The sequence below is a fragment of the Populus nigra genome, chromosome 4 (genome assembly GCF_951802175.1).
Source record: "Populus nigra chromosome 4, ddPopNigr1.1, whole genome shotgun sequence".
Lineage (NCBI taxonomy): Eukaryota > Viridiplantae > Streptophyta > Magnoliopsida > Malpighiales > Salicaceae > Populus > Populus nigra.
The window spans coordinates 10770194-10887131 of NC_084855.1; the positions used below are offsets into that span (position 1 = coordinate 10770194).

At 31.5% G+C, this 116938-nt stretch overlaps 10 protein-coding genes across 12 annotated transcripts; 5 read left to right on the top strand and 5 right to left on the bottom strand.

Moving 5' to 3' along the window:
• Window positions 1-9216: 9216 nt before the first annotated feature.
• Window positions 9217-11084, top strand: LOC133690531 (zinc finger protein ZAT4-like). Its single transcript, XM_062110758.1, has one exon. It carries the CDS (start codon window positions 9538-9540, stop codon window positions 10975-10977), a length of 1440 nt encoding a protein of 479 aa, XP_061966742.1. The 5' UTR covers window positions 9217-9537; the 3' UTR covers window positions 10978-11084.
• A 9846-nt stretch (window positions 11085-20930) lies between these two features.
• On the top strand, window positions 20931-22956 carry LOC133691682 (zinc finger protein ZAT9-like). Its single transcript, XM_062112287.1, has 2 exons — window positions 20931-22623; window positions 22717-22956. Exons 1-2 carry the CDS (start codon window positions 21509-21511, stop codon window positions 22721-22723), a joined length of 1122 nt encoding a protein of 373 aa, XP_061968271.1. The 5' UTR covers window positions 20931-21508; the 3' UTR covers window positions 22724-22956.
• Window positions 22957-43539: 20583 nt separating this feature from the next.
• LOC133690968 (SPX domain-containing protein 3-like) lies at window positions 43540-45884 on the top strand. Its single transcript, XM_062111250.1, has 3 exons — window positions 43540-43865; window positions 44700-44865; window positions 45330-45884. Exons 1-3 carry the CDS (start codon window positions 43620-43622, stop codon window positions 45698-45700), a joined length of 783 nt encoding a protein of 260 aa, XP_061967234.1. The 5' UTR covers window positions 43540-43619; the 3' UTR covers window positions 45701-45884.
• Window positions 45885-51842: 5958 nt separating this feature from the next.
• On the top strand, window positions 51843-55162 carry LOC133691200 (vesicle-associated protein 1-2-like). Its single transcript, XM_062111602.1, has 8 exons — window positions 51843-52095; window positions 52205-52275; window positions 52374-52455; window positions 52557-52672; window positions 52770-52934; window positions 53046-53096; window positions 54009-54086; window positions 54715-55162. Exons 1-8 carry the CDS (start codon window positions 52044-52046, stop codon window positions 54823-54825), a joined length of 726 nt encoding a protein of 241 aa, XP_061967586.1. The 5' UTR covers window positions 51843-52043; the 3' UTR covers window positions 54826-55162.
• Window positions 55163-57299: 2137 nt separating this feature from the next.
• LOC133690890 (uncharacterized) lies at window positions 57300-58625 on the bottom strand. 2 transcript variants are annotated; one of them, XR_009841522.1, is made up of 3 exons: window positions 58170-58625; window positions 57916-58025; window positions 57300-57822 (listed from the first exon to the last, which is right to left on the bottom strand). XR_009841522.1 is itself a non-coding variant. In XM_062111162.1 (3 exons), exons 1-3 carry the CDS (start codon window positions 58296-58298, stop codon window positions 57634-57636), a joined length of 414 nt encoding a protein of 137 aa, XP_061967146.1. In that variant the 5' UTR covers window positions 58299-58625; the 3' UTR covers window positions 57300-57633. The 2 variants fall into 2 exon arrangements, 1 of the variants encoding a protein (XP_061967146.1); XM_062111162.1 differs by having other exon boundaries at window positions 57930-58025.
• Window positions 58626-62730: 4105 nt separating this feature from the next.
• Window positions 62731-65913, bottom strand: LOC133692079 (scarecrow-like protein 6). Its single transcript, XM_062112761.1, has 2 exons — window positions 64751-65913; window positions 62731-64642 (listed from the first exon to the last, which is right to left on the bottom strand). Exons 1-2 carry the CDS (start codon window positions 65340-65342, stop codon window positions 63141-63143), a joined length of 2094 nt encoding a protein of 697 aa, XP_061968745.1. The 5' UTR covers window positions 65343-65913; the 3' UTR covers window positions 62731-63140.
• Window positions 65914-81178: 15265 nt separating this feature from the next.
• Window positions 81179-81708, bottom strand: LOC133690733 (root meristem growth factor 10). The gene is made up of 2 exons (XM_062110998.1): window positions 81574-81708; window positions 81179-81490 (listed from the first exon to the last, which is right to left on the bottom strand). The coding sequence occupies exons 1-2, from the start codon at window positions 81706-81708 to the stop codon at window positions 81179-81181; spliced, it is 447 nt and encodes a 148-aa protein (XP_061966982.1).
• A 4715-nt stretch (window positions 81709-86423) lies between these two features.
• LOC133690549 (autophagy-related protein 8f-like) lies at window positions 86424-89161 on the bottom strand. Its single transcript, XM_062110775.1, has 6 exons — window positions 88948-89161; window positions 88761-88817; window positions 88614-88669; window positions 87678-87730; window positions 87379-87497; window positions 86424-86744 (listed from the first exon to the last, which is right to left on the bottom strand). The coding sequence occupies exons 2-6, from the start codon at window positions 88795-88797 to the stop codon at window positions 86641-86643; spliced, it is 369 nt and encodes a 122-aa protein (XP_061966759.1). The 5' UTR covers window positions 88798-88817; window positions 88948-89161; the 3' UTR covers window positions 86424-86640.
• A 10871-nt stretch (window positions 89162-100032) lies between these two features.
• Window positions 100033-103263, top strand: LOC133692236 (scarecrow-like protein 6). 2 transcript variants are annotated; one of them, XM_062113023.1, is made up of 2 exons: window positions 100033-101343; window positions 101470-103263. In XM_062113023.1, exons 1-2 carry the CDS (start codon window positions 100740-100742, stop codon window positions 102936-102938), a joined length of 2073 nt encoding a protein of 690 aa, XP_061969007.1. In that variant the 5' UTR covers window positions 100033-100739; the 3' UTR covers window positions 102939-103263. The 2 variants fall into 2 exon arrangements, with proteins under 2 accessions (XP_061969007.1, XP_061969006.1); XM_062113022.1 differs by having other exon boundaries at window positions 100036-101343; window positions 101452-103263.
• A 2813-nt stretch (window positions 103264-106076) lies between these two features.
• On the bottom strand, window positions 106077-109274 carry LOC133690985 (vesicle-associated protein 1-3-like). The gene is made up of 8 exons (XM_062111272.1): window positions 109092-109274; window positions 108724-108794; window positions 108550-108631; window positions 108178-108293; window positions 107911-108075; window positions 107738-107779; window positions 106828-106905; window positions 106077-106488 (listed from the first exon to the last, which is right to left on the bottom strand). The coding sequence occupies exons 1-8, from the start codon at window positions 109141-109143 to the stop codon at window positions 106381-106383; spliced, it is 714 nt and encodes a 237-aa protein (XP_061967256.1). The 5' UTR covers window positions 109144-109274; the 3' UTR covers window positions 106077-106380.
• Between the last annotated feature and the right edge of the window lie 7664 nt (window positions 109275-116938).

A 116938-nucleotide genomic window follows, 5' to 3' on the forward strand; every position in this document is an offset into this window, starting at 1 on the left:
AATTAGAAAAATGGGGATAAAAATTGAAATAAAAAGTAAATTAGAGGGTAACGATAATTTTTTTTATTGAAGGGTGAAATTGAAAAGAAAAATAAATTTAACAAAAGGATCAAAAAATCAAAAGAATAAGGACCAAATTAAAAAAAATATATCATAAATTTAGATTCAATTAAAGATAAAATTGAAAACAAATAAAAATTATACCAAAGAGTTAAGAAAAAAGATTAGAAATCAAAAAAATAATGACTAAAGTAAAAAAAACAACATATGACAAATTAAATGATAAAATTAAAAGAAAAAACTATACAAAAAGGACAAGGACAAAAATTAAAAACCAATAGAACATGGACCAAATCTAATTAAAAATAAAATAAATTGAATAGCAACTTTGAAAATTTGAATTGCCGAACATTAAAATCGAGAAGGGGAGAGACAAGGAGAAAAAAATACGGTTTTTTGTATCAAATTAAAAATTTATTCACGATACGTGCTGACTAGGAACTAGGAACGGAGAGGTCATCAAGGAGATTCAAACGTCGCACCAAAAACTATTGTTTGGCCACCAAGCGACACAACATATGTCGCCTAAAGACCGCAACTACCCTTTACGTGCTAACATATGCTAAACATGCATCATTAATTATTTTTAATATTTTTATTAAATATTAAATTACAAATAGCCTAAATTTCTTGCCGCGAGGTATTTTTGATGCCATGAGAAGTAAAACCGTATCCTCACTATTACAGTTCAGAATGCACATGAATATAGAGCTAAGGTAATGTGCACGGTGGACGTCACCTATGATTTGGACGACACGATTGGTGGTGGATCCTATAATTGGAGCCATCCCAAAGATTAACGATGTTCATAGCCCCAGCTGATGATTAATAAATTAGTGAGGTGGCAATATTTCTGGGGAAAAAGAAATAGGGCAGGAGAAAGAAGGAAGAAACTTGGTTTTTGTACTATTGTGTATATTGTATGTGAATAAATTAATTGGAGGCATTAATCGTGGAGAGGGGACAATCATAGTTGTGTTTTGTTAAAGTAAAAGATTTAGATCAGTTGAATACGTGATTCCATGTAGAAAGTTGTCGTAAACAATGATAGCACATCCAAGTATAAATAACACACTTTCTTACATAATTTATACGCATACAATACACAATAATGCATAAGATTACTTTTTAATTAAATAAAAAATATATTTCTTCAGTCAAATCTCTATGCTTGGTTAAAAGAAAAATAGCATGAGATTACCTAGGCTAGGCTTGGAAAAGTAGGGTCGCACATCTAGTTTACTTCTTTTTTCAAATGGGTGGACTCCACCTTGCGCGTCAAGATTTTGTTTTTAATAAAAGAGATGACATTTATCTGCTTGGGTAAACAATATATCATGAACTTATCATTTTTCAATTGTTTTTTATTATCTAGAGATTGCAACATAAAAATATAAAGTTTAGAATTGAAAATAAAATTAAAAAATAACAAGAATTAAATGTTTGTAAATTGAAACTTCAGAAACCAAACTGAATTTTTTTTAATATGGAAAAAAATCTTTTTATTATTAATTTTGGTTCTCTTTAATTTTTTTTAACTATAACCTAAAATTCTACTTTATAATATTGATGTTTAATTAATTTATCGATATAATTTGCTCAAACACTTTGTATAAGTAAGATAATGTAAAATTAAATCAATTCTAAGATATAAAAAGATGTTAACATGATTTACAATAATAAAATAGCAATAAAATAAAGTTTAATAACTAAATACAAAAAGAAAAATAACACTATTTCTTAAACAGTACCGTAAACGGTGAAAGCAAGAGTACACGAGGAAGCCACAATATTCTTTTCTGTAATTCGGGTATATCATATTTGGTTTACCCACCTTTTCCCAGCTTTCTGTGATAATTTCTTTTCTTTTTTTTTCTCGTTCCGACTATACTCGTTCATGTAATAAGGCTAGAATCGTGCATGGTCCTTCTACTTTTTAATTTGGTAAAATCAAACTCTCTACTCCAAATTAATTCAAATCTACCCCTCCACTTCCAATTAAGGTAACTCAAGACCTATCATCCAACACTTGGGGCGTATTAAACAGTTAGATAAATACAGCGTGTTACGACAATTGGAGACATATCCTAAATATTTGTCTTTAGTTAAATGTAAAGGGATTGGTTTTATCCCATTTAAATTCAAGAGTTTTATTCAATCAAACCTGGAGGGGAGATTTGGACCGCATGCCTTTCCGCCAAACATAAGCGCATTGTATTTTTATATTTATAATTAAGGATGTGTTATTAATTGTTTTTTAAAATATTATTTTTGATATTAGAACATCAAAATAATAAAAAAAAACATTAAAAAATATGTTTTTATAGAAATTTAAATTTTTAAAAAACATGTTTCCAAACACAACCATCGCCACCATGAATGAAAATTTGCTGAATATGCAGTGTATCAGTTTGGTGTGTGTGTGTATATATTATAGAACAAAAGAAAAGCTAAACTAAGTCCTAACATCAGACAAGTCTGATTTTAAAATATGAATGAGAGGCAATCACAAGAGAAATTATTTGATTTTGCTGTCGTCTGCATATCTTCTTGATCATGCTGTCCCAAATATTGTTTTAAAACAAAAGGAATCCGCTGAAGTTTACTGTGCACATTTGTCGTTGGTCAAATGAACACGTATTTTTTTTTTTTGAAGTCCAGAAAGATGTTGCTGCCTGTCCACCACAGCTCTTGAGACTTCAACCAATATCATTTGAAAGAATAATATGTTCTTCAAGCCATAATTGTTTTTGGTTGAAACGAAAGGAAATATAAATAAATGAGAAACTATAATACTTTTGTATCATGTCCACCCCTGATTTTTCTCATGCAATTTGTTTGATCAAGTCATTAGAAAAGCAAGCTGAGGAGATTGAATGCGTCCAAAAACAAGTCCAAGGGGATAAAAAAAATAAAGAATTATAAAATTGCAGGGTCATACTAAAACTGAGGTAAACAGAAAGCCCAGTGGCAGCTGAATGGGAGCCAATAGAACAAACCAATATTAAATACCATTACGGCTTGTTCTGAAACGCAGTTGAAATTATGTTTTATTAAAATTTAATTTTTTTTATATTTTAAAATTATTTTGATGTATTGATATAAAAAATAATTTTTAAAAAATAAAATAATATTATTTTGATGAATTTTTTAAGTGAAAAATATTTTAAACCACACCATTATCAAATTTTTAAATACACTGACTGAATCAGATCTGTTAAAAAATATTATAAATTATATTTTGAGACCTCGCCTAACAACTTAAACTTTCAAACACAAAGTAATATAGATCTATACAAATTTTAAATTTAAAAAACTTTTACTTACTGTAATCCTTTAATCTACTCCATTTTTCAATACAAGTTTCTTTAAAGCTTTTCGGCAATTTGGCTCAATTGCAATTTGTCTGTGAGTTTATGTTTTCTTTAAACTTCTTATGTTTATTTATCTTTATCATCTTATTTACATGTTTGTCTTTACATGCTTTTAAATTATTCATTGTTTTTATTTTCAATGCAATGCAATGTTTTTATTTAATTTTCAACTAGATTATTATCCGCGCTACATTGCAGGTTGGATCGATTTTTTCGACATAAAAATAATTCAGATGTTATTAATGTGTTTTTTATCATAATTATTTTTTTAAAAAAACTATATAAAGATTGACCTGGTCGACTTAACAGGTTCAAAGACAACTCGTACGACCAGTAAAAATATAGTTTGACTAAAAAAAATCACAATGATATCTTTTTAAAAGTATTAAAACAATAACATATTAAACCGACTCGGATCAACTTAGATTAACCTGTCAAATCCACTACCTAAGTTATAAGACCCTGATACCTTATAGAAAGCAATTAAAAAATTTATCAAATTCAATTCTCAATCAATCCAATATTTAAGGATAAAATTGAAAATAAAACTCAATTAAAAAGATAAGTCAACTCAACCTGGATTAATCTGTCAAACTTAGGTCATGATACTGAAATAACACCATAAAAAACAAATCAAAATAAACTATGAAGCTCAATTATCAATCAACCCAATATTAAATGATGGTTTTTTTAAAAAAAATCAATTAAAAAAAGGACAAAAATCACATGGGTTATAAAACCGAGATAAATTTATAAAACGCAAACCAAATTAAATTATAAAAGCTTGATTCTCAATCTACTTAATATTAAAGAATGAAATTGAAAAGGACTTAATGACCAAACCTGTGACTTGAGTCATGAAACAATGATAACTTCATATAAAGTAAATAAAAAACCACATTTCCAATCATCGGGTTGAAGGATTAAATTAAAAAGAAATTAAATAAAAATGATTTAAATCAACTGAGGTTAATTTGTTAAACTCAAGTCAGGAAATTAGTATAACTCCATAGACATAGACATAGACATATATATATATATATATATATATATATATATATATATATATATATATATATATATATATATATATATATATATATATATATAAAAAGTACAATTCTCCATCAAGTCAATGTTGAAGTATAAAATTCAAAAAAATCAATTAAAAAAAGATAAAAAAACCCTAGTGAACCTGCTAACCCATGAAAATCATGACTCGGGTTACAATTATGAAACTCAATTCTCAATCAACTCAATGTTAAATAATGAAATTAAGAAAAAAATTAATTAAAAAGAACAAAAAAAAGAACCAAAGTCAACATAAATAACCATAAAATTTACAATCCATATCATGGGACCGTGATAACTTTATAAAAATAAAATAAAAATAAATCATGAGGTCCAATAACTAATAAATCTAATGTTAAAAAATAAAATAAAAAAAAACTAAATTTGAAGTAAAAAAAGAAGAGCCCTTGAAAAATTATTGGCTCTTCACAGGTTAAGTTCAACGTTGCCTTTTAACCTTGTCAGGAAATAAGAAATTTAATTGGCAACACATGTTAAGTGTAATAATCACTTAAATCCTTTGATTTTTTTTTTAAAACTCAATATAAAATCTTTATATTTTTATATTTGTTTGTAACTTAGTTATTTTTATTTCTTATAACTCTTAAAACACACTTCATTTTTCAATCATAAAATAATTTATCATAGATAGAGTTAATGAAGATCTGTTTGAAGAAGAAATGATAAATTGTCTAGTTAAAAAACTATTGATCTATTTGAGAGAAACACATGGATGCCTGCTGCCCGGAGTCTCATCGGGGGAGGTGGTAACTTGCTATACTTATTAAAACCATTAGAACGCTGATCCAGATCGAGAGTGCAGCAAAAGATTAATACTAGGCCTTCATTGTGGCTTATTGTTTCATGTTTAACATACAAATTGATAAGCTCAAGCCCAAAGGGTTCGACACCGGAGAGCAGAAGCCCAGCTACAAATTCACGAATTAGAACACGGAATCCCATAGCAACAAGCATGCCCAAAAATATATCCCTTTTAATTTGTTTCAGGAATCAAAAGCCCATTTATTGTTTAGTATCATTTATTTTCAAGTTTTTGAAAGAAAAAAAAATGTAAAACCCGTTTGTTTTAGATTTTTTTATTGAAAAAAGAAACCAGTAACTACTATCATAATTAATAAAAAAAAAAGTACCATGTTGTTCAAGTCACAAACCAATTCCATCATTACGAATTCAAGAATAAAATTAAAAATAAATTAAAATTTGATAAAATGATTAAAAACAAAAAATATATATAAAAAATAAAGACAAGAGTCAAAACAACAATAAATGATAGGACAACACTACAACTCTGAATAACTAACGTGAAATTCTAGAGGAGAAGAGAAAAAAGAAAAAGAAAAAAAAATGCTATTAACGACATATCATCTTACAAATAACACCACACATCACTTTACGTGAAAGGAGAGACCTTGATGCTTCCAACCCCATCACAAAAATTGTTGTTTGGATGATGAAAGATGTCACACATGCTACTAAATGACAGCATGCATCTTCCACATGCTAGCCTATGCATTGCATATGCCAGTCAACTTTATTATAATTGAAAAAGTCAAGATGAAAACACGAAAAAGCTATTAGACTCCTATTAAATAATTTTTACTTTTAAAAGTAATTAAGTTATTTTAATGTGCTTTAAAAACGTAAAAAGACCAAGTTGTCACCAATCAATCTAATAACAACTAATGAACATGTGGAAATATTATATTACCCCCAAAAACCAATTCATTTATTTTTCTGGAAGAGTATATTTGTAATTATACTGTTATAATCTATAGTGTAATGAATTTATGTGTAGAGTAAAACCATGATCTTTTTTTTTTAATCTTCAACCTCTTCATTTTTGGTCAATAGATTGATTGACTATGGAATTATAAGCAAAACATAAGGCTTGACAAAAACATGATTTAGTACAAAGAAAATGGGTTGGATGGGCGACGAAGCGCAGGCCTTGTTCTGAACGGCCTAGCCTGACGAAGAATTCTTGGTCGAGACAAGCACACACCTGGCTGGCTACACATCCTAGGGAGAGGGAAAGTGCCATTTATAAGAAATTGTAATGTTTCAATCCCGAAGGACCCTTTGCCAAATCCACACTTCTCCTTTCATACTCATGAGATAAGCTATGACTCGTTTTCACATATCGAAGCCAAACCAACTTGAGAAAATGAAACAATACACTGGATGCAGTGAATTGTTTTCCATTAGAGACTGATAAACTTTTCACATCAAGAGTGCTTAATAACATAAATTAATCGTTAAGCTTTGATTATGCTCTATTTGGATACCCTTAAAGTATTGGTTAGCAGTAAATCTGCTAGATTAACATATCCGATTTGAATAAGAGTATGCCATAAAGAACTTTGAGGGGTGTTATTTAATTGATCAGGTTTTATGTTTGCTTTTTAGAAATTATCAATTCAAGTCTCACAAATCTCAGGGTTATTAAAAACTTATATGGTCGTTAATTTTAAAACCCGTGAGATTAGTCGAAATACACATAAATTGATCCGAACACCCACATTAATCTAAGAATGTAAAGAATTTCTTCTTCTTTTTTTTCCCCCTCCCAGATAAACAAGTTCGGCTGTGGACAATCAGTCTGGAATTCGAGCATAAAGTAATTTAGAGTTGGTACTCGAAAGCAGCTGTGTCAATCATAATTACACCTAAAGCTTGCCATATACTTGCAACACTTGCAGAATGCAACACTGCACCTTATGAGCTTGCATCACATAAGCACTCTAACAGAGAAACTAAGCAATCACTAAAATAATTCATTATGGAGCCAAAAAAAAAAGTAAAAAATTGGCCAACTTTATAGGGATCAGCTAGCAAAGATGGGGCTAATAAGTTTACAAAAATTCATTAGTTTAATTCACACCGTTTGATGAAGTGGTAGGTAGTGCTATTCATCGCCCAAATTAACTTCTGCAGTGGAAGGTCTCGATCACTTAGGACTATAAAGTGGACCTATACTTCAAGGCCTATACTAACCGAGCAAGTTTCTCTACTTATCACTGTCACTACTTAAGTAAGCAGGTTACGGATGCTTTAAATGGAAGCATAATTAATTACCATAATTGATTGATTAGAGGCTAAACTCACTTCACTCATGGAAGTAATAAATAGCTTTGCTTAGCCAATAGTTTGCTGACTAATTGAAATTGGCGATGCAACTTTATTGACAGGCTCTTTTATCTTTCGTTTTAAATAGACCATTGCATTCCTATGTACATTCATAAAAAAATAAAATAAAAAAAACTATTTTATAACTGATTATAATAAAATTTTTAATATTAATATCTGCACAGATCTCTAATAAACATTTTGAATGGGAAACGATAATAGTACGAGCCAATTGACTGATAATAATTATTTTTAAAATATTTTTTATTTAAAAATATATAATTAGAACTCAAATGCCAGAGACAACCCTTCATGCAGCAGAAGCCATCAGCCCAAACATACAGCAAAGAGTTTACAGTGCGCCATTAGCAGCATAAGAAGCAGACGTTGAACCAACAGCAGAATGCATGTATAATATATCAGGGAAACAGCTTAGAGTCAAGTATAAGCATGGTTTAATCAGGGACACAAATATACGTGGGAAGAACAATGCCAGAGAGTCCAGCCTGTATACCAGAAATAATGATTCTGGATACCTAATATCAATGGATTGATGTACAGACTCAACAGAGCAGGAGTGAAGTTGGGCCAAGTGCAAATAACATCTTCCCCATTTTTTTAGAAATAATTAATTATATTTAACAATAATTGTATAAATTAAATGAACTAACCAGTTCTCTTAATCATTTTCCTCCCGAGCATTAGTAAAATATTATAATACAACATACTTTCGAAGTTTTGTTGGAAAGTCTATTGAACTTTGAGCTATATACATAATAGGAGATAGCCCCTCCATCTTTTTCATTCACGATTTTTTTTTTATTTTTTATTTCATTTTTAATAAGAGTGAAATTTGATTCAAGCACTACCTAATATCACGCGAGATCTTACAAATTTCTTTTTAATAGAAGGCTCAATAGATCTTAAACTACACAGTTGAGATAAACCCTACCTTATATATCCCTTTTCTAATTAAAACCTCTAAATAAATGGTAGAAATCTCAAATTTTAATGAGCGGGACATCCCATACACATTAGTTTTTCTTTTCATATATATATATATATATATATATGAAATTAGGAAATGTATGTTCTTATGTTAATGACAACGTCTAACACAATTAATTTTCTAGGGATAATTCACTTAATCTTATATTTAAACGAATATCACATTGAAATTAGCTTCTTACAATGTCCTTGTTTGAAATAGGATCAAGGAGACCCTAAAACTCAGCCAAACTGATCCGCATTGCACTCAAAATTTCATGAATAAAAGGTGGAAACAAACAAATAAATGTTTTTGTTAGAAAAATGACATGATATATATATATATATATATATATATATATATATAAAATAAAAATAAAAGGAGAATGGTTAATTAGTGACAATCATAGTTATGTTACATAATATTTGTGTGGAAAAGGAGCTTGAACTAACCGACAAACAAGGAGAAGCATGGATTTTTAGTTTTCTTGGCTTGGAATTGAAGGGATATGAATAGGTATGGCAGTTAGAACCACTACTCTCTTCCCCTTTCACTCCCTCACTCACCACTCTCTCTTTCTGCCATAGACGTACGGACCTCCTTTTGTTTCTTTGACCGGTGGCACCACCACCACCACAATGTTGTAGAAAAAGTCTCTAGCCCTCTTAACCAGCTCCCACCACTTGTCATCACACTCCTCAACTATTATTTACTCCTATCTGTCTCTCAACCATCACTATATCTAGAAACTAGGTCTGTCTAGCACTCCTCTTAACCATACAACCCTACAGCAAGTTTTTCTACAAGAACAAACTTCACCCCGTTTGATCTCTTCCATTGTTATTAGTTAACCCCACTTCTCTTAGTTGTCTATTTCTCTCTTTTTTTTTTCATTATATGGCTTTGCTTGTGGATCAACAATCAAACTTCAAACACTTTTGTAAGATTTGCAAGAAAGGATTTATGTGTGGAAGAGCACTAGGAGGGCATATGAGGGCACATGGTATAGGTGACGAGAATATTGGCAACGTCGATGATGAAGATCCTGCAAGTGATTGGGAAGATAAATTGGGAGCCAATGTGCCCCCAGGAACCAGGCGTATGTATGCTTTAAGAACGAATCCGAATCGATTAAAGAGTTGTCGGGTTTGTGAGAATTGTGGAAAAGAATTCTTGTCATGGAAGTCTTTTCTTGAACATGGAAAATGCACGTCCGAGGATGCTGATCAATCACTTCTTTCGTCTCCAGGATCGGAAGAGGAGGATGGCACGCCAAGAAGGAGTTCCGGTTGGTCTAAAAGAAAACGATCATTGAGAGCTAAAGTGAGCAATTTGAACTTAAGTTGCCCATCAAGTGAAGACGAAGATCTTGCCAATTGCCTCATGATGTTATCTAATGCAACTACAGTTGATCCTTTAGAAACCGAGCCTGAGGAGTCTTGTGCATCGGCTAGTAAGGAAGAAGAGCGAAGAAATCCGACGAATTTTATGGCTCCTATGGAACATAAGCCACCATTGGAGAAAGCCAAGGGGATTGCTAAAGGAATGTTTGAATGCAAAGCATGCAAGAAAGTTTTCAGTTCACATCAAGCATTAGGTGGACATAGAGCTAGTCACAAGAAGGTTAAAGGATGTTATGCATCCAGGCTCGATCAAAGCATGGATTATAGTCTAGCTGATCATGATGAAGATGTGGTCACACATGAAGAATTCTTTCCAGCTAAATTGACATCCACTTTGCAATTCGATCATGGTTCGACTCCTCCATTAATCGCTTCCACTTCAAAAAGGAAATCGAAAGTACACGAATGCTCGATATGCCATCGTGTTTTTTCATCAGGACAAGCATTAGGGGGTCATAAAAGGTGTCATTGGCTCACATCTAATACACCAGACACTTCATCTTTGCCCAAGTTCCATCAATTTCAGGACCACTTGGACCAAATTCATCAGCGACCAAAGTTCATCAACAATTCTGAGCAATTAGATCTCACACTTGATCTCAATCTTCCTGTCCATCAAACAGTTACAAATCCTTCAAACATCGAAGTTTCTACTGAGATTTATTTACAACCTTGGACAGGAGTTGATGCAAAATTAAAGGATGACAACAATCATCAGCACCAAAACGAAGATCATCATGACGACAAAGACAACAATAACAACGATAATAATTATTACAGTACTTCAGTTCAGAATGTGGATGATGAAGCAGACAGTAAGTTGAAGTTAGCTAAACTTAGTGAATTAAAAGACATGCGCACTAGTGGAAGCTCATCTCCTTGGTTGCAGGTGGGGATTGGTTCAACTACTGATTTGGGAACTGAAAAATTATAAAATTTTGTGACTCAATATGGGGCTTCAAACTTTTACTTTTTGATTCTTTAATTTGTCCAATTTTGTATTTAAAAACTGTAATTACAAACAGATTCGTAATTATAATTGTTACACCAGTCACTGTAATTTTTGGTTGGGTCCAAGAAACTTCAATCTATATATACACACCCCCACCACCCCCACACCAACTCCCCCCCCCCCCACCACACACACACACTCACACAACGTTTTTCAAAAGGAAAGTTTTTTCAGTATAATGTATAATTCAATGTGTTTAAGAGGAGTGGCTGAAGTACTCTTTGCTAATTATATCCTCAAATTATTCCAAAACGAGTTCAACAGAGTAATCCGAAAAGTTTTGTGGCTAAGCACATAGATAGGATGTGCAATATTGCTCTCCTTCTACCTCGTAGAAAAATTATAAGATGGGACCTGGTCTAGATTTAATTCATTTTAGTTTAATTAAAAACCGTTAATTAATGAATAGATACACTCACAAACACAAATCTATTAGCATAATGTAAAAATAAAAGCTTAAAGGAAAAAAAATGGAAATGGTAGATGCATGATTATGCATTAGAGATTTGTTTTTTTCCTAGAGGACAACAGAGAATTTTGCCCCCTGGAGGGCAATAGAGATTTTCCAATTAATAGGATACCTTGTTCTTTGATTTTCTTTAGGTAAGAGAACCAAAATGTTTTAACTAAATCGAAAAAATGGTTAATATAAAAATATTGTTACTAATTTTTAAGTGGAAATAAATTAGGCTAATTATATAACATAATCCTCTAACCATTACACAATTATAATTAAGATCCCGTTTCATCATATGATTCAAGATATGTCGTGATTAAGAAAATACTTAGCCTTTCATATAACCGTATTAACTCTTGTCATTGAATGTGCAATATAAAACAATGCTTTTTCACCCAAGAAAATCTAATCTATATGTAAATTTTGTTTGTTTTTAGAAAAATATTTTTTTTATTATTTTTCATTAATAAACAAATACTAGAAAATAAGTTAAAAGAAAATATGTTTCAATCAATCCTTTTATAGTGCAAATATGAAGAACAATATTTTTCCTTGCACCTTAATCTTTATCATCACCTCATGACCGCTACTTCACCGCTCACCACCATAATCATCACTTTATCATCATTTTATTATAACCCTCATTACCATAATTACCACCACCACTTACCATTATTTTATCACTAATATAACTATCATTTAATCATTATCCTACTATAACCCTCTAACACTATTATCATTGTCATTGCCTAATTTTGTCCTATTTTAATAAAAAAATAGAAAATTCTTAAGAAAATGCATTTTCAATGAAATTCGATCAATTTCTGGTCATTTCATAACTTTTTACTTTTTTTGCTTATGATTTTTGTATTTATATTTTTTAAAATAAAAAATTCAAAAAAAAAAAGGAAAAGAAAGGAGAAATGGATGGGAACCAATTTGAACATTGGAAACCCCATCCCCAGACAACCAAAAAATAAGGGAACTTTTTTTAAAACTAACATAGTTTCAAGAAAGTTAACAGGGAATGATACAGTTTTGAAAAGTTTCGAGGAAAGTGACATACTTTGTAAAGAATCACCGTTGAGAATCGTGGTTATTGAAGAACCATTATTCATAATAACGGTTTAAATAAAAACCGTGATTTAGAATCAAGGATTTAATGGAATAGAGGTTCCTTAACAATAATAATTCTGAATCGCGTTTACAATGCATTTATAAACACCCTTATATATGGGCAAGTAGTTACTACTATGGCTATCCAGGATAAGATCACATTATATGAGCGTGCATTCAGACTAGCACCCCATCCTGAAATGTTTAAGGGGAACACTTTATTCATGAGATGACTTAAGGAAGAAAATTCTGAATTGCCTGATAATTATAATGACGAGATCCTACAATGGTATATTAATGTATACTAATAGTTCAATTAACATATTTATTTGTCTATATTTCAATTTGGACTCGATGTTTTATTGTGTAGGTATGCTAGAAAGTATATACTTCACATGTTTGATAATATACTTTTCACGAATCTCAGTGGGGCGCATGTGCCCCTTGTTCTAGCTACCATTGCTGGAGGATTTCCAATCCATTCCACTATATAATTGAGATTTAGGTGTCCTTACATGTTTATATAGGCATATATGTCAAGATAGCTTGGAAAAATCGAAGCAAGTTGGAGGATGTTTATTGCTTATGCAAGTAAAATAAATGCAATAAGTTTGTTATTTTTGTAATACGTTTCATATATATATTTGAGTTGGTTATTAATTGTTGTATGTTTTTTTGTACATAAAGCTATGGTCGTTGGAGCATTTGCACTTGCATAGGTTGATGTTGAAATTTTTTGATATTTATAAATGTTAGGAAATAATTTTCCAATAAGTTGTGTGGAATCTTTATTTAAAAAATGATATGATAGATGCTCCTATTATATGTGTATTGGTCATGAATTTATAGACATCAGTTGTCCCCCATATATTTTTTAAGCTTGTTGAGATGCATTGCTCGGACCATGTAATGCAACAATTTGACTTCAAGCAACACATCCCGTCTGACATGGATACAAGCGATCAATTGCATTCTATTAGTTGTTCGGGTAGGTACACTGATTATAATTGAATGATCCACCATCCTAAGCATGTTTCGATGTGGGAAGCACAAAGAAATTTTATTTTTAGAAAGGTGCATCCTATAATTTATAAGGAGGAATACATGGGCTAGTACTTGGGTATAACACGTCGAATCATTACACCTAACCTAGCGCAAGTTCCTCCAAGCGAGGAGATAGAGTATGAGCCACATGCATGTCAGATTCAAAATGTTGTAAATATTTGTTTCTTTTTATAGGTTTTGATAGAAAACATGTATTTTATTTATGGATTAATAATTTCTATTTGCTTCACATTAGGTTGGACAATTGTTACATGATGGTCGATGTGTTGTGGCTGATCTTTGTGATCTCGACGATGATGATGGACTTGCTTGTTATTATGCATCTTCTTGGTTCGAGATATATCGTACTACACTTGACATGTTAGGAGAGATATTGAGCCTAAATGATATTGTTAGAGGATGAGACCACATAGACAGGTGGAAGTCGTGCTACTGATGAAGCTGATCTATTTACTCGTCATCCTAAAGGACATAAATAGACTCTGATGTATTATTATGTTATTTATAAATATGTTGTGTTATTTTTTTAATTAAGAGTTATTTTTATTATTACTAATTTTATAATATTATTTTTGCTACTTGGCATGTTGATTTTAAAGTTGTCTTATATATTATATATTTTCATACTTAGTTTATATAAACATGATTTAATATCGTTAATTAATAAATAAACATGTAAACAGATTGTTCAAAATTTCAAATCATCCATTAACAACTTAAGAAATGCACATAAATAAAATAATATCTAAAAAACACACATATTAATTTAGAATTATAATTAATAAATAAAAATAATGTTAAAATAGCTTCTATTTTAATAATGGATTTTATGTTTAATAATTTATAATTTTGTTTGGCTTTTAGTCATGGTGATTTAGACTTTGTTTTGTGTGAAATTTTGAGATGGGCTGCAACTACTATTGACAATAAGAGTTGGTTAGCAGTTGTAAACACCAGTTATTATTATTAGCAGCTGTGTTAATTAAACCACGTTTCCTAACAGTGGATGAGTCAAGAGTGTGTTATTTTTTAAAAAACAATTTCCATGTTATTTTTTTATTTTTTTTTTATCAAACTGTGATAGTGTGACAAAAAAAAACCTGTCAAGAAATAATGATAAAAAAATGGGGGGGGGGGTGGTTTGAAAATTTTGATTGAAAGAGAAAGAAGAAATAAAAAAATAATATAAAAAAAAATTCAAAAAGGAAAAACGTGACAGTGTCTCCCTCTCTCCCTATTCATTTTTTTCTAGGGAAAAAAACACCTTCTCCCTGCCTGATCCCGACTAGCACACCCAGCCATCCACCAAATCATCGTTAGCAGCAACCATGAGTGACATAGCAGAAATCACCATCGCCAGCAGCCCCCGTATCTCCTTCTCTTTCCTCCAATCACAAAACCCTCCTCTTCCTCCGCGCCAAACACCAGAAAACACCAAATTCGACAGCAACCGACCAACTGGCGTCGAGAACTCCCTTTCTTATCAACGAACAACAACACGAAGATGGCTTAGTAGTGGAGACAGTGAGAGAAATCGAGAGAGAAGATGAAGGAGAGAGAACAAACATTCAAGTGACCAAACTCCATCCACAAGTGGCAGTGAGACTCACCACCGGCATAGAAAGGAGTAGGAAGGAACAACGCACACGATCAGCCACCGGACATGCTTCCACCCTTCATCAGCGTATGTACCACGCACCATAGTCGAACAATGTTAACAACGCGTGATCTACACTCGTCGACGCTGTCTCCTGCTGTTCCACCCATTTTTTCCTCTCCTCGGCGATCCTGACAACTCCATAAGGTAGATTTCAAATTCCAAACATTTTTTGAATAATTATTGTGGTTTATTGTCGATTTTTATGTGATGTGATGGAATGAATTTTAATGCGTTGTTGTTGTGAATGGTTGTGATATTTAAAGCGTTGGAGTGGATATTATTGTGTGGCAATTCTAGAAGTATGATTTTGAGAATTTATTTTTAAAGTGGAATTAGGTCAAAATTAATATCCCATAATAGATTGAGAGGTCTGGGTTGTAACAAGTTTATCCTAAGTCTAGTGATTTTGTTTTGTGTGAAAACTTGATGTTGTGATATTATTTATGAATATTGTGTTTGGATTGTTATGTTGTGATTTTGTTTTTTATTTTTTAATTAATATTGTTTTTGACTTGTTGAGTTATGTGTTGATATTTTTTTAATATATAATTTTATTCATAAGTCCATCTAAGGATAAATTAGCTATCAATGCCTTACCATTCTTTTCATTTCAAAATCAAACAAAAATGAAACACGCAACAGATAAACCTCTATAAATTAATATTATAAGAATATAAAAATTAATTAATTAATCAATATATTGTTTAAATTGAGATAAAATAAAAATATTATTTAATTAAAATTATTGATTTATTGAGTATTAATTTATCAATATTATACTATATTTACATCTAAATAGTTAACATGAATTGAAAATATTTATTTATTTTCCTTAATTATATAAAACTCAAGTGATTTAGATATGAGAAAATAGAAATGAACTTATTTCTTTAAAGAAAATAGAAGAAAGAAAACGGAAATCAAGTCACAACTAATAATTTAGATACCATTTAGTATTGTAGTATACATAGAAAAATCATTTGGTTTGTTAAATAAGATGAAAAAGAGTGTGTAAAAATCTAGAAAAAAAAAACTTGTAGGAACTCTTCCTTAACCCTTATTTTATAATGAATTTTAGAAGCTAAAAAGTTAATGAATTAATTTTGATAATAATCATAACTAATTTTTATCATTATTAATATTTGATTAGCCACCCTACATCAATGATCAAATATGAATATAATGGCTATAAATTTGAATATTTTTAGCTTAAAAAACTTTTTAAATTTGTAAAAAATACTTTGGAGATATTGTTAACATTTATGGGTTGGACATGGCAAAATAATGGGATGGAAAAAAAATAATTCTTTAAGAACTATGCCCAAGTTTAAATTTTTATTGGTAAAAAATATTTTTTTTATGGATCAAAATATTATTTTACAACAAACCCGAAGCTGAGTCTAGTTCAACTTTGCTTAGAATGTCTATCTTTAAAAGTTTGGATGCTTTTTAAATCTAACTTTTAACTTCTCATTTAATAAACACCAATAAAGCTTTTTTTTCTTTTCCATGTCGAATAGAGTGTTTTTAAAGAATTTTGAGTTTGATCAAAACAAATCAATCAATAATTTGAGATTAATTTTTTATTCACTTATAATTTATTTAATTCATGTTAAAGAGTTTATATTAGAAATGAAATTCCAAAAAAATTTTAACAAAAAAAAATAAAATAGTGAATTCCACTTTTAAATTTAGCTTCGAATGTGCCCTTTAATTATATTTTAACAAATTTTCAATACCTCATAGCACCCAGAAGATTTTTGATGAAAGCTACTACTCCTGTATAAATACAAAGTGAGTTCATGTTGTGCGGAATCACCATGGTTCTCTGATCATGTGAAGCCAAATTAATAGCCATGATGAACATGTACAATGCGTATCCATTTTGCACTGCAACGCTTATTCAGTCTGCCTGCTACTAAGGTCCTTTAAGGCGAGCTTCACTTCAGGGCTTGCACAAGACAATTGGTAGTGACAAGTACGACCTCTTAACTGTATTCCCTTCAAACTCGAGTAACATACCTCCTCCTCCTCATCATCATCATCATCATCATCATCATTTTGAGTCACATATTGAATTATTCAAATTCATTTGTGAAAATCTTCGGCATTTTAGATATGTAATAAGTTTGTTTGTTTTGTTAATAACTTGGCTCCAAGTAGCATTTTAACATGCGTGGAGTTTTTCTTATTAAAATAAATATTTTTTTATTTTTTTCTTTTTAATTTAGAAATTTTTTTCAGCTATTTTATATAAAACACGTCATTTCATTTCATTTTTATTTTTGTTAAAACAACATGATTTTGACTTTAAAGAAAATTTTGGTTTTTTCAAAAAGATCCTCCAGGTTTACTATTTTTTCAGTTTGGTTATTGGCTTACTGATCTTTAATTTTTAACCAATTTCAACATTAATTTTCTTTTTATTTCTTTTAATTTTATCTCTAATTGCACTAAAAACAACTCCACATTTTTTTGACATTTTGATTTGGTTATTGGCTTTTCAATTTTCAACTATTTAGTCACTTTCAACCCATTTCTCAATATTTCTTCTTAATTTCATCTTGAATGGCCTTGAAATAGTCCCTTAATTTCCCAGTCTTTTCTAAGTTTGTCATTGACTTTTTAATTTTCAATTATTTAGCCAATTTAAACTCTTTTTCTCAATTTTTTTTTTACAATTTCATCCTTAATTGTATTTTTTAAATGTAGATATATTACTTTTTGGTTGAAATATTTTTGTTTTGGGAGATTTAAGAGGGGTAAAAATTAATCGTTATGATAATATGAAAGGATCATTGAATTTCTAATTAAGAAGGTTATGCTCCACAAACAACTTGAACTGAAGGACGAATTCATGTTAATACAAGGAGACTAATGTAGGAGTGTTTTGAAAAAATAAATATTTTTTTAATTATTATTATTTCTTCTTTTTAAGCTTAGGAATTTTTTTTTCTTATTTAGTATTATTAGTCTTTTTTAGTTTTTCTATTTGAAGAGAATTTTTATTAAGTATTAATATTCTTTTTCTATATAAAGAGTTGTATATTTTTATGGCAAATGTGACTCATATGAATAAAAATTAAATAATTTAAATATTGTTTTGTAATAGCTTTTAAAAGATCTGACGTAAAACAAACCCATTGCCATTTGCTTTGGTAACGAACAACGGGGTTACAGATTTCCACGTTCATTAATATACCCATATTAATGGATATGCTAACATATTGACTATTATATTGATATAATATTTAATAGATCGACATGCATATTAATTGATATATAATATGATACGTGAATTAAAAATCGTTGTGATGGTAGAATCACTAATATTCTCACATCTGCACCGTCGTTTTGTGAGCTCGCGACATGTTGTCATGTCCACACTAATGATATATTCAAACATGGAGTTGTTATTTTACTTCGTATCATGCTATCCTAATGAGTATATTTTGACAGTGTTAAATAAAGTAAAGAATCTTTTTTTAATTTATTTTTTTATTTTTCAATTTCATTAACGAGAAAAGTACGAGAAAGGGTTTTTATTATAACTCTTCTTAGAAACCACTATTCACTAGAATTTTTTATATATATAATATGTTTTTTTTCTTTTAATTCAATTTTATTATTCAACCTTAGGTTACTGAGGATTAAAATTCATATATATTTTTTAAATTTTTTTATGAAGATATTTTAGTTTCATAATCTAGATCTCAAGTTTAACAGGTTTACTCAATTAATTTTTGTTCTCTTTCAATCAATTTTTAAATTTTATTTTTATTTTTTAATATTAGATTATTGAGGGATTAAACTTTATAATTTATTTCAATTTACTTTTTATGAAGTTATCTTAGTCTTATTATCCGGATTGTGGATTTGACAAGTTAACTCGGTTGTTTCAAGTTTGTTTTTCCTTTTTCTAGTTGAATTTTTTTTCTCGGTTTCATTCTTTAATATTAGGTTGATTGAAAATTAGGTTTCATGATTTATTTTGATTTGTTTTCTATGAGGTTATCCTTGTCTTATGACCCGAGTCATTAATTTGGTGGATTAATCCAAGTTAATTCGAGTTGTTTTTCTATGTTTTTTTTCATTGATTTTTTTTTTAATTTTATCTTTCAACACTGAGTTGATTGAGAATTGAGATTCATAATTTATTTCAATTTATTTTCTATTGGGTTATCTTGATCTCATGACTGGGGTCACACGTTTATTATGCTAACTTGGGTTAACACATGTCATTTTCTGGTACTTTTTTAATTGTTATTTTTAATTTCATTATTTAATATTATGTTTATTGAAAGTTGTGCTTCATTATTTATTTTGATTTATTTTTTATGGGATTATCATAGTCTCATAACCTGATATGTAGATTGATTGGTTAACTCGAATTGATTCAATATATTATCGTCTTAATACATATAAAAATAAATAGCATATTGAATATTTATTTTTAATCAAACTATGTTATTACTGGTAGTCTGGATTGTCTTTAAACCAGTCAAGTTGACCAGACTACACAGGGATAATTCTCACAAGGTTTAAATATTTTTTTACTAGAAAAAACATTTTAACATGACCGTATGGCACAAGCAAATAATATAATACCTATACTATCTAGAGGAGACACCTTTTCTCTTCCAAAGAACGTATAAATGGGGAGTTACCACATGGACCGCGTTTTGTAGGAATAAACGGGTGGTACTGAGGAGTGGGAGGACCGGGTCTCCCAACCCCTAACCAAACGGCATTTACTACTTTCCCATGGAAAACTCCTCTCTCAAAGGAAGGGAAGAGGTCAGTTTCCTTTTTGCTCATTTCCCACCCTTCATTTGTTTTTCCCATCGAGACATTTCAACAATAGATCCAAATTTAAAGGAAAGTTTCCCAAAGAAAAGTTAAAACCCCACCCAATTTGAATAAGCACACATTTTACTCTTTTTTTTTTTTAAAAAAAAAAATCAATTCTCGAAAAACAGGGGCAGCTAATAAAGAAGGACACGTAATTTCAATTCAGTATTTATTGGATTTAATTACCAAACCTAGTGATCATACCACACTATCTGAATTATTAAATGTGGGATTTGGTGATGTTATGAAGAAATTTATTCGTGAAGGGTCTTAATTCGATTGGATCATGTTCGCCTGTTACATTTCAAATATCACAGCGCGAGCGTGTTAAAGATAATGGGGTCATATATTATTATGTCTCATCGTTAAAACAAAATAAGCAATTTTCTTGACCGGTACAAGTAATTTGCCGATTTATTACGGTAGCCTTCTTTTTCTAAAATCCTAAATTGCCATTAACTGCCATTAATTCATTTCCAGAGTTGAAAGTAACATAAATCTAATTTTGGACCACTTTGTTTCCCATTTCAGTTCTTAATTCTTAAATAATTTGTTAACCCAAACCCTTCTTCATAGTATTTTGGACAGAACTATGGTTTGCTTCTTGTATCTCTAGAACCTACATCGAGTCTGTATATTGCTATAGAAACTCAAAACATGGATTCTTACAACATCTTCGATGAAAATGCAAAGTTTTTCTTTTTTTTTTTAAATTTGTGTATGTAAGAAAGTGAGGATTTTAGATATAAAATTAGAGAAATTGAAGTTCACGACCAAGAAAAAATTTATGAAAATATCATTTTTGTTTCTTTTGTTCCCCATTGTAGACTGTAACAAATTATTTTTCCATTTTGAATAATATTAGGTAGAAAGGGCAAGTTAGGAAAGAGACGAGAGGTGAAGGTTCAAAGAAGAATGGTTGGGAATAAATTCAGAAACGGGCAAGCCTGGCATGTTACATGTCCCTCTTTCTATCCCTTCGTGCAAAAGCTTTAATTACGGTGTATTTAATTTTTTTTAATTTATAACGCTTTGAAGAAAATCAATTACTCCTCTCAAAAAATCAAAAACAAATTAATTGAAAAAAAAGACATTTCGATCTTTCTTTTTTTTCTTTGTATATATCTCTCTTGGTGGAGGAATGCTTGTCACCTACTCCTTTTAGTTTCCACTCTTTCTCTCAACTTCTTTGGAACTCTTTCCCCTATAGAAAAACAAAACTCCTCAAGTCACAAACTTTTTCACAAAGAAGGAAAATCTCTCTGTTTTTTTATCTCTGTTTCTTTTGCTCTGTTTTCAAGTTAATGGAGAAGCACAAGTGCAAATTGTGCTTCAAAAGTTTCTCTAATGGCAGAGCTTTAGGTGGTCATATGAGGTCTCACATGTTGAATCTTCCAATTCCTCCAAAACTAGAAGATCAATTCCCAGATATTGAAGTTAGTGAAGATACTGAATCAACTTCATCTTCAGAGGAAGAAGCGGAAGAAGGACAAGAAGAAGAAGAGAAGGCTGTTTTTTATGGGCTAAGAGATAACCCAAAAAGATGTACTCGCTTGGTAGATCCCGAGTTCTCTTTTGCAGCTGTTGATGCTGGTTCTGTTGTTCTTCAAGATAGAGAAAGTGAGACCGAGTCATCAAAGAATCCTACAAGAAGAAGATCCAAGAGGACTAAGAGCTTGTTAGAGCATCATCATCAATATCATCAACAAAGACCCAGGCAAGAGCAAGAGAACAACATCATAATAAAGAAGCTTGAATTCAAGAAAATGGGCACTATTAAGGCAGCAGCCGAGTCATCGTGGGGTCATGAACCCGAACCGGTGAGTTCAATTTCTGGCACTACAACAGAAGAAGATGTCGCTTTCTGTCTTGTGATGCTTTCAAGAGACAAATGGAAGAGAAAAGAACAGGAGAATCAAGAAGAAGAACAGGAACTTGAAGAGGAATTAGCAGAAGCTGAAACAGACGATTCTGATGAGTTCAAATCTTGCAAGACAAAAACTAGAGGAAAGTACAAATGTGAAACATGCAACAAGGTGTTTAAATCTTATCAAGCGTTAGGTGGGCATAGAGCAAGTCACAAGAAACTCAAGGTTTATACACAAAGTAACGAACCAAAATTGGAGCGAACAGAAAATGCAGGTGCTTCTACTTCTTTGCCAGAGAAGAAAACACATGAATGTCCATATTGTTTTAGAGTATTTTCATCCGGGCAAGCTCTTGGTGGCCACAAAAGATCTCATTTAATCGGTGTAGCAGCTTCTTCAAGTACTCCTGCGAGAAGTTCCACAAAGATTGGAGACAATAATTGGGGTTTCATAGATCTTAATCTTCCGGCTCCCGTTGATGATGATGATATTAGCCAACTTGATCAGCTCTCTGCTGTGTCTGATGCAGAATTTGTTAACTACGTCAAACGGTGAATATCTTGCTTAATCTTAGTATGGCTACACAAGAAACGGGTTTGATCCAAAAAAGGAAGAAGTTTTTTACTACTTTTACGTTTTTGCAGGATCTAAAACTATGCAAATTTGCTTGGGTCAATTGAGTTACATGGTTCTTGTTAATCTCAAGACTATTTCTTACAGTGATTCATTTTATTTTATTCTGTACTGTCTTCCAGTTCTGTTTCTGTAACGAACTGATGATGAGTTAAATCAGCATCCACGAATGGAGGGAACTGAATAGTTTTTACATAAACTAAGCTGTTCTTTTTCTTATAATTTAGTGTTACAAATTCTGGGTTTTGTTATTCTTAGTGTTTATTTTTGTTTTGATGAAGTGCTACGCGTCGTTGTAACTACTGATGGCTGTTTCTATTCAAAGTTCCAGCTGTTTCACAGGTCATTTTCTTAACTTGAAAATAGTCATTTTCGGAGAAAGTTTGATCATAGACCTTTATTTAACCTCTTTTTTTTTTTTTTTTTTGTAATTTATTGATAAATTCTGCCTATGGAACTGTTACATTTCATGATAATTCTTTTCTTTTCTTCTTTCCTCTCTCTCTCAGCATTTTCTTGCTGCTTCTCTGTCTCTGTCTGAAACAGTCTCAAGCTTTTTCTTAACAGATCTGCTGAACTATTACCAGAGAGGGTGGGAAGGAGGGATGGCATTTAGTTAATCACTTGAATAGCCTTGAAACTGCATCTGATTTACATTTAATAACTTTCCAAATCTAATCCGAAAGATGATTGAGAGGAAAAGTGAAAAAATCTCTTTTTCCCTTTTTTTTTACACAAGGAGTAAGCCGCTTAGCTTGGCACTAGGCAGCAGTGCCGCGTTTTGCTGCGGATCATTTTTTTTTTTTACGCGATGCATAAAAAATATGAAGGTATTGCAAGTGTTTGTTGCGAGACTCTAGAAAATAAAATAAGACCGGGTGACCCAGGAGCATGTGTGTAAAAATATGAATTTTTTTAAGCGATATTTCTATCTTTTTATGTAATATTAAGCTGACGGTATATTGGACCGGTCTTGGTTATCCAAAAATTACCATAAGTATTTTTAAGTTTGACTTCATTTTTAAATACTTATTATAATTTGAAAAATTACATTTTATATCATAAACTTAATATACACGTTAATACTTAATATAATCACTAAAAAAATTCAACAAAAATTATGTGATTATTTATATGATTTCATTGTTTTTCATTTAATAATAATAAAACCCTTAAATTAAGTATTGCAAGTTTGCCATCAATTCTGTTTTATTTAAAAAAAACAAATAGCCACGACCCACTTTAACTCGAAACCGAGATCTATAACAACATAGAAACCTAATGAAATCATAATCAATGGTTGCCTAACAATTATGCCATCCCCTCCAAACTGACTCCAGAAAGTATAAAAAAATTTATGTCAACCCCACCTCAAAATTATTTCAATTTCTCATATATTTTAATGGTAACTAGTTTTTTCTTGGGTTTTCCCTACAGATCTTCTCATTAACTGAAGAAAAATGTACGGATGTGGAAAGGGAGGCGACGGTCTAGGAAAAGGAGGAGCCAAGCATGTTCGTGATAACATTCTAGATATCACAAAGCCTGTGATATGTTGTCTTGCTCGTAGGGGTGGAGTCAAGCGTATCAGTGGTTTGATCTATGAAGAGACTCGTGGTATAATTCTCAAGCTCTTCCCTGAGAATGTTATAAGAGATGTTGTGACCTTCGATCATGCTCGCCGCAAGACTGTCATTGCCATGGATGGCGTATCTTTTGGGTTTTTATATGGGAATGAAATGGTGGTGGTTCGATTCCATTTTTTGATGTGTATAACTTGGAGTGCAGGGAATGCATTTTTCAACTTGCATAAAAAAGGTGACGTAATTAAAGTTAATGAAGCATGAAAATAGGGTGTTTAACTTAGGATTGCTAAATAACTTATTGGCTATAGAAATTGGCAGGGCATAAGAATGAGTCCATGAGACAGATGGTTAAGATAGACAACAGGTGGTTGCATGCATGCTCACAAAGAACTGCTAAACCATGGCGCCATAAACTCTGCCAAAAAGCATGCATTCATGGGGTATTTTATCATTTTAGCACAGTCGGTAAAAGCACGGGGAAAATAACATAATAGAAAAGTATTTGAAAAAGAATACGGTTTTAACTTAACCGTGATTTTGAATATTGATTCCATAAATAAGGCTATTGAAAATAATGATTGTTAACTCAAGAAATAATTAATTTACATGTATATAAATTAATATAAAATTCTATTAAGATACGACGGTCAAGTTATGATATTCAAGATTAAATAATCATGAAATAAGAGGAGATATAAGAGAAAAAATGAGGGGATATAGCATAAGATATGATCTGAGAGAGAAATAAAAGAAAAAAATAATAGAAAGAAAGAATGGATTACTATAAACATACTAAGACTCTGTTTTTTACACACTCAATATCATTAAAAAAATTTAATAAAAGAATTTTTATCGCACTATAAAATACCATCAAACGAGATCGTAGTTAGCTAATAGTTTTGTTTGGGGTTAACCAAATCCTAAAGTACTTTAACTCAAAATAAAATTACTAACTAATTATGATTTTATTTAGTAATCTTTTATGATATTGTTAGAATAGTCTAATCAAGACTTTTCGAACGGTATTGGGTATGTAAAAAACAGGGTTTTAATATATCCTCTACGACTTATTTTTTTGTCTCTACTTTTTCTTTCATTTTCTTTCTTTTATGTTACATCATCTTATTTCTGTGTTTTATTTCTTGACTATTGAGTCTTGAATATCATATTGTAGTTATTAAATCTTCATAAATTTTTATATTAATTTATGTATATATTAATTAATTTGTATAATACATGCGTATTTGATTTGTGAGTAAGCAACTGCTATTGAAAATAGCAGTCGTTACAAAACCAATATCCAAATTCGCAATTGTTTTAAAATTATGTTATTTTTTAATTTCATTTATAACCCATGTTAATTTACCAAAACAACTGTCTTATTGTTTTTTTTTTTTAAAAAAAAAACCCGCATTCGAGCCTGATTACTTGACAGATACTAAAGCGAATGACTGTACCTTCCTTGTTAAGTTACGTGATTCACCAGGCACTGTCATTTCTATAGGATGCTAAAATAAACCGTGAGATTGTTCTCAATTTGTTAGTTGATTTGAAATCCCTGTATTATTTTTGGAATTTTGTTTTAAGAAGAAAAAAATGTTTTTGAATGATCCCTATGAAAATCATGCGGGAGTGTAGTTCGAATTCCAACACATGACTTCATATCAGGAGCCCCCCTCAGCCATCGAAGTAGAACATTTCGGTAGTCTAGAATTTGTTTTTAATGAAGTATTTATGCTGGTTAAATTATTAAATGTGAATACACTAATAAAAACATATATATATATATATATATATATATATATATATAGATAGATATATATAGATAGATAGATATTATAGATTGAAATTATATTATCTAATTATACATATAATAAAAGAAAATAATAATTTCATGTAGAAATTATATAATTAAAAATTTTGCCAATTGTTTATACTTAAAAAAATATCCAAAAAAAAGTTTCACTGTAGCAATTGAAACACTGTTTTTTTTTCCTGTTATGTCAAAAATTAGATTAAGATTTTTTATATTTTTATTAATGGATATGATCTTTACTAAAATTTATTATATGTAAGCATCAATTTTTTTTATTCATGATTATATTTTTTATTTTATGTCAAAAAATATGCTAATAATACCTATACATTAATTATTTTGTATTAAAAAAAAATTAATCAACTTACAACGAGATGAGTTGAATAGATACATTAACGCGTTGTTTTTTTCTTTATATTTATTAGCATAGATAGTTCTCAATATATTTAATTAAATACATACATAAAAATTCTGATTTATTATTAAATTTTCTTTTATAAGAAAAAAACATTTGAAAAGCTTTTATATTTAATTTTTTTTTCAATAAAATTATTCTACCCCGTAGAAACGCGGGTTTGATAATTACCAGTTAATTACTATTGATAGTACTAACGTTAGCATTGCATCAAGTACCCTTGAAACCCAGCATTGGTGATACGAGCAATTTTACTTTTTAAATTCATAAAATTGATCGTAATTAATCTCTCTTTTTTTTCTTTACTTCAGTTATTAAAATTGTATTTAATCTCTGCCTTTCGGTCTCCCACTCCAACTTGCCTAGAAAAACAAAATTATTGGTTAAAAAAACGCATAGACCAGAATTAAATTGGCAACATTTTGCAATTTTTTTAAAAAAATTGTTTAATATATTTAATATCAAATCCCGGGTGAAATATGTTTAATATCACTAGGGATAAAAAAAAATTGTGTATTTGCAATGTCCTAAGTATCTTTGATCTCATACCAGTTTACAAGGGTGTTGCATATAACATTGTTGTTTACATTGGATGATATGAGGCTAAAATTATTAAAAACCAATGCCAAATATAAGAAAGCAATCAATAGACACCATCGAGCTAAAGTATTTAAAGAATGAGATATGATAATGATTTTTCTATGCAAAGAGAGACTTTTCATCCAGCTGTATGATAATTTTTAATGGAAGAAATACGCTTCTTACACTAAAAAAGATTAATTACAATGCTTATATTATAAATATGCTAGATATATGGATATTCTAGAACCTTTAATGTTTTCCAATACCATCTTTATTATGATTACGAGCCATTATATCTAGAGTCTTTTACATATGGAGGGGATTAATATAAAATGTGTTATAGATATATTTGTAGAATATATAAATAATATAAAGCTAGCAAAGAAGCCTATAAATAAGCTTAGATAAGTCAAACACACAAACTAACAAAAATAGTTATAAATTTAGATGTAACCGTTAGATTAGACTCAAATTTTATCAGATAATTCTACAAGTATAGTTTTATAGAAAAGAGAATTAAATGTAACGTTTGGAAGACCCTTAAATTAGACTTGAAATATGCTATTTTTGCTATTTTAATTATTTTTCTTGTTAATTTTAAATTTTAATTACTTTTCTTACTTAGATTTAGATTCGTTTTGGTTATGTTATTTTTAAATTTTATATAAACAATTAGTTTGATATTTTTTTTCGTTTATTGAATTTTAAACTTTTCAAAAAATATCACAGTTTTCTTTTCCAATTTCTTTACAATTTAGTGGTGTATTCTTAGGGATTGAGAATCATAGTTTTTATCCATGATATATATTGCATCATTAACTATCTACTCCAGGCCTTGATTCTATCAATACCAAGAAGATTAGGCACAGACTTCTTTAACTGAGTTAATCATCTATTTTTATTTTTTTTTGTTTTTTCATGATCACATTATGATGCAATGTTGTCATAGAGAGTTTATACCACCCAAGTTGATCGTAAGATCCTAAGAGAAGTACCTCTGATTCCTTGCTCATTTAAAAGGATTTGTCCACTTCAAGTGTAACTTTTCACCATACACATAAAAAAAATGAAATGAGTTCTTATGATATATCCTTTTTATCCATTCACTATTTTATGATGTTTCTTATCGTTAATCTCATCTAATCAGCCAAACTCGTCACAAAAACTGTAGGCTTTACAGTGACCAAGACAAATTGGGTTGGTTGGTTGGCTACCTTTGTGGTTGAGAAAATGAGAGGATAAATTAGGCAATTAGCACACAAATTTTTTTAAAAAAAATTATGAATTCATATAGGAGCAAAAAGTTTTGGTGAAATAGCATGGTTTGATTATGTCATGTTTCTGAAACGTTATATTTCCTAAATATTGTTATTTCTAAGAGCAATAAGATAATTGTCATACTTTAGAATAGCGACAGTTTGACCATGTCATACCTGTCTTGTTTTCTAAAGTATGACATGGTCAAGTTATACTATTTATAACTTAACCGATTGATCAATTCATAATGGTAAGTGAAACTAGACGATTGATTCCAAAAATAATAAGAAAAATAAAAAAACTTACAAAACTAGAGGGCTTCAGCGAGATTTTTTATATTTAAAGATTTGACGGTCTGTGTAGCGACGCAATCACAAATATAAAAAAAGTAGCCTCCAAAAACTCCTGTAAAAATAATTTTTGAGATTTTAATTGAAGTCTATTTTTTAGTTTACAAGTTAGACAAAAACAATTTTGACTCATAAAACATATTTGAAAGAAAAACTTAATAAAATTATGGTTTTATGTGAAATGGTCGACTGGTTAATATAATTGGATCCAACCAATCAACCAGTTGAGGCAAAAGATTGGAGTTTGAACATGTCGCGCTTCAGATAAATATCGTATTTTTAAAGCGTGACATTATCAAACTGTATTACTTTATCAATTTTTTTTGAAACAATGATATTCTGCCGAGTATTTACATTTATTGTGCTAATTTCTTTTAAAAAGAAATCCAAATTAAGATGGCAATATGATGAGTCGGTGGTCGGTCTTTTTGGTTCCATTTGAATTATAAAAGGAGCTAGAAAAAGCTAGTAGAAGTCAAAAAGGGTGACGATTATAAGAGTGAGTGCCACTTTATATCAACTTTCACTCTCTTTAAGCGGTGGGGTTTATAGAAGGTTGAATAGTGGGATATAAAAGAGAAACAAACAAAATTCCCCTTAATTTGCCGGCTTAAGGCCCCCAAAAAAGCGTCCAAAAGAATGAGTCGACATGTGTTCTTCTTTTTTTCTTCCAATCCTCTTTATTTCTTCAAAGTTCTAACAAACACGACACCACCACCACCATCATCAAGAGAATTGTTGAAAAAACACTCTCTCCTCCAAGTTAATTTACTTCATAGTAATTCAAGTGGGTAATTTTTTGTTGCAAGTTAATGGCAGAAAGCTAATCCATTTGACACGGTATGGGCTCGAAGACAAGCTAAGACATCCAAGCCACTTGATAAAGCATTTGTAATGGGACTTGGCATGACCTTCTCCACGTGCACATGTTGGTATTGTAGTTCTGGGTTTATATATCTATATTTGATACTTTACCACGTTGTGAAGCCTCCTTGAGCAAACCATGTTTTCTTAGGAATTTTTTAAGATATGGCAGTAACTAATGTAGTAGCTAAGGGAAATTCTTTGTATCGAACTTTTTAACAGAACGAAAATGGAACTGGAATCGAATGCATTTCCTGTTAGTGCATTATTTGGACTCAATTAATGCTAGTTAAAGTCGAGGGACGCAGAAGACCAAAATTACCAATATAAGTCAATGCCTACTTGTTAGATTTCTTGGGCTGCGGGATGAAGCTTTTTTTGTTTTCACAACGCCAAAAAACAATGTGGGCATTGTTAACGTTTTTCAATCATCAAGAAAAAAAAATTAAAATTAAAATTAAAAAGATTATATGTGCATTTAATAAAATAAATTAAAAATTATATGTGTTTATAAATGATAACAAACATGTTGATTTCAATTAAAAATTGAGTGGGGAAGGGAAAAAAATAATGAATATTTATTTCAATTTGAAATGGAATATTTGAAATTTTACAAAATTAAATTTTATTTTGTCAAATTAAGAATTAATTCAATATTAAAATCTATTTTTAACATTGTGAGAGCCTTATATAAACTCAATTCTAAATTAATTTAATATGAAATGATTAAATTGAGAATAAAAAAAATCAAGTGACAAGAAAATATCTTAAAAAAAGAATAAAGAAAAAAGAAAAAAAAACATTGTTGTTCATTATTGCAACCCATAATGAATTATGTATTTCTCTTATGTTTCATTTTCATTAATTTTTTAATATTTTTTAAATCTCACATGTTCATAAGTTCAAATAACATTTCATGGTTTGTTGAGGATTAATTTTATAAAACCGAACTACAATCGTTAAATAAAAAAAAATGATCCAATAATAAAAACACATATAAAAAAAATTAAAGGATCCAATAAAAAAAAAAGATGTGAAAGCAAAAACAAAATAAAGAAATGAGGTGGTAAAAAAAGTTTGAAGGACCCAATTAAAAAAAAGGAGAATTCTAATGAAAAAAAAAAACTTAAGGTGATTCAATGTTAATATAAACAATGTTACCACCCCAAGTTTTTTAATATATAATACAATATTACAATCACAGTTGCATGGATGAAAATTCATCTCTATTTATTTGAATGTAGTTAGGTACGAAGGAGCTTTTGCCTTTATATATAGAAGATGAGGACAAATAAAAATACATGGTTTTTTTTTTTCCATGGAGGTGAAGATGTTACCTTTTTACTTGATAATAATTATTATATAATATACTAAGGGGAAACTCACTTTCGTTGTAGCAATCAACTGTAGAAATCACAGATTTGTAATTTAATTCAATTCTTTACGGTGATTGTAGTATTGTCAAATTTGTAATTTTTTTAAAAATAATATTTCTTTATATTTCATCTATTTATCATCATTTTTTTGTTTTTATTTTCATTCATTCATTTACTATTTTATAATTTTTTAAATTTTCATTAGGACAAAATATTTTTTAAAAAATTATTTATATTTGACCTCACCATTATTTTTTTTCTTATCTTTATTCATTCATTGTTTTGTGTTTTATTTTGTTTTTTTTACAAAATCTTTTTTTATATATACTCGATCTATTTATCACTTTATACTTAATTTATTTACCATCATTCTTTTTATTCCTATCCTCCTCGTTCATCCATTTATTGTTTAAATAACATTATAAAACCTTTTTTTTAAAAAAAAAATATCTTTCTCTACCATCTTCCAAGAAAAGTCACTCAGCCTAAAATCAAATATACTATTTCTCTCTTTTATCTTATTATCATATAAGAAACTACTAAAGGAAATATTGTTTCACAGACACAATATGAGTTTCTTCATTTCTTCATTGTAAAAACAACACTCCTGAAATTTTATTAATGTTTGGGTTTTGTGCAATTTTCACCTTTATACTTTGAAAATAACATTATTATAATTTTATAGAATTTTACGGTATGTGAATCCTCTTCAAAAGCATCTTGATTTGTTGTAAAGATGCTAATATTGAGACTTTTAATACTTGTTTTTTTACATCTAATCATTTTCTAGCACCCTCATGGCAACCTCTAAAACAGATTTAAAAAAATCAAGTCTTTCTTTCTCTTTCGTAATTAATTTATTCTCTCATTTACCTAATATTTTATCTACAACTCTCTCAAACAATCTTCTTCGTCTTTTAAGGTGCCCATAAAATTCTAGATCAAACCAGTAACATTGTGGAGGGGATTGGTGAGAATTACGCTAGATCAAAAGGCCTTCCTTAGTACTTGACTAGATTAAACCAAAAAAAATCTAGAAAAAGAGAATTTTGATGATCTTTCTATCCTCTGGGTGCTGAATTGATAGTCAAGATCTGATGGATGGTTTTAGGAGAAGTGGGGCTTGGTTGATGGGAACTAAAATTTGAAAAAAATAACATGTTAATTTTCCAAGGAGAAGGTCTGGTGTGAGATCTTTATGATTTGTGACTTCAAGGTTTTTGTAATTGTCTTCTCCATGAAAGGGTAATCTTTGAGTGTTTTTGACTCATCTCAATTGCTTTGTGGTTTTGTAGGGTTTTCTTCTCTTATAATAAGTGTATGTCATGTCTTCTACATCCTTCAAGACACGCTAGCCATCTTTGAGATATGTAGATCTCGAATTGGATTTGATGGCTCTAAAGCTAAAGACTTGCATTTGGTTACGGCTTACACTTCCAGCTCTTTACGTGTTTCTTAGAATTTTAAGCTGACAATTGAATTCCTTTCGTTCGTCCTCAACGGGCAAGGTAAGTCTATTATCAATGTTTTTTTTTCTTTTTTTCCACCCAGTCAACTATTTATCATCGATGTCCTACTAAATTGAAAATTAAGCTGCCACTTTTTCAATTCCATGGCACAAAGATGCCATGCTTGATGTGAAATTACTTTGGAATTTAGTGGACTGCTTAATTATCGTTTATTTTCTTTGTATTATTACTAACAACTACTTTTATTATTGGTTAATTTGATTTGTAGGTGCTTCTCCCTTTGTTGTTGGTCACCTTTTGTGTTACTGTTTTTTAGATGCCCTTCGACTTACAGGTAAATAAGGTTCTCTTGCTTTTCGTTTGGATAATTCTTATTAAATTTGTGTAGTGTTGTAGTCCACAGACTCTTTTTTTCTAGTTTACATCTTTGACTTACATTTCAATTCTGCCTAATCTTTTCCCTTTTGCTATCTTTTTTATTATGTTTGGCTTTTTTGGTTTGTGTTTACTTTAAAAAGACACTGGATCTACATTTTTTTTAAATTAATATGAGTGTTTGGGCTAATTTATGTATATCTCAATTGAACCTGCGGGCCTTGAAATTAACGACTATGTAAGCCTCTAGTGGCTATCTTATTAGCAACCACAAGGTTCGAACCTGAAATCACAAGGAGAATAAACATCTTAGTTTCAAACTTTTACCACTTAATAAACTACTAAATAATTAATTTACGCATTTTATATCTAGTGCTAAAGGTTGTGTTTATATTCATAGATTTGTTTGTCTACTTGGTGCCGAGGATGTGGACTAGAAAGGAAAAGAAAATGTATTCTTACTGATATTTTATAACAGTATTCAACCATTCAGTCCCTTGCTCTCTCTCTCTCTCTCTCTGTGGTAGTTTCATTATTACATAATAAAATTGAAATAGGTTTTAGAAATCCACCCGCAGCAGTCAGCAATTTCTTTTATATTCATTATTTGTATCCAGTCATTTGAGCGAGCAATTTTTTTTATATAGTTAAATATATCAAAATAAAGTTTGTTAAAAAAAATATTTAGATAAACTGACCAGATAAGATATTCAATTAAAGGTAGTAATTCCTTGGTAACATGCACAAATAATTAACAATATTTGGCTGATAAACTAGTGCGAAATCTAGGAATCATCATGTCATCCTATTCTTGGCCACTACCAATGTGCACGACAAAGCAAAAAAAAAAACAGTCAAACAGGTTTCACTTACATTTATGTGGTGTACACCACCTCATATTCCTAATATGCACTTAATGTTACAAATTGTTTAGTAAAAAACTAGTTTACAGATCAGTGCTACAATTCTGCTCTAAAAAAATATAGTAAAAAAAAATTCAGACTGCAAAGAATATTTTACAAGTAGCTCGAGCCCAAGCCAAGTATGTATTTTGCACATAATGCCTTCTCATCCCTAAAAATATTTTTTTACATTTGAGAAGGCATAGAAAACTATTGAAAGGAAGGTTTATAATCTTCCAATATGGATATTTATAAATCAAGAATTTTTTTAGTTAAATTTTAATTTCATTTATACATGATTAATTATAGACATGTTAATATTTTATATTATAGAATTTATGTTGGGGAATATTTTTCAACAAGTTTGTAACCCCAAATGAATCTATTTTTAGTTTGACTTCAAACATATTCATTAACTATGTAATAACCAAATTTCTATTACTTAATTACAAGCTTTACAACCTAACTGCCATTAAGTAGAGAGAGTACCTTTCATGACTTTTATTACAAGAAGATTTCCATTACCTAACATGTGATATATCGAGCGAGTCCCCAACAGCCAAACCTTTGAAAAATGACACATCCTTGCAACCTCAGCCTTGGATAATCCAAAGTCGCACAAGACGTACGACAATGTCCCTAACTATTTGACAAGAAGAGATCCATTTTTTTCTCTCTCTAATTCTCAGCAAGCAAACAAAGGATTTGAACTTAAAGAATAGGTTTGTGTTTAATCATAAAAATGGCTCCTCGACCACCTTGTTACCATAAATTTAGGACATCTTAAGATCTTTCTTTCTGGGTTGCATTTGTTCTTCCACATATTTCTTTTGTTTCCCTTCCTTCTTCTCGGGCTCTTTATCTGTGGACTATTTTATTGCATTAATATCCTTCTTTATGCCATATGTAGACATTACCTTTGGTTCACGCCACAAACACCATGATTCCATGCCCCTCCCTGGCCATACACACTCGAATGCCTCACACACTACCAAGCTACTAGCGTTGTGTCTCACATGTGATCTCTAATCCTTTGTGACTGCAACAACCCATATGCCTTTTGTTTTGACTAAAGTGGACAAGTGGCTTTGCTTCGCTAGAGAAATCTACAATGAACACACCACTCTATGTATGAATATTTTAATTAAAATCTGATTATGAAAAAAATTCATTTTATTGTGCGAAAACAGTTGGTTCTAATATACCTTTGGATCTCCGGCCTCGTGTCGTTTTTTAAGAAGTTGCTGCATGTTTACCCTAAACTATATGACCCGTTTGATTGAGAGATGGCTCTAGATTTAATCCCCTTTACTTCAAATTTGAGCAAAAAAACAATTTATCATAAAAAAGAAAAAACAGTCGGTTCGGAAATATCCTATAGCACCATACAAGCCGCTTTAGAGATTTCCCTTTCTTCTTTTGTACTTCACTACGTTTAAACATGTGCAATATATATAGTAAAATTGTTCGATATCTGAAGTGATTAAAAATCAAACCTTGCTTAGATCACAATGACACCCCATAATATGTTTCATAATTAAAATTAAAATTTTATCATAATTAAATTAAATTAATCTATTAAAAATCTAATTAAGTTTCTGAATTTATTTTTTTATACATATTCTTTCAATAATCATTTAATTTGACATTAAATTTGGATTATCTTTCTAGTTTTAAGTACAATAGGTTATGATCAAGTTCACAATTCCATTCAAAATTTCAGTTTGTTTCTTTTAAATATTTGAAACATTTCTTAACCTCTTTTTTTTCAAGTTATCAGTCTTCTTGTTATTATTGTTTTTTTTAATTTTTTATTTTGAAAGAAAAAATATAATTTTTTTTAAAAAAACCTAAAAATAGATTATGACACCACAGATTAAAAAAGTCAATCTCAATATCAACCTTATGACTCAATCTTTACTTTTAGATTGGACCGATATTCTTTTCTTCTCTAAAATCAACCTTGGGTTATGCCATAATTAATTTTCCATTCAACTACATCTTTTTTCATCTCCCAAATTTCAATATTTAGTTTTACGCTTGAATAAAACCAAAAAACAATAGCCCAACAATTTCATAATCTTTCAGTCTATTAAAAGCTCATCAAATCTGCAGACGTAGAGATTTTGGGCATATAATAACAAGTGAACCAGGCATGGCTTGAGGAAGATTCTTGACTGAATACTCTTGTATTGAAGGTGGTGGACTGGTGGTGGGTTTTTTTTTTCTTTTACGGTGATGGTAATGTGGGCGTGATTTGGTTTTTTATTTCTTAATTTTATCTTTGAATAAGTTTCTAGGTGATGAAAGAGCAAGAAAGATGAGGAAAGTATTGAATCTTCCCAATCCATAGACGTGCTCCATGAGGCACAATTCAAGGTTATTGCCCAGGTCTAGTTCTGGCTACCAACCTTCTACATTTTTTATCCCTAACATTGAATATTGATGTGACACCTCACCACTCCTTGTTATCTGAACATAAAATTCCCATGCTCATTTTACTAAAATCGAGGCCTAAAGTGATGAGTTCGGGAAAGGGTTCACGAGTTCACCATCCCTAGAGTCCTAGACGCGCTGATCTTTTAACGGGCTGTTTAGAATAATGTGAATTGAATTAAGTTTATATAGTTAAATCATTTTATTTATTTTTTTAATTTCTTTGAAAGTATTAATTTGAATTTTTTTAAAAAATTAATTTATGAAAAATATACAAAGGCAAATCATAAAGAAGATTACCAGTAATTTCTTTTAAAATTAACATTGCAAATAACATTCCAAAAATACCAATGCCTTAGCAAAGGATAGTGTTACAGTAACGTTTAAAGAAACATCAGTTATAGTTGTAAGAGAAAATTTTAGCAGATTAGGGGGGAACAGTTGGATTTGCAGAAGAACATGTATATTTAAATGCTAGCATAGCGGGAGAAAGAGAGCCTACTGCATCTGGTTTCTTCTTTCAAGAGCTTCAGCAAACATATTCTGATTGCCTTCCTACTAGATACAATAGCTTTTCCACTATCAAGACTTCTATTTCTCATGTTAGCCTTCCTAATTTTATAAAAGAATTATTGGGCTGCTAGTTGCGGAGATTTTCCAGGGGATTTCAGATTGATTAAGAAGCTTGTTGTTATGGGCAAAAGTTTGTGTATCTGGAACAAAACAGTGTTTGGAAATCAGAATCTCAAGCTTGTTGGAGCTGAGCACGAACTTAGGTCTCTTAAAAAGTTAGGTGATAATCGGCCTCTTTCTGAGTCCGAAAAAGAAAGGATTAAGTTTCTTTCTTCAGAGCATTGGGGATATCAGTAGGAGGATGGAGGATATCTGGAGGCAGAAATCTCGTCTGAATTGGTGTAAATTGGGTGACAGAAATACCTGATTTTTCCATATATCAGCAAGTCTGCGCAAGTCTAGGAATAAGATCTCTCAGATTGAGCATGAAGGAAGGGTTTTGATTACTCCAAAAGAAATGAAAGATGCTGGCTTTTTATTCTAATCTCTTCACAAAGCTGACCATGCCTAGAATTTCTATGGGTAGCTTGGGGTTCAAAAAAATATATCTTTGGCAGTTTCGGATTGGTTGGACCGAGCTCCCGATTTAGAGGAAGTGAAGCGCGCCGTTTGGGATTGCTCTAAAGCTCCAGAGCCTGATAGATACACTTTCGCTTTCTACAAAAAGACTCGGCATTTACTCAGCAAAGAGATTTTCTTGATGGTGACAGAGATCTTCAGAAACTGTAAGTTACTTAAAGGTATTATCTCCTCTTTTGTTGCTTTAATTCCTAAGAATAAAAATCCTGCAAGTATTTCTGAGTACAGGCCTATCAGTCCCATAAATGGTCTTTACAAAATTGTGGCGAAGCTGCTTTCTTCTCGGCTGAGGATTGTTATGTCAGATATTACAAGTGTGAATCAGTCAGCGTTTATTGCGGGGCGGCAGATTCTGTGTGGTTTGATGATAGAAAACGACGTAGTTCATGGAATGAAAAAAGAGGTGGCCACGGTTTCTTGTTTAAGGTGGATTCTCACAAGGCTTTTGACTCCATCCCGTGGGAGCACCTTGATGAAACTTTGGGTTACATGGGTTTTAGTGGCCATTGAAGGGGTTTAATTTATGAGTGCCTTTCCACTTCCAAGATGGTTGTCCTGATCAATGGGTCTCCTACCAATGAATTCAGTTTACAGGGGGGGTTAAGGCAGGGTGATCCTCTTTCTCCATTCTTGTTTGACATTGCAGTAGAAGGTCTGACGGTTCTTTTTAATAGAGCCTTTTCAATCGGATACTTTAGGGGATTAGAGATTGATCGTGGTTTTATCACTCATCTGCAATATACAGATGATACTCTGATTTTCTCTCCTACTAACCATGAATCCCTTCAACATGTCAAAAGAATTCTACGCTGGTATGAAATTATTTCAGGGCTTAAAGTTAATTTTTACAAGAGCTCTCTAATTGGCATAAATCTGGATGAGGACTTCACTTCAGGGATTGCTAGGGGTATTTTCTGTCGTGATGATCATTTTCCTGTCAAGTACCTAGGCTTGTCTTTGGGTGTGAATCCGGGCAGATTATCGACTTGGAAGCCGGTACGTTAACATCTATTCGGGGCCAACTAGGATCATGGAAAGGATCTTTGCTGAGTATATATGGCGGGGAGAATCTTCTTGATCAAGTCTGTTTTGAGCTCTTTGCCACTTTATTATATGTCTGTTTTTCTAATGTCCCAAGGCATTAGAAGATTTCATTGGAGTGGAAGCTCAAACATCAGTAAAATGTTTAAAGTTGCATGGAATAAGGTTATTAAACCGAAAGATCATGGAGGGTTGGGGCTCGGTTCTTTACAAGGGAAAAACTTGGCTTTGATGTTCAAGTGGATTTGGCACCTTGATAGTGGAAATGTTGGAGGGTGGCTGGAGACTATTTAGCAACGGCCTTCCATCCTTTAATTACCATCTATCCCCTACGTGGCGTGCTATTCAGAGTTCATTTTCCTCGGCAAGATGAATTGCAGCTCTCAATTCCAGCGTTTGTTTCAAACTTGGTTGTGGGCGGACAACCAGGTTTTGGGAGGATTGTTGGTGTGGCATTGCTCCATTGAAGTCCTAATTTCCGAGACTTTACCGTCTCTCAACTCAACAGCAGGCAACAGTTTGTGCGGTATTTTGTCCAACTAATAACTTCTTTAATCTTAGCTGGAGTCGTGACCTGATGAACAGAGAATCAGACTTGCGTGAGTCTCTAATTGCTGAAGTTGAGAGGCATTTTATTTTACATGGTGGCGAGGATATAAAATTGTGGAAGCACAACACCTCGGTTGCATATTCAACAAAATCAGGCACCAATTTTTTTTATTGTAGTTTGTATCCAGGAGATCATTCTTTTCCTAATATCCTTTGGAATTGTCAAGCACCTCCAAAAATTGATGTCTTCATTTGATTACTACTTCATGGTAGTCTCAGCACTCGGGATTTCGTTGCTAGCAGAGGAGTTATTAGGTGCATGGGAAGATGCTTGGTGTCCTTCCTGTAATGTTGAGAGTGAAAGTATTAATCATTTATTTCTTCACTGCCATGTTACTTGGGAGGTTTATTAGGTGGATTGGCTTTCAAGGTTGTATTCAGTTTAATTTGGATCAGGTCTTGACAGAATGGTATAGTCTTCTCGTCAGGCAGTTTTTTTTGCTTTGTAATGGCATCTTCTGGGCTATTTGGGTGGGGCATAATAAGTTAATCTTTGAAGGTAAAGTGCTAGACGACTGGGAGTCTATTTGTGACTTAATTTTTCATTGGCTATATCAGTGGATTCGAGCTTTCAAACCCACCTTCAGCTACACAGGAAATGATCTAGCAGTTTATTATAGAACTTTTTTTATGATAAGCTTATTATGACAGCACATGGGTTGAAAATCTTCATTTAGTGAACTTCAATGTGAAGAAATAGCCTAGAATGATTTCAAAAACATTCCTTAATAAACATATCACATAACTTAGAAAAGTATTTTAGTTTTTAGTTTTTTTTTTTAATGTTATCCTTGGTATCACTCATTGAATTTATTTCTTCATTGCTTTTTAAGTGTCCTAGTTTGGATATTAATTTGCCATCAATCTTAGGACTTGCATTCCCTTTCTTCTTCGTTTTGTTTTTTTTTTGTTTTTTTTTGTCAATCTCCATATTTTCACATGAAGGGTCAAATTATATAATTTTCCTTTGGAGGGCCTATAACTTCTAAATATGTAAGTTCAAGGGTGGCTGGGGGGCAGCTAGGCCACCCCTAGAAGCATGTTTCAGAGATACATGGAGGAAGGAGGTAGAATCATCCATTTTCTTCTCTTACTCGGCCCCCTAATGGCTGGAATGCTTGGACGTATTCTTGCATGAATGGATAAAAATAAAATAGAAAGCAATGAGCCGATTGCAGAATGCCATGCGGCAAGGAGCTTCCTCTCCCTGGCTTTCATGTACTATTTTACACAATTTGTGCAAAAGAAAGAGAACATTTACGACAAGGGCTTCTTGTCAGCTCCTTATTTATTGTTCTTATTTGTTCCCACATGAATTTGTTTTTCTTGTATTCCACCCTTCTGAGGTGGTTCGTACAATTTGTAATCCACTACCAAAAAATCGATAAATACAAACGAAAATATCAAGAGAATATTTTTGTCGGTAAATTTTCGAGGAATTTTACCAATAGAAATATTATCTCGGTATATACCGAGGGAATTATCGTCGGAAAAAAAATTAAAACAAAGCAAAAAAGAAAATGATGACGTGTCATTTTTACCAACAGAATTACTGACAAAAATTCGTTGGTAAACTATAAACAATGTTTATCATGTCAATTACAAAGGGAATCACCGACGAAAAATTTCGTCGGTATTTTCCAGAGAGCTTCAGAACTGTTCACTTTCCAATTGCACGGTTAATTGTTGTTCTTTACAGACAAAATCACCGACGGATTGAAAAGTCGTCGGTGTTATTTGGCGGTTTTCTGAAAAATCTAATTAATTTAAAATTTTCATTTAAATATTATAGATGGAATCACCGATAAATTGAAAAATCATCGATAATTATTGGCGGTTTCTGAAAACTTTTTACAAAATTAAAAATCCGTTGGTAAGTCCTTCCGTAAGTCCGTTGGTAATAAAAAAATATTATTACCGACGGATGCGTCGATAATAATATTTTTTTACTACCAACGGATTTACCGACAGACAAAAAATTACCGACGAAAGATTCACCGACAGAGCATTTCCATCGGTAATTTCGTTGGTAAATTAATTACCAACAGCATATGTGTGTTACGCTGACGGAAAAATTTTGTAGGTAAAACTGTTAAATCTTGTAGTGATCCTTCACGTAATTTCCTGTGACGAAGCTTTTTTCTCTTTTAATCTCATCAAGGGGTCTGGATTTTGTCCATCAGCATGCAATTTGTATTCATGGAAGAGCAAGCTGGTATGATTTGATCAAACATTGGAATTTTTTCACGTACAGAGTTAAAATGTTGCATCGACCTCTAATTTACCTTCAGCTCTGATTAATTGCGATCAAGACCATATAAGACTATTGTTCTTCACAAGATTTCTTGTTCTTCTTCAATTATATACTCAAACTATTCTTTCCCCCCTTCAAATCTCAAATGCCACAAGCCCACAGCTTCGAACTTGAAGTAACGAAAAGAGGAAGAAGAAACACATTTTTTTCACAAATTTGTAGAACCATCCGAAAAGAGAGAACAAAAATAAGAAAGAGACTGATTTTCTTTCTTTAGGTGGCGTTTGATTTTAGATTGAAAAATATTAATAGAAATGAAGGGCAGCAGTGAGAAAGTCAAAAACCATAGGGGTGGAAATGGAACATTGAAGAAAAAATCTACTATTAATTTATTCCATCTTCTCTTACACTTCTCATCTTGGATCACAAATATAATATTATTTAGTTTTTTATAATTTTATTTAATTTAGACATTGATTTGATTTATATTAGGATCCACTTTTATCACTGATTTTTTTCAATTTTTATCAAATATCCTTAATATTTCTCATGCTTAACACTTTAACTTTACATCTTTAATTCTTTATCTTTAAATTTTAGTTTATTAGTATTTAAATTTTAAATTCTTGACCTCCTAGCAAACACAAATTAAGATGAAACTAATTTTTTTAAAAAAAAAAGGGTAAAGAAAAACATATTGAGACCATACCATTTTCCTCCAGGGCCCATAAAAAATGAAGAATCTTATTGGCAAATGCGGCAAGCGAAGAAACCACACAGGACGTGGAAAGCGGATATTGGAAGAAAAACAAAATGGTTTGCACGTGCAAGCTGAGACGTTCACCTAAGAGTTGAGACGAGTGAAGAAAAAACGCAAATAGAAATAATAATATTTGGATTGAGACGTTCTTGCTCATTACTTTTTTTTAACGAAAAGAAGCCTAAATTACAATTATATTATAAAAATATACTAAAATGTTTAAGTAACATACATCAACAATTCACAATAGTTTGAACTTTTTTTTAATTTTCATCCTCACTTTTTTCTTATTACAATCTTTTAAATCTAAATTAATGATCAATTTATTAAAATTTATTAAGAAAATAAAAAATTCATCAATAAAAAATTACAGTGTAAAACAAGAAAAAATATGATGATCAATATCAATTTTGCTAGAGCAATTAAGTTCTCTTTAGTCTATTTGCTTTTCTTTTTTTTTATTCTACAATCCCTTTAGTTTTTACAATGTTAATTTTCATCCAAAAGTATATTTTCTTAATATTTTAGTTCTCAAGTTTAAAAAAGAAGAAAAATTCATCTAAAAACAACAAAGAAAAGAAAAGTTTAATAGATAGCCTTTTTTTTAACGACAAAACTCGCATATGCTAGTGTCAATGAATTCTACTAATTTGATGAAGAAAGTTTAATGATAATGATTTTTTTCTATAAACATACATGAAAAAATAAATTGGGTTTCATTTATATTTCTTTAATTCACTTATTTTTTTACTTTTTAAGTGATTTTTAGATGTTTTTGGTTTGATAAGTGATTTATAAAAGTTTTTATGGTGTTTATTATGTATTTTGAGGTGAGAATTGGTTGAAAATAGATTTTCATGCCAAAAAAAAATCAAATCTTTTTTAGCTAACATAATAGTTGCTAAATTATAGACAGACAACTTAGTTGCCTGCTTAATAATAAAAAAAAATATAGGTGAAAAAAATAGGTGCTTGCCTTGGTCTATCAATGTCTAATTTTTTGTTTTTGTTTTTTTGTATCCCTTTCCATTAATTATTTATTGTGAGTAAGTTTTGTGTTTTTTTTAAATAATAACTATTTTTTATTTTTTTTAGTTGCATGATATTTTAAAAAGATTAATTTGATTTATAATGGGTTTTTTTCCTTTTATATTATATATAAATTAGATGTATTTGTATAAATTTTTTATAAAAATAGAAAGCATTTGTTGTTAGCAACAACAATTAGCAGATAAGATAAAATGAATGAAAATATTTAAAATAAAAATGTAAAACATTTAAAATGAATGAAAATATTTAAAATAAACTAGACAGCCTCAAGGCCATTAAGTTGTCCCATTTGCTAAAATTTAATGTAGGAACATACCATAAAGTAATTTTTCATAAATCTGGTCTTTGTTAAGACTATAGTAACCGAATATGCTTTGGGAAATCTCATACCCCAACGACTCCTCACATAGCTTTTCTGACCGTCAGTTCATCACGCCAAGCATATGCCCTCCGATATTCTACTAATCCTTTGCTAATAAATACCCCACTAGCTAATTCATCCCTTTCCCACAGTACAACACACTCTTTACAATTCCTGTTTTTTGGTCTTGCATTTTTGAAACTCTGGTAAGAAAGTAGTAGGAGTTGATTTTTCGAGACACGTAGTTTCAGACATAACAATGAAGTTCGGTAAGAGATTGAAGCAACAAGTTCAAGAAACTTTGCCAGATTGGCGTGACAAGTTTTTGTCTTACAAGGAATTGAAGAAGCTTGTTCGTTTAATTTCATCGGCACCACCTTTCTTGAATGGATCGAGTGAATATGGAAAGTCGGAGGCTGAGTTTGTGCGTTTGCTGAATTGTGAAATCGACAAGTTCAATGCTTTTTTCATGGAACAAGAAGAGGATTTCATTATCCGGCATGAGGTAAGCTCTTCTAATTTCTTTACCAGTTAATTTTCCTCTTCTTGCTTTCTTTCAAACTGAAGTACGAGAGAAGATATAAAGTTGGATATTGAAGCTAGTTTCGGTGGGTAATTAAGGGAGGCAAAGTAAGTTGAGTAAAAAACTACTAAGCTATCATGTTAGTTATACTTGTCAGGTTAGATAATGAAATTGATCATCAACTAGAGTTCTAAAATGAGGTCAAAAGGTTTTTTGAAAAATGGTGAGTCAACCGAGTTTACCAAATAAAAATGCTTTATCTTGATGAAATTCAGAAATAATAGCTTCACGAGTAATTAAAGAAGGCTATGAAATCATCTAGGTGGTGGCCCAGTGATAACAGCTTAGAATCAAGAGGTTTGTTTTCTATGTGATATCAGGTTCGAACTCTGTGGTTGCTCATATGATAATCACTGGAGGTTTACATGGTCGTTAATTTCAGGACCCGTGGGATGAGTCGAGGTACGTGTAAACTGACCTGAACACTCACATTAAATTAAAAAAAGAAAGTGTGGATCCTACATAACAAAACTCTATGTAATTTTTATGATTGGCTGTCGAACAGCATTCTTCCAAGACTAGCGTACTTTGAACAATTTTTATCACGCCGCTTGTCCTCTCGAATCTTGATAATTCTTTAACATTTTATGTCTCGAAGAAGATATTTGATATTCGAAAATAACCTTGTTCATGGGAATCCTGAATTATTTTATTATACCAAGATAAAATAACCTTGTAAGAGTAAAATCTATAGCAACTTTTGAAAACCCGCAACAGTGGGCCAGCGAAGTAATTACAGAAAATCTGGAAATGCAGGAGTTAAAGCAGCGGATTCAGAAAGTGATTGATGCTTGGGGGCCCAGTGCAAGTCAGCCTTCAGAGGCAGAGTATAAAGAGGAGATGGGTAAGATTAGAAAAGACATCGTCAATTTCCATGGTGAGATGGTGCTTTTGGAGAATTACAGCAATATCAATTACACAGGTATTTAGATTTTTGCCGAACAAGCTCAATTTTTTAAAACATCTTTTAAAGATCAATTAAATTCTAGAAAAAAGCTAACAACATTTGATTTATTAAACATTTGTGATAAATTATACCCACACAATGTGATCTGGTAATCTGATGGCAGAAAGGCCACTTAACTTCACTGTCCCCTAATCAATGAGCTTGTAGCTATGTATTAATCCTGCATAAATAAAAGGGGTGAAGTATCAGGTTGGAAGCTCAACTTTATCAGAAACCCTAGTAAAACTGGAACATATAAAAACAAAACAAAAACCCACCACCATCCCCTCCGCGTGGAAGGAGAAAGCGTCCAAGCTCCCAGACCCATTTAAGATTGGCATGAGGTGTTGTGTTAATTGTGGAAACATGACTAAAACGTAAAATAAACTTATGTTAAAATTAACTTTAGTTGACGAGTTTATATATATATATATATGCAGGATTGGCCAAGATATTGAAAAAATATGACAAGCGAACTGGTGGATTACTGCGCCTTGCGTTCATTCAAAAGGTGTTGGAGCAACCTTTTTTCATCACCGATCTTGTGTCAAAGCTTGTCAAGCAATGCGAAAACATGATAGATGCAGTCTTCCCAGTAGAGGCAGAAGAAAAGGGAAAGGAAGGAAGAGAAACAATAACAGTCGCCGGAGAAGGAATTTTTAGGAACGCAATTGCAGCTCTAATGACCATGAAAGAAATTAGAAGAGGCAGCTCTACTTACAGTCATTTCTCTCTGCCTCCTCTCAACTTGCCAGACTCTGATCTGATCCCGTCATTCCAACTGAACTCTCCCATATCCATTGTCCGATAAAATTGGATTTACGAGACATTGTTGTCACACGACAGTATAGTTAACAATTTATTTTACGCGCGCGCGCTCGCACATATATATATATATATATATATATATATATATAGTCAAAAGCACTGATTTATGTAGTTGCAACGTGCCGTTTTTTCAAAGATGCAAATGTATTTGATTATTACTGAGTAAAGTTTAGTTTATTATGATAAACTAATGAAGTAGTGAAAAAATTCACACACAAATGATGTTGGGCTTTCCATATAAAATTTGGTCATGTGAGCTAGGAGTTTCTGAAAAAACAAGTTCTCTGTAGAATGAGGAATTATCTAGTATTTAAGTAAGTACTTATGAAAAAAAAAACAAATTGATGGATATAAAAGGAAAGGTAAAGGTATGTTCTGGGCGTGCATGGGCCGGTTCATTCCTTTGTTTGGCTTTGTAAAAAAAAAAAATCAGTCATCTTAGTTACTGAGACCAAGTGTATTTATACAGTACCTACCTTGGAATTTCTTCATGGATAAAAAAATTATGTCATTGGCAAACTGCCTAATTTTTGGTTTTTTGTACCATCTCATGTAAAATATAAAAAATTATTCAATGAAAGTCCAGAGTACATATAATTTTAAATCTATAAAAATGTAAAAATAAAAATCAAGAAAAACATGTTTTCAACATAAATATAATAAAAAAATATTAACATGTATATTAAACATATATTCAAACTTACAATTGATATAAAATCAAAATCCTAGCCTGCATACTAATAATAGAAATAATTAGGCTTAAAATAAAATAAAATAAGATACTTACTTGTTAGAACATTTTAAAGTAATAGAATTTTTGCTGTTGTAAAAAATAAATCATTTATTCTTCAGGTTTTATTACTTCTCACTTGTACAATTAGAATATTTGCAATATGTCTTCCAAGATTATAACAATACCACCTTAGTTTAGATGCACTTCTAAACTAAAGTCTTTGAACCAAAGTAAAATAACTTAATTATCTCTTAACAAAATGAATGTAAACTCTAGATTTGAAAGGAAAACCAAAGCATAAAAAGAAAAGAAAAACATTAAAAATAAGGTGAGAAAAAGAGTGTAAAATTCTAAAAAAAAATATTTTGAACTCTTTCTTTTTTATAGTAGATTTTGAAAACTCACAAGTTGAATTAATTTTGATAATAATCAGAATTAGTTTCCACCGTTATCAATATTTGATTATCTACCATACACCAAGAATAAAATCTGAACATAGTAGTCATAAATTTAAATTTTTTGAGCTGAAAAAAACTATCTAGAATTTCAGATTTGTAACAAAAGCTTTTAGAAGAGACTGCTAATATTCATGAGCTGAATTTGACAAACAATGCATTGAAAGAAAAAATTATTTATATGGACTAAGCCCAAGTTCAAATCTCAGTTGGTAAAAATTAATTTTTTATAGTTCAAAATATTATTTTAAAATCACAGTCTACTTTACTTAGGACCTCTCATTTCTAAAAGCTTTGATGATTTATAGACTTAATTTTAACTACTCACTTTATAAATAACAAGAAAATCATATTTCTTTCCTATGCAGAATATAATTTTTTTAAAGGGTTTTGAGTTTGATCAAAATATATCAACCAAATATTATTTGATATCAATTTATTATTTATCTATAATTTATTTAAAACATGATAATGATTCATGTTAAAGGATTTACATTGAAATTAAACTCCAATAAAATTTTAACTTTTGAACTATTAATTATTACATATCAATGCTCATAATTCCAGATATTTGTGTTTGACATGCAGCCCATTCATTCACTTATAGGCAAAAATGTAATAACAAGTGGTAGCATTTGATGAAAACATTAATTGTATAAAGACATCAAATGTTACTATAAATCGAAGTTACGAGGCTTATCATGCATATATGGTACAGGATTAAAATGACGGGGAGAAAGTTTAATAGTCAAACCCAAACATTCAAGTCCAAAAGCAGCCGTGAAAAGCCGAAGATATAAATTAGAAGAATATTGGTCTTCTAATATAAATTTATAATATAAATTAGAAGACCATGCGACCATGTGATGATTGAGTTAGTATAACGAAGAGGAGAAAAATAAAGGGGATTAGATAAATAATGGGGAGAAAGTTTAATATAATGGTTGAGAGGTGTTGTTTTAATTCGTCCGTGTGTGGGTGTGGGTAGCTGGACAAACAAAGTTTGTTTGTTTTTATTTTTTAAAAAATATTTTTGAATTTTTGAATTTTTTTAAATTTTTTTTTATGATTTTGGATTATTTTAATACGTTGATATTAAAAATAAATTTTAAAATAAAATATATTATTTTAATATATTTCTAAATAAAAATTATTTTAAAAAATAATTACTACTATAACTTATATAAAAGTTACATGGCTTATAAATTCATGAAATGAAATAGAGAGTGGTGAGGAGTATTGTTCCCTACTTAATCAAGAGTTAAGAATGATATTAATAATGAAAAATATAGTTTAATTAGTCAGATTCTAAATTTATTTTTAAAAAATTATTAATTTAAATGTTATAAATTTCAAAGTTATTAGAGATTTTCTAATTATTAACTTTAGGGTTTCAGGAAATTAGTTAAGGTACATGTAAGTTGATCCGAAAATTCACAGTTAAAAAAAAAAAAAAAAGGGGTTAAGAAAGATGTCACGACATCGTTTGATTTCCTGAGCAATAAAAATAGCCAAGACTGCGCGCTTGACTAATAATTAAGAGAAAATTCTTTTCACACACGTGGATTAATTAGAAGACTTGTACAGTGAAAATCTTACACGGTGCAATTACTTATAAAATCGACAATTAGATGGCGTCACACTGGCTTCTTAGAAGTCGTCACACAATATTGTTTGGTGTCCTCACATCCACTCATCGACGAGGACCGAGGCTTAGGACTCTGTTTGGGGTAGGCCCAAACAGACAGTGGTGGACAACCACTGTGTTCGTTTGGGCTGCCTAAACGAACAGGGCTGCTTTTTCTTTTTTTTTAAAAAAAAAAAAAAAACTGAGATCATCGATGATCAAATAATTCCTCATTTCTTTTCTGCTCACTGTAAATTTGTGTTTTTATCTGTAGCGAGTGATGTACATTTACATTAAACACGTTATGTACCATATTAAAAGAGTGATGGAGAATGTAGTTATAATTATTATTTAAAATATTTTTTATTTAAAAATATATTAAATATTATTATTTTTATTTTTTAAAAATTATTTTTAATATTAAAGTATCAAAATAATCTAAAAACACCAAAAAATATTAATTTAAAATAAAAAATAAAAAATTTTAATTTTTTTTAAAAATATTTTTAAAATACAAAAACAAACTTGTCTAACTCATATAAACAATATACTATTGGCAACAATTGAGCTCCTAGCTTTCGCAGCATAATATTGTTGTTAACTTGTTATTATAGAAAAACTAGAAGAGATGGTAGCTTTACTGCAGAGAAAACATGGTTCACCTGCTAACAAATCATTCTGGATTTCAAAAATGATTTTTTTTTTATTTTAGTTATTAAACTTCTTTTTTTCATTGATTGAGTTTTTCTATTACAAAATTGATGGCCAATTGTTCCTGATTTGTTAATTACATAGTTAGAGGTAAAATTGTATTTTTATATATTTATTGCACAGTAAAATTACTCTCATGTCCTTAAAAAACAGCAAAACTAATGTTCGAGGAGTGTTTTTGAATTTTCATATTTTTTATATAGTATAATTACTGGATAGACTCTGGGATCAACTTTTTTTCTATGATCACTCAACATCTTAGAGATGTGCTATTAACTAGATGTTTGGAATGAAAAGTAGTTATAAATATTGACATAGACGGGGAGTTTTGGATCTTTTGAGCAACGGACTCGATCGGGACAGTCTAGTTCAGCAGTATATTGACAAAGGAATTCTAGATGTTGACATGAAGAGGAAGATATGTTTAATCGGAGCAGTGAAGATGGGATTGGACGAGCGAAGTTCAGAGGGGCACTGTTTCCACTCTCCACTCCTACCCGAGATACACTCAGCAGTCACTGCTATTCATTCCATGTTCATCTCTGCACTGTGCTACAAAAGCTCCCATGTTGTTTCCCTTTGAGCCCAAGTTTCTTGGATTCTTAAGCTTGGTGTCCTCACCCCATTAACCAGATGGCTCCATTCTTCATCACTAAGCAAGCAAGCATCATAGAGGGAAGGTTCATGAAGAATGAACTGCTTCATCTTGATTTCCTACTTCCCAGAATTAAACTCAAATCTGTGGAACTGCTGTACAAGGCTGGCTAACCATGTCAAAACATATCAATGCTCATCCCACCTGTTTGCAGGATCATCGTGAGTCAAATTTGACTATTATCCCAGTGCAATGATTCTCAACCTTCTTTTTGTTTTTCCCCTGTAGCCGTTCTTTTTTATTTTTTACTCGGTTGATGGAGTGCTTTTCAACTTTATATTATTGTGTTCATTGTTCCAGGTTGACCATGGTCAGAAATTAAAAAAATAAAACTAAATGGAAAGGCATCGAGGACCGGATTATCAATAGCATACCATTCTCTTTTGACCATGGAGTGCTGCGTCGTCTTTCTCGTTTCTTTAACCATTTTTTTTAGTTTACTATATTCTTTTTTGTTTGAGTTCATCCATTTATTGTAGTCATCCCTTTTTATTATCTAATTAATTATACCAACATTTGTTTTTTATGCCCGAGTTGTTGGTTTTTCTTACTTTTTTTTAAACACACTTGTGTCACTTTAGCACCTTTATTTTACAGACAAAAAAAATATTTCAGCCCTTGATGTAGCGTTGAGCCGTTGACCCATAAATCCAGTAAATAACTAAAAGTAGAGGTGAATCTACTGTTCATAGAAGAATTCTTTTGTTTTTTCTTTCCTTATTTATTTATTTATATTTTATTTTTTAATATTGATTTTTTTAGGGATTGAACTTCATAATTTATTTTAATTTATTTTTTATAGAATTATCTTCATCTTATAATTCAAGTTACGGGTTTATCTACTTAATCTGAATTGACTCAGGTTATTTATTTTAATTCATTTTTTTTCAATTTAATTCCTTCAACGTTGAGTTAATTGAAAATTAGATTTCATAATTTATTTTGATTTGTTTTTTATGGGGCTATTCTGATTTTATGATCCGATTCATGAATTTTGCTAGTTAACTCGGGTCAATTTTTTATCCTTTTTTAATTAATATTTTTTTTAATTTTATTTTTCAACGTTGAATTAACTGGAATCATGCTTCATAATTTATTTTGATTTATTTTCTATAAGATTAACACGATCGCATAACCCGGGTTATGGATTTGATAGATTAATTTAGGACAATTCAATATTTTATCATTTCAGTATTTAGAAAGAAAAAAAATATATCTTAAAATCATTGAATCAAATTATGTTTCTACAAATCATTAGAGATGTTCTTAGATCCTTAAAATTATTCAAGTTCCATTGAGTTAATTTTTATAGTTTAATTTTTTTATTTATTAAAAAAATGCTAACAATGTAAAAAAAAAAAACATTAATTGAAACAAAATTCAATTCGATTTGCCACTTAGCTTGAATCAATGATCAGCAACATCCAAAGGGTTGCTCAGATATGGGTGTCCTCCCATCACGACGAAAAATAATTTCCACCATCAATGAGCTTCACAAGCAATCAAGATTATGAACGCTTTCGACAATGATGGCTGGACCCCTCAATGACAGTAACCTTACAAATTTGTTTTTTTTTTTGTTCGGCCATAAGTATATTAATCGATATCACCATCAATTTTTTATATATATAACATTAGATATACTTTTACAGTTCAAAATCAAACCAAAATATTTCTTAATGGATGTGTTTGGGATTTTTTTTTAAAATGTTTTTAACTTGAAAAATATTAAATTAATATTTTTTAAAATTTTCTTAATTTTAATATGTTAATATTAAAAATAAAAAAATTTAAAATTTGTTTTAATATATTTTAAATAAAAAAATTATTTTAAAAAACAACTTTTATCTCAAAAATTCTAATGGTTAATAACATGAGATAAGTAAACAAAAGTTAGAAGGGAACTCCAACATGACATGGCATCACTGTCCCAGGTAAGTAACGTCGTTACTTTACAAATTCTACTTCTCTTCTAGAATTCCACTTACTTCTCCCCCTCACTCTCATTCCTTTCTTCTCACTCCCTCGTCTCTCTCTCACCGTAAGACCAGACTCTCCTCTCTCCTTCACGGCAAACCACTTTTCTCTCAAGGGAGACCATCTCCAGCTTCTATCTCCGGTGACTCTCTCGCCGATCCCATCAAAATGAGTACCGATGAGCTTCTCAGCATCGAGCCTCAAGAGCTCCAGTTCCCTTGTACGTACCATTTTGTGAAGAAATTATTGTTGTTGTTTCCTTTCCTTCGAAGATTTAAAACTTTTCTTTGCTATGAATGCGCTTTTATTTTTTTACATGATTTTTGTAGTTGAATTAAGGAAGCAGATCTCGTGTCCTCTCCGGTTGTTAAATAAGAGTGACTATTATGTTGCTTTCAAGGTAATAATTAATTAATCCAAAATTTAGTTAATATTTTGCCTTTCTTTTTTCAAATGGGTTTGTTTCATAATCTTGATTTGCATGTTTTATTATTATAGATTAAGACAACAAATCCAAAGAAGTATTGTGTTAGGCCTAACACAGGAGTCGTGTTGCCAAGGTCCACTTGTGATGTTATAGGTTTGTCTCTTCAATCTTTGTGCTTTAACTATTAACATTTTTACTAATTATATCTTACTTAATTTGTGTTTATTTATTGATGGGCTGTTTGTTTATGTCAGTTACAATGCAAGCACAAAAGGAGATGCCACCTGATATGCAATGCAAGGACAAGTTCTTACTTCAGAGTGTAATTACAAGTCCTGGAGCTACACCTAAGGATATCACTCCAGAGATGGTAACGATACAATTGCGAGTATTTTATGCTCTTGAGTTTTGATTAGCTTGATTTTATGGGTTATGCAAATTGTTTTTTAATGTTCTGTGTTTTGCAGTTTAATAAGGAGGCAGGACATGAAGTTGAAGAGTGCAAATTGAGGGTTGCTTATGTTGCTCCACCTAGACCACCGTCGCCGGTGCATGAAGGATCAGAGGAAGGTTCTTCACCTAGAGTTTCTGTGTCAGATAATGGGAATCTTAGTTCTTCTGAACAGACTGTTGTGAGTGTCTGATGCCCTGGTCTTTGAGTTGAATTATGGTTGGCTTTAGTTTTTAGATTTGCCTTTTCATTTTGATTGATTGTTTCTCTGTAACGTGGATCATTTCTGTAGGTTTCACGGTCTTATGTCCAGGGACCAGAACCTGAAGAAAACTCGTCCGAGGTATGTCATTTTTTCCTATGTTGATAAATGTTGGAGCTCAAATGTTGGAAAAACTAAGAATGATGCATGATTGGACATGCTAAATGAGTGGTTCATGTTTTCATTTGTTTATCTTGTATAATATGGTCAATTTCGTGTTTGATGAGTGTCGTTACATTTAACAAAAAAGATTCTTTTGCTTGTGAAGCAGCTATCTTGGCAGCATTGCTGCCCCTAAGTGACAATCTTCTTTTTTCCTATTTAATCCCAGTTCTTGGGATTGTCATTGTTTTATTTTTAAATTGTACCAATTATCTCTTGAGTGGGAGGGGATATGTGTTAGGATGAAACATGCTGTTGGTTCTAGTAGGGGTCTTTTGATAAGAGGAAGAAAATCCTCCTGTTTTGGTTGATTGGTGCATCACTATGATTGATGGAGCTACTCAGATTCCACATATATCCTCTAGTTTTAACCAGTTTTGATAATGAGGTAGTCCTGCCTCTCATTAGATCTCAAAATACCTCATTAGCTGTTCAGCCAAGCCAGTTTGAACAAGCTTTGATAATTAGGTAGTCCTGCCTTGCATTAGATTCTATAACATCTCAGCCAAGCCATTTATCAATTCCAACTTCTGGGCTTTATTTGTCTCCCATTCATTGACAATTGAATGACTAGGCTTTGGCCACCACTCGTGTATTTTATGCAACCTCTGGATAATTTTGTTGAGACTGCACCTTTAATTTTCTCCACATTATGGGATATATCACAGAGATACCATTCTCCCTCCTGCTTATTTCAGCGTCACATGCATAGAAAACAAAAAAAATTATGAACTCGTGGTGTATGAATGCTGTCTTTGACACTGAATAGACTTGTTAGGATGTAGATGGGGAGACCTTGTCATGTGCTTGAACAGATACTTGTGATTTCAGGAAAGGGCTCTTATTTCCAAGCTGACAGAGGAAAGAAATTCTGCTATTCAGGAAAAAAAGCAACTTCAGCAAGAACTGGTAAGGCACCTAGTATGTGAATATATCATGTAAGCTTAATTGATGAAATTCTTTTAGGACAACCTTTTGCCTTTAGATCAGTTGTGACTCCAAGAAATATTAGGTACCAAGAAAAGAAAAATACTAAGAGAAATCCTTATTCTTCGATGAATTCAGTAAGGGAGGATAAGAGGAAGCTTATCTAGCAAATGCTACAAATTATACAACAATTTTGAGTCAAAATTTCTGGTTAAACTTTTTTAGAGATGGCAAATAAATGTGTTTTTATGCACTTGATCCTGTTGCTTTTTATGCATTTTTCTCTGTATGAAAGCAATTTTATACTTAAGTGTGATACCTCTTTTCATTTCTTGTACGAGGAAATATATGCATAATCCAACATGTTTTCTTGTATTTCACCTTTTAACTGTGAAATGTTATGAAAAACGACAGCCATGATTTTCAGTTCGTATTTTCCTGATTATGATCATTATACTTGCACTCCCTCTCCCAATCCAAAAAATGAAAAAAACTAAACAAAACAGAATTACGATCTAGTTTCTGTGATAGAAAATTAATAGCAGTTAACATTAATGGCAGTATCAGCGGAGCCCATTTTAAAAATGAATTCGTGTGCAATTGTATGCAGGAGCTGTTGAGGCATCATTCTAGCAAAAGTCGAGGAGGTATCTCCTTCATGTACATAATTCTTGTTGGCTTGGTAGGCATCATTTTGGGGTACCTCATGAAAAGGACATGACCAATGTCTGTCAGTCATGACTCACATCTGTAGCGAAATAGTCGAAATGTGGAATACTTAGTCATCAGATGTGTGGATGATCGGATGTAACTCTTTATTGTACTGGTCTGTATCTATCCTAGGGGAACATGCCAAAAGTGACTGGTAAGAGGGAACTGCTGTTCCTTTTAGTACTTTTTACCAGAAATTGACATCAAGGAACTGAGTGTTTTGTAATTGCCGACGCCCCAGGTTTGATAAATTGTGACCGATTTCGGAAAAAATTATATGACTCCACCAGTTACTTTATGATACCCACAGATTCAATGCTAAAAGAAAAAAATTACATGTTCTATCACTACTTGGGTTCATAAATGATTCCCTTTGTTCTCCAATCTTTTTGTGTCTTTCTCTATGAAGTAACTATGGAGTAACAAAGTTTCTCGAGTTTCGAGGAACCTCTCTTGGAAACTCTTTCTCGTACCCAACATCACCAGTGCTTGAACAAAACAAAGAAGTAGAGGCTAAATGCTTAAGGTTTTCCTAAAGTAGAAACAAGATAATATTGATCACAGACCTTTCAGACTGCTCCGAGGAGTGATCTCAGATTCTCAGACAGAGGGCGGAACTATTGCGACCAGTGCCATCAGGTGATGGCTCTGGTACTGGTAATGACGGGTCGCCCGCAATCACCTCTATGGACTCCCCACATCGTGGTCTCAGTGATCACTATCCTCTGTGGCTGCAGCGGCCTAGGAGCTCAGAGAGAATTAAAGCCGAATAAGTTCAACCCTTCGAACTGTTCTTTTCATAATGTCCTTAACAAGTTGAAATTCTCTAGGAGAAATAAAGTTGGGTATGGAGTTCTGAACATCTCGAATATCAAATTGGTTCCCACCAATTTAATATGAAAAATCGGGGGTTTATTTATTTATTTACCGTTATGTATTCTGCACAAACTCACGCACAAGAACATGCGATAAAGATTGTAAAACAATCATCTACGTTCTATATGACAATTTGGAAGCATAAATTATGGTTGAAGGAGAAGAATGTACTGATAGGGTAGCAATGGCTTCATACAGTTCGGTAAAAAGTGATCCAGTAAGCAATATAAGCAATCCTGCACAATTTTGGCAAAGGTGAAAGGAGAAGAAATCCAGAGAATTTTTCCAGTCACTCGGTACTCCAACGCAACTTCATTACTTTGGCATCAAGGACCGGATGTCACAATCTTTCACCGAACCATTTCTGCAATTGTGCTGCCATTACAATTCCATCTTTTGCTGTCATCTTAGCTTTGGGGTCAGTTTATGGTTACTTATCTCTGACAGAGAAATTGGGGTTCAGAGACATTTCAATCTCCTGCAGAGATCGCCCTTCAGTTTCCACTAAGGAATACTAGCAAATATTGCTGCTAACAAGGACACGCTACGCCAGTATAAACTCCAAAAATCTCCAAGTCAAGAAATAATAAACCCACCAAGAAATTGCAAACCTGAAAGAAGATACATCAAATGTCCAAGGAGAATTCACAAGGAGCATCATGAAGCAGAAGTCAAAGGATATGAAAGCACTTACAATCAAAATACACAAGAAAGGAAACAGCAACGGTGCTGCTTCTTTTCTGTTTTCCATTACAATTCCAATTAGAAACATGGAAAAAAGGCCGCTGCTTTAAATGCTAGATATTTTGACATGGACTTTCAACAAGATTTGGCAAAACTTTTCTTTTCCTTTCTCCAGAGAATAAATTATGAAAAATGACCTAGTACCTACCCAATGAACAGAAAAACTGAAGCCCATAATCTTCCCACGCATCTTGGCACTGCTAAGTTCTGGTATGATAAGACCAGTTACTGGGCCAGCTCCAATGGCAAACGTGAAAATGTACCTAGATGCGAGAACCAAAAGTGATATCAACAAAGATCCAATCAATGCATAATACTCCTACACTCCAGTTAGGTAGGAAAGGATTTTGGACACCAAAACACCCTTGTGTCTAGCAATACCAGGAAGGAGCTATATCTCATACTTTGAAATAGTGGAAGTACAAATTCACTCCTAACTTCCTCATAGAAAAGGGCGGAACATGTTCATAAGCAATCAATGCAAGATTCAAATCAAGTTTTCGCTCACTATTTCAAAAATCCGACTTGAATGAATGTAGCAAACTCTGAAGGAAGTTATATTCTGTAGGTTGGATCATAATATCAAGGAAAGTTATATTCTGTACGTCGATAGAGATGCAAAGGCAATATGGGCCTGTTCAGTTCAGCTCTAGAGGTCTCAAAGCATTAGCTTAACCGTAGCTCAGCTACCTTGCTCAGGTTTCATTTGGATCCTAATATCATATTGAACAGGAAAGCGAAGAAAATTCCAGGTTTCAATTTTCAATGCATTGCGTTTTTCATAGCTTATGAAGGGTAGAATAACAAGCTTTTGAAATAAGAAACCGCTAAATAAAAAGTCACACTGAATAACCATCAATCAAGTACTGAAATCTCTTTTTCTCTCCTCTTGTCATATATGTAATCAGCAAAAGTGCTGTTCTTTAATCCATGCCAATCAAGCATTGCTGATCATTGGTGGCCCAAGTTTACAATGATGATTGCTCTTTCATCAGCATGGACTTCGCATGCCAAACTTACTAATTTCTAAAGTGCTACATAAACCAAGCAAAGGCTAGTTGCAGACATCTTTATTCATCTATATTCAAGAAAAAGGAAAAGAAAAAAACGGGGAATCTCCATTTATTTGGGCACTACTAACTGCGTTGGCTTTTTAAAACACACAGTATTCTCAATTCTGACCAACAAGGTGAGACTGCTAAACATGCATGGAGGAGAAGAAAAGGTGAACAAAAAGGCAGCTTTCTGTGTTGTTCCCTCCAAAGAACCTTTTATTTTCTCCTCTTTTCTTCCTCCTCCTTCCTGCGTCTCCTTGAACATGAGCATCTCCCTTTATTTCTTTAGAAGTCACATCATTTGCAGAATCTTGCAGTGACAGGGCAATTGCCTGTGCAAGAATACTCAACAATTAAATTTACCAACATCTCCAAAATAATGTGGAATACAAATAGTATAACCTGGCAAAAAAACTACACCATACTCTTCAAAATATACCAGCATTAATTCATCATCATCTTCATCAATGTAATCTGCACTACTAAAATGCTTGTGGACAGCAATTTTCTTAGGTTTTGAGCCTTTCCTCTTACCCTGGAATAAAAAAGATAAGCAAATAGACTCCCCGTTATAACAATCAAAGTACTTCAAGGCAAAGCTCAAAGGTCATAGCCTTGCAAATCTAAAATCGAAAAAATACACAAGACAACACAATAAAATAGAGAGTTGTGCACTAACAATGGTCAGATAGAGAGGCAAATAGATGAGTGCGAGGCATGAGATGAGAAGTGGACAATTGCAATTCTTAACGTGATAGGATTTACGTGGCAGGGGAAGAACAGCATGCATGGAAGGGTGTGTATACATTTTGAAATGCTAAATCTTGTGAGTGAGAAGACAAAATAATAAATAAATAAATATAGGATTTTTTCCATCACACCATTTTGATTTGAAGAGAGAGTCCAATGCAAGAGGCCATTTCATTTTAACTTATTATCATTCTAAAGGGAAAGGGGGGCAATATAAATTAAACGTGGAAACAATGGCGCACACCATATCAAGTAGAGGAGGAGTTCATGCCATCACACCATCAGTGTCCGTTTGTGAAAACTGTGGCTTTTAGCTATGATTGTAGCTTTTGAATAGCTACAAATTGTAGCTTCTGAGAACAACACATGGAAAAGACTGTGATATTAGCTTTTAAGATATTAACAAACACTTAAAAGGCACAGCAACAACTAAAATGGTGATTCACAAACGAACACTAATTAAGAAAAGTCTCCACATTGCGTGACCATGAGTTCCAGCTTGAGCCTCGAGGGCACGCCTCCTTCGATTTGGACCTGGGGTGCCTTGATAGCCCAACACGCCACAAGATGCGAACACCCTCGGGCAAGATGAGATAGATCCCTATGGACCATTCAAATTCCAGATGAGGCATCTACACCCAAGTCTAAATACCTCTTTGATTAAACCTGGACCATTATCATCAACCAATGTGCATGGAGCACCCCTCTAGGACACGTCATCAATGGTATACAACCTATAAAGCCCATAACAAAAGTAGTGTTTGTAATGACTTCGTTGTCATTTTAGACACTTGTCCTCAATTAACCTAAAATTACGGGTGGCAAATGTATAGACCATTTAGCCCCTACATAGACATGCCCCACTTGGATTCAAAGTTATATAAATAGTCTTAAACTCTATGGTAAAAAACAATTCATTTCATTTTCATTTTCATCTTCATCTTCATCTATATTTCATATATCACATAGTACAGGGTTTTGTAAACTGTTTTTTTATTTTTAAAAAATTTATTTTTAACTTTAACATATTAATACGATTTAAAAATACAAAAAAAAATAAATTAAAAAAAACAGCATTCAAAACACAAAAACAAACATTTTATTTTATTTTTAGCATCAACATATCAAAGCAATTTAAAAAGATAAAAAAATTTAATTAAAAAAAACAGCATCACAAAAACAAACATTTTATAATTGAGATTTTCAACAACTTCTTCCATGTCCAATTGAAAACCGACTATTCTTTCATTACATAAAACAAATCATATTTATATATGACTAGAATCGGGAGAAATTATACTTATTTAATAGTTAATGATTGCTCTTGGAATGAGTTCTTCACTTTGAAATTATTTATATATAGAGAGAAAATATAAATAATTCTCAAATTATTGTGTCACAAAACTATACTCTTTGACTTGACCAAGCCTGTAGTCAAGTACTAAGCTCTTGTGATTTCTTCCCAGTACAATTTATTTGAGTTGTTTTAGTGTATGTATGCTAATGAGGTGTATAATGATTATGTAAAAATATTTTTTAATTAAAAATAATATTTTTGTGTTTTTTTTTAATGTTAACATATTAACATTATTAAAAAAACATTAAAATATTTATATATATATATATAATTAAAATTATTTTACAAAACAAATTGAATCAAAAAACACAGCTAATCTAGAGTTGAGAGGTTGTAACCGAAGAAATTCATGCAGAGTTTAATCGTATAGCCCACTTTTTTGAAAAATATCATAAAACTATCCCAAGAGCAGCACAGATCGTGTGGTCAGGATCACTTGATCATGACGTTTCGCCATGGAGGGGGTGAAGAATCAATAAAATGAGCATGTATCCATGTCCGATTTACCACGGTGGAGAGGCAGATGTGGGAGCCACAATCTGCTCCTTTTTTATCCATCGATCATGGATTTTAATGATCAAGAACAGGTACTCTCACCGTACACGTGGCAGGACATCGGATTATGACCCTTCATTCTTCTTTTCTGGGTCCCCATGAAGGAGGGAAGGATATGTATCAATCCCACTTGTCATTTTGCAATGTCATTGTCTCCTTGCAATTGCAATGAATGAGATGAGACAACAGGTCACCATCGATGGATCCATGTTCGGTCCACTCAAAACGACTGAGGTGATTTTCTTTTATATTTAATTTAACTGATAACTAGTTTGGATTGTGGATCCGGGAGATTATTATTTTTAAAAACAATCAAGATAATGTTAATTTACAAACACTAAAACTATAGCATTTTTATTGTTTATCATTTTATAAATTACCATGTATTGGAATAGTTAAATTTTCTAAAATAATTAATTCAGTCCTTGGATTGTGTTTTTCACAATTAATTTTTTTAGTTCAAATTAACATCTAATTGTATATTTTTTTTAATACAAAGTTAAATTAAAAAATAAAAAGCTAAAATGTAAAAAACTGGTAAAATAGATGGGGTTACCTTTTGATATCACCCAATTCATTAAAATAGATGGGTTTTTTTAAAAATTTACCATCATAAATTTTACAAGTCAACCCAAGCTATTTCAGCTAGATCAAATATTTTTTCATTTTAATATTAGATCTTAGTATCATTCGATCCATGATTAAAATCTATTTTATTAATATATTATCTACGTTGATAATATATTAATTTCTCATAGGATCCTTAATATATTATCTACGTTGGTATGTTTATTTATAAAATTGAAACAAAACGAAAGATTCTTCTCGCAATTGGGTTTTGAACAAAGCTTGCATTTGAAAGAGTCTGTAAAATAATCTTAGTCACCTTTGTTTTTTATTTCAAAATTCTATTAATTTGATGGTGAATATTTTCTGGATTTCATCTCATTAATAATTGACTTTATTCATAAGATGAGGGGACATTATATATATCTTTGTTACAAGTTTTCCATGTGAAAATCATGGATGGTTGTTAGGACAAACTGTTGTGCTGTTTGCGTATCACATGTTAGCAGAACTTGTTGGAGACACCCCTCGACAATTCCAACCATTTCAAGTACGTTTTCTTGAAGTTCTTTGAAATGGAAGATTTGTTGGCAACAATCACATGTTGGAGAATGGAGACAACCAACTTGTAATCTTTAAAATTGTTTGCCATTAGCTCGTTCCATGACTCTATTTGATCAACTGGAGACTGGAGACAGCCAGTGATCTGCATGGATGGAAGGCAAGACATCCATTCCCACGCAAGGAATAAGCTTACTTAAAGCCATTCATTTGGCTCTGTTTACCATTGAAGGCAAGTATACTATTATTTTTGGGATTTAATTATTCATTTGACTTCTCTATTCACTTATTATAACTCATAAAATAACAAAAATTATGATTTTCCTTAAATGAAACGAAAGACTTCTGCTTTATAGCATTTGATATACAAAAAAGAAATGGAAAAGGAATTGCTTTTTGGCCACAGCAATGTGCTGGTTATCATGCTACACATAACACAGCTAACAGCATGGATGAAAAACAGACTCAATCCGTAACCAAGAAAAAGGACTCGATTTTCATGGCTACCCTCAAACCTTTTAAGAAATTGGGTGCCGTCTTGCTCCGCTCTAGGTGAAAGGGTAGTCGTGCTTTCCCGATTGGACCACCTCTTTTCTCCCACCATAGGACCACAAAGTCGCACAAGTAACAGTGCTACTCAATTATCGGAGGTTGACACAATAACATCATCATTAACGACCGTGTTTAGGTTGTCAATTTGCTGGACCATTCGAGCATTCATACAGGGTTCATCGAGCCGACGGTTTTGGCTTTCTATTATTAATTTATTTTGGGGTATAATATTAAATAAGGGGTCCTCGCTCTTTCAACATGGCTTTTATCGTATAATAATGCGATTGGTGTTCAACTAAAGTGTATTTATTGATTAGGATGATGGGAAAGCAGAAGGACTTCAATAATCATGCAATGGTCCAATCACACGACGCCCCATGTGACTGACTCCATGGGAGGGAGGGATAAAGAAACCAAGGAAAAATAAAAGCAAATTCAGTGTATAAATAATACCAGGGAGGGTTATACTGAAAACATAAATATCACCATACGATCCTTGAGACCTTCAAGGACACAAATCTATAAAGCCTGGAAGACTGTAATCGAATTAACTAAATTTACTTTGGTAAAACTATAAAACTACATTCGCAAACTCATTTACAGATGCATCTGCTTTGCCCTAAAGCTAAGGCCACCGTCAACCGAGACAAAAAAGAGAACGAAACAATCCAATCCTGTAAAACTTTTAACACTAAATGGGGATTTGACGCATCCCATATGAAAAGAACATTCAGATTCTGATGACACTACCCAAATATCATGAAAGATTTTGATCGCCTTAGCCAAAGATTCTAGCGATAGTTTTTGAGCGCAGAGCTGATTATATCATGTGGCATACTACTACAACATCAATGAAGCAGGTCAGTTATTGAGATTATAAGAACCATTGTCTCGATGCTTTCTTAAACTAAATCATGTAAGAATATAATCACTTTGAACATCACAAACAAGAGTATCTGCGAAGAGAACTAGCAAACTCTGGACAAGTCGTTAAAACTAAACAGAAGATGAGTCATGAATCAAATCGAGGAAAAAACCTACTTCAGCAAAACTGCCAAAGATGCACAACAAACAATTACCACCTTAAAACCAGCTATGAGCAGATAACTGAAGTGACAGCAACTGAGAACTGTACACCCATCCAGTTACTAAAATCTTCAGTTTCTTGATGGGAAATAGTAGGCCTATAGCACATAGACAATTGGCGAAAGCGAACCGGAGAACAAAATTCAAAAAGATAAGAAATTAAACGGGGGGTTATGAGCTGTGCACCTTTGAACCAATATCCAAAATGCTAATTCTCGTTTCTTAACAGCTCCAAGCAGAAACTGATACGAGGTCCCTCTGTTGCCAGCAAAGAACAAGTGAAGACTGCTTCTTTTCAACATGGAAACCCTTAACAGGAGTACGTTGCACCAAACACTCAGCTTGTGACTCAGTAAAGTTACTGAAAGTCAATGGAGTGAAACCAGACTGCAAAAACAGACTCCTCCAAGGGGTCGTCCTATCAGAGCAACCATGTCGACCCAGTACCATTCTTTCAATGCCTGGTTGGACCAAGAACCTCTCAATCTTTTGCAGTATATCTAAGTTCACATTCACAGCATCAAGTGATTCAAGCAGGCTTGTATAAGATTGAATGGCATGATTTATATGATGAGCAAATGGGAGATCACTTCGGTCACAACCACTGTCCAAAGAGACCACAACTTTGGGCGAGAGCTGCTTTACAAAGCGAAGCACAACAGGAAGAGTTGATGGGTAATTAGAAAAGACGCCAAGTGGAAGATTCACAGCAATTACTTCCTTGCCCAATGTGCAAAGAGTCATTGGCCAAGAACCAGAGCCCAAGGATTCAAGGCTTAAAATTTCAAGCTCGAATGGCATGTTGATTTCACTAGCAAAGATTCTTAAATTTTCTTGAGTAAAACCAAGCTCAAGCTCAAGCTCATCATGTGAGGAAGGAGAAACAAAAGCAGTGATTTTAAGAGAAGGGGCGCCTCCATTCCTCAAAGCCAGTTCTTGCATAAGAGAAGCCCACTGCCCACCATACCCAATATCAAAATCAACAACGTGAATTCTCTCAAACCCCTCAAAAGCTTCAAGAAGGGCTTGGTTACAAGTAAAATTTGCAAACTGAAGGATCGGTGAGATCTCAGAGAAGGATTTATAAGCACCAATCTTGAAAATCGGGTTACAAACAGTACCAATAGAGTTGTTATTGTTCATATTGAGAAGTAATTGCAAGGCCTCCTTGAAGTAAAAAGCAGTCCTTTGATAAGGCTTACCGATTGGAACAGAGAGCTGGTGATTGAGCCGCGCCAATATCCCTTGCGCAAGTACCGGATTCCCAGTTTCGATCAGCTCTGCTGCTTGACATATCGGGTTTATTATTGCGTGTTGAAGCTGCTGCTGGCTTGCCAATTCATCAATTGCAATTTTCTGCTTCGTAATCATTCCCTGCCTTTGCTGCTGCATCATTTGAAACTGATGATTCTGCTGCTGCTGCTGCTGTTGTAGCGGAAGAAACAACTCTGGAGGCCTCAAATCAAAGACTTTGGGCATATAATTGGCTCCAACATGCCCAGAATTCAGCCTTTTCAATGGCGGTGGTGATAAGAAATGCAGGTTATTATGATGCTCTTCTAATTGTGCATATGACAATGGCAAAAGCATAGCTGGGTTTTGCACAAACTGATGTTGATTTTGGTTGGTTATCGCCCCAGGATTCAAAATCTGAGGCTTCACGTCTTGATCAAATGCTGCCTGCTGGTGGTGTTGCTGAAACAAACCTGGCAAAAGACTGATCCCTGAAGTAAACAAAACAGGATTTGGTGTTGGATTTTGGTGAAGTACACAACCAATATTAAAAATTCTAGTAACTTTGTGGTTAACCAGAGGGGAATCAAGAAAAGTACCATGGATTGAAGGGTCAATATTGTTGTTGTTGACAACCAAGTTGGCACTTGCAGTACACATATTGGGTACTTCAAAGCCAAAAACTTGATCTACCACGCCGAAACCTGATGCATTAAGCTCCGTATCTTGAGACCTACTTCCACTTTGTAACAGCTTGTTAAGTCCTAAAGCTGGGTCCTCGATATCACCCATAATTAGCCTTATTATGGACTGTTCTTGACTAGGAGACCCTGACAACACACTCTCCCAGTCCTCCATTCCAAGTTGCGGCCCGCATTTTTCATCTACACTAGGGCTGCTTCCACCAGCAGCTGCCACGCCGTTGGTGGTTTCGGTGGAGGCTCCTCCGCCGCCACCTCCGCCTTGAGAAGAAGACACTGTTGAGGAGGATGTTGGCGGGCTTTGTCTACTTATTGTGTCAAGCACAGATGTGGGCTCAGTACTGCCCACAAGAAAACCACAACTTTCTTTGTTTTGCCACTTGTGGTGGTGTTGATGGAATGGATCTGGAGAGGAAGTAGTAGAAGAAGAAGAGAAATCTGGCAGCCCCTTCCCTTGAAAGTTCTCAAAGGGTAGGGGCATGGCCTTCATTTAACAAAATCAACAATAAGAAAAAAGAACTGAATAAACCAAGATATCTCCTATTTATTTTCAAGAAAATCAAGAAACTACCCCACCCCACCACTACCAGCTACGACTAACTCTTTCAGAGTTTAATACTTTGCCGAGGAAAGGGGGTTAGTTGCAACAGGAGACAAAAAAAAAAAAACTTCAAAAATCAAAGTCTGATTTTTTTAGAGGAGACAAGTTGTTAGTAATAAAGCTTGGAGAACACACATAGAGAGCTTAAAATAAAGCTTCTCTTCTTCTTCTTCTTCTTGGACACTCATCTAGCTCATTTTTTGATACCATCTTTTATCTCCATGGTTATTCCAAGTGAGTTATCTTTGCTGGGTTTTTTGTGTTTTTTTGCTTTCTCTCTCAGCTTCTTCTTGTCTTGCCTTTCTGTTGTGGCTTTGCCGTACTCCGTCCTGCTCCTATTTTCTGCCGTCGATGCGTGCGAAACGTAAAAGTGGTAAAGTTCTGTTCAATGCCCTCTCTCCCTCGTCTTGTTGTATCTCTCTCTCTCTCTCTCGTTTCTTTTTTGTTTCAATTTTATTTTTTAATTTGTGCAATATATAATTTTTTATGTGGCTTTTGTCTGTAGATTGTAGACGTGGTGATCTCTCTTTTGGGTTTTCTTGTTGATCGTTATCCCACTCTCACTTCCATCGCGAGTGTAAAAGAAGAAGATTAGCTTGAAAAAAATAAATGAATGAATTCAAGAAAAAAAAAATGGTAATGATTTCGTCAGCATGTGATTATGATTATTATAAAAACGTCAAACAGGATATTTAAAATCAATTCTCTCGTCATGTTTAATTTAAAATTAAATGATAGATAAATTAAATTTATATATTTTAAAAAAATAAAATTTAATTCATTTTATTTTATATATTATTTTTATTACTTTCATTCATGTATTATCTTTATTATTTTCATTTTATTTCTTAAAGGGTCTTTAAAAGTAATTGGAAGATGAGTATTTTAGAAAAACTAGTTTTAATATTAAATTTCATTTTATTTTAATTGTAAATAAGAGGGGTTGGTATATAATTTACTTTTATAATTTTTAGAGGTTGAATTATATTTTGAATTCAATTCTTGATACTAGAAATAATTCTAAACATGATATTATAGTAAAATATTTTAATTGAATTCAATTTTGAAGATTACAAACATGCTATAAACAACATATTTATTATAGCTGAAACATTATGAATGCATATTCTCCAACTTCATTATGGATTCATTGTGTCAATTTTTTTTATTTTAATCTTTAAATTTTATTTTAATTAATTGCATCTTTTTATGTCCAAATTAAAGTTCAATTACTTTAAAGGAAGTAATTTTGTTGGGCAAGGACAAGATTAAAAAAAAAGAGAGACTAAAGTAAAAAAAAAAAAAAAAGCATACGAATTGGGTGGCAATTTCAAAAATAATGCATAAAGGTTCACTTTGGCTATCATACTTTTTAAATTATAAACTTTCAGTCCTTTGATTTTTTTAAAAAATTAATTTTAGTATAAGACTTCATTTTCCCTATCTTTTTAGAGAGTATTTGGTAGTATGGTAGCGATTGCTTTTTAAATAACTTTTTATGCCGAAATGCATGTCAATGATTTTTTTTATTTTTTAAAAATTATTTTTGACATTAGCACATCAAAACGATCTAAAACATACAAACCATATTAAATTTTAGCAAAATATATATATTTTTTGAATTTTTGCACCGCGTTTCCAAACGCATTCTTAGTCTCTTGTTCGAAAAATAAATGAAAATGTGAACAAATTCTAGTGGTATAGAAATAAGTCTTGGTTGACACCGATTTCAACCATGAAAAAATTTAATTTTAGTGTTAATGAATTTCATTCGATAAGGAGAATTTATCATGTATGTTATTTGCTCTTTAATTTGCCTGAGATTGTAGATTTTAGCTTAGATTTCTTTTTATTTTAGGTTGATTTTGAGTTTTTGGATTGCTTAAGATTATATATAGATTTATCAAAATATTTAGAATATTTTATAGTTGTTTTGAGTAAAAACAAATTGCAAAATAGATTGTAGATTAAAAAGCCATCAATCTTAATTTTCAAACCACTATTAAGGTTAGAATATGGATAAAAATAGGTGGCACGTTGTGTGCCTTTATTTTAAAAAAAACAATTAGAATTTAGAGCAGATGGCACTATCAAATAAAAAAATATAAAGTATTCAGTGTGCGGGTGCACCCTTTCAAAATGAACCATGCAAGCGGGTTTGGCTTATTAGGCCCTGAATCTTTTTTAGACTGTTTATCTAGCCCATTTAAAAAATCTAAATGCACGGGCACGTGTCCCTAGACCTTTTTTATCTTTTTTTTCCTTTCAATTTAATTTTTTAGTTTTGGGTATTTATTGAAATTTTTTTTGGATTTTTTTTTAGTTTTTATAAATTTTTATAATTTATTTTTACTCGGTTAACAAATAAATTTTAAGAAAAAATCTGATCTTAAAAGCATTCTTTCCTCCATCCTTCCTTCAGTTCTTTAATAAACTTTTATTGAATTTGTTTTGCTAAATAAAACATATTGGTTTCAATATAATATTATTAAATACAACTGAGCCTATAGCACGTGTTTTAAAATAAAATATTTACATTAATATCTATTTCTTAATTTTTCAACTTATTATTTGACTAAATATTATTCGGTTTTTACTTGGATTTCACATAAAATGATAGCATTTTTTTCTAATATGTTCAACATTGTATAATATTTTTTTCAATTAATTTTACGTGTGTGTTTATTTTTATTATGATTTGATTAAATAAAAAATTGATTTTAATAAATAAAGTCATTAAACAGGATATATGACTCATATTATAAAAGTAAATATCCTAATTTATATTTATTTTTTTATTTTTCTAGTTCTATCTTTAATTTTCGTTAATGATTTTTTTTTATTGATACTCATGGTTCTTGATTTATTTAATTAAATATATGTATAAACGTTTTGATTTATATTCAGGATTTTTTTAATTAAAAAACACATTGACAAAACTTGTATGTATCTATTTTTTTATTGGAAAAAAAATTATCTGCCCGTTAGCAAGCACATATCAAATAATTATAAGAATATATTTGGCACATTTCCGGTTCATTGATATTCTTCTAAAGCAAAGGGAATTAGATTTTCATCGGCAGTTTCAATTTTGATAATTTATGGTTAGTTCATTTTTCTTCCTTTAAAAGGAACTAGATATTAACTAGTTATTGAAACTTTGATATATATATATATATATATATATATATATATATATATATAATTTCAACCATTAACTGAATTTCTTTCTCTTAATATTTAACTAATAACTGAATTCTTCTAAATATTATGATTGTTTTATGCCTTTTAATATGTAAATAGCATTATCTTTAAAGTATTATTTGTTTTATTTTTAAAATGTTATTTACTTTCATTATAAAAACAGATATTACTGGGTTGAGACAAATATATACTTCCAAAAATTACAAATATTTCAAGTCTTGCATAGAAAAACAAAGACTCTTCTAAGAATATTTCAAAAAAAACTTACTGAATCTTGTGTAAAAAGAGAAAAACAAAAACAAAAAATCCAAACAACCAAATTAAAGACTTATAATTATAATGCTGAGTGACCAATAATTAATCAATTAATAATAATTTTTACAATAATTAAAAATGAAAGAACAATGCGGATTATTATCCAACAAACTATTTACAGCAAGATTAATGGAAAAATGAATAAAGTGTACATGTAAGAATGATAAAAATCCAAATTGTTGCTTGTGACATGTATGTTCGCTATCTTTATGTATATCATCCAGTCATCACTAACACCAGAGTCTTGGCTTATCTCATCCAAATCCTTCTAGCTTGATCAATATTTAGAGTTGTAGATGTCAGGAGCAATCTTCTGACGTTTCAGTTCTTCAATAAATAGAGAGACTTTCTCTAGTTGTTCAACTGACATGTACAAAGTCATCATCTCATTGTACATGAGAGCAGCGAAGGACAAGCCCGATGCCTTTAATTATTCTCTTGTAAGATTTCCCGGCACTTTCAATCAGTTTTTCCGCAATATAAGAGTGGAGGAGAGCAATGTAGGTTTCAATAGTTTTTGCTACAAGAGGTAGACCATCAAAGTAGCGCTCAACAACATCATCACCGAGTCAATCTGTACAGCTTGCATGGTCAGAGTCTGATAACTCAGATTCTTCATGAGTAACCATCCATTCTGATACCTGCAATATCACAATGGTATGTATACATGACAGAAAAACATAACAGTTAAGAATCCTATAAAAACTCAAGGATTTCACAGTACGACCAAAACAGGACCATCGAAAGGTAACCCAACAGCATGGACACCAAGAAGTGAAGATTTGAGGAGAATCCAGATGACAAATATTAGAGGAAAGCCCCTGAAAGGGCAGCGTGCAAGTGCTTGCCAAATGGACTCAGCACGAATCGGTGGATGAAACTCACTGGAATCATCACTACAAAGCATAGAAGAAACCTTAACACTGGGACTGAGACCCTGATTGTCGCAGCCATGGATTCCATCTCCAAACCCTTTCTACAACAGTTCTCAATTTCTCAAATCTCAAACCCATTGCTAGGCTTGTTTTATTGGACTTGATTTTCACAACCAATCAAGATGAAGAAGCGAAAGTTGCTGAGAGACACAAATTCAAAATAAATTGAGACACAAATGGTGATAATACAGAGAGAGAGAGCAAGCGAACAGACCAAGCATTTTGTTTTCCTGCAATTTATTTTCCCTATGTACCTCTTCCCACAGTTTTTATACCAACATCAAATAACGAGTGCTACAGTGCTCGCTATGGTAGCAGACACTGTTCACTAAGCTAGAGTAGAGAGTCTTTTCGAGAGTGGAGGTGCGACGGGAAAAAAACCATACTTGCTAGCTATTATAGCTAAAAAGCCGTGATAAAAAAGCATGGGTGTGCATGCTCCAAGTAGCTCCAAGAACTAGCCAAATAGAGTTCGTGCAGGATTTTGTCCATTTAAAAAAGATTTCATGAATAACAACTAGTTTTCTGAAACCTCTATAAACATCTATCTTTTCCATGCATTTTAACATAAAGAGTTTGTAAGAAAGAGTGAAGAAATCTTTCTTAAGAGCTGTGCTGGTTATATTCTTGCGTATTGTTCTATAATGCTTTAAGCTTTATTTGATTTGTTCTCGGGGTGATCATAATTATCTAATTTACTGAACTAATCATTATAAAGGTATGAATGGCACCACATCAATATTAAAAAATACATGGTGTGAGTAACATCGAATAACACTCGGGCCAAGGACGAGATTTCCTTGAGAATTGGGGTAAAATATTTTTAAAAAAATATAATGTAACAAAAAATAATGATTGAAAACTTTCATGCCAATAATGATTGAAAACTTATGAAATTAAAACAAAAAACATTAACTTTACCTTGAAATCAAAGAAATTAAAACATGTGTAAGGGGTTTTTTATTCCTTTCACTATGTTTTTTTTTTGTTATTATTAATTTAATGAAGAGCTTATATAGATTAAATATTATTTAAATAGAAAAAGGTTATTGGTGCATATTAATGACTTGTGCAGCTCCTGATGGATAAAAATATTTATTTTTGTGTAGTTGGAAGTGTCATCGCGTGCTCTTTCTGTTAGTATGGCATTTGTTGGTGGCAGCAGAGCAATTTGTCAACGAAGAAACTTTCTTTTCTTTCTTTTTTTCTTTTTTTTCTTGAAAATTACAACTTGATCCCATTTGTTGTTAATATTTTAACTTTAGTTTTTTTTTAAAATTTTTGTTCTTAAACCTTTTGTAAAATTTTTATTTATTTTTAATTTTATCCTTCATCCTAATTTGTCATATTTTTTTTCAATTTGGTCCTTATTCTTTTGATTTCTATTTTTTTCATGAACCTTTTGTAAATGTTTTATTGTTTTCAATTTTATACTTCTATTCAAATTTATGGTATATTATGTTTTTCAATCTGGTCCTCATTCTTAAAATTATTTTTCTTTTCAATTTCACCCCCAATAGAAAATGTAGTTGCCCTTTAATTTATTTTTTATTTTGATCTTGATCCTCACTTTTTTAATTGCTACCTTTTATTTTGGATCCTTTTGTATATTTATTTATTTTTTTGATTTTATCATTCAATATTTAATTTGTTGGGGATTGGACTTCATATATTTCCGTGTATGGTGCTTTCGGTCAAATGATCTAGGTCACGGTTTTGAAAAATTAACGAGGGTTATCTTTTTTTGGCTTGTTTTTTTTTATTTTATCGTTTAACATTAATTTTATTTATAAAAAATTGGCTTTGTTGTTCTCTTTTTTTATTTTTTTATTGGGTTATCTCAATCTCATGACTTGAGATGTGGGTTTGACAGGTTATCCCGAGCTAACTCGACCCTTATTGCTCAAATTACATGTCTATCATGTTAATTCAAGTTGACAATTGCAGAGGATGAATTATTGTAAAAATAAAATGTTTCTCGATCCAAAGTTGTAACGATGCATCTTCTACAAAAATGATTCATAGAGCAATACCTTTATTGGTATGCATATGAAGAACCATATGTTCCTCGTGAGGTCATGATAGAAATGATGGTAAGTAACTTTTAGTGCTAGCAAAGTGCATGGAGTTATAGATGATAATATATAGAAATCTTTATAAGATTATGGTTATGGATGCGATGAGAATGAATCAAGGTCATATCGGTCAATATCTAATCGTAGATGAAGAATCTAATGTAGACGTGACCATGTTTTTGATCTTTTGAAAGATTCTGACGAACCATTATGGGATGGTTGCACAAATCACAGTAAATTATCAGTTGTTGCACAGATGTTCACCATTAGAGAACTTGTGGGCAACTTATAGTGTTTTTTTTTTATCTAATTTTTTTGTTTTATATTTTAAGTAGCTGACAATTAAACTATATCATTTTTTGCTCTTTAGAAAAGATTTATTTTCCTATTATTGTTATGTTTTTTTGAATAACCGACTAAATTTTATAGAAAGAAATTTTTAATGCTCGACACAAAAACTTTCATGAGTACCACGACCATTAAAACCACAAAAGAAAAGAAAAGAGACTTAAATAAACTGTAAAAATGAAAATGTTTTAGCAATTAAATTAAGTTTTTTTTTCCTATTTTATTTTTGTAGTAGGCAATAGAGGAGTACACTCAATGAGAGCGCGTGAGCTTCTCATTCTGTGTGCTCTCTTGTTAATAATTCCTCTTACTCTCACAGCGACCAATGAGACAGATAAAAAGCGATGTAATTCAGATTGTTTTTGTAATTTATCCTTATTTCCATAATACCCTTACCAGCCTCGGTTTGCTACTTTGCTTACGAGGAAGGATCGGTGAAGGAAGGGGTATTTAAGTAATCATGAGTAGCAGGTTCTGCTAGTCAGGATTTTGAAACTGAATCTGACTACACGAAATAACGGGGTTTTGAAAATATCGATACAAATTTAACGACTGAGATCTTTTTCTAAAGTTAAAAATGTGTGGATGTGATCTTACTTTGTTATTTATTTTTTTACATGCTTTGGCCCAAAAATAGAAAAATAATAAAAGAAAATGGAAAATCAGTTTTGGGTCCCAATTCCTCGTTAGGAGCAATGATTGAACAATGAATTAGAGGCGGATTTCGATGTATTTTTTAAAATAAAAATAATTTTTTAAAACATTTTAAAAAAGCTTAAGCATTCCGACCTTAAATTATTTCTATGATATTAATTATTTTTTAAAATATTTTAAATAAATATTTTTTTATTTTTTAAAAATAATCTTTTTAATCACTACATAAAAAAATCAAAAAATAATTATTTAAAAAAAATAAAAAAATGTGATTCGGAACGCAGGTGGCATCATGGTAACAGTGATGCAATGATTCCATGACACGTCCCAATCTGACGCAAGGTTTCCAATGAACCTTTGTATCATAACGAGGAGTTAATTTAGATGCGCAGAGGGAATTGGAATTGAGAGTTTTTTTCAACTGAATATCTTCTTGCCACGTCATTCTTCAAACCAGAAAACACAAGCCTCAACGACTAATAAAGGTGAGCGAAACGATAGTCGTCCAGTAATAAGAGCTTGGAATCAAGAAATTTGTTTTTTTTATGATCTCAGATTCGAGCCCTGTAGTTGGTTATATGATGACCACTGAAAACTTATATGGTCATTAACTTCAAAATCCGTAAAACTAATTAAGATATGTATAAATTGATCCGGACATCTACGCCAAACAAAACAAAAATAAAGGTGACCGAAGAAGAGCCTTGGAGGGTGCGACGATTGGAGATAGAGACGAGGCAAGACAATGTTTGAAATGGTTTCCAACCGGCCTTTCCAGCATTTTGTAGAATTTTTAGTTTCTTAGACAAGGGTTTAAGCATTATAAGATTATATTTTATTTAATTTATTGAGCTTATTTTTGTTAATGTTATATCACAAAAAAAATATAGATAAAAATATAAAATAAATTTTTATACTTTTAAAATAAAAAACACATGTTTTCTGTTGTGAATTCTATTAGTTTGAGATATAACTTCAAATAGTAATAAAACTAACCCCCTAACAAGAGAGTTAAAGATAAAATCACTTGTACATATGATCATTTTATGGTTCCAGTAACCTCATTTATTGGATTATAAGAAATATATTTATGTTTTAAATTTTATATCAACTCATTTTGTCATCGAGTTAAATTTTTAATATATTAATAGCGTAAAATTTATAAATAGAGGGTTTACAAAAAATATAATTGAAAAAAACAATTCAATTTAGAGAATGATATAGAATATTATAGGATACAATTAAAAAGATAATTTAATTAATAAAATATTATTTTAAAGAAATTTTCTTATTAAATAAACTCTTAAGGATGATATTAAATGGGGATTAGAGGAAATATAAATAGTGCAAGAAGCCACACTTGGCCGATACTAAGAAAATAGAAAGGGAAGGAAGGTTTCTTCATTTTTCTTCAAATTTCTTGAGTGAAACATTAAAAAAGGCATAGATTGAGGGGTTTAAAGATAGTTTTGAGAGAATTAAATGAGAAATCTTAAGATTTTGCTGAATCTTAATGCTTGAAATTGAGGGCTTCGAAGGGTTGGAAGGAGAAGTGGTAAATTGAGAGAGAAACTTGGGTTTTCTTGTAAACTTTACCTTGATTGGTTGTTATTAAGAGGTAAGAGATTCTATTTTCATGCTTCAACAAACTTATGATATTTTTTTCAACTTGAGCATGGATGTTTATATTATGGAACCTAGGGTTTTGTATGTTGGAATGTTTAAAAGGATGAATGTAATTTATAACCATGTTCTCTGTCTTGTAAAAAGGTTGGGCTAAGTGAGAATTGTGCACCATTAGAAAGAATTCATGTCATCTCTCCAATATGCAAGTTTCGGCCTAGAATAAGAAATAAGGAATAAATAAAATTGGTTTAATTGTTATGAAAATTGGGTTACAGTGTTTTAGGATAGGTATAAAATGAATACGAAAGAGGCTAATTCTTACAAAAACTTGGAGAAAAACTCATTACCCTATTTAAGGCCAAGTATTGGTTTGGTGAATAAAGAAAAATCTAAACTAGTTGACTTAATTGTTATGATAATTCTGTTAAATTGTGTCCATATGAGGTATCAGAGTGTAGAAAAAGAGAAAAGAAGAAGAAGAAAGAATGGGGCCTAAGGGTTCAATCATAATAGGAGAAATTAGGGATTTGTGGGAGCCAAAATAAAGTTTATTCATTTATGAGTGTTTAAATAAGTGTCAATATATTAAAGATGAATTGAAATGAATTTATTTAGTTTACCTAATTATGGTTGAATTCTCAATGAATTTTAAATTTTAAAGTTTGTAAGCATAGATGAGATAAATAAGTATAATTATATAATTAACTTGTGAAAACATGGAATGAATGTTGGATTGATGAAATCATAAATGTAGTATAATTTTGAAAATATAATAAATGTGAATATGGATACGGGTAAATTAATGGACGGTTGAAAGTGAGAACCTTTGATAACCTGGCTTAAATACATTAGCATTTGTTAAGAATTGAATATGTATAATATGTTAAATGAAGAAAACAAATGTACTTTGTTAAAACTTGGATTAAGTGGAGTACTGGTTTAAAAACTTGATATATATAAATGTTGATGGTTGGATGCCTATTGATATAAAGAAAGTCGTGAGGCTCATTTAGTAACAAGGGACTATTACTCGAGCGCAGATATTGGATAAGTGTCTTACACCTTTACTCATTATTAAATAGAGAATTCTTATTGATACAAGCAATTATAGCTTTTTTTAAATGTGTTATTCATAATTGTATGTATGTTTTTATATCAATAGTGATGAAAACAATGTAAATGACTTTAAGTGGTACTAATGACGTCAGTTTATCTGTCGAGTGAAAAATTTGTTTGACTAGTATCTTCAAAGATACTAGTGACATCAGTTTATCTAATGACCAGAAAATTTCTTTGACTAATACTTGAGAGGTACTAGTGGTGTCAGCTTATCTAACGTATGAGAAATTTGTTTAGCTAGTATCTGAGAGGTACTAGTGACGTCAATTTATTTGATGATCAGGAAATTTATTTGACTACCACCTTATGATGATAGTGGTGTCAATTTATCTGACGGCCGAGTTTTTTTTAATAACTAGTTATCTTGATGAGTGCTTATAGTATTAGCGAGATTGATGACAGAGATGCTGGAGTTAATTAAGTACTTTGAGAAGTTTTGTGGCATGAGTAGAATTATTAACCGAATAATAGTATATTTTTGGCTAGAACTTAATAGACAAGATTAAAGAGTAATTTTAATCATGAATTACATGAATTAATTCCTTAACTCATTTATATTGTATGCTACAATGATTTTCAAGTACATCTCACTCGCGTGGAGCATTAGCCTTAGTGCTTTTTTTTGTTAGGTTCCGGTGATGTAATTATGGATTAGTTAAATCCTCTTTTTTATTATTAAGTTGTCATTGGTGATTGTAATGTGAAGCAACCTAGATAAAGATTGCTTATAATCTTACCCCTGAATTCTATATATTAAGTTTGAAATTGATATAATATTTATTTGTATTCATTAGATTAAAAGAAAAAAAACATTTAATTAACTTGTGTTAATCCCTAGGATTTAATTATGTCATTTATTTAGGTGAAGTACTTTTAATACAGAAAATAAATGGATTGTAGAAGACAATGTAATTATATTGCTATATGGTGAAAGTTCAGGATGATTGAACTATGACTTGAGATTGATTGTGTGAAATTATTTATGATGTCAACAACTTGGTATGTTTTAAAATAGGGAAAACTCTGCTGAATTTTTAGCACGGATCTATAGAAGAAAAAAAATCATGGTTTCAATTTATCCCTAATGATGAAAATGATCTAAATGTGTTTAAAAGTTAGGAATGTTATATCCCTCAATATTTTAGATCATTTTTTTTTTCAGATTTGATCTTTATTTTATGAATTACTATTTGTTTTGTTTTTAATTATTTTTTATTGGTATTTTTTTAATTTTATCTCTCAATATTTTATTGATCGAAATTTTGTTAACCTTTTGGGTCACAAGTTTGAAAGATTTGACCGGGTTGGATTGAATTGTTTTTTCCATGTCTTTTTTTACAATTGATTTTTGCTGGTACCATCCTTTTATAGGATTATCCCGATCTAATGTGCCAGGTCACGAGTTTGCTTGTTAACCTAGTTTTACCCGAGGCAATTTATTTGTTGTTGTTGTTGTTGTTGTTGTTGCTTGATTTTTTTTATCATATTATCAAATTAATCAAAATGTAACCTAATTATCGAATTTCTCTTACTTATTTAAAAACACAACCATCTCCTAAACTTTTTTTCGGGGTTGAAAAAAGGTTTGGTCCGACCTATAGTATCGCCCAGGCCATCAATCTAATAATTAACTATAAAAAAATAAGCTATCAATATCATATCCGAGAAGAAATGAAATAATATAAAGTGCTCGTTTGAGATTGTAGTATAGATTATTTTTCGCTTACCAGTATATTGAAATAATATAATTTTTATTTTTAAAATTTATTTTTGACATCAGCATATCAAAACACTAAAAAACACATTAATTTAAAATTTATAAAATTTTAAAAAAATAATTGACTGCAATACCAAACCCTATCAAGCGACTAAGAGTGATTACCAGAGGTCGAGTTTTTTTTACTTTCTAACAAAATTGTCCTTTAAAAAAAAAAAAAACGTTCGCACCTTGCCGCGCACAAAGAACTACGGGGAAACCACAAAAAAGTCTCTCGGATACAAAAATAAATCCAATTAAGATCCTTAAAGAGTATTTAGTCTCAATTGGGTCCTAAAGGTTTCATTTCATTAATCCTTGATGGAGTGCAGTACAGTTGATGAATCCATAGTTTTTAAACTCCCTTCACTCACATGTTACGTTGGAGATGATATTTGTTTTTTTTTTTTTTTTTATCTTTTCAGGCCTTCAACTCGGAGTTAGTACTATCAAAAAAAACTTAAAATATATTTTATATTTTTTTATTTAATTTGGGTAAAGTGTCTTAAAAATCATGAAAAATGAGTAATTTTCCAAGTAATTCAGGTAATATTAAAAAAATTCAAGGTTACCTGAATTATATTATATACTATATTTTCATTTATAATTTTTTTTTTACTTAATCTGGGCAGTCAAAACTTTTGCTGGGCCTAATTTTAATTGATTATTTGTAATTTTTAGGTAAAAAATTAATGAGATGGTGATGACAAATCAGGATTCCTCCAAGTGCTCGGTTGCATAAAACAAACTCGGGTAAAAGAAAAAAATAAATTCAGACTAGAATAAATGGAAAAGAAAATTACGAATAGTTCAGATAATTTCCTAAAATAGCATTTTTTTACTTGAATTATTTGAATACTCGTCCTTAGCCTGGACTTCTGTCGTACACTTTTGAAAAGCTTCCCCTTCCATCAGCCACAATTGGCACCGAGTCCTATTTTTTATGAAAAATAATTTTTTAAAAAGAATAATTGTTTGTTAAACAAAAGTGTTCCATTACCCCCAATGAAAACACTTTGCACCGGACAAGAGTCAAACATGAGATAGTTCAGGTATTTTATTTTATCATATTATTTCAATTTTATAATTTAGAATACGGTTATTATAAATTAACATGTACTGACTCAACTTTTAGTCTTCAAATTATATGTTTATCATATTAACTTAAATTGAATTGAGTTGATTTTTTTATTTTTTTATTCAATTTCACCCTTTTATATTTAATTAATTAAAAATTAAACTATATTATTTTTTCACTCTTGAAAAAAAGATTTTTTTTTCAAGTTACTGTGATATTTTTTATATATAATTTTTACTTGTATATTATTGTTATCTATTTTTTTATCATCTGGTATTTAACTTATTTGACCTATCAGGACTATAATTCAAGTTATTAATTCTTTTTAAACCACCTTTGTGATATTTAAATATTATTTTTTATGAAAAAATAATATGGAACACAACAAAACACAAGTACATATCTAGTATTTTGTATATAATACATGAGAGATAATTAATTATACTTCGGTGCATTCCATGGTACATTGTAAATACTTTATTTTATTTTTATTTTAGGTGGCTAGTGGGAAGGTGGGACTAGTTGGAGTGCAGTTTCAACCCTTTGATTGATGAGTGGGAAAATGTTTCATTCACCGGCATATCGCTCAACGCTAAAGTTTCATTCAACAATGGATGTCTGTGTTTGTATTACAGTAAGAAAATCTGTTTTGTTCTTTCGGATCTTCTTTATTGGGATTTTGAAGTTTTGCAAGTGTAGAATTATTTCTTTTGGAAACACTCTGGGGATTGACGCATATCATGTTTCTTGTTAGGTCCCGAGCCTGCCTGAAGATCATTACTAAGAGCGAATTCAGTTTGGAACACACCCACACACACATATATAAGTACATGAAGATCGATCTCTATTGTCTTCGATTTGTCGTGTCAAAATTAAAATACTCTAGAAACGAGAAACGACTCGGTCAACCATCTTCACAGACACGACTAAAAGACCTTCGATTAGATTCTGACTCTATTTTCTTTTGCCGTCGAGAGTTTTCTGAGTATGAATCCAAGTTTTAAGGGCAAAGAACTCTGTTGCTGACGAGCTATGACCATTAATTGATTCTTCGCCATACAGAAAAAATCATTTCACAAAAAAAAAAGAAAAAATAATGTCCATTTTCATATGAATTTATATAGAAATACCCGATTCATCTTTCTATGTTGCGAGTGCTCCTTTCATCTCCAATTAAGTTTCTATTGATCACACACGTATAACCTTGTAGAGAGAAATCAAGGTAAGAAATTTGGCAAACCATAATAATTTGTCAAATTAAGTTTGGAATTAATGGAATTGCAAGTTTTAAACTCCACCGAAGCTTGCATTTGTTAGGAGGTGCACAGTAATCAAATTTAACAGTTGTTTTTATAGAACTCTCGTGTTTCATTAATAAAATAAAAATTAAATTGCTATTCATTTTTGTCTTTTGCTTCACCGCCATTTAGCAATTCTTGAAATGCTGTTTAAAATATAAAAATGTGTTTTATTAATTTAACCTCTGTGAATGGTCTAAATCAAATAGCTACGACGACTAGCTAGCCAAAGTTTCCAAAAGAGCAGCCTAGTCACTTAAAAACATTATCCCCTCCTCCATTAACTGCGAAGATAAAGAAATTCATTGCCTGGGACCAAAATACCAATTCCCCATGTGGGCAGAGAATTTCGAACGTTGATTGTAACTGTAGCAACCAATGATAAACAAGTGCAGAAATCAACTATCATACTCACAAATATGCTAACCTGCTTGGTTGCTTAATTACCCATATAATAACAATGTCATCAGCTGCCTTCTTCTTCTTCTCTTTTGCTTTTCTTTCATTTAAAAGAGAAGAAGAAGAAGGCAGATTATTCAACAATGAAAGAAAAGCAAAAGAGAAGAAAAAGAGCATATAATACCCTTCATTTAAAACCCTTGAAGTTACAAATTCATTATTTATAGAAATTCCATTTACGTGAAAGTTAACAAGAAATCATCGGTCCATATTCTTATAAGTACGTGGAATTACATCTTGCCACTATCTAAACAAACACAGTTACTGCACTTACAAGTTACAGCCACACACTCACATTTAACCAGTCCACTCAATATACGTTTAAATGGCATGCACATAATGTGATTAGATTGCATCCAATGGATAATGACACTCGCAGAAGATCTTGGCATGCAAAGAGAGATGAACCATTTTAATATTGTTGGTGCAATTATCCTGCACAGGACATGTGAGCATCAAAATGATAAAAAGGAAAACCTCGTCTAGTAATTTTAACATAAACAAGAGGAAGAATAAGATGAAGAGAGGCCTTGGCCAGCGATAATCATGAGTCATGACATTGTAATAGCTAGTGATGCAAAATTAACATTTTGATGTACATCAACTAAAAAGATAGAGGCTCTTGCCAGCACAGTAAATCTAGCAGCCTATGCCATATAATCTAAAATATGATGTTATAGCTATGCAGAAGGCAGCGATCATTCGATCAAAACTAGGGTTCTCCGGATCAGCCCCTCCAACTTCATATTCTTCATTACTGTTTAATTATATAGTACTTGGGATTGTTTTGGCTGACAGTGGGACTTAGAGAGAGACATAGGCTTACAAGATAGCCTAAAACAACGTGGATTTAAGTATTCAGTTATGGGAAGGAGGGTGAGTCTTTGGTGGAGAATAATCCAAGTTGAAACCAGGATGTCTTTCACCACGTTTCTTTTGAGGCACACGCCAAGAAACTGAAACAAGAGACTCTTTTTTAACAGCACCTGGACTTTTCTCTATCTCATCGACCGGGTCCAACTTCTGTTTGGCTTTCGAGTCCTTCAGCTTTTGAGCATTATCACCCAATTGAGTCTTTGCAATGCTATCTTTTTTTGCTGCTCCAAATTCATTTGACGAAGAGGACTCCACTGTGGGTACTGTAGTAACCGAAATCTCCTTCTGATCATTCTGTAAAAGACCCAGGTAATGTTACAGCACGTCATGCAAGCAATTGAAGCTCAAGAAAAAAAAACTAGCAACTTTGCACCAACCTGATAGGGAATTATGTGAAATTTCTTCTCAGGGTTATTGTTAATGTCAGCAAGTACTGGTCTGGCGTTACATGCATGCAAAGAAAGGCATAAAAGTGAAAGAAGAAAATAGCAAGGATATGTGATCATTGACATATTAAGACAAGCTTTAGCTGGCTAGAGAGTGTTTTAAGGTTCTAAAAATACAAGAAAAGCTTCCTGTACATATTAGTGCTGGTGAGTAGTAGTGGTAGACTGGTAGTAGTTAGGGCAGTGGCACTGGTGGTATTTGTTGGAAGAGCATTAAATGCAAGTATCTCAGGAGATTAAAGTCTTTGTTTTGCAGAACATGCAAATGTATGGGTGAGGAAAAGGAAGGAGAAAGTGTGAAGATATGGTCGGTTTCTTTGTCCCTTCTCTTTCACAATTATATCAATTGGGTCCCAAGACTCGGCCCCCACCAGAGAAACAAGAGTTTAGAGCCTCTCCAGTAGATATACTGGGGAGAGATGAAGAGAGAGAGAGTCCAAAAGAGAGATTTTCCTTACAAGAATATCACAATATATAATTAAGAAGCATATGGAAGCAGGAGTAGAATATGCAATGTTAAATTAACATTGACAAATTCAAGAAAGCTAGTGCAGCCCTCATTCGAGTCATTGTTTCTACCGAAGAACTCCATTCTCTGTCTGTTAAACCTTCGCTCCTTGCATACTTCCTGCCTCGTTTCTTGCCCTTGCCTGCCTTTCTTTTTAACCTTGAAAAACTTGTTATGAATATTTTATGAGTCATATATTGTATTATTAATGAAAAGTAGGTTGCCTTTTTAGTTTATGTTTATTATAATTGTTCCTTGTATGTCAATCTGTGTATTATGATTAATTTAAATTACCTTAATAGAAGACAAAAAAAGACAGAGGCAGCCAACATGCGTTACATTGTTTGATGCATGCATCCATTTTAAAGGTACCAAGTATCAATATATAAATTTCGAAGTGCTATATATAGTATAGGGTAAATTCTTCAATGTCTTGGTAAATGCAACGTGCCTTTGATTCATGTCTTTTCAGAAGTTTTATATGGGAAATTGGAGGGTTTTTTTCTATCACAGTTTTAAAAAAATTTGTAAACATGATGGAAAACAATTTAGGGATATAGCGCAACTTTACAAATCGTAGATAGTAACTGCGACATATGAGTATCTCCGACTTTTATTCTCGGCACCTCTATTGATAGAGTTAAGGTTAAGAAGGAAGATGGAGAAGATAGAAAAAATGAAATGCCGAGTTAGTTGAACCTATTAATCAATACATAGCTCCTTCTATTTCTAAATCTGAGGTTATGAGTGTGGATGACCAATACAGATGCAATGACTGGGTTAATAGTCACATGCATTCAAGCTTATCAATTGATGAATTGAAGGTTGGGAAAAATTCAAAGACAATTTTGAATGTATCACTGCAGTAAAGCGGTGGCATGTAAAGAATCCATTACGATATAAGGCCTATCATTCAACTAAAACTTATGTTCAGTTGCAATGTGTTCAGAAACCAGTTTATAAATGATATTTGTATAAGAGATATCACCAAAGGTCTAATTCATAGGAAATTTCAAAATTGAAAGGGTTACATACATGTCAGAACCCTCTTATATTGCAACGTCATCATCAGATTGACTCAGATCTCATTGTAGGGGTGATATTGACAATTATAAAGAGGGATTTAAGTACGAGTGTTGCAATGATTCAAGTTACCTTTATGGTAAGTACAAGGCAAAGTTGTTGGTTGCAGTTGCTTATGTTACGAACAATGAAGTTTATCTGTTGTATTTTTCTATTGTTGAAAAAGTAACATACAATAATTGGAATTGATTTTTACATTTACTTTGTTGATATGTGATTGGTGATCACATTAAGTTATGTATTATATCAGATAGAAATGCAACAATTAAAAATTTCATGGCCTGGATTTTTCCTAAACCTATTGAATATCATTGATATTGTTTACAACACTTTGTGAGTAACTTCATTATTATGTTAAAAAAATATTGCCTTGAAAAATATGTTATATAGGATGTGTATAAATCCTTTTAAATAGGATTTTGACATTTTATATAAGGATTTGTTGGAGACTAATGATGAGATCATAGCATGACTAGAAGTTGAACTTAAAGAAACTGTCATATGATTCTGGTGGTTGTTGTTATGGCAATACAACCACGAATTAGTTAGAGATTTTTAATAATGTTTTAAAAATTATATGTAGCTTACTTGTATTGACTATAGTGCAAATAATATTTTTTAGATGTAATAAATATCTTGTGGAGAATGGAGAAAAAGATGAAGATTTTTGAAACCATGTTGTATTATGGCTTCTAAAGATCCTAGCTGAATTACTTGATGCGATAATTTCTAAATCACATATGATGTCTTTATTTGATTCTAGAGGTTGAATATTTCAGTTTGAGCCATCTCTAACAGTTGGTATTACAAGAGAAGTGCGAGAAATGATTAACATCAATGAAGCAACTTGTACTTGTGGCAAATGACAACAGTATCATCGACCATATTCATACCTAATATGTATTGCACTTTACAAAACATGTACCATGTGCAATTTGTTGATGATTTCTACTCCAACTTATCATACAAAAATACATATAGTCCTCATTTTCAAACCTTGTTTAATACATCACTGTGGCCTATATATATTGGTCCAGATGTATAAGGATGTCCAACTTTATGGTGAATGAATTAGGGTCGAAGAAAATCCACTCATCTACATAATGAGATTGATGCTAGAGAGGAGTACTCACTGAATAGATGTGGTATATGCTGTCAAAAAGGTCATGACAAAAAAACTTATGAAACTAGACAATATATATTACTTTTATTTTTATTTTAAATTTTGTAAACTTTAATTATTGTTTTGAATTCAACTAAATGGACGTTCAATTGTATTACAAAGGCTAATAATTTGTTGATAGAGGATCTCAAGGGGGCGTGGTTTAGACTATAGGAGGTTCTACTACTTTTAGGAGTGTCGATAAACAGAACCACGTGATTGTTGAGGCAAGTTCTGATGATAGGTCGATTGTATATATGCAGGATTAGTATTATTCCAATGATATTTGGAGCAGAGAGGTAAGATGTTTAGATTAGTAGCATTTGTAAATAACTATTTTAATTAAGCCTTGTAAATTATTAAACTTTAATGATTTTAATTATTTAAATAACTAAGTTGCTTGATTTTCAGGGTGGTGATCCTGTAACACCTCGACAACATACATTGATGGAGTTGCATGGGCATGTCTTCTTATTTGTTATCAACCCTAATGACTTTTAGATTAATCATCTGCGTAATATATATCTTGATCACGTATTGATTGCAACTCTGGTTGATTGATGGAAGCATGAGACACATTTTATATTTAAAATATACATACAAAGTTAACTCTCCTTTTTTGTTATATATGATTTAGATTAAAAACATTTCAAAAATTAGAAAAAAAAATAGAACAACCACAGAAAATAGAACCTTAAAATCATCAAGTCTAATGTTGAGAAAGAAATCCATACTTTACTAATTTCAAAAGAAAAATAAAGTAAAGACGTATTAGTATTAGTTAACGAGTTTTATAAATATATACTTTATTAATTCTCTTTGTTTGAGATCTATGTTTATTTTTTATGAGATAAGAAATGCAATTTGTATATTAATGTGATTAAATTAATTTAGCATAAAATGAGTAATACTTTTAATAGAAACAACAATCTAGTTTTCTTTTTATGAATATTAATTTTTATTTTGAAAATATTTTATATTTTGCATCTTTTAACGAGCTATGGTTTAAGTTTTTAACTCTTTCCATTTAATTTAATTTTCACATATATTTTGTTACTTCTTTAAGAAATTTGTATTTTATATTTTTAAATATAAATGATTTAGTGGCTTCATTTGCATAGAAGATTTAATTTTATTATGATAAAGCGATCAAAATTCAAAACTTAAGGAATTGAAAATATTTTGTTCCATATTCCTAACGGAAGAAGGTACGGTACATTGATTCGCATCTGAACATTGAATATAACAAACGGTTTTTGTCTTCATATCAGTTTCAAGTGCTCAGATTCTCGGGGTACAAGTGAAGAGGAACACGCAAGTTTTGGTGCTGAAAACTAAATTAACTCATCGCCAAAACGAATTTGCAACATCAAGATGGAAGTGCAAGACATCTGAGTGTAGATATTGCAATCCAGCAACAACAATAAAAAAAAGTAACCAAAATAGTTCCAAAATAGTTGCAGAAGCCTAGGTGACTACACCTCAACCAAGAAATAATCACAACGACGACGGCCAAATCTTAATTCCAAACTGGTTAGAATAGACTATCTATGCTACACGGATCGCATACCAAATCCATCTCAATATTAAGGGATTTTAATCTCGACGTTGGCTTTTATCAAAAAACTAAAAAAAAAAACCTCAGAGTCAGAGCGAGTCCTACATTGAGAGCCAAAATATCTTCACTGTCCAGCAATGGGGGCTAAACCATCCAAACAATTATAGCAACAGCTTCCTACAGATAACTTATCGCTTCTCTAAACCGAAGTCTGCAGCGTCCGACACTGGGAGGGAGCCAAAATCACAAGAGGATTAACGGGCTGACAACCACCACCTCCACGGTGCAAGCATATCGTACACACTAAGTTTTCTCAGGAAAATCCCATCCTCGCTCTTTTCCGTTGTGTCACTCACCACGATATTCATTTTACAGCAAGTTATATCTGGGCAAGATTCAAGATTTACTCTAAAGTAAACTAAGACATTTGTTCCGCCGTTATGGAGGCGAAAACTGAAATAATTATGAGATAAAAAGAAATCATGTCAAAGATATTACTTAAGTTTAGCAGTTGATACCATTTCAGTTGCAGAAAAGCTATACACAACATACAAACTTTACAAGAAAGACAACAAGGTCATAAATCATAGGGCATAATGCCAGGACTGTTTGAAGTCCTAGGAAACATGAGAGGTGGTAGCTTCATCTTGTCAATTTGTAACAACGGAAGACACTGAAAGAACTTGGCTATGGCAACTCATGACACCCAAATGTGTTTTCCCCACTGTATGTAACATAGAGAAATCCATCTTCATCCTTGTTTTCATCATAGATTGTGGACATTATTGCTCCTGCATACGTTTGGATTAAATAATTATCACTCCAGGTTTCTGAAAATGTTTTGCCTGGATAATCTAAAAATATCCATGATTTTAATGGGAACACACCAGTTACATAAACAAACACATAGACTACCTGATATACTTGCACTGCATATGAACTAATTTGTGCTAAACAAAGTTCAAATTGCTATAAAAATTAATGTCCATGCATGATGGGAATTTTCGATGTTTGCTGAGCAGTGGAACAATTTAAATAAAAATGAATTTGATCATTAGAAGTCTAAGCGATAATTTAGTTTCAGCTGAAAATAAAAATCTGTGCAAACCATTTAATTTGTGATTAACTAGTTTATTTGGTTGATTTTGAAGGAGAAGTTACCCAAATAGAAGAGTTTCATTATCATAAACTCACTTCAGTAGTAGTGTCTTGCAATTGCTCCCAACCAGCAGCCATTGTTATATATATATATATATATATATATATATATATATATATAGAGAGAGAGAGAGAGAGAGAGATACAAAGATTGATAGATTGATACCAGCAAACCCAACCAGTTGAAACTCCAAAGTTATTTTTCAGAAGCTTACAATCGTATGCACATTGTATGAGGTGAGGGGGGAGAGAGAGAGAGATTGTTACCAGTTGGTGGGAGAACATTGTCCACAAATATAAAAATTGCCTTTTCTGCACTCAGTTTAATTCTCTTCCGGATCACATAAACAAATTGACCCACAGTCAGGTCAGCAGGAACTAGATATCTGTAAAATTTAATCCACGTCAATACTATCTTTTGCTCTTCAAAATGTATAAATAAAAAGAACAGGACAAAATAGTTGCATTACTATGACTAAAAATGCTGAAGGAAGAGCCCTGCCATATTGTGGAAACATGCAGGAAACCAAGAGAGAAAGCATTTGCAATATACAAGTGATTCTTACTTTTTCTTGTCAATATTGGGAATATCACTTCTCTCAGCCTTCTCCACAATTACCTAAAAGTTGAAAGAGTTAGTAACTAGACAGGCTAACCAGGAAGAGAAAGGTACCAAATGACACTGCATCTTGATATTAGGTTATCAATGGTAGAATTTATAGATTAAGCTCCTATTTAGCATTGCGGTGGCAATTGCCTTTCAAAGTGTTTTTCAGTTAGAAATACATCAAAATAGTATTTTTTAAAAAAAAAAAACATTTTTGACATCATTACAACGATCCAAAAACACACAAAAAATAATTTTAAGCAAAAACAAAATCAAATTTTGGGCAAACAACTTGGCTGTAATGTCAATCGCTCTCTATAGTGACATGATTTGAGCAAACAATGTCATTCGGCATGCAAATTGAGCACCATGTATCCGGTCCTGCACATCTGTAATTAACATTCAATAGATGAATAAGGTGCTGAGCTACACTCAACCACAAATTTCAGCCCAATGCAACAATCAGGCTCAAATTATCAAAGAACCCCGAAATCCCATATCAAAACATACAAGATTAAGGCAAGTCCTGCCACCTAAATTTTTCCAAGATTTAAGAAGCTTCTTTCAACAAGAGAAATAAACGCAAGACTTCGTGTTCTGCTCTCTAAATTGAACAAAGAAATATTTAGGAAGTTCTTCCTCATTATATAACCCAACAATCATTTCGTGCCAGAACTTAAAACTCCAAGCAAATCCCCCAATTTCATTGAAGGACCTTGTTTTCGAGAAGAATAAGAAAACACCCTCGCCCAAAAGTCGCAAAATGAAAGATTGAAGCTTCAATCAATTGTTAAAAGCAAAAACAGCCTCATAAACCATCATGTAAAAGGAGCAACAGCAGCTCAAGCCCAATCGACAGTAGTTGATGAGAGAAAAAGTAAAAAAAAAAACTTACCGGAATTCTGTCTGGGTATTTCTCCCTGATTCTCGCAGCTTCAGCTCTCCTCTTCTCTGTAGAAGGAAAAAAGAAGAGAATTAGGGTTTGTTTTCTCAGTAATACGAAATCAGGCAATATTATAAACCAATAAAAAAGAAATCATACCAAAATCATGCTCTTGCTTGAAGCTGCTCTTAGTCATATTATTTTTTGTTAAATATTCTGCAAAAAACACAAAATTATCCGCCGATTATTAGGAAACTAAAAGCGACCAGTTGAATCAAAACATAAAAATAAAAAACACTCAAAATCCAAGCACTGGTTAAATTTTATCGGCAAACAAAAGCCTTACACAGATGCAACTTCTTCAGGAACAATCGATAAAGAAGATGATGGCTTGTTTAAGGATTGGAGTGATGAATTTATTTATACAAAAATCCGATTCCTCTCCGGTTAGGTATAGGACAGTTGGCAATTAAAGTTCGCCAGGTCAAAAAAAGAGGAGACGTTTGGAGTACGTGGTTTTGTGTGTTTGGTTAATGGAGGAACTTGAAAGCCGATCACCGTAGATGAGGATTTAAGGATAAAAAAAATAATAATAATGGGACCCGCTGTTTCTTTTGCAGAGCTACTAAGAGCTTACGTGTCCTTATGATCCCACCCGTTAAGTGAGGCCCAAATCCAGTGACGAACTTATCTTAACACGTGACATGCCGTCCTCCTTTGCTTTTGCTCCAAAGCTGTGGCTTTAATTTTTAAAAGTAATGCATAAAAGAATTGTTGTATTGATTTTTTAAATATTATTAAATATTTAAAAACTATAATCACAGCTAAAAACTGTAATCAAAATCAAATTGGTGATTCTCAAATAGATATTTCCTTGACAGAAAGTATTTCTTCACCGTCGAATGTCAATGTTTGACTGAAGGTAAAAATCTAGATATACACCTGAATTAAAAAAAAAAAAAAAGCACTATTTGGTACCGGAGCTTGAAAATCCATTCCAAATTTGGAACGGAAATATACATATGAATAATGTTCTTGAGGCAACACACGATTTCAAGTTTGAATTGTGTGTCCTTTTGACTTCTTCCTATGTTTAGAATTGAACTAGGTTTGGACGCGCGAAGAACAGGTTATTCTTTTATTGAGTGAAAAACAATGTTTAAATGTTGCAAATGCAATATAAAAAAGCAAGAAAAATTCATGATTAGCTCAACCGAATTAAAAAAATTTGTTTTATTGAAATTAAATTGTAAAAAAAATAATGGCAATAGATGAACAATTTATTTTAAAAAAAAATGATCACCATAATATGAAGAAAAAAATATTAAAATAACTCGATAAAAAAACTAAAAAAAATTACAAGGTTTATTTTTTTTACATAAAAAAAAGCTAATGTTAACCAACGTTAACTTTTAAACTCATGATCTCAATCATTAGACTCAAAGCATATTATCTGAAAAAATAATAAAACTTAATTCTCAATCAATCAAATGTTAGAGGATAAAATTAAAAGAAGAATTTCAAGTATACAAAAGGATTCAAAAATATATAAAAAAAAAAACCAATTAAAATAATGTGGATCAAAATTGAAATACAAAATAAACATTATTTTTATTGAATGATGAAATCGAAAAGAAAAATTAATTTAATAAAAAGACCTAAAAAATCAAAAGAATTATTAAAATTAACATAAGAAATAATTTAAAAAATAATAATTGAAAAGTGAAATTGAAAAGACAAACCAATTTAACAAAAAGACCTCAAAAAACAATCGAAAAAATAATGAACAAATTTGAAACAATAACATTTCATAAATTATAATTAAAAGATGAAATTGAAAATAAATCAAAAGTTTACAAGAGAACTATTAACAAAAATTAGAAATAAAAAACAGAATAATTAAAGTGCAAATCCCCATAAATTAAAGGACAACTCTAGATTTTTGCATAATTAGGGTGAAAATTGAGGGAAAGAGTAAGAAAATATGGGGAAAAATTAAGCATTGTTAGTAATAAACCGTTCCACCACCAACCATACGTGCCCCTCCAGCATAAAAAGAACATTGTGATGCTTTTAATGACACAATAAAAGAAGGATTTTGACTACTAGGTGGTGCCAAACATGCCTTCAAAGGACGAGGATATCTCCTACATACTAACGCATGAGTTACAAGTGCCAGCCACTTTTTTATATATATTTAGTCAAATATCATATTTACCCTCAACTGATTTGATAATAAAAAAAAATCACTGTGAAAATACAAAAATACTCTTGGATGTTAGCTTTAAGATTTTTACTTTCTGAGCATTTTGGTCATTGCAGTATGTTTTTTTAATAAATATTTAGTTAAATATCAAATTCTTCATCAACTGATCTAATAATAATAAAAAAAATCATTGTAAAAATAAAAAAAACCCTTAGACATTAATTTAAAATTTTTTATTTTCTAAGGCATTTTATTCGTTGCATTATGTTTTTGAAATAAAAAAATACTTATTTATGCCTGATTAATTTGATATTGACTAATACATCTTGTTAAAAGACCTCAATACCCCTAATATCCAATTTAATATTTTTAGGTTTCAAGGGAAAGGGCATCGTTACACTATTCTATTGAACATTGCATATGAATTTATATGTCTACAATGTTTTCTCAAAACCTAATTAGCATTTGTTAATATTCTTAAAAATCTGAATTATCAAGTTACCTGTATTCCAACTTTTTTATTATAAATGTAAAAACATTAAGAATGATGCATCAAATAATTAAAGCTGCCTAAATTATTTGACCATGGTATATTCATCTCAAGAGAAAAAGGTATTTAAATTGAATAAAGTGGGGGAACGACAATTCTTTACTTGGGTTTGAGATAATGCTCCTCTTCGTCGTAGTTATTATATCCATAGCTTGAAATTAACTCAATAAATCCGTAGTTTCAGATCTAGTACAGGTCATGTTTTAATTTGAAACAATTTTGATAATTATCTGTCTAAATTTAGATAATTTAAATTAAAGAAAATTAAAGACAAAAAATGATAATATTTTAATAAAAAAACAAATACAAGTTAACTCAACAATCAAATAACAGATTAATCTGGACAAGATTCTAGAAATTATAAGTAACTATTGCAACCCACAATAAATTATGTATTTGTTGTATTTTCATTTGGTTTTTTTAAAATATTTCTTTTATCTTTCATTACCTTGTATATTCATGTTCCCGAACACAATTTCATAGTTTTGAAAGGGTCAAACTACAATTTTTAATTATATTGATAATATTGTAGTTAACAATCATAAAGCAATTGAAGTTGGAAGCTATCAAGTTGAAAGTTCTGTGCAATCATCCAATTTAGTGATTTTAATTAATTATATTGATAATGTAGAAGAAGAAGAAGGTTGTATGATTAAGATCTGTGCAATCATCCAATTTAGTGATTTTAATTAATTATATTGATAATGTAGAAGAAGAAGAAGGTTGTATGATTAAGATCTGTGCAATCATCCAATTTAGTGTATTTAATGGGTCAATGAGATAATGCCATTTTCAACGGAAGAGTTGGGAATTAGCCATGTCAATTTCACGATCGAAAAAAGAAAAATCACTCGTTGAACGTTTTCGAAATTAAAATTATTTATATATAAAAAACCTAATAAGCATTAGAGTTTCATTGTAGCACTAAATTTACTGCGTTTTGGGTTGAAACACTATAATTATCAATTTTTCCTTTCTAAACAAAATCACTTGATTGTAATATGATATTTTTCATAAGGCCTATTAATGAATATTATATTGATTTGAAATAATTAAGTCTTTTTATATTTTTAAAACATTATAAAATGATTTAACTATCCTTAAAAGCAAAAATTATTTAATTGGAGTTTAGGAGTTTTTTTGTATTTTTATTTTTAAAAAACACAATAAAATAACTAAATTACTTTTAGAAGCAAAAATTCTTGAACCGACATCTAGAGGTTTTTTCGCATTTTCATAATATTTTTTTTGTTATAATTTAGTTGACTAATGAACAATTTAGTATTTAAAAATATATAATATAATTTTAAAAAATAGTGGATGCTTGAAAAGCATGTGTTAATTGGTGGGAGATATCCATGCTCATTAAGCAGTTTAAGCAACGTCTCCTGGTAGCTAGTGGCCTCTTTTCATGATGGTGTTGTAATCATCTTGACAACTCTTTTATCTCTAGATAATGCATGTGGCTTATCGATCTCTGGTCTGGTATTAAAAAATTTTCTCTTATTATTTTTTTTATTTTTTTTTCTTCCTTGATTTTCACTCATGATCTCTAAATTTTCAAAGCATCCCTTCAATTTATTTTTTCCTTGAAATTTGGTCAATTTTTTTTATTACTATTTGTTTTATTTGAAATAATTTATAAAATTAGAATTCTTTTTCAATTTTACCCCATTTGATTTTTTCACTTATCAGATTTGATTTTTATTCTTTTAATTACTATTTCTTTTTTATTTGAGAAGATTTTTAAAAGTAAACTTCTTTTTACAATTTCATCATCTAATCATTTTCTATTAGATTTTATTTCTATTTTTTTATTATTGTTTTTTCACTTGGATAAATTTTTTAAATTGATTTTTTTTATTTCATCATTTAATATTAAATTAATTGAGAATTGAGCTTTTTCATTAAGTATGAGTCTAAGATTTTATAAGATGTGGGTTTAGGAGATTAACCCAAGTTTAAGAGATCCGTCCGAGTTTAATTGGTTCCCCCCTTTTTAAGCTCATGTTTTTTTTTTAATTTCATCATTTAATATTTATTTACTTGGAGATTGAATTTTATTTTTTGATTTGCTTTCTATAGAATTTTTCATTAATTTAAAAAATGACTCAGGTTATCATAGTTTTTTTGTTCTTTTTTAAATTTATATTTTTTAAAAGAAATTTATGTTTTAATTAAATTAAATTAATTGATTAAATATAAGTATGAGATGCTCACTTCATGATATTTTGTTTGGTTTGTTTTTTAGGTTGTTTGTCTAACAACGCATGCGACTTCTTTCAATGTTATCATGTAACCTTTCATAATAACATTAAAACCATGTCAATGAGTTCTTTATGATGGTGGGGTGATGTCCACGACAAAGCAAAAATGAGTCCTCAACAAGCTTTTTTTTTCTTTTTTCATGTATGAGATTGACAATTTATTTTTTGTAGTTAATTACTACTAAATTTTTGTTTGTTTTATTAAGTGTTAATGTATTTTTTAATTATATTATTAAATTAAATGAACTTATTAAACCTAGTCAAATCAATCAATATATCATATCCCAAATTTTTATTGCTTGTTTTAAAACAACAATATTACCTAAAAGTCTTTTTTTCATATTAAAAAAAATTAACCTAACTTACACAGAACGCAGATCACCGCCCTGTTGTCTAGCTAAAAGGACAACACTATACACGCTGGAAGGAAATTATTATTTCGAACAAGACAGCTCATGAATTGTGAATCTGTGCTCAACCTTGCAGGGTGCTCATGAATTGTGAGTTTATCCTCAACCTCGCAGGCTGCCCATGCATTAAGAGCCTAGGCCCCAAGTCATAAATAAAAGGGCTAGTTACCTTAGGCCCATTAACATGGCACGTGCCAAACCCATTTGAGCGCCAGATTGGGTTCAGAAAGACGATCAACAAGCAAGCTGCCCTCTTTTTTGTCATTGAACCTTTTTTTGCTCTCAATCCAAATATTCAAAAAATGTACACCGAGGATAGTTTTCCTCTCCCAGGAATTATGGAGACTCATGCACACATCGTTGAAGATACAAAACTATCACAACAGGTGTTGCTCCTTTATTATACAATGAAACAATAATTAAAATCACACCATTATTTAAATAAATTACCAATAATATAAGATGGAAAATAAATTGAAATATTTTTAAATTATTACTTATTTGAAGGACATTACTCATCGATATATTCTAAAGAGTTGGAAAATAATTAATGCAAATGTCACTGTTATTGTTTATCTATCGGTGGTATGATAAACAGTCTATTTGATGGTTATATGTTAAATTCACCGATGAATATACCAACAGACAAAACAAATTATCGATGGAATAACATATGATTATTTTTTTTGGTGATATGTTATATTCAGAGATGAAAGTATCAACGGATTCATCGATAGACCACAAATAACCGACAAGAGTTTTTCTTATGAATTATTTATATTCGTGAGCCTGTTAGTAAAATTCATGCTAACAAACTTGAGTATAAATACTGACAGAAAATTTCATCAGCAAATCTAAAGATTTTGATAGTATTAATATCAAAAATATATTTTAAAAAATAAAAAATATATTATTTTAATATATTTTTAAATAAAAAATATTTTAAAAAACTAACTTGAATAGACTTTTATACTTTCCTGAACTTTAATCTAGGATAACTTTTTTTCGTTACCTTTCACTCATGTCAAAGTATGACCGGAAACATGAAGTCATTGAATTTAAACTATTAAAAAGAAATATCTCAAACATCATTTCCCAGAGACAGAAGACAAACAATTGTTAATACAAGAGCTCGTTCAAACAATAGTGGTGGAGAAATAAAAGTCAAAGGACAACGCATATATAATAATATGCATTTGCAAATGCAAATGCATGCATGCATTATGTATCTCGAAACGATCTCGTGGTCTACAACCGCCGCCGGCCATCTAATTTTTTGTACTTTAACCATAGCCTGCCAACTATAAAATAAAAAAGACAAACTGGCAAGAAATATATATTGATAAACATGTCGTGAGTGTTTTGAGGATTAAAAAATATCAGACTTGCTTAGAAGGAGGATCTAGTCATCGGCTGGAATATTAATGATTTTTTCTTTCTTTCAACTTCGTAAAAAATATCATTGAGCCTCCTTTCATACCTCGGTATTTAGATTTAAACTGCGCATTCATTTGCAGTTTCTCTTGGAGTTTCAAGTCCTAAGATCTATAAGACTTTTTTAATTAAAAAAAAAAAGATGAGTTATTGGTACCATTAATTCTCTTTATTCTAAATGCGTGATCCCAATTTCATTTCTAGTTCTTCATTTATTTGATAATGCAGCGTGGTATATAAAAATCCTTTGAAAACATCACGAATTAATAGTCTTCCACTACGTGAAAAGAGCCTACAACAAGCTGGTCACCACATCTTTCGATATTGCAGGGCGCCATTGCTCTTGGTAGAGGTTCATACAAATTGATCCATGAGGAATTCCAAAATAAAAAAACTAAGTGAGTATTGAACTAGAAACCTCTCCCATCTTAAGCCGGGCGACAACTCCTCGTGTGTTGATCTAGCTAGCTAGGTTGTCAACTAACCCTGTAGAGTTAGCTTAACAACCAAGTCTGTCGCTTATGATTTTAATTAATACGAGGAGCCAATGAAACAATAGCAACAAGTTCTGGAAATCATTCAATGACAATATTGGTGCTTTAAAGTGCTCTTTTAGGTTTGTTATATGCGTGGGGGGCTAGAGCAGGCGCCGATTAAATTTTCTAGTGTATTTTCGTTTGCTTGGGGGGCGGGCTATCTCGACAAAAGAGAGAACTTGCGACCAGCCTTTTTGGCAAACAAAGGAACAAAACTTGTAGAGAAGGATAAAGAGAAGGAGACAAAAAAATTAAAAATCTTGAATAGAAAACCAAAACGAGCTAGCTAGGGAAGAGAGAGGCAAGTAAAGCGAGTTTGAGTTGGGTCACTTTACACTTCATAAGAGGAGGAAGAGAGGGTTGTTTTTGAGCCTTCACGTGGGATGTAAGGATAAACTAAGCCTTCTTCCTGACAAGTCCAAATCCTGGTTACCCTAAACAATTCCTGACAAACCTAAGTATGTCCCCCTTGTATCTTCACAATTCATCACCAGATATTGAAATCTTGTCTAGACAATCAAACCACTTGCCTCTTCAAGTTGCTTTAATGCCCTTGTTGGTTCCTATTATTGTCTCACAACGACTATACATGTCCTGCCCTCTTCATGCCCATCTGTATACGCGTGACAGTGAATCTGTGGATGAGCAAGGTGACACTGTCTTAATTGACTGTGCCCCATTATAGATTTGACCAAACCCATTCTCGATTCTATAGGAGGTAAAATGAGAGAACATGGAAAACTGAAAGCAACATTGAAACCAAACATGCTGATGAAAGGCTATAATGTGTCCAAGCCTGGTACGTACTGGAAAAAAGATACAGAAAACATTCAGAGTCTACTGTTGTTCCGCGTCATATCCCACCCTTTTAAGGAATTGTTTCTTCATCATGTATTTGACTGATATATTTACACATTGCCTATATACAAATTCACAAATTAATTTGCTTCTTGAGTACTCTCAGATGAGAACACCATTAATTACCTTTGTTGAATTAATTTCTTTTTACCTTCATTTCTGAGGATTGTAATATATATATATTCCCCAACTAAAAAACCATCTACATTGAACTTATACGATATCCAAAAGGGATAAGGATTTAATGTTTTTTCCCCCCGGCCATGGTGTATATCAAGAAATTAATAAAATGCAGTCTGTCCATATAGGCCTTGATCAGGTGTGATTCCTTGCTAAGGAGTCAAATTAAAAACTATATAACTGCAAGTCCAAAACACTAATTATCAGTCTTGGAAGATTATATATCGAGAGTACTATTCCTTTTAATCAAATCAGAATATTGATATACTTAGTTTTAATACGAAAATAAAAAAAAAAGTGTAGATCATTTGAGGAACCAGGGAATAAAAGAATTCCCCCATTGTACGCATGGCATCTATCACTTCTCATAGTAAAAGAAGCAAAAAACTCTCGAACTAAATTTCTCAAAATACAAAAAGCAACAGAATTCCATTAATTTATAACCACGGTTCTACTTTGTTGCTTGTACTCAACATTTCCGTTAATAATATCGTTTCTTCTTGCATGCCTTTAATTGAATATCTATGAACATTAATAAATAAAAAAACCTACCACCTGATCATGAAACTAAATATATAGAAAATAACCTTTTCTAGAAAAAAGAAAATAATAATATAAAAAGGTCATAATAAATGTTATATATGTTGAGGTAGAAAAATGATTCCTAATTAGACTACAATTTTAACTAATTAATATCGCAACAACCCCTCCTTAAACAGAGAGAGTCATTTGGATCTCCTTAGCAAATAAAAAACAGAAAAGCATCACAGCAAGAAAATTAATTTCAATCATATGCATGTGTTGTTGAATGATAGTACATATTGCTCAAGCAAATTTTTATCCCGGAACTAACCTTAGCAAAGAGACTTCAAAGATCTTAGATGGGGCAATATGAGAGTTTTTCGAGGGACAAATAAAGCTCGACCAACTCAGGATTGACAAGGTGAAAGAAATGCCAAAATTAGGTCATTATCTGTCTGCTGAAAAACATAGACTTAGAAGTTAGATCTACCTACACAAATGTTAGTTGAAGAAACAAAGAATGAGCAATGGAAACTACAAGTACTTTAGCCAATAAGAAGATGTATTATCAAGTAAAAAAAAATTATAATTGATAGCCTTTACTTTGCACATGAAATAATATCAAGAAAAGTATTCGGTAACGTTTTGTTTCAGAAGAAAATTTACTTTCACTAATCTGAAGATTACCGGATTAAGATTAATTTAGAAATATATTCTCAATTAAGTTATATATAGTAGCAAGATTTTGAAGATGTTTTGTTTACTTAATATTAAAAGAGTTGATGCAGTGAATCATTAGTAAAAACAAATACGTACGTATAATATTTAAACATTAATAATTCTAGGAAGATGGATACGACAATTTCAAAAATTATATAAGCAACCAATATAATACTCTTCATATAATTAAATAAATGAATTATTATTATTATAAATCATATAATGTTGATTTAGTCGTCTAGACTTTTTGTAAGATGGTTCAGTTTAGATATATAATTGCATTGTTTGTAAATTATTTTAATTTGATTATAGAAATATTTTGAATACTATGATGCACGTAACTTATTTATTGTACTAGTAAATACATTTTTTATACGATGACCCATGCTAATTTATTTAATTAACTTCACTAATTTTGTTCCTAGTGTATGCGCGCGCGCGAGTACAAGCATTTGTGAGGAAAATGGTATCATGTTCCATATCAATATAAAATTATTCACTCAAATTAATCTCAATGCAATTAACACTACTTAGCTTCCATAAAATTGTTTCATTATTATTTTAACTCAAATTTCAATACAATTAACACCCAACTATTAGAAACCTATTTATAATTTGATTAATTGTTTCATTGCTTTTACTAAATTTATTTTATATCATACTTATCCAATCCAAACATATATGTATCTATTCAATTATTTGAATAACTATTTGTATAGTTTTTTTTATCAATTAAATTTAAATAAAAAATAACATCATTATAAATAAAAAATAGTTCAAAAACACACACACACACAAGATATCTTATATCTCAATGCATATTCACTTGAAACTCTTAAAAAAATTATTTTTAAATTATATTACAAGTTATATCACATAATTTAATATTTTTATTTAGAAACTACTTAATTGAAAAATAATAAGAGTGTTCGTGAAACACAATTTAGCCTAAAGATTAAAATAAATTTCAAAACACCTTGAAATGAAATGATTTGAGACATTTTTCTTATTTTATGTTTGATGAAAAATACGTGGTATAAGTTATAATACAATCACTCATTTAATTATAAAAATAAAAATAACTATTATAAAATTTTCATTTTATTTTTTAAAATTTTATCTTTAATTTCTCTATTGTCAACTTTTTTTTTTAATTAAAACCAAGAGACCAATTTTTATTATATAAAAACCTTGCATTAATTACTATTAAAAAGCAAAACATCTAAACCACACCAGAAAAGAAGCAGGAAGTTAATTTATGGTGATGAAGAGCATGTTACCATTTTATAGTATATAGTATAAGATGGATAGAAAAATAGATAGATATAAATCAATTGATATGTTTACAATGAAAAAGGTATTGAACAATTAATTTATAGCTAACGATACATTTATATTAATTAATAATGTTTACAAGATTCGTGTATATATATATATATATATATATATATATATATATATATAGTGAATTCTCTATTATTTATATGAAATTCATGGATAAAGAAACCAGCCGATTCTTTAAAAATCAACCATGCATTTATCAAGGTTTAAATTCCATGATTTAAGATCTAAATCCTTTTCCTTCACAAAAATATGAATCAACTACGTTCTTCTTATTTAGCAAATGGGAGTATTGTGTCTAACAAATCAATAACTTTGTTTTTATCAAGGGAGAGTGGAATGACAGCCCATAAAAGAAACCCTACAAGAGAGATTACTACTTACTTCTACAGACAAAAGCCACATAAAGAATTACAATTAAAAATAATAATAATAAAAGAAACTATAGCGAGAGAAAAGAGGGGGGGGAGAGAGAGAGAGAGAGAGAGCAAGAAGAGAAAAGGGGGGGATTGAAGGGCACTTCACCACTTTACATGTTGCTCGCATCCACAGCAGAAATTATAAGGAAGACAGGGTACTACCGCAGAGCCACAGCAAGTAGGCAAGAGAAGAACCTGAGAGAGAGAGAGAGAGAGAGATCCAACAAAATTAACCCGCTTATAAGAATCAAGGAGATAAAAGATGGTACCGAGAATGAGCTAGCTAGCTAACTGGATGAGTTTCCAAGAAGAAGAAGAAAAGCTTTATTACAAGTTCTCTCTGTACTGTGTGTTTTCAAATGGGGTGTTTATGTTGTTCTTTTTTTCTCCTTTCTGGGCTCTCTCTTTGTGCATTAAACAACTTGTCTTCTCTGGAAAAAAAAAATCTGAATTTGATTTTAAAAGTGTTTTTTGTCTCTAGTTGCAAGGTACAAGCTCCTGCTTTGTTATATTCAAACTAACCCATAAATATTTTCCTTTCAGTTTTTTTTTTTTTTTTTGTCTGCAGAGTGTTAAACTTTGAGGGGCTGTGGTAACTGGTTGGGGAGGGGTGGGGTGGTTTCTTGATTTTCTTGAAATAAACTGGAGATATCTGGGTTTGTTCAATTCTTGTTTCTTGTTGCTGATTTTGTTAAATGAAGGCCATGCCCTTACCCTTCGAAGACTTTCAAGCGAAGGGGCTGTTGGGTTTCTCTTCTTATTCTTCTTCCTCTCCAGATCCATTCCATCAACACCACCACAAGTGGCAAAACAACAACAGCAAAGAAAGTTGTGGTTTTCTTGTGGGCAGTACTGAGCCCACATCTGTGCTTGACACAATAAGCAGACAAAGCCCGCCAACATCCTCCTCAACACTGTCTTCTTCTCAAGGCGGAGGAGGTGGTGGCGGAGGAGCCTCCACCGACACCACCAACGGCGCGGCAGGTGCTGGTGGAAGCAGCCCTAGTGTAGATGAAAAATGCGGACCGCAACTTGGAATGGAGGACTGGGAGAGTGTGTTGTCAGGGTCTCCTATTCAAGAACAGTCCATATTAAGGTTAATTATGGGTGATATCGAGGACCCTTCTTTAGGACTTTACAAGCTGTTACAAAGTGGAAGTAGGTCTCAAGATATGGAGCTTAATGCATCAGGTTTCGGTGTAGGAGATCAAGTTTTTGGCTTTGAAGTACCCAATATGAGTACAGCAAGTGCCAACTTGGCTGTCAACCACAACAATTTTGACCCTTCTTCAATCCATGGTACTTCTCCTGATTTCCCTGTCGTTAACCTCAAAGCTACTATAAGTTTTAATATTGGTTGTGTACTTAACCAAAATCCAACACCAAATCCTGTTTTGTTTACTTCAGGGATCAATCTTTTGCCAGGTTTGTTTCAGCAACACCACCAGCAGGCAGCATTTAATCAAGACGAGAAGCCTCAGATTTTGAATCCAGGGGCGATGATCAACCAAAATCAACATCAGTTTGTGCAAAACCCAGCTATGCTTTTGCCAGTGTCATATGCACAATTAGAAGAGCATCATAATAACCTGCATTCCTTATCACCACCGCCATTGAAAAGGCTGAATACTGGGCCTGTTGGAGTCAATCATGTGCCCAAAGTCTTTGATTTGAGGCCTCCAGAATTGTTTCTTCCCCGACAGCAGCAGCAGAATCATCAGTTTCAAATGACGCAGCAGCAAAGGCAGGGAATGATTACGAAGCAGAAAATTGCAAGTGATGAATTGGCAAACCAGCAGCAGCTTCAACAGGCAATAATAAACCCGATATGTCAAGCAGCAGAGCTGATCGAAACTGGGAATCCGGTACTTGCGCAAGGGATATTGGCGCGGCTCAATCACCAGCTCTCTGTTCCCATCGGTAAGCCTTATCAAAGGACTGCCTTTTACTTCAAGGAGGCCTTGCAGTTACTTCTCAATATGAACAATAACAACTCTATTGGTACTGCTTGTAACCTGATTTTCAAGATTGGTGCTTATAAATCCTTCTCTGAGATCTCACCGATCCTTCAGTTTGCGAGTTTTACTTGTAACCAAGCCCTTCTTGAGGCTTTTGAGGGGTTTGAGAGAATTCACGTTGTTGATTTTGATATTGGGTATGGTGGGCAATGGGCTTCCCTTATGCAAGAGCTGGCTTTGAGGAATGGAGGTGCCCCATCTCTTAAAATCACCGCTTTTACTTCTCCTTCCTCACATGATGAACTTGAGCTTGGTTTCACTCAAGAAAATTTAAAAATCTTTGCAAGTGAAATCAACATGCCATTTGAGATTGAAATTTTAAGCCTTGAATCCTTGAGCTCTGGTTCTTGGCCATTGCCTCTCCGCCTAACAGAAAAGGAAGTAATTGCTGTCAATCTTCCAGTTGGCTCCTTTTCAAATTACCCATCAACTCTTCCTTTGGTGCTTCGCTTTGTGAAACAGCTCTTGCCCAAAGTTGTGGTCTCTTTGGACAGAGGCTGTGACCGAAGCGACCTCCCATTTGCACACCATGTAAATCACGCCATTCAATCTTATACAAGCCTGCTTGAATCACTGGATGCCGTGAATGTGAATTTAGATGCATTGCAAAAGATTGAGAGGTTTTTGGTCCAACCAGGCATTGAAAAAACAGTACTGGGTCGGCATAGCTGCCCTGATAGGACTCCTCCTTGGAGAAGTCTGTTTTTGCAGTCTGGTTTTACTCCATTGACTTTCAGCAACTTTACCGAGTCACAGGCTGAGTATTTAGTGCAACGTACTCCAGTTAGGGGTTTCCATGTTGAAAAGAGGCAATCTTCGCTTGTTCTTTGCTGGCAACAGAAGGACCTCGTTTCAGCTTCTGCTTGGAGGTGTTAAAGAATGGGAATTAGCTTTTTGGATAGTGGTTCCAAGGTGCTGAGCTCGCAACCCCTGGTTTAATTTCTAATATATATATGTGTGTGATTTTCCTGTCACTGGTTCTCTTTCGCCAAGTGTCCATGTGCTGCTGGCCTATTATTTCCAATCAAGAAACTGAATGTTTTAGTAATTGGATGGGTGTACAGCTCTTATTTTCTGTCACTTAGTTATTGCTTATAGCTGGCTGTGGTGCTTTTCTTGTTTAAGCCAGTAATTCTTTGTTGTACACTTGAGAACAAGGTAAAACCAAATGGAGAAGACATAACCAACCCGTTTCAAACCAGTAGTCTCTTTGCCAGATTTGATAATCTTTTTTCCTAATTTGATTCATCAACTTTTCTTCTTGTCTGTCTTTAACTTCCTCGATTGTTACACAAACTTCACTAACACTAGCAATCCTAAAAAACGCATTCTCTGATCTGCAGCTAGTCCTGTTTCTGTTCACAGTAATTATATTCTTTCGTGACTTAGTTTAGGAAAGCATCGAAACAATGATTCTTAATCTCTGGAACTTATCTGCTTCAATTAGCTCTGCAACTGAACTAACTCGGATTTTTAATTTAAGTTCCAACAGCCCTGCTTATTATAATCTTTGGTTAATGTTTAACGGAATCTGGATGGTGTTGCTATTATGCATGCTTGAAACCCCCACTTTGGATTAAAAATGCGACTGCCCTGCCTAACATCATTTGGCTTCACGATAACATGTGTAAATTAGTTTGCAAATGTAGTGGTGCAATATGATGATCGAAACAAATTTAGTTGCTAAGATCAGTGTCTCAGGCTCATAGATTTGTGTCATTGAAGGTCTCAAGAATCGGATGTTGGCCTAAATTCTCTCTAATAGATATTTTACATGATGGTGGGTGCACTAGCTACTTGATTTAGTACAAGGGCTATGTATATTTATTTTATGAAGTCACATGGGTGTTGTATCATTGGGACCATTGCATGATGATTTCATCTGCATCTGCATTATTAATACTTTAGTTGAACATCATCAATCACATAATCTTGTGACAAAAGCCACCTTGATTTGAAAACAACATCAACAACGTCGGCTCTTTGGACTGTATGTATCGATACTCAAATAGCCCTGGGATAATCGAGCAGAGCATTGTTAATTGTGCATCCTTGTGGTCCAATGTTGGGAGAAAATAGGTGGTCCAAATCCAACTGGGAAAGCACTACTACTACTACCCTTTCACCTAGAGCCAGAGGGCGCCCCGATCCCATTATTTGAAGAGGTCTGGGGCGAGGAAGAACAGCTAACATGACGGAAAATATACAAGAGCACGCAACCCAATTATACGTTGTTGTCTTTATTAAAATGATTTGAGTCTGTTGTTTATCCAAGTTGTTAGGCAGGGTTGGTCTTAGATTTTGCAAGGAGACTTCAGAGGTGTATAGAAGAACTGCCTAAGAAGGTCTTGAACCAAATTTGATGGTTGAAGAGCTTTATGCTTGTTAAATCCTGAGAGGTAAAGGGGGTCTTTCATCCACAAGTCGCTAATATCATCATCGAGTTTTTATTTAGTGTAGATGGAATAATTGGCGATAGGCTTAGCTAGATGGGAGATTTTAGAAAATATTTGTAATTGCTTGTCTACCAGGACAGTTAAAGGAAAAGAAATAACAGTTTGCGGTTTATGGTCTTTGTTTTTTTATTTTAAAAGTATTTTTAAAAAAATACTCTTTATTTTAAAATAATTTTTTTAGTATTTTTGTATAATATTAAACATAATTTTTTTAAAAATATATATTATTTTTATATATTTTTAATGACCCTCTTAAAGATCTCTCTTGGAAGAAGAGAGGTGCTAAATAGGGGGCGGGAGGGAGAGAGAGATGTATTCTTTTTAAAACTGCCACTCTACATGTTTATGTTTTTCCCATCCTCTAGCTTAGCTTGTATTTTCCTCCCGAAGCGACCACTTCAAATAGAACTGCTTTCACATTTCTCTCTCGCATAACAGTTGCAGGATGACTAACTTTTAACCTTGGAATGCCTTTTTTTGAAGAACTAGGCAGCAGAATGGATGCCGTCCTCCCTGTCTACACTTCTATAAAAAAAAAATGCAGCGCCCCTATAAAAAAATAATCTGAAAAACTGTTTAAAAAACAACGGCTAATATATTGCCAAACAAGCATTTATCCAGAAGGGTTTGACCCTTGAAGGAGAAGTCGCCGTTTTTTGGGAATTACACACCCCTCTTGAGTCTTAAGAATGACGACACCACAGCTTTATATATGAATCCCGTGCACACCTTCTCGAGACTGAATTTCTTTCTTCATTTTCTCACTGTCTCTTTCCCAGGCTCCGTTATTGAAGAGTTTTTGAGATTCAACTAGGTCTAATAAGGAGCACGCTCTCGTTCATGTTTGGCACACGGATCTACATAACCCAGAACCACAACGTGCCTCATATAATAAAGCTTGCTGAATCTGGCCTTTCCATGGCCAAACACGTTGAAGAAACCTACCGCAAACCCAGCGAGAAGAAAGACAAGACTCTTCTGATTGATTGATCCAGCACCATAGGTCCGGCTCCCACCTAACGATCCCATCTGGAGAAACTCCAGTCTTAATTATATGCCGATCTAGGTGAATTGTCTGCAAAATGGGGAGCTTCTGTTTCTATGTAAATGCCTGTAAGTTTTTCTCTTTCCTTCCCGGTTACATGCGAGTAATTGGCTTTTATGTTTGGTTTTGATTGAAGAGTAGATTGGTCCTTTCATTCGTTTAAGCAAAATATGTGCTTCAACTCTTGTACTACAACTCAAGATTGCAGAGGCTGAAAGTTTATCATTCAATATCTGGCCTCCAATATAGCTCGATCTGTTGTTTCCCCATACTGCAGCAATGCCATAAATTCATATCGCCTTACCAGGACATTTCATGTCTCGAATTAGTGTCGGTGACTTAGGAAAACCGACAGCCCTTACCATGGGATTAATAATAAATTGCATCGAGCAGGTTGTCAGAACCACAGAAATACACGCAATAAAAAAAAAAAAGAATCAGAGATGGAAAGGAAAGAACGTACACTTTCGGGTTCAGGAAGAAGACTGGTGAGCGGTAGTTGATGGGCTGAGCTTCGGTAAGAAAAATCAATCCATTCATTGCAAGAGAAAGGGCAGTCACTAATTAGACTACAAATCAACCCATTCACAAGATATCTTAATTTAAACAGGCTATTAGACAGTCTAACCACCACCTAAATCAACTAAGTTCTTGCTCAAACATTTGACAAATCAATAATCAAAAGTACCAACAATGCATCAGACTATGATTTTACAAACTACGTAAGGAAGTCACTACAAAGTTTCAAAACCTTTGGGAAGGCTGCACACTCTGTTGGCAACCCAAACTAATCTCAGTCACTTGGATGTCCTTGTGTTCACTTGAAGATATAGCCAACCAAGATGCCAAACAAACCAACCAGAAATACAACCAATAAAGAGAAACCCCCGGCATGTTTTTTGCTAATTTGTTTTCTCATCAGTTCCTGTTGCAGGAAATCGCACACAACAGCAAGATAGGTGAGCGCTAACAGTAAAAAAGATCATTGAATAACTAGAGGCATTTCACTGACAAGAAACTTGACTAGAAGGAATTCATGTAGGCAAAAGAAGATATACAACAACAAACTATCCTTCCTCCTATACCATATGGCATCTCATTCATTGACACGATAAGAATTTCACATCATCAACTTCAAGTACCAAAAGCGTGTAGTGCATTTTAATGGAAATCCCAATCCCAAAAAAGCACAACATCAAACTTGTCCAAACTCCCCTCAACCAATTATATAGCCTAAACAATGACATTAATATTTAACTCATACCAGTTCATGCTGAAGCTTCTGATTTTGCTGCAGGGCAGAAGTTTTCTCCTCGGTCAACCTTGAAATCAGAGACCATGTCTGAAATTCAAACATAGGTCAGAAAATTGTGACCCAGAATTGCAAAAACAAAGGTGTAGCATAAAGCAAAATACTTTCAAGTGGCAGCATTTAGCTTTAAGAAAATGTTGATCTATGGAAGCTCTAATGGTGATTAATCCTTGACAACCTTAATACAGAAAAGCAATCGTATTACAATGCAAACCTTTTAATTATGAACTTATGAACTCTCGTAAAAGTAAGCTCTAAAAGAGAGTACAATGAAAATTTTATCTGACATGGTTGCCCAAACATGGTCAGCCTTCTACGCACAGGAATTTTAACATGTCCAGAAATCGAGCAATTAATATAGTTCCTAGAGGCATATGGCTAGATATTTCAAATGCCGCACATGTACCCTGCCAACAGCCCTCAAAGCAAATGCCTTTCCCGCCAAAAACAGAAAACAAAAGAATGAAAAGACACATAGCTTCACAGTCTCAGCATAATCCTTCTATTAAAATTGCAGTGCCACACTAAATTCCTCAATATCCAATACAGCAGAGCATTCACAACATACTTGCATATTCTTAAGAGGATTTTCAAAATAAAAAGAGAACGGTGAGTATAAAATTAAAGCATTCATTAGTTTTTTGCAAGAAGTAACAATGTAAGAGCTGAACATCTTATACCAGTGAAGACTACAGTTTATAGAATCACTATGAACTTGTTTATTTCAGATTTCATGCAATGAAATTCAAATCTTACTATGAAAATAACATATTTGTCATTAAGTAAACAAGGACCATTAGATTAAAGTTTTTAGATCAAAGTCATTCAATTTAAGAAAAAACAAGGTAAAAAGATAATTTACCTCAAAAGATTTCTCTTTAGGTTCCTCCAAAGTTCTGGATACCTAGAAAACAACCACAAACAAATTAAAGATATCATAGCTTCCTGAACACAAATAAGCACATTTGCATACACTAAAAGCGCAAAAAGAGGAAAGAAGATCTCAAAACTGGAAAAAAAAAAGGATATACTTACAGCATCAAGTAATGAACTATCCTGGTTACCATTCTCAAGCACAGAAGGCCTAGGGGGAGAAGATCCTTCATCAGACTCTTCTGGGACAGGAGAGGGAGGATTTGCAGGGATATATACAACCCTCAATTTGAACTCCTCCACAACCTTATCACCCTCCTTATTAAACTGCAAAACAAAATACTCCATCCTTAATTCTACATCAAGAAAACACAACCCCCGATCTTTAAACAGAAATAAATGATAGAAGAAACAAAGAAGCCACCCCACCATTTCAGAAGTTATCCCTTTTGTAGTTGTACCATCAGGGACAACAACACTCTGAAGTAGGAACTTGTCCTTGCATTGCATATCTGATGGTGCCTCTTTTTGAGCTTGCATGGTAACTAGCACAATCCATACAAGAATAGTTGAAAACTCTTAAAACCATAATATACTAAAAAATATGCCTAACATGCGCACTTAAAACAAATCGGAAAGAGCCATGTACTTAAGGAAAACTACCGTAATTTACCCAAGACACTATCATTGGGTATAGTATTATCAGCCAAAATGCATTACCAGCTAATGATTTGAATTTCAGAAATCCCAACAAAATGCGATTTAGAAATTTTTATCATCTATTGATTACGAAGCATTCACCTGTAACGCTGCAAGTGGATCCGGGCATGACAATGCCGGTGTTGGGACGAACGCAGTATTTCCTCGGATTGGTTGTTTTAACCTAAAACTCAACAAACCCATCAAGATTACATTTTCACATAACAGTTATTATTTACTAATAACATCAATAAGGGAAAAATTGGGGGAAAATACCTTAAAAGCCACATATTTATCTGACTTGTTAGTTAATTGCATAGAACATGAACTCTGCTTCTTCAATTCAACTTTATCAATAAAAAAAAAAAGACTATTAATCCCAACAATTAAACTAGAGTTTTAGATCTATAATAATGCACCGAAAACTAATTTCATATTTTGATTTTCCTTTACCATGATTTTCTCAGCAACCAAACAGAAATTTACGAGAGCACAGTGTGACTAACAATTTGGCTCCTAGTTAGGAGTAAGGATAATTCTTATGTAACTTCGAAACAAAATCATGAAATTCAGATATTTTCTTTTGTTTTCCTAATTTTCTCGGAAACCAAACATGAAAAGGAAAAGGAAAGAAAGGAACTTACATGGGAATTTAAGCTCTATTGGGTGAATATTAAGAAGATCTCCAGTGCTCATGATTGATTTTTTTAAAAAAAATCAATCCGTGAAAATAAAAATTTGTTTCAATTTTTTTGTCTTTGTGAGATTTTTTTTAACCTGATCTAACGAGGAAGGAAAGAGAGATAGTGGTAGAAAGAAACAAAATTTTAAAAAAATATATAATTACTGTTTTGAGATTTGGTAGGGGAATAAACGACGATGACTGTAATTTGGGTGACAGATGTGAGCCGTTCGATCTAAAGGAAAAGTTGTGAGGGTATTGAATTTGAGTGGGATTGTTATCTTCGCAATGTCAACAGCAAGTGACGTTTAAGAAGGGGGTTAAATTTCTGTTTTGTTAGGTTTTTCTTTATTTTGAAAGGTTGAATTTGTTTGCCGATTATGATTATCATCCTGATTGTTTTTTTTTATATTTTTAATTTTAAAATATATTAAAATAATATTTTTATTTTTATATTAAAGTATTAAAATAAAAAAAATATTTTTTTATAAAATATTATTTAAACTGCTTTTCCAAACAGTACCTAAAATGAAAACCAAGATATTTCTAAAACAAATAAAATATACATATCCTTTGGCACAGTGTGTTTAAGAAGGTTATGTGATGATAAAGGATAATTTTCAAAAATATTTAAGCACTTCTTTTTATAAAATATAAATGTGTTTTGAGCCGAAAATAGAAATATGAATTGGGGTTGCAAGACCAATTCGAATACGATTATTTAATTACTTTAAATCTTGAGCATTTTTGTTAAGGATTGAGAGTAATTTGCACATTTTCAAAATAATTTTAAAAGTCCGGTATCTATTTTCTTGAATGTATCTAGACAGGGGAGGTTTAAGATGGTAGTAATGATTATTTTTTAAAGTATTTTTTATTTAAAAATATATTAAAATGATATTATTTTTTTATTTTTAAAAATTTATTTTTTATATCAGCATATTAAAATGATTAAAATATATATAAAAAAATAAATTAATTTAAATTAATTTAAAAAATAACAAAATCATGATTCGACCGCTGCGCCAAACAATCCCTTTATACAAAGGTGTATGGTTAAGATTATTTGAAGAAAAAAAAAAGATAGCTTATGGTTTAGAAAAACTTCTAACCATTCAAATATGAAAAATAAATAGACAAAACAGGAAATAATTATGGATGAAAGGTACTTCAAAGATATTTAAATTATAAATGGTTAGAATTACCATTTGCAAATAAAATAAATAAATAATATAAGTGCAATATGTAAAGTTAAAGAATATAGTATCCACAGTAAGATTTTAAGCCTGAGCAATTAAGATACAATTCAAAAAAATAAACAGGTTGCAAATAACATGGAGTGTTAGTCAACAATTTTATATGAAATAAATAAATGATATAAAAGTAATATTTAGATTTAAGAATATATACACCACACAATTTTAAGTTTTTAAAATAAAACAGATTTAATTATAAAATTCAATATAAAGATACGCACATCGCATCCCGAAATTTAGAAAGGAATTTTTAAGCCTCTAAATGTTTTTTTTTTTCAATTACATGTTATCTTATGAGTTTGTTACAATTTATTTTAAATAAAATAAAATTTTATCTGCAAGAAATTTAGAAAGGAATTTCTAAATTATGTACGTTGTAATAATTTAAGGAAATATTATTATAATTATCTTTGAATCATTTTATCTAGCAACTCAAATACATCAAATAAATTAACCTACGGGTCCACCTCACCTTCACTGTTGTCTTTAGCAACAGCTGCTCCAGTTCAAACGAGTCCAAGCTCCAGAGGCAAGAGACTCGGAAACCAAAGGAACACAGTTAATAGATGCTAAACCTCTTTTGAAAAACATTGTTCGTCCATGTCTATTTTCACTATTTACAGTATAATGATAATTTTATCTTTTCATTGAAGAAAACATAACAGTAGCTTACAAGATATTGAAATCTTTTCATATAATTCATTAGTTATTACCAAACCAACAAGTTCTTTTCCATTTCAATTGTTTAGTAAAATAATTAAAATATCAATTGAAAAAAAAAACAATTAAAACTTGCCTTGATAGTTATTTTCACATTATTTTTTTTATTATAATAATATTAATTAAAGACAGATTTGATATTTAAAAAATCAAAAAGCATAATGAAAAATTTGGCAATAATTTTTTTTTTGTTTTTTCACAATAATTATTTTTTTATTATCAAGCCAACCTAAAATAAATTTGACATTTGAACAAAATATATATATATATATATATATATATATATATATATAAAAAAAAAAGAGGGGATGTGTGGTGCACTCCTCCAGCATCCAAAAACATTATTTTATCGTGTCGTTTGAAGCATCATTATATCTTTTTGCTTGTGGTGCGGTATTTGTCAACGAGGATCGTCTAGTTTGTTATTAATTGACTTTTTTTCTTTTTTTTTCCTTCTCATCTCTTTAAAATTATAATTTAACCCTCTTTGTTATTGATATTTCAACTTTAATTTTTATTATTTTGATTTTTATTTTTTGTTTATGACCCTTTTGTAGAAATTTTATATGTTTTCAATTTCATCATTCAATCTCAATTTGCCATATATTATATTTTCTAATTTGATCATTTTTTTTTATTATCTTTTTAGCCTTTTGTTGAATTGATTTTTCTTTCAATTTCATCATTCAATCAAGATTTTCTTAAAATTTTAATTTTGATTAGAATTGTTTTTTTGGTTTTTTGGTTCAATTTTTTTTTCATTTTCACCATTTAATCAAAAATAAAATTTATTTTGTATTTTAATTTTGGTTCCTATTATTTTAAATGTTTTTTTTGTTTTAAATCCTTTTGTGTAATTGATATTTTTTTTCAAGTTAACCCGTCAATATTTAATTGGTTGGGAATTGAATTTCGTAGTCTATTCAAATATAATGTTTTCAATCTAATGTCCCAGATCATATTTTTTAGGTTTACTTGAGTTGACTTGCTTTTTATTTCTCGAATTACAAATTTATCATGTTAGTTTATCTTTCAGTTATTGTTAGTAATTTTACAACTATTGTTAGCCGATTAAAACCAGGGTTGATCTACATTATTCTCTTAAAATTTTTAGTTTATCTTTCAGTTATTATTAATAATTTTTCTTGTTTATTCATATAGATATAGATAATTTTTTATATAAAATAAAATAGTTTTTTATATATATAAAATTTTCTACCCATGATATCACGCGGTTCAAATAACCAGTGGATTATATATGCCGTAACAAATTTTATAAGGGAGACCGTCGTCAGAGAAGATATGTGCATCAAGAGCGTAGGACACAAGTTAAACCAGACAAAAGCATGATCAGCGACCACACATAAGTCAGTTTTCATGCAATAAAGGAGAATCTGAAAAGTACCCTGTGGAGATGATACTAGTACTCGAGGCCTTAGGCTACGCTAGCTGATTATTATTATTTATTTATTTATTATTTATTTTTTGGGGGGAGGGAGGGGGTTTGATAGGGCTGCTAGAGTCAGGTCCTACTATTGCTATAAATAAATAAATAAAATAAAATAAAATAAAAAACTGTCCAGCCATTTGCAATGAAACAGCTGCTGCATTACATTGCTTTGCCGTTGCAAATTTTTACCATTTAGACGCCACTTCCTCGAATCCGTCCCTGCCTGCAGCACCTTGCGGCAACATATCTCTTTCACATTTTAATTTCTTTTGTCCTCAATTTCTTCCACACGCACGCGCACTTCTAATCGACCGTCGCATTGCTTGTAATTAATGCTCCTCAGAACACGCAATCAGCGATGAACTTTGGTTGGCTAATTAATATTACTCTACAAATCTTGATTGCTTTATAATCTAAATCTGGGTTCATCATGTTCGAAGCATGTCATATCCACATTGGCTCTTGTGATGTAATAGAAACCACAAACTCGTGAATTTAGAACAGGATAATACCCATGTACATTATCGAGCAAAAAAGATTTACATATAAATAAATACTTCAAGAATAAAGCTCATGGGTCAATAATCAATTAATCACTTCTAGTAATTTAATTTATTTTTTCTAATTATGTTGACTGGTAAATTGATGTTTAAAGTCAATGTAGTTGGTAGTTAATGCTTTGTAAGTCAAAGTGACTAGTATCTCGTAAGTCAAAGTAGCTAGTAACAAATACAAGTAAAAGATCTTTTATGGTGGATAAGAGTCTCTCACATGCTTCAACAAGTCTCTTTGTAGTGAAAAATAGTACAATAATATTTTAGAAAGGTAAACTTTGAAATATATATGAAATGAAGAGAGGAGATTATGAACCTTGAACTTGCTGGATTCATGTGGTATTTAAAACCCACGAGTCTTGTTATTTTATAGAGATGAAGGGCTGAAAAATCATTTCATCTTGGTAAACTAATGTGGTATTTTAAGTTTTATTCCACTTGAAATAATATATACTGGATCATTATAAAATATCAAGGGATCCATGTTGGGGTATTGAAAAATTCTTGAGAGACTCCGCATGAAGCCCTACAAAATTTTATGAAGGAGTGTTGGGTTCAGGTGAGTTGCCTGAACTTGTTAGGAGTAGAAGATAAGCTTATATGCACTGCCTAATCCCCGACATGTTAAACTAGAACGCGTGCCCGAGCCTATAAAATGACAGGGTGCATGTGTTAGAAAATAATATAAATCATATCCTGAGACCTCATTTAATAGCTTAAACTATTGGGTTAAGTTATTTGACGTAGTATCAGAGCCTTGATGACCAATCGGTCACGAGTTGAAATCTCACCATCCCTATTTATTTGATAAAAATTAAATACAATGTAAAGTGGGTCTGTGCAAGTTTTAAACTCAGAAAGTTTTAACTTGAGAGGATGTATTAAAGAATAATATAAATTATATATTAAAACTTTACCTGACAACTTAAATAATTCTTTAATAATATGCCCTCCATCCTTGTTAAGTATGCGCCCAACGTCTAGAGTGCTAGGCAACACACCTAGTGAACTTTTATAGTTTGAAAAAAAAAATTACAGAATATACTAGTGTTTTTGTATAAGATATGTGTTCGTATTGTTATAGCATTAATAACTCTATATAATTAGACAAGAAGTAAGTCTAAACGTTCTGGATTTTTTCCTTGCACAGTATTTTTATTTATTTCTTGATTTTAGTTGATGGGGTATATGGCTTCTCCAGCACCGAGTCTTTAAACTTTTTGTTATCTTCAACCCGCACGAGTCAGAACAATTTTCTAGGTCGAAGAATGTATGCCTGTCACATGACTTCTCCTTCAAACTATGACCTGTAGAGTAGGTTTCTAACTTTCTACTGCCCTACACAAAATGACATTATTGATGATGATTTAAATAACAATATTTCAAAAATACAATATCATTGAATTCCTTAACTGGTGGCGGCGGCAATAATCGCAATTTTTATTTTAATTTTTAAAGAAAGGTTACCAAACCAGCTAGCTACTAATTAATAGGAGATTATTGAAGCATCGAGCCTTCTGCTCCAGGAACAAAGATAAGATTTATTTATTTCTGTCATTTGAATTCGAGATTTAGCGTGTATGTTCGTCATCTTTGGAATGTTTTATTTGTTTACTGTGAGCTTGCAGGATGTTCAGTAAATTTAGGGATTAGTTGTGGTGTGCATAAGCTGGTCCGGACACTCCGGATTAAAATAAAAAAAAAATAAAAAATTATTGAAATAAGAATTTTTGACATGTATTTTCAAGTGCATTATTATTTGTCATTCGTTCTTTGCTGTTGAATCCGAGAATGACAGGTTGAGGTTGGCAAATGTCTCTAAGAGTTTGATTATAATTATTTTTTAAATTAATTTTTATTTAGAAATATATTGAAATAATATTTTTTTTATTTTTAAAAATTATTTTTAATATCAGTACATCAAAATAATTTAAAAATACTGAAAAATATATTAATTTGAAGCAATAAAAAAATAAATAAAATTTAATTAAAAAAAACATTTTTAAAATGTGACAACAAACAGTACATTTATCTCCCATGTTTTTCTCATTTGTGAATGAGGTCGCTTTCGGGTTTCAATGGCAATTTGTGGCCATTTTTTATTTATTATTATTATTAGGACTTGGTTGAGGTGCCAAGTGTATTGTGGCAATAAAAAAAATCGTATGTCTCGCCGTTTTAGGAGCTACTATACTAGGTACGAAGGGTCTGAGGTTTTTTTTTAAAAAAAAACTATATTTAAATATTGTTAACGTATGTTAAAAAAAATAAAAAATCAATTATTCATGCTATAACATCAAATAACATTAATAAGATAGTTTTATTTTAATTAGATAATAAAAAATATACAACAATAGTAAATGAATATTTTTTTAAAAAAGTTACAGTATATATAAAAAATAAATATAAATAAAAAAAATTAAATAAAAAAATTAACCCAAGTAAATCTAAAATAATACAATAAATATATAACTTTGATAATAAACTGCTGAGACAAGCTTTGCAAAAAAAACTTGACACTCGTCTTTGCATTAACGCTTCTTTTTTCTTTTTTAATCAGACTTTGTTAGACTTGCATTATTATAGGGTGTTTAAAAGTGTAACAGTGGTTGTGTTTTAAAATAATTTTTACTTAAAAATATATTAAAATATAGTTTTTTTAAAATTTATTTTTGATATTAACATATTATAAAATAAAAAAATATTAATTTTAAATAAAAAAATATTTTTTTTAAATACTCTTAAAATACAAAAACAAACCATAGCCTAATCTCCATGCATTGCCACTTTTACTCTTCTAGTTAGCAGTCGTCTGTGCTCTTCGGACACCCATTCTGTGGACTCTCCTGTATAGCTTTTTTTCTTCTAGATGCATCCGTTGGGTTTCTATCTTTTTTTGTTTTTGCAATTTATGTTCAGCAACAGTATCAGCAAAAACTTCTATATGTTTTTTATTTTAAAATATGTTAAAATAATATATATATATATATATTATTTAAAAATTATTTTTTTATATCAACATATCAAAATAATTTTAAAATATAAAAAAATTAATTTCAAATAAAAAAATTTAATTTTTCATGCTTTCCAAACCGTACCTAAAGCATAGAATATCATCTAAACTTAAAAGTCATATATAAAATCATAAAAACTTTTTATGAATCATACAGTAAATTACAACTCCATTAAATAAAATAAAAGGTTTAAAAAATTAGATGGGTTCCGGTAGGATGAACTCCTCAACTGTCTCTGTATCTGAAGATGAACAAACCAGATCAAATTTTATACATTTCTAATTGAAGCATGATCAAACTGAAGAACAATCCGATCAAGTCAAATTGAATAGCAACCAATACTTGGGTGAAGATGGAAGTGTAGTCTCTACCGCCACACCTTCAATAACAATCTAAATATCGATATAAGCAAAGATTTAAATAAATTACAATCTTTTCTAACATAAATAAATTACCTTCAATTCATGGCACTGGCAATATTTTACGAGCATATTGGTGCTGGTTCGTGATCAAGTCACGGTCTTCTTTGTTAATAGAGGCTTATTTTTTTAAAAAAATTAATATGAATGTCAGACTAATTTTTATATATTTTAATTAATTTCATGGGTTATAAAATTAACTATTATATAAACCTAATATTGAGGAAGAAAAAAAAGGGATGGAGATTATTTTCGTGACTAGTCACGATGCTGGACATATTTTTTACTAATATTGTACTATTTTACCAATCTTTTTTCAAATTCTGTCAATATTTTTAATTTACCAAGCTATATATATATATATATATATATTAAAAATAAAAATCCCATCTAAAT

Coding starts and splice junctions, on each gene's coding strand:
- LOC133690968 (XM_062111250.1), top strand. CDS start 43,620: ATGAAGTTCGGTAAGAGATTGAAGCAACAAGTTCAAGAAACTTTGCCA. Junction 43,866..44,699: donor ATTTCATTATCCGGCATGAG/GTAAGCTCTTCT, acceptor CTGGAAATGCAG/GAGTTAAAGCAGCGGATTCA. Junction 44,866..45,329: donor CAGCAATATCAATTACACAG/GTATTTAGATTT, acceptor ATATATATGCAG/GATTGGCCAAGATATTGAAA.
- LOC133690890 (XM_062111162.1), bottom strand. CDS start 58,298: ATGTATACACACCCTTCCATGCATGCTGTTCTTCCCCTGCCACGTAAA. Junction 58,026..58,169: donor TGCCTCTCTATCTGACCATT/GTTAGTGCACAA, acceptor TTTTTATTCCAG/GGTAAGAGGAAAGGCTCAAA. Junction 57,823..57,929: donor ATGATGATGAATTAATGCTG/GTATATTTTGAA, acceptor ATTCTTGCACAG/GCAATTGCCCTGTCACTGCA.
- LOC133690985 (XM_062111272.1), bottom strand. CDS start 109,143: ATGAGCACTGGAGATCTTCTTAATATTCACCCAATAGAGCTTAAATTC. Junction 108,632..108,723: donor ATAAATATGTGGCTTTTAAG/GTATTTTCCCCC, acceptor GTTGAGTTTTAG/GTTAAAACAACCAATCCGAG. Junction 107,780..107,910: donor ATAGTTCATTACTTGATGCT/GTAAGTATATCC, acceptor GTTGTTTTCTAG/GTATCCAGAACTTTGGAGGA.
- LOC133692079 (XM_062112761.1), bottom strand. CDS start 65,342: ATGAAGGCCATGCCCCTACCCTTTGAGAACTTTCAAGGGAAGGGGCTG. Junction 64,643..64,750: donor TATTGACCCTTCAATCCATG/GTACTTTTCTTG, acceptor TGTTTACTTCAG/GGATCAGTCTTTTGCCAGGT.
- LOC133690733 (XM_062110998.1), bottom strand. CDS start 81,708: ATGTCAATGATCACATATCCTTGCTATTTTCTTCTTTCACTTTTATGC. Junction 81,491..81,573: donor TTCACATAATTCCCTATCAG/GTTGGTGCAAAG, acceptor GGTCTTTTACAG/AATGATCAGAAGGAGATTTC.
- LOC133690549 (XM_062110775.1), bottom strand. CDS start 88,797: ATGACTAAGAGCAGCTTCAAGCAAGAGCATGATTTTG. Junction 88,670..88,760: donor CAAGCAAGAGCATGATTTTG/GTATGATTTCTT, acceptor TTCCTTCTACAG/AGAAGAGGAGAGCTGAAGCT. Junction 87,498..87,677: donor CCCAATATTGACAAGAAAAA/GTAAGAATCACT, acceptor TAAATTTTACAG/ATATCTAGTTCCTGCTGACC.
- LOC133690531 (XM_062110758.1), top strand. CDS start 9,538: ATGGCTTTGCTTGTGGATCAACAATCAAACTTCAAACACTTTTGTAAG.
- LOC133691200 (XM_062111602.1), top strand. CDS start 52,044: ATGAGTACCGATGAGCTTCTCAGCATCGAGCCTCAAGAGCTCCAGTTC. Junction 52,276..52,373: donor ACTATTATGTTGCTTTCAAG/GTAATAATTAAT, acceptor TTATTATTATAG/ATTAAGACAACAAATCCAAA. Junction 52,673..52,769: donor AGGATATCACTCCAGAGATG/GTAACGATACAA, acceptor TGTGTTTTGCAG/TTTAATAAGGAGGCAGGACA.
- LOC133691682 (XM_062112287.1), top strand. CDS start 21,509: ATGGAGAAGCACAAGTGCAAATTGTGCTTCAAAAGTTTCTCTAATGGC.
- LOC133692236 (XM_062113022.1), top strand. CDS start 100,740: ATGAAGGCCATGCCCTTACCCTTCGAAGACTTTCAAGCGAAGGGGCTG. Junction 101,344..101,451: donor TGACCCTTCTTCAATCCATG/GTACTTCTCCTG, acceptor TGTTTACTTCAG/GGATCAATCTTTTGCCAGGT.